The 104,644-nt window shown below is 46.3% G+C and overlaps 3 protein-coding genes across 4 annotated transcripts in view; 1 reads left to right on the forward strand and 2 right to left on the reverse strand.

Moving 5' to 3' along the window:
• Positions 1-29,703: 29,703 nt before the first annotated feature.
• On the forward strand, positions 29,704-51,865 carry A1CF (APOBEC1 complementation factor). 2 transcript variants are annotated; one of them, XM_009881495.1, is made up of 11 exons: positions 29,704-29,802; positions 33,173-33,307; positions 33,519-33,649; positions 35,123-35,361; positions 39,220-39,384; positions 42,790-42,887; positions 43,817-44,087; positions 45,784-45,992; positions 47,656-47,792; positions 48,474-48,607; positions 51,714-51,865. In XM_009881495.1, exons 1-11 carry the CDS (start codon positions 29,704-29,706, stop codon positions 51,863-51,865), a joined length of 1,770 nt encoding a protein of 589 aa, XP_009879797.1. The 2 variants fall into 2 exon arrangements, with proteins under 2 accessions (XP_009879797.1, XP_009879805.1); XM_009881503.1 differs by having other exon boundaries at positions 45,808-45,992.
• An 8,211-nt stretch (positions 51,866-60,076) lies between these two features.
• Positions 60,077-80,881, reverse strand: ASAH2 (N-acylsphingosine amidohydrolase (non-lysosomal ceramidase) 2). Its single transcript, XM_009881648.1, has 20 exons — positions 80,743-80,881; positions 78,934-79,013; positions 78,390-78,539; positions 77,631-77,807; positions 77,103-77,230; positions 76,427-76,504; positions 75,287-75,407; positions 73,738-73,863; positions 73,279-73,365; positions 72,223-72,327; positions 72,008-72,089; positions 71,410-71,525; positions 69,008-69,102; positions 68,288-68,327; positions 67,422-67,517; positions 66,459-66,554; positions 65,670-65,819; positions 64,781-64,840; positions 63,979-64,067; positions 60,077-60,272 (listed from the first exon to the last, which is right to left on the reverse strand). Exons 1-20 carry the CDS (start codon positions 80,879-80,881, stop codon positions 60,077-60,079), a joined length of 2,211 nt encoding a protein of 736 aa, XP_009879950.1.
• Positions 80,882-95,911: 15,030 nt separating this feature from the next.
• SGMS1 (sphingomyelin synthase 1) overlaps positions 95,912-104,644 on the reverse strand; it is an 11,444-nt gene continuing 2,711 nt past the window's right edge. Inside the window, exons 2-5 of the mRNA XM_009881513.1 lie at positions 102,095-102,212; positions 99,793-99,946; positions 98,882-99,048; positions 95,912-96,689 (exon numbers count right to left, since the gene is read on the reverse strand). Coding sequence (XP_009879815.1) covers positions 96,510-96,689; positions 98,882-99,048; positions 99,793-99,946; positions 102,095-102,212 — 619 coding nt within the window. The 3' untranslated portion in view covers positions 95,912-96,509. The remainder of the gene's footprint in view (positions 96,690-98,881; positions 99,049-99,792; positions 99,947-102,094; positions 102,213-104,644) is intronic.

A 104,644-nucleotide genomic window follows, 5' to 3' on the forward strand; every position in this document is an offset into this window, starting at 1 on the left:
TTATGCCCCCCCCCCCCCCTCTATACTATCCCAGAAGAGTTTTCCCCTCTCTGTGTTTGTGGTTTTTTAAGGCTGGATCCTCCCTCTCATTCTGCACGTGGTAATTTTTTCACAAAATGTTGAATGCGCAGAAAAAATGAGAGATTTTCATAACTCAATAATAAAAAAAAGGTCACTTTCTGCCAGACTTGTGTCCCTCCCTCACCTTTTAAACAGAAGATTGCCACGTAATAACTTCCTTTTATATCATCTTCCATCACTTGACCTTATTACAAATTTAGGCGCAGGCTTTTCTGAACTAAGTGTCTTTTCTGTAAATATTTAAAAAAAAATTAAAAAAATTAGAAATCATTGTAAATCAATAATAAAAATCCCTTCACCTTTCAAGAAAACTCATCCTCCGGAGCATTTCAGCTCTTCTGCAACAGCAGTAGATACATCTGAAACGTCCACCAATTTCTTCAAAGGCAGAAGGAAGAAATTGGACCAGTACGTCTCAGAAAAGCACTAAGAGATCAGGCACAGGAGGAGGAACAAAGCCTCTGGAGGAATATTGTCCAAGACACGTGCAAAACAGCACATTTATAACCCAAAACTTGGCAAAGCCAGAGCCAGCGCATGCATGGGGGGTTACAGTGAGCGAAGGAGAACGACCTCAGGAGCTGTAGGAATTCAAGCCTGAGAAGATACATTTTTCTGCTATGAGACCCATCACAGCACTTTCTCGTTCTTGCAAAACCACAGGAATGAAAGAGCCTTCACGATCACTCGCTTCTCTGTCCAAAATAAAAAAAAAAAAAAAAAAAGAAAAAATGTAATCCTCTCCAAAAATGAGCTGCCATACTTGGTAGTTACATTTCCCCAGCATGAGCAACACGGCCTGCGAATGGCATTATTGCTGTGAAACGAGGTTCTGACTCGCGGAAAATATTTAATCCCAAATATTAAATCCCAATGCCTGGTTCTTCGGAGACAGGCAGGAAAAGACACGCAAGTGAGAAAAGTGAAGTTCTTGATAAAATGGCTGCTCTGAGGCTCCTGATGGGAAACAACACAATTGGCCAAAGTCTCCTGACTTCCTGTGACACATTACCATGTCGAGCAATGACTATGTCCTTCATTTCTCTGGAACCAACCAGGTGGTTCCCAGATGAGCACTCTGAGCCACTTCCCATGCTTTCGCAGAAAGAAGTACAGTTCCAGACCTTAAATGTTTCCATCTCCTTTTGTTGCTCTCAAGATGAGAAAAATACTTGTATTCGCTCGTCGGTAAGAGCCCTTCATCGCCCAGACATCGCCATGGAAAGATTCACTAGTCTTTACTTTGCCTCCTTTCTGAAGTACTGTTGGTACAGACTAGAAATATATTCAAGTTCAGTATGCTTGGGACTCTTAAAAGCAAAACCTCTGAAGTCAAGAAAGCAACAGGTCATAAATGACAGCACTCTGTTTGCCACCATGCAGATGACTGGAGAGTGCCTAAGGGTCCACGTATCGCTCCTAAAACATTTTGTTACTTCCACTAGTATGTCACCTGAGAGGTATGGACTCCCCTGAAGGTTTTTGGGTCTTTTCAGGGAGTTGGTAGAGGCACCCAGTCTTACAACCACAGCAAGCACAGGCTGGAGGCACCAAGGCTGCTATCCCAACCCCACTCCCAGCAGGGTCAACATTGCAGGTTGCGCACGGCTGTGTCGTGGCAAGCCAGGGCATCTCCATCTCAAGAATGGATACATCTCTCTGCTTTTTTGTGGGGAAGAAAAAATTATCATATTTATTCCCACATTGGATTGGGACAAATTAGGAGATGAGGATCTAAGAACAGCCACTTTAGGTGGAGGAAGGGACTGGAGGTCTGGAAGAGGCCAAATCTGTCACTACCTGATGACAGTGCTGATACTGCTAACATTGCCTACGTTTGGCGAACAGCAAGAGAAACAGCTCGATGGAGAAACTAAAGACTTATAACATGAGGTGACCATGCCGTGGGCTGCAGCGCAAGAGGCGCAGAAGAGATTTCCAAACTCAAGTCCACAGGACACAGAGCAGAGCTCTGCTCCAGAGTCACCTCTTCTCCCTGGGGATTGCCAAGGTGCCTCACAGCCCTCGCAATCAACACCTTCATTTTCCAAAGCACTAAGTCAAGGTTTTTGCATTTCCCAATGCACTGCAGATCAGTCACGGAACAAAGTGCCTTCATCCTTTCTGCTCGGCACGCTGTACGACATTGGTGTCAGAGGGCAACGTCCAGCAGCACAACACAGCTGCTGGCAGCCACCTGGCCAACCACAAATACATTAAGCCACCGACGGTCTATTTGGAGACAGAAACGTTTCTGTAAAATGCTCAGCATCTCATCTGTGACAAATCTAAAAAGCTTTCTGCCCCTTACAGTCATGTTCAAGTGCCAAAATAAAACCAGTGTGCTTAGTGTGACAACTGACGGTTATCTTGGGAAGACGACGCCAGGCCTGACCGCAAAAGGCTGCTCTTCCTGAGCACCCTCCATGTTTATATTTGACCAGCTCCAAAACCAGGCTGTGCTATGGCTTGTGGGTATTTGGGGAAGTCTACTTTGAGGTATGGACCATCTTTTCCTTCCTGAGGTCTGCTAATCTCTTGCCTTCAAACGCAGTAGTAGAGATGACAACTTGAATGTAAACAGCCAGAAGAAACTCACTTGAGATGTCAAAAATGGCTCTTTAGAATTAGGAAGGTAACAAAGCAGTTGGAAAATGACCATTGCCTGTTTTGCTATAATGGGAACGTTCAGCAGCAGTAGCGCCAAGTGTGAGCTGGTCCTGTGCCAAAAATGGGTCTATGGGATCTGTATATAAATTTCAAGCAATGACTGCAGGGAAAGCAATGACCTCCAAGCGCAGCCTTGAACTCCGTGTTTATTTTCCCACAAACGACTCCTGCATTGTGCTGTTCCGACTTAAAAAACCCATCAAGAGTTGCTTTCGTGAAGTGGCAACACGTGGAGTCACTCTGGCTCAGGATCGCCCACATCACCAAGCAATCCCACCAAGCTCCAGCTGGAAGCACTGGGGTGGAGGGTCTCCAGCCTGACCCTGGTCCCAGCATGGCCAAAGCCACAGCTATAGCATGTTGCTCAGGTGCACCCAGCATGTCTGGGTGCATCAGGGCAGTCCCCAAGGATGGGGATCACAGAATGGTCAGGGTTGGAAGGGGCCTCTGGAGCTCCCCCAGTGCCACCCCCCGCCAGAGCAGGGGCACCTCCAGCAGTGGCACAGGACGGCGTCCAGGCGGGTTTGGGATGGCTCCAGAGGGGGAGACTCCCCCACCTCTTTGGGCAGCCTGTGCCACTGCTCTGCCGCTCTCACAGGAAAGAAGTTCCTCCTCAGGTTGAGATGGAACTTCCTATGCTCAAGTTTGTGCCCGTTCCCTCTTGTCCTGTCACTGGGCACCACTGGAAACAGACTGTTCCCATCCCCCCAGCACCCTGCCTTTGAGGATTTATAAGCGTCGATAAGATCCCCCCTCAGTCTTCTCTTCTCCAGACTGAAAAGCCCCAAGTCCCTCAGCCCTTCCTCGTAAGAGAGATGTTCTTATCCCCTCATCATCTTCATAGCCCTTTGCTGGACCCTCTCCAGCAGTTCCCTGTCCTTCTTGACCCAGGAAGCCCAGAACTGGACGCAATACTCCAGACGTGGCCTCACCAGCTCGGGACTCTGTCCTGGGGATGCTTTTCCAGGTGACTCTTCATCCACCAGCGAGGCTGGTTTTAGACTATAGAGACAGCCCCTGTTCCTCACTTTGCTCCTGCAGCCTAACTCCTGGATATGCAGTCATTAGCTCCATTACTTATTATTGTTGTTATTCTTTTATTCCTTGGCTCACAACCTGCTTTTCTAGAACACCATATGAGCTTCAACCACTTCACAGATAGACTGAGAATATTTGACTTCATGAGAGCAGCTGGCACCCCGGGACATCCCTGGCATGTGCTGGTTTGCGAAGCCTTTTAACTTTTACATCTTTATATCAATATTTAGGTGTTTTACATTAACTGTTTATTTTATTTTCTTTCAGCAAAGCTTGCATTCTCAGAGAACATCCTCTAGCTTCCTAGCCTTTATTTGGGTTTCCACAGCATTTTAACAATAATAATGTAATTTCCCAGCAGAGCTGTTAACGTCAGTCTCGGACTGAGAAATTAATATACTGCATATCCATGTTCCTTTCCACTTCAGTTTTGCCTTGTTTTGCAGCTATTTTTACCTTGCTTCCCTTAAGGGCTCTGTGCTTTCTAAATACACTTTCATTTTAAAATCCCAAGCAACATTCAGCTTCTATGCCCTTTGCTTCTTGGAAGCTACTGACCAAAAGAGAAACCATTCAAAGAAGATCCTTAGCTGCCTGCAAACTCTTCCAACACAAGTTTTCATCAAATCTTCCTTAGAAACAGGCTTTTTTTTTTTTTTTAAATGATTAAATACTACTTGACTAATAACACCATGCATTTCTCACCACAAGCATTCACACTGCCTTGGGGAGCAAGAAATAATTAAAAAAACCCCACAGATTTGCAAAAGCACTATGAAGAGTACAACCTAGAAGTTCAATCAAAACTTTAGCAGCAAAATCTTATGTATTTCACGTAGAGCAAGTCAAACAAATTAATGAAGGTTCGTCTCAAATGGATCAGGGATATGTTACAGTTGGGGAATTGATTTTTTTTTTATTTTTTTTTTTTAAATCTAGCAAATATTTATGGTGAAAAATGAGAAGTGTGATTGATGCTACTGAAATTACTACTGAAACATATAGTGAGAGCATGTAGTCGTCACAAACTGCCTTCAGAAGCAATGTATCCTGTTTTTTTTAACCTGAAATCCAAAGCTATATTTATGAGCTTTTTTTATGCTTTCTGTTCAAAATGAAAACACAAGTTCAGCAAGACGTACCTAACACCAAGGCAGCATCTGTAGTATAGACCAGCTCAGCTCAGGGAGCAAAACCAACAAAACCAGATGCCTTTTTTTAAGTATAAATCAGTATTATTTTTTTTTCCCCCTCTGGTCAATTTGTTCTTCATTTGAGCATTTTATGCATCACCTGCTTCCCATATTAGAGCCTGAAAACAGCTAGATAAGCACGCTTCGCTCCCATGAACCACCTTATTCATCAGCCAAGAGACAACGCCGTCTGTTTTTTCAAAGTAAAAGGACGAGGGAGAATCGCTATTCAGAGTCACTCTTTACCATCCACATAAAGTTGTGATTACGCATCTATTAAGAAAAAAAAAATACCAAAGAGATGGAACCAGCTGTATTATTTTAGAAATCTTATTTTTTTCCCCCCACCTCTTTCCAGGCTCAGTCCCACGGGCAAAACAGCCTCTCCCCAGTAGGAAAGAAATCCCAGTGCACCCAGCTGAACCCGGCCCTGTGGGCTCCAAAAAAGCTTGCGGCAACTCACCGGGGAAGGTGTTTCACAGCCATCCTTCAGCGACCACTCAAGGCTGGGTGGGAAACCTCTTCATACCCCTTTCTCCACCGAAGTCGGGACTCATTAAAAACAATCTCCGAGATCCACAAAGCAGACTTCACACCAACTTCATCTCTTCGGCAGACAATTTTCCTGTTGTAACTGGACTCTTGCCACTTAAAGAGAGATATATTTGTTTTTCACTATGACCTAAGTTCATCACATATCAGTTTGAAGCAACACCCTGAGCGAACCTACACTTGAAGGTGCGCATCCTGAGCTCTATTCTGCATCTACCTTTAAAAGTCACTATGAAATTCCTTTTCCCACTGAAATTTCCCACTAGCCATAAACGTAAGCGTTAGGCAGAAATGACTCGTCGCCCATGTGCGAGATCCCCATTACATTAATTCTTCTTACGCTGTGGTCACGCAAGGAGAGGGTGTGCTACTCTAGATGGTACCCGCATTAAAGACGACGGAGAAGTCCCCAGCCCAGTCGGGATTTTGGGGTTGATGCTTGTAATACCTTTCTGCAGAAGAATTTCCAGATCTAAGTCACCTGAAGTGCTGCATCTTAAATGCCTATAGTACAGCCTCATTTTCTTTTCCAGAGGTCATTTACACGCAGATGAAATTCTTCCAACATCTAAAATACCCTGATTTTAGCTAAAAATCAAAGTGCATCTGCATAGTGCCACACCAGTTAATGCGATCACAGTCTTGCCAGCACCTCTGCACTCACGTTTTAATGAGAGTTAGTGTCCAACATGCTGCCCGCTGCACCTCTGAAAAAACCCAAAACCACGACCTTTGCAGTATTTTCATGTTACAGCTGACTTGCACTGTGTGAGACACGTACTGCATTTGACTCACGCACTCCCACTCTAAACCCTGTACTGTAACTTCCGATTGCAGAAGAACATTCCCATCAGCATCCCATGGAGGGTCCCATTCACCGTCCAGGTGTGTCCTGTCCGGTGAGGTGGCTGCCCTGGAGCACATCTCAAGAGGAACAGCTATTGCTATGTATTTTCTCCACAGCAGGCTACTAATTTTATCTACTCTATGCAGAATATATAGACTTCCCTTCTTTATGGGGATACATATGTCCCCGCCTATGACAGGGAGGGTGGAACTAGATGACCTTCAAGGTCCCTTTCAACCTAAACGATCCTATGATCCTACACACTGTCCTGTACTTGTGCTTGGCCCTGCTCAGGAGCTTTCCTGCCCTAAATGTTTCCCCGCAAACGAGAAACATCACAAAGCTTCACTCTTCCCAGGCAGGTTCATATTCTCCCACGACCTACAGCAGCATCTTAAAACCAGCTTGTTCATCCCCATCCGGCAGTAGGATGTTGAACATGTCTTATATCTCTCTGCCCAAGGAAAAGTTCAAAAAGGTTGAGGGAGGAGCTTAGGGGACAAGAGAGTGAGATACACAAATTGCTGAATACATCAGACAAAAAAAATAAAAGTCAGTCAAATCACAGCAAACTGTGAGATCTGGTGGTTCAGCTGCAAGCTTTAAAAAAATAAAAAAAAAAATATAAAAAAAAAAAAATCAGTGACCGCCTCTAGGTCCAGCTTGTTTCAAAGCCAAGAGATGCTGCACAGCTCCTGGATGGACGTGCAACAAACACGGCTGACGGTGGACAAGATTGCTTCTCTCTAGATTTTTTTTTTCCCCTCCAACCCCTCTCAAATCAAATCCTGCCAGAGAATAACTCCATCTAAGGCGAAGTGGAAAACTTCCAGCCTTAGCCTGGCAAGTTCATAGGCAGCTAAAAGTGGGTCATTGCAGAAGAGCAAGCAGTGGCCTTACCTAGCACGGCCCATTAGAGCCCGGTAACCAGTGATGCTTTGCTGTGTGCATTTCCTATTTCCATAATTAATATAATGACTTTTACCGCCCCAGATTAAAGTCTGGTTGCGTCCCCATAAGACCTGAGAGGAGCTGGCCTGGTGGCAAATGTGGCACGGCCCGACTACTCAGTCGGGGACGAGAAGTGAAACAGAGTTTTGATACTGATAAATAACAGGTAGAGTTACTGAATACCTTGAATATTTCTCCTGGTTTATTATTTAGGACATTCCTGCACGACCACTTTTAGAAACCCAGGGAACATTTTGCAATTTTAAGATAAACATTTTTTTATTTTCTGTGCTCTGTCTTATATATACACTTCATATTCAACAGCATAAAAGTTTCATCCGATATAAACTGAATGATCCTGCTTACATATTAAAAAAATAAATAAATCTGTGCTATTTCTGGAATATAATCACTTGTTGATTCCAGAAGAGGTAATAAAAAAAAAAAGAAAAAGGGTTTGTTGAGCAAGAGGAATGGAGAGCCAGACCCAAAGGGAAATACATTCCCTTCGCAAGGGGAGTTAGTTCTGCGCAGCTCAAAGTGCCCAGAGGGGAAAAAAGAAAAGCTAGTGGAAAAAAAAAAAATAATTCAAAAATAGAGGTCTAACTTGTGGCAATGCTGCACCCCAGATAATCAACAGTTTCTGACGACTTGCAAGGAGCCACATCCCAGCGACCTCACTAAATTCTTACAATATTGGCACTTCTTAAAGAAATAAAAATTGAACTTTTGGGTACATTAGACTGCTCTAAGGTTACAATAAACGTATACGCTCTACTTCCACTTACACTGAAAAGGTCTTCAAAAGTTGTCACGTGTGTTACAAAAAGGCAAGATCCTCCACTTCCCGATGATTTTTTTTACAATGACTAGATAAATAAAAAGATTGAAATTTGCTCCCCCAACTGTGTTAAATATAGTTTTATAACAGCATTGATTTTGAATATTCTGGTAGGCTCTTTGTACCAGCGTCTTTTCTCTAGAAGGTTTCAGTAATCGTGGGGAGGTTCCAAGGGTGGCGCACCACGGCCTGCCGAAAAGTTAATGGTAAACAACAGATAGAAAGTCTTTGGTTCTCTGGTGGATAGATGATGTGCTGCCCGCCCCTGCCTGTTACTGCCAGTGATAACACCTAGACAAGCTGATTCATACAGCTAAGAGGCTATTCCATAGAAAAATGTGGGTGAATTTAATTACAGAGCAGAAATTCAGGTCAGGCCATCTGTCCATCACACAGCGCACAAGTAGATATTTACCCCTTTACAGTGACTTTTGTGACATTTCTCACCTGCGAGAGGTGATAGCGATGTTAACGAGAAAAGACAAAAATACAACAACAACAACAACAGAAATTAAACCTGCTCGATTCCAAGAACATGACAAAAATGACACCACTGCACTTGAGCTCTGGCTCCATGGCCATTTTCAGCTCAGAGTTGATGGTCTCCTTCCAGATCCACAAGTGAGTCTGGGGTTTTTCCTGGACTGGTGATGGTGCGGTTACAGAGCAGTAAAGTCTTTAGAGAGAGCATTCATTTGTCAGAAATCCGGTCCGTCCCCCTTCCCTCCCCTTTCCAAAAACCTCAACAAGGTTTCCTGCTTGACGTACAGAAACATTCCATTAAAACAAAAACAAAAACAACATCTAAGTTAGGCCACACAATATGCCATGAAGATCTTCTCAACAAGTAGGAAAAAAAAAAGCAAAAAAGAGAAAGATATAACCTAAATGACTAAAATTGATTAACCCTTTTTCAAAAAGATATTTTTTAAAAAAATGCAATGTTTTATCTTGAAACAGTCCCAACAGTTGAGTCAACCCAAAAGGAATTTCAGGTTTCTTCATTCCACGAGGGGAGGGGAAAAAAACCTAAAAATAATAAAATGCATACACAATTATTCCAGTTGACCAAAAGTACACTTTTTTTTTTGTTTGCTGGCTGAACCAGAAAGCAAAGTTTTCCACCCAGCTCTGTCCTCGAGGGCAAGGTTTGCAAGTGGAAGCGAGCTGAATTCTTTTGATGATGAGCAAAGCAGAAGAGTGGCTAGCATGCCTTGGCTCTGCGCTAACACCCTATAAAAACCTGCACGCGTCACCCAGAGCGGCGGCAAATCCTAGCACACTTTGGTATGAAATCAGTGGGGTTGGCCTCAACCCTGCTTTAAACGTAAAGTTATTCTGCTTGTTGCAGCGAGGGGCTGTAGAACATGAGTGCTCGAGACCCTCTCTGGTGACTGCTTTGAAGCAGAGACGCACTGGAAATTATTCAGAATTAAAGTGAAGTTTTCTGGTTGCTGATCCAGAAAGAGTCTAACAATTTGCGGGCTAGTCCAGGTCTATTTAGATTAACCAGCTTTTTGGTAGCTCCATTGGAAATCAAAGCATAGGTCCAGAAAGCACCTCCAGAAGTTGTCTCCAGGGCTTCCCAACCTTGTGAAAGGCCCAGGTTTTATTCCATTTGTTCATGAAGACCCTCAGTAAAGCCCAGACATTCACAGAGGTGGTCCAGGTGCCCTTCTTCTTGCAGAGGCTCAGAGGTTGAGCCCCATGGCCCCACTCACCACCTCGATGGAAACTAGGAACCATTTATCCCTGGACTACCCTGTCTGATGTCACTAGGTGCCCAAGGGACATGGCAGTGACCGAGACTCCACAACTTTTTTCAGCAACCCACCCCAGCACTTAATTATCTGTGCAGAAGAAATTGTGTAATCTACCGCAGAGGCTGAGATAGACAACCCAAGGCTTATTTTCCTCATCTACCAGGGACAGGACATTTTGCTGCTCCCCATGTATTAGAACATTTGGGGGATTTGAAGTCTTGGCCTACCCCCTCCTCTCTTTCTAGAAAGAGAAATTGTTATTCTCCCAGACCTTTTTATTTTGTTTCATAGAATAAAGTTTCTTCTCTGAAATGCCGCTTGCAAATATGTACTCCTAAACTTCAAGCTAATACTCATTTGTATGACTGTGCCTCAATTACTGTTGATACTTTCAGATTAAAAAAAAAAAAATTGTTGTTGAAGAGAGCATCACCACACACATTTTATGTTTTCACCCACAGTCTGTTTAAAGAGTTACTCAAGCAATCCCATAGGTAACATGGTACCAACCGTCCTCCCCAGGCCTCATGTTCAAAGACCCAATGCTTCGGCAGGAGAAGTCTCTGGCAAGGTCAGAGAAGAAACCAAACAGCCTATGAATGCTTTGATCCATTTGTGACTTTTTCACAACAGAATTGGCTCATGCAGACCACAAATGGGACAAAACCTTGAGTCTGCTCTGAGCAACAGTTGGCTCCTGTCACCTCCAGAGGTCCTTTTGGATGCTCTTGCTTCTCAACTCTGAAAACCGTGTTGGACTCCAATGTACGGAGAGGTCTGCCCAGTTTGGGGGAAGGGAGGGAAGGTAGTGCTGCCCCATCCCATCCCAAAATATCATAGATATTTTGATTTCTTTCTAGAGCAGCTGAATGTATTCCATTTAAACCTCACTTTTTTTTTTGGTAAGCTGCCAAAAATGTATGGTCCCAGGGAGAATATTTGTTTACAATTCAGAATTGATACATACATTGCTTAGCTGCATGGTATCTGAACATTTTTTCCCCCTGACATTCAAATTAGTAATTAAAATATCCACAACACGCTAATACCCAGGGCTACGTATTACCTCAAAGTTGTAAATTTGTTACTGAGCACTAAAAAGACTTCAGCAATTTCCAGTTGCAAAAAGTTTTGTGACAAGTTTGTCTGCTTTCAAAGGGGGGGAAAAATAGCAAAGCCATACATTATTCATTTTTCATTTTGAGGGTGGTGAGCCCCTGGGGCAGGTTGCCCCGAGAAGCTGTGGCTGCCCCATCCCTGGAGGTGTTCAAGGCCAGGTTGGACGGGGCTTGGAGCAACCTGGACTGGTGGGAGGTGTTCCTGCCCAGGGCAGGAGGGTTGGAACTGGATGATCTTCAAGGTCCTTTCCAGCCTAAACCATTCTAAGATTCTATAAATGTTGCTAGCAAGGTTTGCCAGGAAGGGTGGGCATCTCTTATGACAGCTCCAGCAGAAAACTAGTCTGGAGGTGCCTGATAAGCCACTTTTCCATTGGAAAAAATTACAAGTTGACAAAGCTGAAACTTTATCAAAATGTCCAAAACTTCAGGGGAGGCCATTTCTTGAGTGCAGGATGGTGTCTCTGCTCACAAAAGTGGCCAGAAGCAAAACGGCCAAGAAAGCTTGTAAGGTGCATGTAATTTTTATATATTTTAGCTTTTCTAGCAACACCATACCTACACCCTGGGATCCTGCACTGTCCTCTTCACTGCAGGAATCAGAAACAGTGGCAAGTGCTGCGGTGGAGCAAGAACCACCGCAAAAAGAAGGGATCTCCAACACTGCCTACACCAGACCTTCTCTCTGCCTTCCCCCTGCGTCACTCCACCCTCTTACTCCAGCCGGATGCTCCTGCCCATGGGACCATCCAGCATTTATCTCCAGGACATAAAGAGTTGCCAGGGACAGAGGTGTTATATGAAAAAAACAGAGCTGAAAAGGCACTTTCTGCTAGGGAGAAGCCAAGCTTTCAATTAACAAGCGTATTTAGGGGGGTATGGATTCAGACCTATGCGTTAGACCTCACCAAATTCACCAGCCTCCGAGACCCATATGAAAAAGCCCACAGGCCCCCAAAACACTTCTTAAATCCCCACAGCTTTGTCCCATTTGCCAACAGCAGCTCACAACGGTGAATTGTTTGATATTTACAGCGAACTTGGAGCAGAGCTAACCTCGATCCCTAATTTTTTGGTCACAGCTTAGACAAAATGCTAGGAATAGACTCCGGGGAGGTGTTGTCAGTTCTTATTTATTTTAAAGAAACACCATTTCTCTAAGGCGTGGAAACATTTGAAGGTTTAAGCTTGGCTGCAGCTGAAAAGCGTTTGTTTAAAAACACCACTTCAAAATGAGTATGTTTCCCATACATCATTATGCAGGGCAGTTTCGGGGAGAGTGCTGGCAGCCTATCAGCTGGTAGAGCTCATTTTAAACAGCAGAGTAAACTGCAACACCCCAAAAGCTAACAGGGTCCCAGATTAATTGAAAAAAATAATTAAATAAAATAAACGCTTCAAAGGACAAAAAAAAAAAAAAAAAAAAAAAAAAAAAAAAAAAAAAAAGAAGAAATACCCCTTACACCTATGCTTAAACTACTCAGATTAGTCTATTTTTCCATTCTATTATATTAAATATTTACTCTGTTAGCGGTCAGCAGTCACACATCCAAAAATAAACACCGCTACCTTGCGCCACAGACCCTGTTTTGTTCGGATTTGGCTTGAGGCAGAGGACCAGCCCGGCTACCCACCTGAACAGGGGGAGGACAGCTTGGCAGCCACAATTTTGCTGCCTGGATCCAAACCCAAGCCCTCAGGGAAGTTCACATTTAGTCCAGGCGGAGGGGAAAAGCCTCGTAATTTGGACCTGAAGGACTTTTTGTAACCTCCCGAAGAAGAAACAAGACCTGACCCGGGCTCCGATGAGGTCTTCTACCCAACAAGCCAACTCTACCCTGGCCTTTGCCCACAGGACCCTACGCCTTCAGGCTCAAGACCGCCCACCATCAAAACCAACGCACCAGAAAACAGACCACCTGACAAAACGCTGAGGGCAAGAAAAGAAAGAGGAAAAAGAGAAAGAACAAGACATAGAGAAATATTTTAAGAAATCTATTTCCTGCCCAGCAGTAATTCTGGTTCTCGGCGCTTTAAGGCTGCTGGACCAGGGATAGGTATCTACATCTCTACCATCTCTTATTTTGTGGGGCAACAGGGTCAGAGTAGCACTTAACGGAGTTTGGCATCTCTCCATTTTGTATAGGTGGGTGATTTTTCCTGTACCTACAGAGCTCGATCTCCAGTTGGCAGCTCCATGCTTTCCTTTCTCAGTAGTACGCAGCACCCACTTGTTGTTTCGCATATTCTTCAGGTCACAAGAACTTTTTAACTGCACTTTGCAGTTCTTCTCATACCCCTTTCCCCCCCTCCCCCCCTCCTTTCATCCCTAAGGGGATTCGTACAGGCTGTTGACATACAGCAAGGGAGACACCATACAGCCCTGACCTACATCACAGCACCTCTGCCTGAGCGAGACATGCCAAAGTTAACCTCGATTCATTATTTTCTGCCATGAGGAAAGTCACTGACAGAAGAGGGAAAGGTGGCAACAGGCTCTTCATGCAAGGAAGAGCATCGCATCTGTCCTACACAAAGCTGGCCACAACTGCACAGCAAGGAACCCCACAAGAAATTTGCCAGACAGGAATAAATGTGCAGTTTCACCTACTGGGTTTTGTGGGTTTTGTTTTCCCCCCTCTTCTTGTGCAGCTTTTCAGGTGGTCCCAGAGAGGAAAAACAAAACTAAAAGTATGATCTTGGGCACTCACAAAAATGCAAACCAGCAGCACAACAGCAGCATCAGCGCAAAGAAAACTTAATTTCGCCATTTCTTGCTTGTTTCTCTATCCTGCTGGCTAATTAACGGCCTGGTGCTTACCTCAATGCTTGGATTAGGCTCGCCCCTAGTTTGATGGGTGTTACCAATTACAAACCCAGGCAAATCATTGTGGCTTTTCTGTAGGGAGATAGCTGGGCCACACTCACCCCTCCTGGTGCGACATGCTTTGAAGTTAAATGATGCTTCCCACTGTTGGTTCTTCCCCTCCCCTCCACAATTTGAACAGAAGTAATTCTTTCCCTCTGTTTCTCACTGAATTAATAAACCAGGGACTTGCAAAGCCCGAGTCAGGACACCAAAGCCTGTCACAGCCATGATTTCATTCCTGAATCGCTGGTGACAGTGCTGTTCCTGTTTTATAAACCTTTGCACTTGATGCTTTAATGGTATCAGAATGTCCCAAGTGCTTCCCTGCAATGCTATGACATAAAAAACGCACGCCTTAATTCAGTGTGCTACAGAAGAAGGAGAAAATTATATCATACTAGAAAGGTACGACGAGTCATGGAAACATGACTACCAGAGTGAATTGGGAAATATTCCACATGCCTGCGTCCACCGGGCTGACGCGGGAGTTATGAAATGGTCTTTGAAGAAAAACACAGGTGGAAAAAAGCAAAAGCCACATGGAAGAAAACAGCATCCCAAACTGTTTGCTCTTGCCTCCCTGGGTGGCCAAAGCTCAGAAGAGGCAAAAGACTCAGCTTCGTGGTTAGGTCTGGCTTACAAGTGCCATCCCACTCCTGGGAAGAATCTCATTTTCCTCCCTGGTCTCCCAGCAGAAGAAAAAAAGTCTCCAAGGTCCACCAGTGTCTTTTTATTTTTTAAAGTTACATTTTTACATAAAAATAAATATGAAATGCCTCCAAGCCTCGTTCCCTGCTCTCTCTCCTACCTAGACTTGCCCCGTGTTTTATGCAAATCTCTACCATTTCTCCCATCAACACCAAGATGTCCCAAGATCAATACCACTTTTCCCACCTCCTCTGTTTTATGTGAATAGTTCGCTCTTTGCCCCCTCCAAAAGAACTAGAACAGTGGCATTGACCCCCTTCTTCTTTACACCTGCACCCACCCACGAGGAGATTTCCCTTTCACCACCAGCTTTCCCTCAGCAGGTAGGATTTGGGATTGATGTTAACATTGCCAACTCCTCAGCTCCCAGCTAACTCCCGACGCTTTGTGCCTGAAGGGGATGTACGCCGTTACACGGGCTCACAGGAGGACCAGGAGGTAGCTGCAATATTTATTGAGAGAGCTCTTGCTCCAAACAGAACAAAAAAACCCCACCCTCATTCAATGGCACATGATTTGTCCCTAGAAATGTCTTTTTATCCTCCCCCCAGGAGGGTTTATAGCCACATGGATAAATTAATGCTTTCCATTCTCCTCCCTTAGACACGCCAACAAACCGCATTTTATCGCTTTGGTTTGTAACATCTGGCAATGGCCGCTCCCAGCTGTGCTGTGCTGCTTGGGTGGTTTCCCCCTCGTTTAAACCTTTGTCCTAAGACAAACCCCTGAGGAAGCTACCAGGAGCCTGAAGTTACACCTGTATTAGAGCCTGAGCACCGAGGTCCATGTGCTGTTGAGCAGCTTTATTTCAACCAACGCTTCAGGATCTCTCCAGAGCTGGAAAAAAAAAAAACAACCCAAAAAACAAACCCAAAAAACCCCAACAAAACCTTCTCTCCTGTATGAGAAATAGGTTCTATGCTGTAGGTACCCACACAGGCTGCGGTGTGTTGGGTTCATGCAACCTTGTGCAGGGTGTCCTTCCAAAACAAACAGGCAAATAACTGTGCAAGTCCTGTCTTTTCCATGTCACTTATTTGTCCTGGAATGAACAGGGGGGGAGGGGAGAAAAGAGAAAAAAAAAGGAAACTTCTCTCCTACACACACAAGCCATAAAAAGGTGCTGCAAAATAACTGCATCTGGCCTTTAAGCTTAATTATTTGTTTTGTGAACTTTGGTTTCAGCCGAGAGAGAGTTTTAAGTATATTATTTTAACAGCATGAGATTAGTTACTGTCAGTGATTTATGCAGTAAATCCAATTATTACTTTGCACTTATCTTTAACATAAACCATTACTATTAGAACATCCTATTACTTTGGAACTTAAAGGTAAAATAAGAGCTGGTTGGGAAGTCAGAGCTTAGAGAGCCGTTTACACATCAAATAATTTTAACGTCAGCTTACTGCAGAGGGAATAGGGGAACAACAACCAAAAAAGTAAAACCCAGATTTTAACTGTACTTACGCTCCTAGGGTATGGAAATACTCGCTCAGGTGTTTATTTTCAATGTCACAGCTCTTCTATTTTGCCTGTGAAGCACACATTCAGAAGTTTTGTGTTCCAATACATATCGTTTCCTTCCATTCCATGAGAGCCCTGACCATTGAGAATGATGAACTAGCCACCTTCTTTACTTTCACATGAAGGAAAACTTACCCATAACATTCTGCAGAAAGGAATTTATTTTTTTAACCTGCATTACATGAACCTTAAAACTTATGACTTTAAGGTTTGAGTTCATATCCCCCTACTTAAGTAGGAGGACTTTGCTTTATGAAAAAAAAAAAATTACTTTTTATTACTTGTAAAGTACATGGTGTTATTAGGCCCATGATAAACCTGTCTTTTTCCAACATCAACCAGAGGTCATACTATTAGTATCAAGAAACTGCATGAACCGGGAGGGAAGTCAAGTCAGGAAGAGGATTGGGAAATTTTCAGTGTAACTAAAAATAGCTGAGCATAACTTTCAATTAACTTCCCAAGCATTTGGGTCTAGTGACATCTTTTGAAGAACTATTTACCAAAGGGAAAGACACACCAGCAGGTACAGAATTAAGACCCACTTCTCACAGCAAGGAGACAAAAACATTTTCATCACCAGTGTTGCCACCAGCTCCTGTTTTAAATCACTTCTTCGCAATAACTTTTTGACACGCATTTTAGAAACCACAATGGAGCAGACAGATTAGGAACGAGCGCGCTTCGTGTGCTTGATGTTACAGGTACCTGCACTCACGTACGGGACTCAGCCTCTGTGTTATGGTTATTCAGGCTGGCGTCACACCAGGGAAGAAGAATGGAATTACAAAACTGCTATTTATGCTTTTCCCCCTGGTGATCCCCATCAGTAGCGCTTGCAGAAGCCGTAATCACAGCAGGCTCACCCACCATCTTACAAAAGACATTGGACTTGCAAGCAGGGGAATAGGAGAACATTTATGGACCAGCGCAGTGTCAATATTTGATCAATATCCAAACATTAGCCTTACACAAACACAGCTCGTATCAAACTATCATAAATCAAAGGAGTACTTATGACCACAGATTTATCTTGAAGCCACAGACACACAAAGCTTCTATAATTTATCCTATTTTCTTTGGCAGCGGCACTATCCAATGCCCTCCAGGCACGTGTGCCAGTGGCAAATCACTGACACTTCTCTGTGGCACAATCAAATCCGAAATGGCTCAGCCACAACGAGGGGAAAAGCGGCACCATGAGAGGCTACAGATGTCCCAGCCTGAGGGATGGGGATGCAGAAACCCCATTCATGCCAATTTTTAAAAAGAGCTTGTTTTTCACCTGATGTCAGTTTTGGAATTGGGACCAAATGGTTTTTTTATATATATATGTGTGTATAAATATACATATATATAGGCTGTTTACTCCAATATAAATTCCTTTGCAGCCAAAAAGCAAAACTTTAGCAGGGCATGCCGCAGGCTGCTGAAACATACGATTGTTTTTTTGAAACCATTCAGACTTAAATTGAATTGTTTGTAGTTATAGACCACAGTAGCACTATGGTATGCAGATTTATTCCGGGGAAAAGGAGCATAACGATGTTTATGTAGATATAATGAGTTGTAACGGTGTTTAACACAACGTGTAACTCATGGCTCTTAGTACACACACACAACCCTCCCTAATAACGCATATGTACCCTATTGAGTCTATAGCCCACATGGGAAAATTCAAAGTCCTTTTAGCAATAACCCGTTTCATCCTCCATTTCCAGCAGACCATCCCCCTGCAGTGGGTACGCCACTAACCAGAGGGCCACTGCACTCACATGTCCTCACAGCATGGTCTGGCTAACCCAGGTACCCCCACCAAGCAGGGCAGACAAAGGACTCGGGAGATGTTTTCAGCACCACCAAAGCAAGGTAAGGGTGTTGGCATCACAGGCACATCTACATTACAGTTGAACTCAATCCCATCACCCTTTTTATGTTTGTTTGGTTTTTTTTTCCCACAGGTTGAGAAGGCAAATATTCTTATGTCGTAGATCACAGCTCCACACAATGAAAGCTAAGATGAAGTCTTATGTTTCTTGAGGCCCAGCCCCCAGCAAGAGTCTGCATGTGACTTACAGGACTTTGTGGAAAAAAAAAAACACCACCCAAACCCAAAACAAACAACAAAACATAGCCTCTGGGAACAAGGACTTAACAGAGAAGCCTCCAGCACCATCCCACACCTCCAGGTGTGGGGAGGCACAGAGGCTCCTTCACCACTCCAACACACAAAATCAGGTCAATCTTTTGGAAAGCACATCTATATCCATAGCTCTCCATACTCCCATCCTGCCTTCCCCCCAAAAAACCCACCCCTTCCCATCACCTCTGACTCTGGAAGAACCTCTGCTTTTGTTCCAACTACATGGCTGACACGTCCATCCAAACTCCTCTCTCTGTGTTAAAGTAGGTGGGTCCTCAGGCTGGGTCCAGCCCTTTATCTTCTCACCACTTGGCAGCCAAGTTCTCCCACATCTGGTGCAGCTGGCTCTCCAGTGAGGACTTGCTTGGTCTCACCTGTAGCCAGCTCCTACGGGCCCAGCTCCATGGGCTCTGTGGCCTCTTGCAGATTCAGCCCAGCTGCATAGCTTTGGTTAAAACACATGTGGAAACTGTCATGGAGAGTCACACAAGCTAAGGAAGGTAAAAGAGGGGATGTGGTTGAGATGGACCCACTCCCAGCTCAAGGATTCAGAGGAAACAGCTCAAACACAGAGACCTAAGGGGACAGTCAGGGTACTAGAAACGTCATTGAGGTCCCCTTACCAAAAGTGATGGAGATGAAACCTCCCCACCTGACTGATGACAGGCCAGGAGCTGAACCTTCCCCACCTGGCCAATGACCAGCCAGCAAACTCTCCTCAGCTGTCCAGTTAGGGGTGGTGAACATCTTCCTGCCTGGCCTAGAAGCTCCCAAGTCTCAGCTAATCAGCACATGTATTAACCAGTAAATACCCGCTTTCTACTTTTTAAGCTGTGTCTGTTCTTCTTGCAAAGTCTCTTTGTGCACTCACTCTATAAGCTACCCTAGCCAAGTAACCCACTGAAACTCACATGACTTTGGGGCAACGTGGAGCCTAGGAACATCTACCCACTGATGCACGTCAAACCATTTTTAGTGGATGTGGACAATGTCCATTGGAAACCACTGGTGGTTTCCAAAACCATGTCCTCCTGAGTTGCCACCCCCTTCTCCCCTGAGCCTCTCCAGCAATGCTCAAGAAAAGCCCAATGCAAAATTAAAATCTTTCCTAATTCAAAAACTGAACAAGCGGAGATCGAGAAGCGACACCACCACCACCCCCCCGCAAAGACATCCTAGGCAGGGCACCCTGCTCCTCCTGAAATCAAATACATTTTTAATGGCTTCATTACTATGCTAATGGACAGCTACTGATCCCCAGCCACAGCCAGCAGGACTTGTCACAGCTGAGATGGAGATTTGCCCTTAACCCCTCCCTGGGCATCCCGGGAAATTTCTTGCAGCACTTCCAGGGGAAGCTGGAGGATTGGGCCCACCATAGGGTTTTTGTGGCAGTAAGTAATTAACACGAAGGGGTGACGTCTGCTCGAGTATCATTTTTCTTGAGCTGGAAGTGCTTTTTCCCTAATGCCACCTGGTAAGCTGAGGGAAACCCTTGAGCAGGCAACCCACTGCTGGCGTGATTATGGAAAAGGAAACAATTATGTCTTACTGCTCTTGGGGTTCTCAACTACACCTCTCGAGAGGCTTTCAAGGAAACATAAACACAGGTCACGTCTCTTCTTTCGATCACTTTTCCTCTTCTGAGCAAAATCTGCCCTGGAGAGAGGAAGACAGAGAAGAAAAGCATCACAGCTGCCATTCCTGCACAACCTGAGGGCCTTCAAAAAATTATGCTAAAATCCCAACTCCTTTGGCATCTGAAAGGCTTTTTGTGGATCCTCCATACCGTATGTGTTGTCGTTCTTCCCACATGCCTGTGGGTCAACCCAGTGGAAGCACAGCCAGTTTCTACCCCAAAATGGGGCTTGGCGACCGGCTTTTCATCCCAAACTCTTCTATTCACATGACTAACTCCACTGGCCACCTGCATTTCATCTAACGAGCATCTTGGTGGCGCGCTGGGTTGAGTCTGAAATCTAAAGTCACCGATGATCAAATCTTACTGATTCCTTATGACAGATGAGTTAGGGTGGTGCACTAAAGACAGAAAAATTTCTTTGATAGGGAAAAAAATCCAGTGTTATACCTATCTGTCGCTCCCAACAGGAGGTCAGGAGAAGCAGCAGACCCCAAACCTTCACTGGGTACTGTGCTCAGTGGTAGGTGGTCATAACTGATTTTTTTTTGTTTGTGGTTTTGTTTGTTTTTTTTAAGATATGCTCCAAAATCTGCATTTGAACCCCTGAATTCAGCAGAAAAGCAGATGTTGGAGGGCAGACTTTTACATTTTTGGGCCAAGTGAATGCAGCAGCGCCTCGGTGAGACAGTGGTTGCGCTGAGCGAGAAGTGACGCTGCCCACGTTGAGGGAGCAAGGCCCCCGTTATCTACCCACCACACAGGAATACCTAACGCTTTTAAAGCTGAGCAAACACCGGTACGGCACTTTTCCAAACCTGAAGCATCAGCAACACCTAATCGCAAACGCTTCATTTAACACACCTCGAAACGAAGCCCAAGAACTGCCTGACACGTAGTTCAGCGTCAGCCTAGGCAAAGGCTGCTGGTGGGGGTCAGCTTTAGGACTGGCAAACCTACAGGCTGCGGTACTGTCATGGTCCAGCATTGAGGGAGAGAGAGCCACAGCAGGATGCCATTGCAGGAATGGATCCTTATGCTGGGATACTAAACTGGCACATCATATGAGAAATTGCTTAGCAGAGGCAAATATTGAATTCCTCATAGGCAGGCTTAGGAAGTGTGGGTTAGATGAGTGGACAGTGAGGTGGACTGAGAACTGGCTGAATGGCAGAGCTCAGGGGGTTGTGATCAGCCATGCAGAGTCCACTTGGAGGCCTGTGATTAGTGGTGTTCCCAGGGGTCAGTACTGTGTCTGGTCTTGTTCAACATATTCATCAACGACCTGGATGAGGGGAGAGTGTACCCCCAGCAAGTTTGCTGATGACACAAAACTGGGAGGAGTGGCTGACACACCAGAAGGCTGTGCTGCCATACAGCATGACCTGGACAGGCTGGAGAGTTGGGCGGAGAGGAACCTCATGAAGTTGAACAAAAGCAAGTGCAGGGTCCTCCACCTAGGGAGGAATAACCCCATACACTGGTACAGGTTGGGGGTTGACCTGCTCGAAGGCAGCTCTGCAGAGAAGGACCTGGGAGTCCTGGTGGACAACAAGATGACTGTGAGCCAGCAATGTGCCCTGGCGGCCAAGAAGGCCAATGGCATCCTGGGGTGCATCAAGCAGAGTGTGGCCAGCAGGTGGAGGGACGTCATCCTCCCCCTCTGCTCTGCCCTGGGGAGGCCACATCTGGAGTACTGTGTCCAGTGCTGGGGTCCCCGAGACAGGGAACTACTGGAGAGAGTCCAGTGGAGGCTACAAAGATGCTCAGGGGACTGGAGCATCTTTCTGATGAGGAAAGGCTGAGAGCCCTGGGGCTGTTTAGCCTGGAAAGGAGAAGACTGAGAGGGGATCTCATCAATGCTTACAAATATCTACAGTGCGGGTGTCAAGAGGATGGGCCAGACTCTTTTCAGTGGTGCCCAGTGACACACAAGGGGCAATGGGCACAAACTGGAACATGGGAAATTCCATCTCAATATGAGGAAAAACTTCTTTCCTTTGGGGGTGGCAGAGCACTGGCAACAGGTGGCCATAGAGGGAGGGAGTACTGCTTCTCTGGACATATCCAAAACCCACCTGGACATGATCCTGTCCAACCTGCTCTAGGTGAACCTGCTTTAGCAGGGGGGTTGGACTAGATGGTCTCTGAAGGTCCCTTCCAACCCCTGCCATTCTGTGATTCTGTGATTTGGCTGTTGCATCAACAAGATGTGTCACGATAGCCTGACGACCACAATAATGGGATGCTCAGAGGTTGCCACGCCTGGAAGCCAAGCATTGCAGAGATTCATGGCTGCTGAATTTATTTGCATCCTTTTCTAGGTGTAGCAAACCCTCCCCAAAACCTGCACTGGCTTTCCTTGCTGCGAGTATATCCAGGCTTTGCTTGGACGGTGTTTTCATCGCAATTCCCGCAAACCCGCAGTTTGCAGGCTACGTGCACTCAGGCCACCAGCGAGAGGGATTGATGGCTCCTGCCATCTTCCTCCAGCAAGCCAAAACCTCCGGTCAAAGCCAGGACTGGCACAAAGCTGTGTCCCCTTCTCCCAGCATCTCTGCTGGGGACAGCAGGGGCAACGGGGACGTATCAGCTGGGAAAGCCTCGGGCGCGGAGCAAATGAACCGGTGTCAAAATGGTGGGGCAGGGCCAGCCCTTAAGCCACGATCTGACTTCAGTCTTTTACATTTATTTACCAAAAAAAAAAAAAAAAAGTGCCTGTGTAGGTGCCGTTGGAGCTGCGGTGACCCAGCTATCTGGTCAAAGGCCTGCAGGGAGCCGGGAGATAGAGCAGGTTAACGTTTAACCCACGGGGACTGTAAACCAGCCCCGGGGCTGCTGAACCTTTGGAGTTTGATATGATGATTAGGGAATAACCGGAGTGACACGTCGCAAACTCTCCATAATCAAGGAGACCTTTTTCCCTGGCTGTGATCTCCAAAAATTTCTCAGGTATGTGGCCGCTCATCCTACCCTGAGGTTTTGGGGGGTGGGGGTTGGGGGGAGACCGGGTCCCCTGTGAAACAGGGCTTTTGGCCGGGGTTGGGCAGGAGCAGCTCCATCGCGTACCTTCCCCCCCCTCCTCACACCGGTGGTGCCCCACCATCAAATTCCCGCCTCGGGTGCTGCCCGACACTGGTGGGGCTGGACCGAGGCGGGGGACACGGCCGGGTGGGCATCTATAACACCACTCGCCTTCATTTTTTTGATGATCGAGGTGGGGAGAGAAGGGCTGCTGCGGAGCCAGGGTGTAATTTCTGCCTTTTTTTACCGCGGTTGCCAGAAGAGTGAAGCCAGACCAGGCGGAGAGGGGAGGAGGGATTTTCCGTGTGATAATTCGATCTCGATTTGTTAAAGCGCAACTTCCCGGGGCTAATCATTAGAGACCTTTCCAGCTGACTTCTTATTCCTCCTTTTCTTTGTGAAAAAGGTTGGTCTCCGTCTCAAAGGCAATCGCTGCTCTGGAAAAAAAAAAATCTCAATTTTCCCTAATCTCTTCAAACTAGCTGGCTTTCTGCCCAACACAACACATCGTGCTTCTCTTAAGCTATTTTCCCTCGGTGAAATAGGCAGCGGGCGCGAGAGGCAGGTTGGCTTCAAAGCATCCGGCACGTGATGCTGCAAATAAAACGGAGGGGAAGGAGGCTGGGCTCAGCATTAGGCACCCATCATCCTCAGAAAGGGCTTTTTGTGGCACGTTGCGTGCATTTGGTAATGCTGCTGCAAAAGCCAGGCGGGAGAGGAAAGGTGTTTCGAAGAGAGAAGCCGCTTCCCAAGCCAAAAATTGCCCATTTATACATGAAATATTTTCCCAAGGTTCACGTGCTGCAATTTTTTTCCATTATTTTGGAATTTATCCCGCTTTCCTGCAAATACCTCAGAGTTCCCACTTTCCATGGGTCCACCTGAGCTGGAAAAAAAAAAAAACACAAAACCAACCCTACGCCCTGGAAAGCAAAGGGACTTAAAGCCTTGCGCCGCGTTGCTCAATCAGACTCCCTCCCACAGCGTGTCTCACCCCAGCAAAGAGCTGGTGGCAGCTGGCGAGGCTTCAGGTGTCTGTTTTTAGGAAGAATACGAAGGATGCTTCGTGTTTTATATACACATATATATAAGTATATATTGTTTGGAGCCACAGGGAGGGGAAAACCCGCGAAATCTTGAAAAGCAAGCTGATAACCAAAAGGAAAATAGTTTTGCTAGTAATTGCCTGTTTGGGTTATTAGGGGTTAAGAGTGAATATACTTATCCAGTCTTTTCTAAGGCTGTTACTCTTTGCGAGGAGCCGGTGTCACAGGGGCTGGGGTGGGGGGATACGTGTACCACTGCAAAACGGCCTTCGTTAAATGTGTCTGAGTGGCTCTGCACATTCAAACACGGAGGTGTATTGATCCGCACAGGATAAACACGGTTTCGTTATCTCATTCATGGAAACAGTAACCAGGTTTCCCCGAAAAAGGGCTGCGAAGGGGCAGGTTCAGGGTGTAAAAGCACCTTTTCTTGCCTTGGTGTTTTAGAGCTTTAACAGAAACCTAAAATAATTCAATGGAGAATTCAATGGAGAGAGGAAAGTCAAATGAAGCAGTGCTCTGGCTGATTTAAGGTAAAAGCAGTACCTTCCTCTTCTAATGGTGTGGGCTTCTTGATTCCGTGACCATGATAACTTGGTAGTATTGGTAAAATTTAGTCAAAAATGAGGATGAAATAGGAAACGCACCTGGGCAGTTTGCACCTCTGAATGTCCTAATTTCAATATAAACATCAATGTGCCCTGGCGGCCAAGAAGGCCAATGGCATCCTGGGGGGCATCAAGCAGAGTGTGGCCAGCAGGTCGAGGGAGGTCATCCTCCCCCTCCACTCTGCCCTGGTGAGGCCACATCTGGAATACTGCGTCCAGTTCTGGGCTCCCCAGTTCAAGAAGGACAGGGAACTGCTGGAGAGGGTCCGGCAACGGGCTACAAAGATGATGAGGGGATTGGAACATCTCTCCTATGGAGAAAGGCTTAGGGACTTGGGTCTCTTTAGTCTAGAGAAAAGAAGATTGAGGGGGGATCTTATTAATGCTTACAAATACTTCAAGGGAGGGTGCCAGGGGGATGGGAACAGTCTTTTTTCAGTGGTGCCCAGTGACAGGACAGGAGGTAAAGGGCACAAGATTGAACATAGGAAGTTCCATCTTAACATGAGGAGGAACTTCTTTACCTTGAGGGTAGTGGAGCTCTGGCACAGGCTGCCCAGAGAGGTTATAGAGTCTCCCACTCTGGAGACATTCCAAACCCACCTGGACGCTGTCCTGTACAACCTGTTGTAGGTGACCGTGCTCTGGCAGGGGGGTTGGACTAGATGATCTCCAGAGGTCTCTTCCAACCCTAACCATTCTGTGATTCTGTGTGATTCTGTGATCTGAATAAAATGCAACCTCTCCCGCTCCTTTTTTTTTTTTTCTTTTCTTTTTAGCATAATGGTCTTTATTAACAACAAGCCGTCTAAGGGTCAAACCCTTGAAAATGATTGAATTACTTCTATTAAGAGTGGTTGGTGTCTTTTGTTGTTTTTTTTTTTCTTTAAATACTGCTAAAAATACTGCCTTAATTTGCTGCAGTCATTCACACTTTCCAACAGCAGCCATGGAAGGGCAGTTCTACCCCTGTGAGGGTGGATTTGCTAATTGATTAATGGCCCAGGGAACAAAGAAGGAGAGAAAGTAATCATGTTTCCCCAGGTCCCGTGACAGCGGCTCTCCTCCCTTACCCTTAATGATTTTAAAAAAAATATAGCCCAGCACAGTGGCACCGCTGATGCCTGGAATAAGGGGAAGATGTTGAAATCCCACCGGTTTCAGAAATAAAACATCCCACCAATGACTGGTACCCTGGAAATAGTCTGGATGCACTGATGGGTGTGGACCCTTGGGCGGCGAAGGCAGGAAAGCGCCCTGTCCAACAAGGTGTCTAGATGTCCTCAGGCTAAGGGAGGTAGGAGAAAAGGGTGGGAGAAAAAAGGTACTTGGAAAATTGGGGGCCGGAAATCCTCTTTTCCTGTGCTTGGGGTTTGTTGTGTTGGGATTTATACCTTTTTAAAAAGAGAGGTATGGTTTCTATTTGCATCCCAGGGAAACCCAACTGATGGAGGAAAACTCTCTAGAAACGAGGCTTATAAATTAGCTGTGAGTGACTTTGGGCTGGTAATTAGTAGGAGGGACCTGATTTCTAAGAGTAGCGCTACAAAACTGGATCCGGGTGGTGTGTTGGGTTGTCCACGTGTGTCCAAGCCCTGAATGTGCCACCTTGTCCAGCCTCGGCCTCCGACGCTCCTGAATCAAGAGTGGAGACTCACAGAGTAACTCAGGCTGGAGGTACCCTGGGGTGGGGGTCTCCAGCCGGACCCCACTTCCAGCAGGACCAATGGGAGGGCCAAGGTCCAGGCAAGTCAGGGCATCCCCAGGAACGGGGATCCTCCACTGCTGTTTCCTTGGGGCCGGCTGGCCTTTCTTCAAAGCTGGTAGCATGATTAAGGTCAGATCATCATTAACACACACGCTGAGAGCACGGCAACAGATTTTTCCGGCACTTTGCAAAAGATGCGTGGAAGTATCCAACACCAGATTTCTCAGCGGCTGTGGTTAATACCTTGTGCAACCTTGAACGCTCTCGCTTCCTTATTCCTAGCGGATTGCTCCAGCATATCCTGGAGTACATCAATGTCTAGACATGCTGGTCCAGAGCCTAAAAAAATTGCTGGATGCCTTACGAGAAGAGCCCAGAAGAGCTCGCCTGGTCTTATCTAATAAGGCAGAAGCCAAAGAGGGATATTGTTCCTTCTGTAAATGTATCAGCCAGGGAGATGCTCTATTCCCATCCATCCCCCAGCCCCGCGGCTCGCGCTTGCTGCTCAGTGTGAAACCATCACCTGGAGTGAGATGTTACTGGAAATTACTCCTCCCCGGAGGAGAGGCACAGAGATGTATGGCATTTAAGGCTCCGCATGCAAATGCATTCAAAGCAGCAGCCGCTGAGACGCCCCAGCCTGTAGGGAAGTGCAGCGTGAAATAGTGCAATTTGCAGGGCAGGGAGGAAAAAAAGAAAAAAAAAAGAAAAAGAAAAAAAAGGGCTCTTACACTACTCATCTATGTAGGTCGTGGCTGGGGGCAGACTGGAAACCTCAGCCGCGATGGAAAGCTGCCGAGGTTTGCCTGGCGGCGATCCAGCCCCCTTCCCCCAGCATGGAGAGGAGATGCTGCCGGCACGGGGCGATGTGCCCGCTGCGCTCCGACAGCCGGGGCAGCCGCCCTGTCGGGAAGCGGGTGGCTGCAGCACTGATACAACCTGGTAGAGAAGAAAAAAAAAATAATTATGAAACCTGAGGCGGTCAGTGTAAGAGATATCAGCATAGTGTGACTGTCCCTTTTTCATCCCCACCTCGGCACTGGCTTTTCAGTATTTGAGGATGGGCTGGAGTCCAGCCACAAGAGCTAACAGAGACTCGTGGAGGAGCACTGTGTGAGTTTGCACCCATGCAAGTGCTGCAATGTGATCCCTCAAACCCCTGATGAAACCAGCACACAGCAAAAGCAAAATATAAGGGGCCAAATTTGCAGCACGCCAGAGCTTTTCCCTATAGGGTGCATATAGGGTGTCTCTGCCCAGGCAGGGGAGGATGTATTACCAATTTGGATTTTACTTGGGGTTTTTTGAACAACCCTTTTTTTCCTTCTTAAGCAGCCTGGGAAAGCCTCCAACCTGCTTTTGCCTGGCAGCGTGCTGATCCTGCCCTGTGCCATGCTGAACCCCAGCTCCAGAGGAGTTGGCAGGCACAGAAACCATGAGCATCGCCGGTGTTTTGTTGCTACCCCTCAGCAAGGGCAAAACAAAACAATAACGGGGCTCCGGTTGCTGCAGAAAACACTCATTTTGGAATTAGAGACAGGAGAGAGCTATTGCATGGGACAATCCATCTCTCAGTCCCTGCACGTCGGTAGTAATTAAAAGCCCGGAGAACCTGGGAGCACGGCAAAACCCAAGAAAAATCAGAAGGGCTACACAAACCTCAGCAATAAATAGTTCCAAAATCCGGCATTATAGAGACGTCTCTGTTTCCAAGTATTTAAGTTGCAGTCTCTGGAGCTCAGTGTGGCAAATCCTGAGTGACACAAGGCTGAGATCCTCCAAACACCTGGGCTCATGCCCCGTTTTTGGCACTGAGAATAATCCATATATTTAAATTTAAAGCACCTGCTTAAGTCTTGCGGGATACAAAGGTATAGGAGCACAGAGCAACTAATGTCCAAAGGCGAAGTGGCCAGCCTCAAACCTTAGCTCTTCCCTCAATGAACCCCAAAGTGACATGTGCTAGTAAAATATTTTGGTGCTAAACAGCCGGTTGTTGGAAAAGGGGTTTTCTGTTATTTCCATAGCATTGTTTGGCACACTCAGAAAATCTGCCATAGTCAGATATGTTGCACTTCTTTACCTGCATTTCTTTGCGTGCAATGCTCATGGTATGTGCACCAAGGGCACAGAGAGATTGTTTAGGATCCTCTCCCCGAAATTTGGCACTGGCTCAGGGTGCAGCCACAGCAATCCATCCTCCTTCCACCTGTCTGTCTCCCCCTTTGGATCTTCCAGATTTCCCTTCTCCCCCACCTGGCGTCTCCACCACCATCCCCGTCCCTGTGCCAGGGTGCCCTGTCCTCCTCATCCCCAGTATACCCACCCCGGCCCCTTTTGGTCCCATTTGCTCTCCAGGCAAGCCTGGGAGTTATCATCGCCTCCCGTTGCCTCAACCTTTGTACAACTGAAAGCACTTTAAGGCAATAACCATCATTTTGGATGACATAATTTAGCAATTTCCCACTCTGAGTTCTTGGTCCTACCAGCCCACAGCACATGCCTTGGCTATGAGGACTCCAAGGAGGCAACCAGTTTTGCTCTTGCTGGTGTTCAGCATCAGCCCATCACCACTAGTCCCCAAGCTCAACATCGCACCTGCAGACCCTGTTTCTATTTGCTCGTACCAATGGTTTTTGCACAAGCTCAAAGCTCAGCATGCAGGAAAAACGGGGCAGCCTGAAATTATAGGCAGTGAGGTTCCGTCTTATAAATGCCCATTTGCCAGTGAGTAACCCAATTCAGATTCAGATTTCATCTTTATGGTGTTTTCAACCCAAATCCAAAACTTTAAAAAAAAATTATCTGTAATTAGATACGACCTAAAACTACAGCTCTGAATCAAAACACAGATAGATACAGATCTGAAGTTCTCCCATGTTCTTATTTTTTAAAAACAGGCCAAATCTGGACCTGGGTCTTGTGTCTCATAAAGTGCCAGACAGGGCTCATACAAGGTTCCTTCCCCAGCATCAGCGGGATGCAGTGACATGAAGGACTCGCTCTCGTGTACGCAGCGCAGGATTAGGCACCTTTACATGTGTTTTCCTCCTAAGCCACGTGCACCGATATGTTACAATACCCCTCTGCGTCTCACTGGACTGCTGTCCAAAAATCTGACTGTGGGTTTAAATGCTGTTTATTTTTATGCAACATGTAAGGTGGTGGTGGTGGGGGGGATATTTTTGCCTGTTCCACCATCTGTGGTGTTTTGTTTTGGTTTTATCTCAAAATGACTGATTTAGGAAGAATGATCCTGTTAACTTTCTCAGGAGGGTGGACTTTCTCCCCTTAGCCATATTAATTTATTTAATTTATCTTAAATTTGATTGCAGTGAGCACCCCTAATTAACCTGATTTTTTGCTGATAATCACTCACAATGGAATCAAATCACAAATCCGGGGATGGATTGACCGGCACACAGAAAGAAGCCGCCCTCCGTGCATTAATTCAGCGAACGGGATATAATTTGATCCAGGTAGGAACTCATGGTCACGTCCTTTTGTGCGCAGTGTCTGGCTTCATCCTGAAGCGATGCATTGCGTTGTGGGTTTGAGCAGCAAATCTGTACTCGTGAAGCCCTCCTTGCTCATTCTTCTGCTTTTCTCTAACACGTGTTGCACATAACTGCTTGTGATAGATGCTGCCCGTTATGAAGCAGGTTATTATTCCTCCAGGAATTCTTTTCCCAATGCCAAATTATGACAAGGGTGGAAAAAACCCCCAACCCTGAGCATTGCTAAATGTTGGGAAAGGTTGGGATTGCTGTCTCAAAGCCATGGCTGCAGTGGTAGCATAGCAAAGAAAACCCACTAAACAAAGTTTCAGAAGAGCGTAGGTCCAGAGTTGGCCATAGGCAGTCCAACATGTCACCACCACATCTGTCTGTTGTACAGATCCTCGCACACCTACAAGTGCACATGGGACAGGTGCCTCACCTGCCCAAACATGAAAGATTTGCTCCCAGTTTAGTCTTCAAGGACTCCAAGTGCAAAGCCTCCTCTGGTTAGGGCAGATGGAGACTGGGCGTGTCCTTCAAAAGCCACCTGAAGAAGTCTTTCTTGGTTAGCATGACCAAAACGAGCTAATTTTTCAAAAGCGTTGGGCACTAACATGAGTGACCTTGCATCCTGGAAGAAATGACTGAACACTCTGAATTTTAGGCATGTGGCTGCCTTGAACTTTGCCTTGCTTTGTGTAGCACTAGAGGGCACAACAGCCCAAAGCAAAAACTAAGACTCCTGGGAAAAAGTATTTTCCTCTAGCTCTTAATCCGGTGTGCATCCCAGAACCAGGCCAGCAGCGGGGTTTGTTGCCCTTGAGGAGGCTCTCTGCTGTACCTGACACAGAAGATAAATAACTTCTCTATGTCTTATATTTACTGCAGCTTTCTTTACTCTGGTCTCCAGTATTTCATACTGTCACATCTAGCTATAGCTCGTTCCTAAGCCACAGATTTCAAAGCCCCAGCCCCCCCCACACACACCCAACATCTTTTTTCTCCCTACCTTTTCAAGCTCACCATTTTCCAAGCTACCTTTTTCCAAGCTTACCATTTTATCTTTCTTTTTCCCCTCTTAATTTCTTTTTCCACGTCTCCTTGGGCTTTTCCTCCAACTTACCTATTGGTGCAGCCTTCTTCATTGAGATGCACGCCAGGGTCTCTCATCTTTGTGAAGGGGACAATGTGGTCCTTCTTCCCTTCAGACACTTTGCCAAGATGAGTTTGTTGAGATGGTGCCTTCAAGCCACAAACAAAGGTAATGTGGATTGAGAGATGGCTTCATGTCTTGCTGTGCCTCCTCACACACTGGCTTCCACATACATTGACAAAATGTTTGATTGATTGTCTCTTTGTCTCTCACTTGGCTTAAAGTGGGACAGTAATACTCCTCTGGCCATTTTAGACCATTACTGATGAGCTCAGCATTCCTCCAGGTGACCAGCTTCTTCCTCCAGCTGGCACGCCAATGAAAAATGGCAGATGACCACAATGACACAAAACACAACCATCACTTTTTGCCGTTGCCTAATAAATAGCTCAAGAGATGGAAAAATCCCATGCCAGCAGTGTGCTCAGTTCAGCCAAACTGGGGGCAGAAAAATAGCCTGAAACATCATGGTCTTCCTGATAGATTTGCTATAAGAATTCACTCATAAATTCAAACGTCCCCATGACTCCAACATTATGCTGAAAACATTAACAAAACAGGAATGAGCGTGGATAATTAAGGGCTTGTTAGAGGCTCAAGAAAACTGAAAGAGCTTGTGGTATATTCTTATTTTCCTGCAAGGATCTTTGTTTGCTTATGTGCTTTAGACCTTCTTCTTAAGTCAGCCGTACAAGCATTCACTTGCCTGGAATAATCCCAGAGTGGGAAACGGCTACAGAAATTATCAGAGAGCCAAAAATAGAAAAATGGCCAGAGTCCCAGCTCCTCTGGGAGCAGACCGTTGCTGCAGGGCAGGAGAGGAAGAGGGAAGGGGAGGAAAGAAGGAAGGAAGGAAGGAAGGAAGGAAGGAAGGAAAGAAGGAAGGAAGAAAAGAAGGAAGGAAGGAAAAAAGGAAGGAAAAAAGGAAGGAAGGAAGGAAGGGTAGGAAATCATGAGACTGAAGGAAAGAAGGAAAACAAGAAATACAGGACAGATGATTAAAAATAGGAGGAGAATAGAGATACACTCACCTAGCAAAAACAAAGCAAACAGATGGAATATTGGCTGGTCTTTGTATCTTTGAGCATCATTGGGGGCCAAGACTTGCTTCCTGACTAAAGAAACTACTGGGTAGGCAGGCGTCATCTTTTGCCCCTCGCACGGCTTCCCACCATCGATGGCCTTCCTCCGTGCCTCCTGTGGGGCTGCTTCTGTCATCTGCCCTGGCCAGATCACCTCCCCTGCTGGGGTCCCTCTGAAATGCCTGGCACAGTTAGAGAAAGGGCTTCACCTCTCCTGGGTGCAGGAAGGAATGGGTATTGGGGTGCACCATTTCTCCATACCCATCTCCATGCCCAGATCCTCACCACACCTTGTGCCAAGCATTGCTACCTCTTCACTAAGCCCAACTGCTGGCACAAACATCTTTTTTCAAGGGCATTGAGCAGCTCCAGCATCACGCACTGCCAACGATGCCTCGGGCTCCCTGGTGGGCCCCTTTCACTCTGTCCACGTCTCTCTCCAAATTTCTATCTTCATCCACAACTCTTCCCATATGTTAGCACTTTCTGAGGTCCAGATGCCTTTTGCTTTTGGAAAGTCTTTCTACTTTCAAACATGATACTCCTGGGTCTCTTCTTTAGTCTGTATTGAAACGTAACCATCAATTACTAAAATAACAGGCAATATCATTGCTAATAAGTGTTTACGATCAGATGAGGAATTATGACAAGTTACAAATTTTGCAAGTGCTATATTACACAGCCCACAACTAACACACAGTCCACAGAGATTCACCTCCCATAGCAAAGGAGACCTACATTTTCCGAGGAGGTATTTGACTGTGTCCATCTTGGACATCTGAAGTAATTGAGCTGCAGAGCATACACTGATGCATGTTCCTTAGCAAAACTCAGCTAGGTATGAACCAAACCTTTCTCCAGTATCTCATCAGCACACTAACCGGGTAATAAAAGCCTTTCAGTAGATGTGGCAGTGGGGCAGCCAATGCACACTACATTTTCGCTGATAAAGAAATGAGTCTGTAAAGAGTTGCTCCTTGAGGGGAAGGAGGGTGTCTGCCTCCAACCCACAGCTAACAGAGCATGTCTAAAGTGTCACTCCCTGGGAAGAGGTTGGTTACATCCACATTTTAAATCTACATCTAAACCATCCTTTTGTATTTCTCCATGGCAGGAAAATGGGCAGAGGAAATACGGAGGCCCACCACCCGGCTGGGATGGCCCTCCACCAGAGAGGGGGTGTGAGATCTTTATTGGGAAATTGCCCCGAGACCTCTTCGAAGATGAACTTATACCACTGTGTGAAAAAGTAAGACTTTATGGTGGGTAGTTGTATTGCAGAGGTTACTGACAATCAAAGCTGCATTTCAAGGCTGAACTGGAGATGGTTTGGCCCAGGCTACCCTTGACTTGGTGGAGCTCTGATGTGATATAGTCAAGGAAGCACCTGGTCTTGTTTAAACACCTCCCACCTTGCTGACAAACTTCTTTTTCAGAATTACTTTTCTTTCTATTTGCAGATTGGGAAAATCTACGAAATGAGAATGATGATGGACTTTAATGGCAACAACAGGGGCTATGCCTTTGTGACCTTCTCGAATAAACAGGAGGCGAAGAATGCAATAAAGCAACTGAATAATTATGAAATTAGGTAAGCGTGGCAAACACCTTCACATCAACTTTAAATCATATATGTTAATCTATTTTGTTACGTAAGGCATATTTCCTCTGCAAGCCCAGAGGAAGGCTATTTAGATACCTAAGCTTCAAGAGGAAATCACCTGTCTCCCTGCGCAGTCATTGCTTTTTCCGTAGTACAAAGGCAATACGTAGGACTTATCAGAGCCAAAATCTTCTGCAGGAAATTTCTTCATTACAAAAAACCCCCAAAAACTAATCTACCAGAACGTTGGAAAAAATATTTTTCTTTGGATCAAATTAACTTTTGCCTAGCTGTTGCTGTTTATTTCACGTTCCCCTCTGGGCTGTTTTTTTGTTGATTTATTCCTATCCAGTCTCTCTCGTCACCTATACTTCAGATATGTTCTGGGAGACAGCAATTGCAAAAAATGGTGAAATAAGATGGAAACCAATTGGCAAAACAGTGACATTTCCTAATAGATAGGAACAGAAAAAGCCCTCATGTTTGTGACTAAAAATTGGGAACAAAACACCCAGAAATCAACAACATATGGGCCCATCAAGATGTTTTGTTTTGATTTCAACCACTTCTAATGTTTTTTTCCAGTTCAAAGTGGGAGAAGTAGATGCCTTTGCTTAGAAGCATTTAGAGATAAACCATTCTGGTGATTTTGTGACTTTCATTAAAAAAAAAAAAAAAAAAGGAAACGATGAGTTGTGAATTGCTTTACTAGCAACCCTAATGATGAGCAGGTCACAGGGGACAAGGGAAGGGCTTGGAAACATGATTTGTATCAGAGAATGGAGGGTCTCAAAGATCAGACGTCGTCCACCTCCACCTCCTCTGCTTACTTCCCTTTTTCCAAAGACTTCTCTAAAGAAGTTTTTAATTTCTCAAGACCTGCAAGAGGTGCTTGGACCACAAAAAGGTGAGCAAAGTCCGTGTAAGGAAATTTTTACTTTGGAGTCTGCACAACAGCTGGCATCAGTAAGCCCCCAGATGGTATCTCCCCATGAGAAGGGATTTTCTTTCCCCAAAACCTCAGTCGTGAGGCCCAGTTGTGACTGGGAAGCTACAAGTCACCACTGGACACAATGAATCCTGACTTATACTGGTGGCAACACGAGTCACTGCTGTGACCGTGGGTGGTAGGTAAAGTTGCCTGGTAGCAGCCATTTTTGCAAATAGCAAAGGGGAGAATCCCAGGAAGCAAAAGCAAAATTTGGCTTTGGTTTCCCTGTGATCTCCAGTCCTTCATTTCAACTGTGCTGCCTTACTTTGATGTCAAATTTGGCAGTGGCAGCCTTCACGTTAGATCTTGTATTGAGCAAGACCACCTGAATGTCCCAAGCAACATATGCTGCCGGAGTGGGAAGCCTTGTGTCTGACCTTGTGTTTTAGGACAAGAGGGGGGCTTTATTTTAATTTTTTCATCTCTTTGAGAACTGATCCTGACAAACCAGTAATATTGTTTATACACAGGAATGGGCGTCTCCTTGGAGTCTGCGCCAGCGTGGACAACTGCCGCCTGTTTGTGGGAGGGATCCCCAAAACGAAGAAGAGGGAGGAAATTTTAGCAGAGATGAAGAAAGTCACGGATGGAGTTGTAGACGTCATTGTCTACCCTAGCGCAGCTGATAAAACCAAAAACCGGGGTTTCGCTTTTGTGGAATATGAAAGCCATCGAGCAGCAGCCATGGCCAGGAGAAAATTGCTCCCAGGTTAGTACAGATGGTGTGGGTGGTAGGGATGGCTTCATCTCAGGGGTCACCTATGTACACATAGCGCTGCGGTGAGATGGAAGTCTCCAGAGGACACGTGTACCCAAGGAAGTGAATGCTGTTGGGTTTTCTCCTCTTGGATGCTAAAGACACTCAGAGCAAGGAGGGACCCCAATACACCATGGCTGGCCGACGTAGTCCTGAATTAGTACCATGCTCTTTCTCCACAATCTTTGTTTAGGAGCTTGAATTTATTAAAAATACAGGTAGATAGATTTAGCTGTGTGTATCCATATAGCTCTGTTGTAGGATATATATATTATGCTGTAGTTATCCTGGGTTATATATAAAATATAGCCTCATTTATGGCCTCTCAGAGACCATCGCTCAAGAAGGCATCCAAGAACATATTCAGCCTTGACCATGTACTGAGAATGTTCCCGAAAATGGATATTTTCCATGTGGGAAGAAAACTTCAAATGAGGAACCGCTTTAGGATTTAACCAGTATGAAAATGAAATTGAGCCAGCAATGTGCCCTGGCGGCCAAGAAGGCCAATGGCATCCTGGGGTGCATCAAGAAGAGTGTGGCCAGCAGGTCGAGGGAGGTCATCCTCCCCCTCCACTCTGCCCTGGTGAGACCGCATCTGGAGTACTGTGTCCAGTTCTGGGCTCCCCAGTTCAAGAAAGACAGGGAACTGCTGGAGAGGGTCCAGCAAAGGGCAACAAAGATGATTAGGGGACTGGAGCACCTTTCTTATGAGGAAAGGCTGAGGGACTTGGGTCTCTTTAGTCTAGAGAAAAGAAGATTGAGGGGGGATCTTATTAATACATACAAATACTTAATGGGAGGATGCCAGGGGGATGGGAGTAGTCTTTTTTCAGTGGCGCCCAGTGATAGGACGAGGGGTAATGGGCATAAACTTGAACATAGGAAGTTCCATCTTAACATGAGAAGGAACTTCTTTACTTTGAGGGTAGTGGAGCACTGGAACAGGCTGCCCAGAGAGGTGGTGGAGTCTCCCACTCTGGAGACATTCAAAACCCGCCTGGACGCTGTCCTGTGTAACGTGCTGTAGGTGACCCTGCTCTGGCAGGAGGGTTGGACTAGATGATCTCCAGAGGTCCCTTCCAACCCTAACAATTCTGTGAATTCTGTGAAAAATAAGTCTATGCAATTGAGCACTGGGGGACATTCAAAGACCATTGCGAAGCAGAGAGAAGTTTGGCAGGTGTTAGATGAAGGAGTCACTTCACATTAAGAGCATTTGCAGTGATTTTACCGATTTTCTCATGTCTTATGTTCGGCATCTCCCACACCGTGTTATTGAACCCAACTCACTTGTTGGTGAAAGAATCCAATAAACCTTCTGTTTTGAGACTTATTCATAACCCACCAGCGTTCTTTCACTCTTTCTATAGGACAGACCGTGAAACACCGCGAGTCATTTAAATCCTTTTTACTATTGTAACAAAAAAAAGAAAAAGAAAAAGAGGATGATTTCAAGCACTGAGTATGCTTAGCTATCGTGGCACATCTCACTGACTCTTTTTCCTTTTATTGTGCATTTTCTGCATCAGTTTAACGTCTCCCTAGCTGTGGGGGTACATTCAGTTGGTCTGTGCTTCAGCACAACTTTTTCCTGGTTTCTATATGGAGAACGAAGGAAGGAGCGGGCGTAGCCACAGCTGCCAACGGCAGCCTTGAGGGAGCAGAGCACTTGAAATCCTGAGCAAAGACAGCGAGACAGATGGGAACGAGCACGTAGCCCTGAACAGACGTGTGCATTGCTCTAGCGATTTCCAATTTAGGGACATCTCGGTAAACAGTTTGGGGAATTTCAAAGGCCTGAGCAGGAGCCAGAGTCTTCTGATGTTGCAAACATACGGGAGGAACTTGAAAAAAAGTGTGACGCCAGAACTGAATGTGTCTCCAGCTGATGCATTGGATGAATGTGAGATGGAATATCATTATCAAGATGCTTCCTTTACTCTGAACCTCGCTGCTCTTTTGAGGGAGCTTTGTAGAAGAGCAGAAATGCTCAAAAAGAAAGACGCTTTTTATGAAAACTTTGTCCTGTCTCCTGGTTAAACAAGAGGGTGGAGGAAACCTGGTTTTAGCAAGAGGGTAGTGCAGGCACCAAGCTCAGCTCCTTGCTGCAAGTCAACCAGGTCATTATTTCCACTATTGAACAGAGAATGGTAATTCAGAAAGGGGCACCTGGCCTTTCGTTTCAGCTGGCTGCCGTTAGCAGCCACCTCTCTATTTCTGGTCATGAACAGCCGGGATCAGACTGGGCAGTGCCGAAAGCTGAACAGCAGCCCAACCTCACTCCACAAATCCTGGCCCATTCATGAGCCTTCCGAGCAGGGAGCAGCCTCTTTCCATTTAGTTTGTTGATTTTCACTTCCAATATAGAAAAACAGGTCACCAAATTCCACCCTCACCCTCTAATTTTCTCTGTTTTGAAGCTCTCATCCCATCCTAGATGGGTTATCCAAGTGGAGAAGCAAGATAGGATGCCTTTTTCGAGATGTCTCCAAAGATGTTCTGCAGGTTTCTCATTTTCCCTCTCCCGGCATAGGCATCCCCTGGTTTCTTCCAGGTTTTAGCACATCATTAAGGCCTTGGAGGACCCAATCTTCACGTCATAAAGATCAGAGAGAAAGAAAGAAAAAACACAGAAAGATCCACTTACTCTTTGGGGAACATTTGCAGAAGAGGCAGATGTTTTATTTCATTATTTGGAAGGAATATCTAGCACTTACCATGCTGCTAAGACAGAAAACGTTCCCTACTCCACATCCGAAGAACTAGCTGCTGGGCCAATTACAACTGCCAGAGTAAAAGTGGGCCACAGATAGAGCACATGAAATCTGGGGCTCTGGATATTAGGGGGGGTGGGGTGGGGGTGGGGGGCAGATTTCAACTACTCCTGAAGAGAAAAGGGAGGAAGATCTCCCTGCAAGACACACAGAAGGGACAAGGAAGAAAAAGAGGAGGAAAGAGGTATCATTGCCATCTGGAGAAGACAGGAGGTGAAGAAACCATCACTACGTGGAGATCCCTCTGCCTTACCTGGTGTCCTGCTGCTCATCACTGCAATTCTCACAGCTTTGAGACAAGGCTGCAGCAGTCAGTTTTCATTACATATTGAACATCACTAATTGTCTAACCAATTACTTAAGAGATTAGGCGACTCAATGCAAATTATTATGGACCTCAGCATGATAACATGGTGACATCACCTTTAACTACCTCTTTATTTGCTCTTTTTGTTCTCTGCCCCTCAGTGGCTTGATCCAGCATATAGAGAGCCCATGGGCTTCACCTGCACTCCCACACCCTGTTTTATGCCTCGTTAATTTTTGTGTCCCTCCTTTCTACTACTTCTGCAGCAGGGACCATACGACTTCAAATACTTGCACGCAGAGACATCCTTGCTTTTCCTATTTCATTTTATCCAGCTGGGACTTCTGGATCCCTTTTCTATTATCTAGGGAATGCAACTTTTGCAGCCAAGAGGGATTTTTATAAATTCATTAAAATATTTCCCTTTAGAGAGCACTCCAGGGAACGCAAACGTTGGTGAATCAGGCCATGTTTTCACTTCTTTAATCCTGGATGCTGCATTTCTGCAGGCATCTAAGGTATTAGCAGGAGCACGCCGAAAGTGTGACCGTCTGCTTTTGGAAATGAGTTAACGAAGCAGCTGTGCTTGGAGCTGGAAAGGCTTATCTTGGCCCCATTTGTAGAATCGGCCTATTCTGCTGCTCATACTGCTTGTGAAATAGTCTCTGAGCAGAAGTGAGAGGAGCCAAAGCCTGTCTGACACTGACTATGCCGATCCCTTTAAAGGAAGGATCCAGTTGTGGGGACACCCTATCGCTGTTGACTGGGCAGAACCAGAAGTGGAGGTGGATGAGGACACCATGTCGTCGGTAAAAATACTTTACGTGAGGAACCTCATGCTCTCGACCACTGAGGAGACCATAGAAAAGGAGTTCAACAACATCAAACCAGGTAGGAACCCGTTGGCACGGTAGCTCCTAAATACGTACTGCTACTACAAATGGAAATATTTCTCCATTCATAAAATGCCAAAGGAAGAGATAAAAATAACTGTTTTTCCACTGTAAAATATTCATGTGTAATGCCACAAAAATCGTCACTGGGCTGAAGGCTCCCACCCAACATGCACATCATGTCATCCCATTAAGGGCTGCTTAATTTCCAGCTAACAACACTACCAACCTTTTTAGGATGACTGGTAACTGGAAGAGATCCAAAATGCTGCATGGGAATGCCTGTGTCACAGAAATGATTCCGAATCATTTTGTTCTTCCTTAAAAAGAGAGAGTTGGTGAAACAGCTGGGTGATTTCAGCGGTTGTCTTCTATGGCACGGGATGATGATAGAAATAGGGTGGTTTAATACAAATGCTTTTTATCTAACCTGTCTAAACTCCGAATTCTATCATTTTCATACAAAAATACCCCACATTCTTTTGTAAATTTGTGAATAATCAGTGCTTATCTTTTAACACAGAATATGACAGTATTCCTTCATGGCGTATATTGCATGCACTTAGGGTGAGATTTTTCAAAAAGAAAGTAAGTTTGTTGGGAATAAAAACCCTGCTGGCTTTCAAAGGAGATTTTACTCCTGAGTTGCTCCAGCTTTAGGAAATTACACCCAAAAACAACAAAGTAAAAATAACCCATTTCTGCAGCTCTCCAAACCACACAGTCCATCAGGCACTAAGTAACTTATGCTTGGCAATGTGAAATCTCCTTTCGTCTTGTTCCTATTAACTTCCTTCTATTATTTTTTTAAAATACACTACAGAGCTTCATTTTTCCTTCACTAATTTTTCATTTCTGCTCTATACATTTCTTTTTTTTTTTTTTTTTGTACAAGGCTGCTATGTAGATGTCTTTATGAAGTTTCTATGAGTCTTTTCTGTCCTTCTAATGTTTCTGACTAATACTTTCAGCCACCATCAAGCCGTTAGACATCCCAGTTTCCCCGAGTTAAATATGTATCATCACACTCCCTTAACAGTTCCGTCCTTTTATTTACCCAGTTTTCCTCCTGAACGTTGAGCTACTCGCACTCTCCAGAAACACATTTATGCCCCTTCGGCACTTTGGTAACAGTCATTGACTTTGCTCCTAAAAGAAGTTCTCTAGTAGAACAACAGAAGATCATCTTTAATTTTCTTTTCGTCGCTTTATCATTTTACCTCTCATGGTGGAAATTCTTCTTTTTTTTTTTTTTTTTTTAAATGGAAAGCTTTGTGTACTGTGGATAAAATCAGGAATACCATTCTTAAAGCTGTGCTGTTCTTTCGAAAAAAAAAAAAAATGCACATCAGAGCAGCAAAACCTGAGCTTTGAGGAGAGGGAATACACTTTAAGTTATAGAGAGATTATGAGATTACAACCAAAATGTCAAAAGGGTCTGAAATGATTCACTTCCCCCCCTCAGTTATCTGCCTTATTCATTGTGCCGCGTTTCAGTACTGCTTGCCTGAAGAGTACATTTGACCCAGGGCATTAAGAAGCTGTTTTGACAATAACGAGTCATCCAATAAAAAGTGATCCTAAGGAGAGGAGTTACCATCCAGAGGTGCCCATGGCAGAGCGATTATGCTGCTTCTGCCTCTCGGGTTGTAACGTGGTACAAATATCACCCCTTAAATCCATGCCAAATTCAGTGCCTGATGACTTCTATAGAGATATGCATCACTGAAAAGCCCTGCCCTTGCTCCCTAGAGATTTTGGCAAAAATCTGCATCCCCAGCAAAGTTTCCAGCAGGAAGGTCACGCTCTCCAAAGGTACCGAAGGGGACGATATTCCCCCTGTAATGTCACAGTCTATCTGCAGGGATGACCCGAGGGTGGGTATCATGTCGCTTTGCCCCAGCAGAGGCAGGAGCAGGGAAGAACAAGATTTTTGGCTCCGGGCGAGGATCAGTAGCACAGAGCGCTCTCGAGGAGGCAGAAGGGTGATTTTTCAAAACGCAGAGAGTTCATTAAAGCCTTGACTTGTAAACAAGGCATCAGCATATAACTCCCATAACTTTAGGCTTAGAAAATCACCCGCTGATCCCAGAAGGACACAAAATGCTACTTACCATTCCGGTGTCATTTTGAAGATGTGCATGCTGCTCAGGTTATAGGCTGGGACAGGCTTCATTTAGGCCACTGGAGCTCCTAATGACTTCCCCTGAACTCCAAAGAAATATATTTTCTCCTGCAGTTATTTGAGTAAGTGCTTTTTTTGCAGCAATATGACATTTCCCTGTGCACCTGTTCAGCTTTAAAGGGTAAGAAGCCAACAGAAGTGTCGTTCAGCATATATTTCTAAAGGATGTGTTTGGGGGTGTTATAGTTTCGGTGGCTGGGCTGGTTGACGATGTGCTTCCCAACCCACAGGAGTGAGGAAGATGAACAATTAGAGAAGAAAAGGCAGATGTCTAAAGCTTGTGACCAGAGGGAGGACCAGTGTGGCTGTTTTGGAGACAAACTTATTAGTGCTGAGTATCTCAGTGTCGGCAGCAGAGCAGCTGACAAGGGAAGGGGAAAGCTGTAGAGGGTGGAGGTAGAAGAGAAGAACAAGAAGCCATTTACATTTGAATTATTTTGGGTAATCACAGAGGCTGGAGGCACCATGATGAGGGTCTCCAGCCCAACCCCGCTCTCAGCAGCAGGGCCAATGTCGCAGCTGCAGCAGACTGATCAGGGCCGTGTCCAGGCAGGTCAGGGCATCCCTGGGCATGGGGATCCCTCACCACCTGGGGCCCCATCCCAGGGATGCCCCATTTGCATGGGAGAGGCTGTTTCTTAGGGCCAAACATGCTGCCCCATTGGTCCCAACCCATCCCCATGCTTGGGGCTGCTCTGTCCTGGGCAGGACTGGGAGCTTGTTCTTGCTGAACATTCTGAGTCGATGCTTAAGAGAAGAGCCTCCTTGTTTTATGGCAGAAGCATCAGCTTTCCTCAAGCTGCCTCCGAGTAACATGTACGATGGACGTATGAAAACATGGAGATGACCTTACCTGTAGCTCACCAAATCCTGGGCTGTTGCACATCCTGCTCAGCCATCTCGTCTTGGTGGTCTGTCACAGAAGGGAGAAAAAAGACCAAAGGTAGCATCCAAAAGAGCATTTTGGACAGGAGAGAACCACTGCAGTTTAATGGGAAACTTACTGGTGTCTGATCCCAAATACTTCTAGTTTGCCTTGAAATACTACAACCATTATATATTTATTTTCCCATGGCATACACATCCTAAGAGGTAAGAAGACGGTGTCCTCTTGTTCTTTTACCCTTGATCAGCATTTGGTCTCCAAGGGATCATAACTCAACACAGTTGCTCTTTCAGATCTGTATTTTCCAACTAATATTTCAACCTTTTCTGCAGGTGCGGTAGAAAGAGTAAAGAAAATTAGAGACTACGCCTTTGTACACTTTAATAAAAGAGAACATGCGGTGGAAGCTATGAAAGCCTTGAATGGGAAGGTAAAGCTGCTGTAAATGCTAATTTGTGGGGCTTGTCTGCAGTACATTATACACAGCTGAAACAAAGCCACCTGGTTTATTAGCTACAAAAACATCCTGAAGGCGTTAGTCCTATTTTCTCTTTGCAGGCTGCTTTTATACTCCTGAATTCGCCTTTCAGCAGCTCTGATGTACACAAACTGTTCATTTTGGCTTCTTGCTCCTTGCATTTGTGCTAAATGTTTGCCCAGCTCAGAGTGTAGTTCACTGCTCAGAAAAAAACAAAAAAAAAAAAAAAGGAAAAAAAAAAAAAGAGGGAGAGGAAAGTCGAAACAAGGACTAGCAAATGAGGGGTTACGGATTCCCTTGGCTCACATTCACATCCTTGGTCCACATCTGCCAACAAAAGCACTCACAGGACAGCATGTGAATGGCAAACCAGGACAAACAAGGTCAACCCAAAACATCTGCTCCAAATTCAGATGCGGATTTGCAAGGAGGTTGCTGTATTTAGTACCTCTTGCACTACACGTAATTCACGGCGCTGTAATGCAAAAGCTGTTCCCAAAGAGGTGTTAACCCCACTCCTATTTTTAGCAGTGTTGCTATTCTCCATAGGAGCACGTATAATCTTGCTGACTTACACGCTACCTTGCAGGGAAGCAAAGCCTTTTGAAGGCTTCACAACTAGGCTAATTTGGTCAAGAAACCTCTCCCGGCTGGGGTCAGGGCTGGCTGCTCTCAACACGTTAAGCCTTCACCCAGCCAGTGCCTTCTTCCACCCATGGGAGGGAGATTTTGGGGGGTTTTTGGGTGTTGTTCTCCATCTTCCTATCCCATTAGCAAACCACGTGGGGAAAGCGCCTCCCGCGGCAGGATAATCCCCATGTGCTTTGGAGACTTACACTTGTGCTTCTCCCGTGCTCTCTCCCTGCCATCCCGGCGTGAAGGTGCTGGATGGGTCCCCAATCGAGGTGACGTTAGCCAAACCTGTCGACAAAGACAGCTACATCAGATACACCCGGGGCACGGGCGGCAGAGGTACCATGCTGCAAGGAGAATACACCTACACCTTCGGACACGTGTACGACCCCGCCACCGCCTACTTGGGCGCCCCGGTTTTCTACGCGCCCCAAGCCTACGCAGCTATCCCCAACCTCCACTTCCCTGCCGCCAAGGGGCTCAGCAACAGGAGCATTATCCGGCCCCCGTCCATCCGAGGTAACTCCTGTCACGCCAATACTCAGCACGAGCGAAATATCTCCTCTGGGGCTTGGGTGGCTGCTCCCCAGACTCACGTCGAGGGTGTTGGCTTCGCCCTGGATGCTGGACCTCTTTCAGAGAGGGGTGGAGAACACAGTTTTTAGGCTCTGTCCTTCCCAAAGGCATAGCGATCTTCCAGCAGACTAAGCAGGGCATGAAAAAACGAACCATTTTCCCCAAGCAAGCCTGGAAAAGCTTCCAGATTGCCCTCAATAAATAAACCACGAATCCTCCTGGTTTTGCCCCAGCAGGGAAGACCAAATAAAATAATTTTCCTTTCTCCCCTTCAAAGCCAACTCCCTCAACCAGCCACCAGGCACAGCTCTCCGCTGTGTGTCCGCTTTGCTTTGAAGGTGAAAGGGAAAGTTTTACCAGTCCTGGTGTTTTCTGACCCAAAGCTGCGGAGTTTCCCAAGGAGGTCACATTGCCCTGATGCAGGGTAGGGAACCAGCACTGAAATCAAGCCATTAATTGCGAGCCTTGGAGATGGACTCCTCTTTTGGGGGATTGTTAACCTAATAATAAGCAGTCTATGAAAACAGAGAGTATTTCTGGAAGCTGCTGGGGCTTTGCCTTTGATCTCGGGTGAGCGCACACGAGACCAAATCAAACCCCCAGACTCAGGTACCCCCCAAACTAAATATTGTTGCAGGTGTCGTTTGGTAAGCTTGGGGGTTAGCAAAATAAATAAATGAATCTGCCCATTTGGTCTTCCTTCCAAAGACGATGCCTGTGGCAGTCATCTTGTGTCCCCAAGCTCTGAGCCAGGTCCCATGGCAGGCTGGGACCATGCATGACACCCCGGTAGGGCTGGCAAGAACCGTGCCAGCCCATTTTTCCCCCTTCCCAAGGGAGGGGACAGGGGAGCAGGAATTTTGTTTTTGCCCCCACAGGTGGAACCAGCTTCTGTGAAGGTTGCATTGGGAGAGCTGCCGATGTGATAACCCACCAGCTCTCTCTTGCCTTACAATCTCCCCACACGCCCAAGTAGGGCTCCCCAAGGAAAAAAAAAAGTCTTTTGGTTTATACAAGCAAGAGATTGTATAAACTCTGAATTCTTCACAGAATCACAGAATGGTTAGGGGTGGAAGGGACCTCTGGAGATCATCTAGTCCAACCCTCCCGCCAGAGCAGGGTCACCTACAACAGGTTGCACAGGACAGCGTCCAGGCAGGTTTTGAATGTCTCCAGAGTGGGAGACTCTATAACCTCTCTGGGCAGCCTGTGCCAGTGCTCCACTACCCTCAAGGTAAAGAAGTTCCTCCTCATGTTAAGATGGAACTTCCTGTGTTCAAGAAAGAATTCTTCAAGAAAGGACAATTACACTGGTGGGTAGCAAGTGATATCTGCTGTCCCCTCTCTGCCTTTCAACTACAAATCTGGGTGTCACAAAATCAAAACTGACCAGAGAAGGTGGAAACTGTGTAAGAAAGGAGCAGGGCTCCCCCCAGCAAACCTCACCTGTCCAAGCATACGAGCCCAAAAAGAAAGGGTGTCAATGTCGAGAGTGGGTTTTCCCAGCAGCAGGCTACGGGGGGCTCCTGCCCATCTTCTTCCCAAACCCGGCGAGTGGGGCTAACTTTTCCATTTCAGCAAGAATCAGGGTAATTTTTCCGGCGATTTGATTCAGTTTAATGCCTTCTTACATTCCTAGAAATTTACATGAATGTACCTGTAGGGGCTGCGGGAGTTAGAGGACTGGGAGGTCGTGGCTACCTGGCGTACACGGGCCTGGGGCGCGGATACCAGCTCAAAGGAGAAAAGAGGGGAGAGGATAAACTCTACGACCTCTTGCCAGGAATGGAGCTCACGCCGATGAACCACGTCACGCTAAAGCCCCAAGGCATCAAACTCGCTCCTCAGGTACGTGCGTGAAAAAAAAAAAAAAAACCAAAAAAAGAGGGCCAACCTCCCGGCCAGAGGTTTTCTTTGCCCAAAATACTTTTACGAAAATGGCCCCCCGCTTGAATCTGCACTAAATCCTTTCTTGCATCTCAAAAGACATTAAAAAAAAAAAAAATGCCACAAGTTCCATCTTGTGATAAGCACCCCCCTTGCTGGAGAACGGTGTCCGCTCTCCCTCAGTGGAAGTTTTCATGAACAGCCATGGGTGTAAGATGAAGTCCAACCATGGCTGTCGCCCCATAAAAGCACTGAGGGTAAAGAAATTTTTCACCCAAAATGGGTTTGATAAACAGGATGCATCGCATGGGGCTTCACCAAGGAACAAATACACGCACGTAGAAAAATAATGTACGTTTCAAAATCATTTATGGGGAAGGAGGCGTCGACTGCCTGCACAACCCAGCCCAGCACAGAAACTCTGGTTGCTCAACGAGGCTTTTGATGTGGTCGTGCGTGCGGGACTGGGATCCAGCTGGATGGGTGAGGGCTGCGGAGAACAAATTCCCCGAGTTTTTGAGGGTCTGGCTCTTACGGCAACTCCTTCCCCCTTACATCATCCAAAGCAACATGAGGAACTAACTTCACCCTGAATTTTGAAGCACATCTTTGCCCATTAGTACTTCAATTGCCACACCATCTGGTTTGCCAAAGTGTATCAAAATGTCTTTTTCTCCCCCAGAAAGCTGGGAAGTGTAATTTCCGCCCCTCTGCAAAATTTCACAGTCCCTGTACTCTGTATTATCAGCATATAAGAGGGGTGAAACAGCCTGGGTGGTGCTGCCCTGCCCCAAGACCCAACACCTGCGCAGCTGAGTGGCAGATCTGGTGGAGATACTTGAAAAAAAATAATATAACTGGTCCGGGTACTGATTATAGGGAAGCACGGGAACACCACGCTGCGTTCAAACCCGTTTGGGACAGCACATACATGCACAGTGGGTTAAAAAAAAAAAAAAAAAGTACAAAGCCAAAGCAAGAGCGTTTTCGGACAGCAATTCCCAATTACCACGGAATAAGCTGTGCTAAGGCTGGGGGCAACGTGGTTCAGCATTTCTCTTTCAAACTAGAAGCAGAAATCGCCTATTGAAGCCTGTATAATTAATTGGATGGAAACACAGCCTTTTTTCTTTTTTTTTTTTTTTAAAAAAAAGAAGACTATTTGGACTTTTCATGCACTGTAACCCGCTAAGCCAGGGAGGTAACGGAGCAGTGAAGATGAATGCAGCCCTAGTGTTTTAGCGCTGTTCAGTAGAAGGGCATAGATAGAGTTTCTGCAGAGAATTCAAAGAAAACCACGCCGATAACAGAATAAAACAGTTAATCAGCAAAAGGTCAAAGATGGCCGATTTAAACAGGGTAATAATTAACTTCAGGAATTAAACAGATTTTTGAAATATAAAAAAAAAAAATCTAGATGAATTTTATACTTCAAGGTGAATGTAGTATCCTGTCAGCCATTTATTTTACGTTTCTTTGCTACGCCTTGAGGAAGCTGCCACGACACCCCCAAAAACCCTTTGGAGAGAAGGAAGTTGACCAGAGCAGGGGCTGGAGCTGGGTGAGAAGGCTAATGCGCAGCAATTAACCCGAGCAAAAAAATCCCTTTCCTCCCTTCTTCTAGATCTTAGAAGAAATCTGCCAGAAAAACAACTGGGGACAGCCTGTTTACCAGCTCCACTCTGCAATTGGCCAAGACCAAAGACAGCTCTTCCTATACAAAATCACCATCCCTGCCCTCGCCAGCCAGAACCCCACCATGTACGTAACTACCTGAGGTTTTCTGGGGTTTAGGATTTTTATTATTTTTTTTTTAAATGGCATTTTATTTTGCCTCTCTCCTTAAAATACAATTGCACAGGTCTCTATTTCCTTTATATATATATATATATATTTATATGGGAGAAAAACATCTACAAACTAAAATAGACGGATAGCGATGCCTGCCATGCTTGGTGCTCCCTCTCTGGTAGTGCAAAGGTTACGGAAAGCCAGAAATAATCAGGCAAAAGGGTGCTTTTTAGTACAAAATCAAAGCCTACTGTAGCTCTTGTGGGGAAAAAGAAAGCAGCTTGAAGGCCCATGTTGATAATTCAGCTCCAAATACGACTCTAAACTTTTCTGATCTAAAACAGTGTTTGCTATGTATTTTAAATAAAACCCCAAGACTGCGGCAGGCTTTCTTTCGGATTGCAAATGCACAGCATGCTCTGGCAGGATGTCGTGTCCAAAATGAGACCCGGGGCCAATAAACTCAGCAAAGAAACTGGATTTCTATGCAGAGAGTACTTTTGTTAATGCATCAGCACAGTAAAATAACATTTCCATCTGATATGTAGGATGATGCCACCTATGCGTGGATCGAAACATCTTGCAGGAAAGTCCTAGGGAGAAAAAAAAAAAAAAAAAAAGAGCCAAGCTAACATTTTTCTGTACTCCCAGACATCCCTTCACACCGCCCAAGCTCAGTGCCTACATCGATGAAGCCAAAACCTACGCGGCAGAGTACACCCTTCAGACGCTGGGGATTCCCACGGAGGGAGCGGAGGTGCCTCCTGCAGCCCCAGCTTTTCCAGGTATGGGAAGGTCTGTATAGCAAAGGTCTCCTGGAATATTATTTTTCCTGCTGCTTCCTTGCGGATGTCAAGAATGAATCCAGTTTTGGCCACTGAGGACAGGCCTGGCTGTGCTCCACCACATGCCTCTACCTTGACTCATGTTATTGATGTGTATGGCATCTTTATTGCCTATATAGCAATTTATCTCTATATCAGGACTACCCAGATTAACGGTGTACGTGCCATAGAACAACTCAGGCTGGAAGCACCGGGGGCAGGAGGGGTCTCTGGTCTGACCCTGCTCCCAGCAGGGATAATTTTGCTGAATCAGCAGGTTTGCAGAATCCCAGACTGGTCAGGGTTGGAAGGGCCCTCTGGAGCTCCCCCAGTCCACCCCCTGCCAGAGCAGGGGCACCTCCAGCAGTGGCACAGGACGGCGTCCAGGCGGGTTTGGGATGGCTCCAGAGGGGGAGACTCCCCCACCTCTTTGGGCAGCCTGTGCCACTGCTCTGCTGCCCTCACAGCAGAGAAGGCCCTCCTCAGGCTGAGATGGAACTTCATGGTCAAGTTTGTGCCCGTTCCCTCTTGTCCCATCGCTTGGCATCACTGAAAAAAGACTGGTCCCATCTCCCTGGCACCCTCCCTTTAAGTATTTGTAAGTGTTAATAAGATTCCCCCTCAGTCTTCTCTTCTTCAGACTGAAAAGCCCCAAGTCCCTCAGCCTTTCCTCATAACAGAGATGCTCCAGTCCCCCCATCACCTCCGTAGCCCTTTGCTGGACCCTCTCCAGCAGTTCCCTGTCCTCCTTGACCCGGGGAGCCCAGAACTGGACACAATACTCCAGATGCGGCCTCACCAGAGCAGAGTAGAGGGGGAGGATGACCTCCCTCGACCTGCTGGCCACACTCTTCTTGATGCACCCCAGGATGCCATTGGCCTTCTTGGCCACCAGGGCACATTGCTGGCTCATGGGTATCCTGTTGTCCCCCAGGACTCCCAGGTCCCTTTCCACAGAGCTGCTCTCCAGGACGTCAGCCCCCAACCTGTTGCTTGAGGCCGTGTCCAGGCGAGGTGGGGCAGTGTCCAAGGATGGGGATCCACTGCCACTCAGGGCACCTTCTCAGGTGCACACCTCCCCTCCACTCCTTCCAGTTTGTGGATGCCTCCCTTCAACTGGGAGCCCCAGATAGTATGCAGGATCCAGAACTGGCGTGCCCAGTGCCACATCGGGATGAGTGCCCTCCTTGGGCCTTCTGGCTGCAGTCTGGCTTATGCCACCCAAGATGGAGTATCTACTCACTGCAAAGATGCACAGTTGATTGATTGATGTTCCGTCCATCCTCCCCCAGCACCCCCAGCTCCTTTTGAACCAAAACTTTTGGTTTCATCTGCCAAAGAAATAACACAACCGTGAAAGTTAGGATCTGATCCCAAATCTCACACACAAGCACACTGGGAAGTTTATTTCCCAGTTTGGGAATTCATACTCAACAGCTCTTGAAACTGCCCAAAACAGCTTGGGAAGTCACAGAGAACACAGGCTGGGAGCAGGAATCGAGCTCGCAGGCATTACATTTACTGTGCTCTCCAGCATGACCGTTATTCTGATGTAGTGGGAGGAACGCATGCCAAACTGCACATGAGGAATGCATTAGTCAGTACTATTGAGTTGTTTGGAGTGTCTCAAGGATGGATTTAAAAAAAAAAAAAACACATTAAAAAAAAAAAGAAAATCTGTCCAGCTTCCTGCCACAGGAGTCCGCAAAAGCCACAGAAAAATCAATTTGTCTGGGTCTGCGCAGGCTTCTGCAGCGTGGAAACCAAATGGGCTCTTTATTGAATCCAGTCTCCACTTACTGCTTAATTATAATCTCTCCTTTTTCTTTCATCCACCCTTATTTATTTGTCTTGGAAACTCAACAAACTGACATACATTAAACTTTCTGCTTGCAACACACACTGGTCCTTGATCAGGGCTTGCTGAAGCCCAGCTGGGTTCAGGCCATGCCCAGGTAGCAGCTCATTTCTCTTGTGGCGGTGGCAGATATGCTTTAAATTACATATTTCTCAATTCCTAGTCTAAAGGTTGCACCTCACTTTGCTGATGCAAAGAAGATACTGTGAGTGGCCACAGTACTCAGATTATAGCAAATTTCTCATGTTTTCCCCTAAGGTAACACCTCCAACAAGGCAACGTGCTCTCAGTGTTGCCCAATATCTCCAATCCCCTCACCGAGAGGACCTCGGCTCTGACTGACCTGGAGTTGATCCCATTGCCCAGCTGGTCGGTTGGAGATTTTGGACCCTGGGAGATGTAGTTTGGCAGCAGAGCCTGGTCCAGCAGAGCCAATGGGTATCCCAGCTGCTCTTCCCAAATTTGGGCTTTGTCTTGATTCTCGATTCTTTCACAACAAACTTTTGTGGTCTGGTTGAAAAGCTGCTGTCCCCTGCTTTCAGACAGGCCAGCCCCAAACGATGTTTGTTTTCCCAGTGATTCATTTTAAATCAGTAAAGCTAACATTTTCCCATGGAAAATTTTGGAGTGTTGAAACCACATTTTCCATTAGAAACTGATGGGGGAAAAAAAAATCCAGTTTACTAAATATTTTCTCCCTGATATTGCATAGAGGGAATTTCCCTCTTCTCTAAGGTGGCTGTCCTGAATTTCATGTATTTTGACTGTGAAGGGTATCAGAACCATATTTTCGCTATAAAACCTGCCCAGATTTCCCCTATATTACGTCACTTTCTTGCCCTCCTCATGTCATGCGTGGGAGGACCTGTGCAGAGTGCCATTAACACCCTCTTAGCTCAGAAATAATCAAAGCCTAAGGAAAAAATATTCAACAGAGAGGGGCATTTTTTCAAAAAGCGTGTTTACCAAATAATAGCTGAGGAAAACGCATTAATTTTTCAGCTTTTTTTAAAATTACCTTTAAAGTGGAGAAAAGACATGCCAGAAATGACCTATTTAATTTAATTAGATTATTCCCATTGACAAACTCATTGCTCCCTATGTCATTCCCATCGATGGCAAAGTCTTCCCATTGAAAACTATCAGGTGATGGTGAATTTTGAGCGTCTTTTCATTAATGAGCGTTTTTTTCCCTCCCTTGCCCTGCAGGATATACCATTGCTAACGCAGCCGCGACCGTCACAGCCACTCAGCTCAAACAAGCGGTCACCATGGGACAAGATTTAGCGACATACGCAGCCTACGAAGCCTACCCCGCTTTCGCAGTCGCTGCACGCAGCGATGGCTACGGAGCATTTTAATCCCATCTTTAATCAAGTTCCCTTAAATCGAGCACAGGCCGGCGTTAAAAAAAAAAAAAAAAGAAAAAAATCTCAGTCTGGTAATTCTTACACCCTCATGATTTTAACCTAATCTGTCGCCTAAAGTTAGATTTTATTCGGAGTTTTATTCTTGTAGTTCTTTAGTTTCATAACAGGGGAGAGAAAGGAGAAGTTTAAAAAAAAAAAAAAAGAAATCACTCAAAATCAGACTTTCACACTAGAAAGCGAAATCTCAGCCCAGAAAATGAGTGGTTCTCAGGTGTGTGTATATATACATACATATATATGTATATATACAGACACACCACTGGGTGTGTGTTTACAAGCAATGACCTGTGCTGAAAACAGATGGTCCCCTGGACCAAGGACCAGGAGTGGGATGTGGGACCAGGGAAGGATAGGGTGTCTCCAGCAAGTCCCTCCGTGCATCAGGAGTTCTCCTCTGTTTCCCCCCCTAAAATTTCTCAAGCCAGGCAGAGCAGTGGCTAAAATGAAAGGTTGCCCCTTTGGCCACGCGGAGGTCTCCGGTTGGCCTCTTACTGCCTGCGAGCATCCCGTGGCACTGGCGCTGTGGGGATGTGTTCAGGCACTTCACGCGTCTTTTAAGTTCATTCTGGCCCAGCAGAGGAAAAAAGACATTTATCATAAATGTGTCTGCCCAGCCTAGCAGGCTAGTTCACATGCTTTCGAACGCTAATTTGATTTTTAAAGCAGGAGGCAAGCATTCAGCAGCGCTTTCCCTCTTACTTTGCTACTTCCCAGCCACATCTACAAGTCACAAACCAGCAAATAATGGCGTATTTTTTCCACCTCCCATCAAACGGCACACTCAGCGAGAGACAGGAAAACTTTTAGAACTGTTAAGTTTGAGGACCAGAAAAGTGCTATTCATTAGGGCCGATTCTTTACTTAATTAGAGCACAAGAGCTCACAGCCATGGCCCAGTAATAACAGGCACCTCTACAGGAATAAAATTACATACAAGGAAACTTTTCAACAGGATGGAAAGAGCCCTGCCTGGCCATCAGTGCTGGTTTATACATCAAAGCAAGGCTGCTGGCTGCTGCCATTCTTGCAAAAAATTAATTTAATGGAAGAGGGTTCACGTCAACAGTAAAGGCACCTCTTGTTTTGGAGAGCACCGGTGGTGGTGGTGTGTTTGAATGCTTTGGAGATGCTGAGAGCATCCTCTGGTATACAGCAGGAGGGCATTATCCATTTATTTCTGCCATCGGATTGAGGCAGGAATAACAATGCTCTAGAGATACAGGAGAAACCCAGTGTTAGATAACTACAGCAGACATGTTAATCCTGTATAATATATCTTATACAGAAATGCACACTAAGAAAACTTGAATCTTCTCAGTCTAGGACCAAAAATATGATTTTGGGGGGAGAATTTACAGCCGGGTTGATGATGCTCATTGATTCCGACAGATTTGGCCCCAAATTTTTCATCCGGTCTCGATGATGTAATGTGGCACCGTACGAGCCGTTTCAAGCACAGCTTTTCCCACGCATCCCCAAAACTGTACAAAGCACGATGGTCTGCGACAAGGTATCGACTACCAGGAGCTAAGCGTTGTCTATTCTCATGCTTTGGCTGACTCAATTTCACTCGGAACGGAACAAAAACACACGAGCTGTATAGTTTGCGGTCCTATTAGACTCTTTCTATTTATCAAGTAGCTCATTAGGGTGATCCTAAAGGTATTACAAGCCCTCTGTGGTTGCTGTTCGGCACACGTGGTCTCGCAGAAAATGACAAACCTGTTCACAGAGGGCAAAATAACTGAGAGTGTTATAGGTATCGTAGCTTTATTTTCTCTTCTGTCTATGTATTTTAAGTCGTGTTTGACTGCCAATGAGTAATGTGTGTGTGTCTCTCTCTCTCTAAAAGACTACCGTTGGCAGAAAACATTTCTCGCTTTCCACGTTTGGTAACTTTAGTCTGCTTTTTCAGCTATTTATATAAGTTCAGAAAGATGTCAAAGAAAAGGGCAAGAAGCAGTATTAAAAAGTGTGTGCATGAAGCACTTATTTTTGTACACATAGTACAATATTTGTATAGAGTTTTAACACTATGAAGTGTAGCGAAAAATCACACTATCCATTTACTGGAGGACAATCGTGTACGTTTAAATAGAATGAAGTGAAAATGGCATCTCAATCATCCGTTACAAGGGAATTATAAATGGGATCAAATTCTGTGAAGCGAGTCTGTAATTCTAGAGTAATCCGATGACATTAACTGGACTTTGAAATACCATTAAAACTTTTTAAACCAACATACACGCCTCAGTCCTTTTATACCCCAAGTTTCATCCGCAAGGGTCATCCTGTGCATGGCAAATAAGAGCACGCTTTGCTCGGGAGGGATCGATTGGAGGTCAGACAGGCAAGGTCACAAGCTGCTCGGCAATGCCTAGTACGTTTTCAACATGCACTTTGGTGACACTCGGCATGCACACGCAGCAGAAAATCAGCAGTGTTATACTTCTGCCATTTTAAGTAAAAAAAATCAAGGGGTTGGCGGGTTTTTTTTCCCCCACCACCTCTTTGGCCAATATTTATTTAGCTGTCAATGCTGCAGGAATTGCTTTTGCTATTAATTCATTACAGCGGTCATAACTTCGTTTCTTACCTGGTCCCAATGAAGATGTCCCAGGGCCGGTATCGATAGTGAGACAGCAACGTACAAAAATAAGGGGGTCGATGGGGCCATGCGTGATTTAGGGCTGTGAGGGATAGGTCTCACCTTGGGAAGAGCCTGTTGCCAGGTTGCCAACAGGGAAATCAGCTCCAGTCCCGGTGGTTTTAAGAAGAGGAGGACCTGCTACTCGGAAGACTGTCATAGTTAAATGGCTGAGCAATAGCAATTCCTGCTTCCACACCCAGTACAAGGGGTTCTGGTTTCACGCCTTTCCAGAGAGATCCTGAGCCCCAGAAATGAGGGGAAGATCTGATGCCTTGCTACTGGTAGCACACAGCTCTCGACCAAAGGTCTCCCTACCAAGCCAAAAGAGATTTCGCCAAAATAGCTTGACATTGTTCTTCCAGACTTACAAAGAGGTCAGCTGTGTTCTGGGCTTTAGCAAGAACAGCAGCTCTGCCAGCTCTATTATTTTACCTCATTAGCTTTTACTCATGTCCTGCTTTCTTTTTCTTTGAAATCAGGGCAATGGCAGAATTCGCTTTTGTGTGTAATGTTTCCCCTCTCAGAGAACTGAGATTCCCTCTTTGCTCAGCAGCAGTTGGCTGATCAATTTTGGAGAGAAAGAACGATTTTTCAAGAAATCCCAAACCCTCAACCCAACTTAAAAAACGTTATTTCCCATTGTAAAGATGTAGGTTCCCAGTGGATAGCAAGACAAAGCCAAAAACCATATCCATCCTCCACTAAGAAGTCTAAGACTTGTGTGACCCTTAAGAGATGAGAGGATCAAATGGCCCAGAAAAATCAGCAGATGGCCACATATTTGGCTGCTTGCAGGGCAAGAGGTACAAAAACTGCATTTTCCTTCTCCCTTCTTCCAGCCAGTCTTGTCCTGGAGGCCTCTATGGCCCAGGGCCATCTGAGGTGCAAAGCAAGAATAAAACATGTCTGAGGATTACACAACCACTCCATATTTAGAGCTGGACAGACCCGGAAACATGCCACCTGGAGACTATCTCCCACCCCCTCTAGAAGTCCATGGCCCAAGTTCTCCAGTGACTTCCAAGGGGAGCTGCTTTACCTTTGAGCTTGCACGGCTCCCTTTTCCCAGTAGCCCATCTAAATTTCCCATACACCATCTCATCTCCCTACCACATACCTACCAGGAGTTCCCTTTTTGGGGGAAAAACACAAACGAAACCAAAAACCTTTGAAGGATGACATTCCAGTCAGGGACCACAAATCACTGCTGTTCACTAGCTTGCTGGGGGTCAGCCTGGCCCCAGTGCTGCTCATGGTACTCTTTCTTCCAAGGGCTGGAAACTATTGTGTCCCCCCAAAACCTTGGTCTCGGCTAAAATTGCAATTCTCAGCTGCCCTTTGTTAAGTGCTAGCAGGGGTCTTAGACAGCCCCTACCCACCAAACCCTCTCTTTCGGGGGGTGCTTGGGGTGGGCTGTTCTCTCCCTGGAGATGCCCTTCCACCTCTAACTCCTCTCCATGCCCAGAGACTTGTCCTGCCCTGGCTCCAGCTGCCTACAGGAGATGGGGACTGTGCACGTCCAGATTTGGGGTTGGTTAAGGGAAAGAAGAGTGGAAGAGTGATGTCCCTTGGTGCCCAGCCCCACCTCATGCCTACACAGCCCCAGTTGTGAAGATGTTAAAAAGCAGATGGCTGCTGGTGGACCCACAGAGAGGTCGCACACAAATATCCTCTGTGGGAACGCACCAGACAACCACAGCATCAGACAGATCCTAAAAGCCCGGAGGCAGCAGAGGGATTCTCCGCTTTCCTCCCAGTGTCTCAGGTCAGATCCTAATTTAGCATCTCTTCTGCAGCTCCAAATACCGTCAGTAAATTCGGGAGGGAGGGACACGGTGTGGTGCGGGAGGAAAGTTGCGACGTGGTCAAGTTTTGCAGAAGAGCTCTGGGAGGTGGCTCAGCCTGCGCACACGAACAAAGTTTCTCAAGTTCACCCTCGTTTACGTCCCGCGATAAAAATAAAGGTAGAGTTTTGCTCGCCTTCTGAGCACGTACGCAAGGCACAGACAGCTATAGATTGAGAAGAGCAGCCCGAGAGAGGGTAGAGCAACTGGGATGAGTAATGCTATATTTAACCACTGGCAAGTTGCCCAAATTCCTGAAAATTTTGCTTAGGTCTTCGGCTCTGCTTAGCGGTGAGCTGCTTCTCGTGTAAAACGGCACTGGCACCTAGTGGCTGCTGGGTTCAACCACAGCACCCCCAAAACGCCGGGCAGGGGAGCAGGGAAGGGCTGTTTTGTTGCCGTACGCCAACAGCAGATGACGGCCGCCATGCTATGAAAGAGCAAATAAAGCAAAAGACTTCTCTCGACAGCCCTCCTCAAGCTGCGGCGCTTGGAGCTGCTGAGTTTTCTAGGCACAAAAAATTGTGAAAAGGTCCAAAAAAAAAAAAAAAAACCAAATCAAAACCTCCTCCAAACTTCAAAGATCCTGTGCCCACTGGTGACAAGTGAATAAATAAGCCTGCTACAGGGTGTTTCAGAAGGGGACCTGCTCTGGGGCAGCGGTGGGACTATTCAGGTACCCTAATTCTGGCTCTCAACACCTCTTCTCCCATGAGAAATACCACCTTCCTAAAAACTGTCTTTTGGGGGTCAGATGCTCACATTTTAGAGGGTGAATCTTACCCGTGAGCATTTTAACTGTGCAATTCAATTTCGCTTGCATAAACATGTTCAATATGAGCACTATTTAAAAAAAAAAAAGAATCCACAGTTAGCATAATGCAATAACAAACAAAATTATCTGAAACAATCAAATAAAACATCTCAGTGTTGCCTGAGAAAAAAAATGAACCGCTATTTCCTTTTCCCCAATGTATTTCTTTTAGGAAAACAGGAGTGCTCCCATGCAATTTATTCTCGTTTACACAGTGTAAGAAAAACGGCAAGCAGAGAGAGTGATTATTACACAGGGATTCTTTAGGCAGCACCATTTTCAGACCAGAAAGCAGCTCCTGTGCTTCATAAAGACCACCTGACCCTGTTTTAAGGGGCTACGATGTGTTTCACCCTGCAGGAAAACATGAGCAAAGTGGGAAAAGCTTTGCAAGAAACTTTCTGGATCACTTTGAGCACTGCTGCGCTGACCCAGCCTGTCCCTAGGCACAGCGGGATGCTGGAGCAGCATCTTCTGTTGCCGCTCGTACGCCGCAGACACCATCGCTGCCATCAGAGTGGTTTTGCTGACGAGAGCAGGGCGTACGGGCCGGCTGGGCGAGTTTTTAGGAAAGGACATTAAGAGCATCTTCAGGGATTTGATTCCTAGTTTTGCTCTTCCAAAGCTTACTCTTTCCTGACTCAATGCTGCGATTGCTTTGAGCTCCTCCGGATGGGGATCTCCGAGATTGATTGCAGCTGGTTTAAAATGAATAATTCATTCTCCCCTACTGATTTTAAAGAGAGGCAAAATTATCTGACTGATGATTCCCTGCAGAATTAAAGAGATTGCATACAAAATTGGTACACATTGTTGGAGCTTATTAAACATTTACAATTGTTTAGCTGTAAGACACTACAAGACTCTTAAGTCTGAAAGACATATTTTCTTCTCCCTGTTGACCCCAGACCTACCAATTACATATGCTGGAAGAGACTTGGGGGCTGAGGAGCCATCCCTGCTTACGGCACCCCATGGCAGCGCTGGTGGGAGGCACCTCAGGAGAGACATGCGACCAGCACTGGGTCAAGGTGGTCATGGCTTTGTCCAGCCAGCTCCTGAAACCCCTCTCTGCCTTCCTGGGGACCTCTCTGGTTTGAAACCCTTTCAGCCAACAGCTTTTGGGACTGTCCTTCTGCCCCTTCAATGGCATCTTCATTCTGTGCTTTGATGAAGCCCTCCATTGATCTTTTGCATGGACTGGAGAGACACGAGCCACGTGCCCTTCTGGTGACCTACCTGTAGGTGATTCAGGCTTTGGCCACCAGCTCTGGGCAGCCCTTCGTCCAGCCAGAGCCTGCTCACCTTGTGTCCTTCCTGATGTTTAAATGAAGCAGGCTGAGGTCTGTTCAGAGCTGTCTCACCCACAGCTTTAACTCATAAGTCCAATTCTTACTGATTTCCATCTGCACTACCTGAAATATAAACTTACTATGATGAAATCCAACCCTGCTCTGGTTGGACATCAGTCACCTTTTGCTAGTAGCTGTAGGTTCTCCCTCACCAACAGGTCCCTCCCAAAATCCCCATCTTGCATATGGCCCCTGGTGTGACCCCAGTGCTCTCCCATGACACCCTCCTATTGAAACAACCCCCGGCACACGTAAGCATCCTTATTTTTTATATTTTTGATGTGTGCCAAAGTGATACTTAGGGGGTAAAATGCCATCTGTTGCCCTTTGTTGTTGTCGGAGGGCTGGGCAGGAGCTTAACACAAAGACAAGAGTGGACAAAGTCAGCCCCAAGGTCTTTCTCGCCCAGCACCCTGCCTCTGGACCGTGCCACAGATGCGTGATGTCTTCATGCCGTAAAAGCAGAACAAACATGTGTGGTCCTTCCAGGGACTTGGTGACCTACAGCCCATCTGTAGTTTCTTGGGACACCTGTAATTATTTGAGAGCTTTCAGAGCTTTCTCTTCCAAAAACTTACCCATCATCCTCTTGAAATAACACAAACCCATACGTGATGGGCAGCACTGAGCCAACGTAGCACGCTGGTCAGTTCAATAGTGACATTTGTGAAAGGCAATAGCACAGTCTAGTAGAAAAAGACTGCCAACCACTTGAGTATTTCATTTTGCGAGTGATTGGCCTTCCTTTCCTTACTTGAGACGTCTGAGGTTGGACCCTACAGAGCCATTCTTATCAGGCCCTTGTGAAACCGAGACCACTGATTTATGGAGAACTATGTGCAATTCGCTTCATCTGACAGTGTTGCCCACCCACCACCCGTAGTCTATGGTGGCTTTCAACTCAGAGAATGAATCCTCCAAATGCCCTAAACCAGAATGATTAAATGAAATACTATTCAAACCTCTCTGATTATTATCAATCCTATTTATCCCTTTACCATCCTTAGAGGTCAGCTTTGCACTTCAAGCATGATTGAGGAGTCTTCTCTTCTGATGCCTTGTGAATTCAGCAGCTCTTTCCAGTTTTATGGACTGGGTTCAATTGTATGGACTACTTTATGGCCTGGATTAGCTCCCAGTATGTGCTAATTCTCTCTGAGAGCACCTATTAGTAATCAATAAGCACTTGTTTAATGACTACAGAAAAACAGTTACATCTTTTATTACAATAAGAATCAACTGCAACAAGATCTGGCCAGGACAGGAACCGCTTGAATGAGAACACATTGGACTAGTGAGACTGAATTGCTGGTAAAAGTCAAGCTTTGCACAGCAAAGGACAACCAGCAGCACTCGCGGGACAGCGAGGATGTATAGAGTCATGTATGCCACAAAAAAATACCTCCTAGGCGTGCAGCGTGAACGTCGCAGATACCAAATCTACTGCTCAAAGGAAACAATTCCTTTAGCGAACCAGATCACCTACAGAGTTGTGATTTCAAATGCTGAAGATGTGCCTTCAAATGGAACAGAGATAGCACGATTAGGAAGACTAGACAGTTTTTTCTTGTAGTGCCCGAAGTACCGTATCCTGTAGATGCCTGGCTCTGTGCCAGAAGGGATGTGCCATTCAATAGTCACATTGCTCCGACCAAGTACACCTTTGGTCCAGTAAAACCTAGCAGGCAAACGAAAAATTGCAGTCAGCAAAGAAACCCACTTTTCATTTGTTTTAATATCCCAAGAGCTCACTAAGTGGAATGAGATGAATGCACTCCAGTTAAGTGTATTTTCAGAGCTGCTTTTAACCTTGCCTCATGTATTTAGGCTATCGGAGCAGCAACCAACAAGCTAACCCAAAACCCAGCAGGGCTGAAAAATATCTAGAAACATGGAAAAACAAGTCAGTCGTCCTTTCTGCAGATGAAGAAAATCTCTACCAATGCGTTCTTACATTCCCAACTCCATATCATAACCCCGTACAACATAACCTCTATGAGCAATATTCATCAGCTTAGTCTTCCCTGCTCGAGGGGAGGACTGAACCAAGAAGGTGAGTACTTATTGAAGGTCACAAGCAAAATCTGTCCTAATTGAGCTCAGGACTTCTGGCACCCATTTCCACATCAGAGTCCCATTTTCTTTTGCAGACTCCTTGTGCAAAACCACTTCTGCTCAACCTCAAAACTCTACAGACAGCCACACATCATCTAGGGGAGAGGGATTTTTCAGCCGGCCGTGATGGAGCACTTCTTGGGGAGATGAAGGAGATTAACCTGCTTTTCTTCTGATACTGCCAATGAAGGGCACTGCTGGATATCCCCCTTATTGTATCCAGGCCAGACATGAGAGTTATCAAGTCCTACTGAGACAGCACTCCCATTTCAGAGCTTTAACTAGAGGAAGCAGATGAACAAAATATGTTGATTCACCAGCAACGGCAATAAAAAGTTTCCCTATGCCAGTCTTACTGAGAAGATTGAAATAAGTATTTACAGACAGGACTGGGTGAAAAACAGTGAACGATGGGGGAAATTTGGTTTGGTAAACAGAGACCACAAGCTGACACACGGCCCACATGTCTGCAGGTTGCCCTTGTCCAAGGTTTTGGCTGTGGATTGCACCGGCTTATCTTGGCACAAAGATAATGTTGTCTTGGGAGATGACAGCGAGGTGGTGGCCCGAAGTGGTGGGGGATTTCCATCCTTGGGGACCACCCTGGCTCACCTGGACATGGCCCCAGGCCACCTGCTGTAGCTGTGACATTGGTCCTGTTGGCAGCTGGGTTGGACCAGAGACCTGCAGCCTGAGCACGGCTGCAATGCCATGACCTAAAAATGCTGCTGTGATAGATCTATGCCACCGGCCACTCTCCTCCCTATCCTGCCTGCCAGGCTTGGTGAAACAGGACCACCCCCCAGGGACTCGGGAACTGGAACATAGCTCAGATCCCACCTGGGAAGAGGCTTCTCACAGATGAGCTCATGGGGATTTAACCGTGTCTTCTTACCTCTGTCGGCTGTTTGCTAAAGGCAGGGCCAGGCAAATTCTTGCCTGTAGCTCAACCTCTCCTCCTAAACAGTCCCAAGAAAGTGATTAGTGCCCCCATGGCCGGTGCAGGGTGGGGCCAAGCACTTCTCCACGGCAAACACCAAGACAGCATTCAGCAAAAGGGCAAGTCTGCAGCGGGTTTGTCCCTGCTGCGATGGCGAGCGCAGGACAAAGGGCAGATAACAGCTATCTCCTTCCCCGAAAGATGCACCTCCTCTAAGTAAACCTTCGTATCTTTTGATCCCTGAAAATATGCATTTTACAAATGCAGCTTTAAGTTATTTAACACTTTACAACACTAAGCTAACAAACGACACGTTCTCTTGTGGTACTCTACTATTGCCATGTCAGCATGTTCAATGGTATCAAACACCAGTTTTTTCCAGTACTAAAAAAACCACCGTCTGACTCCACTAATATCTAGTAAAAACATTCGACTCTCCTTGTCCTCATCGTCTTAATGACTGACATTTCAAGGTTAACACGCTGGCATTGTAAAAAGTGACTCGTTTTCATCTTAACAGAACATTTTCCCCTTTCTTGTGGTGGTTGGTATTTCCCTGGGGCAGGAGGAAGGCAGACATTACTGTCTGCATGAGTTTGCCTTCTGGCCAGCCCCTTTAGGCAGGAAAAAGCCAAAGAGCTCCTCCTCCTTATCAGCAGAAGTAGATAAGCATCGTTCAGAGAGCCAAGGAAGGAAAGGAAGATGTCTAGATTCCCAGCTTTCCAGTATCACGGCAGCGTATTCTTCAAGTTTTGCACTTTTACTTTTTTTAACATCTTCTCAAGTGATGTGTTATTAAACGTTTTCAGCGTTGCTGGCCAAGATCTTGGGAAATCTGTTGTTTTTTTGGAAGAGGAGGGAAGAAGGCAGAGCTACGTCTATTGGGTGATAAAATGCCATCATTTCCCTCACACAAGTAGGGAACTTGACCGGAAAGGGTGACATCAATGAGAGTGACAAGGTGACATAGCGCAAGTGTTAAACAGAGGGCAAGCGCTTAGAAACGCAGAGCTCCAAGGGCAGGTAGGAATACATCTCCTGCCTTGGGACAGCCAGGGTCCTGCCTACTGGATTAGGTTTAGAGAGCAGCTGGTTGCTCTTGGGAAGAGACAATTATGCCCTATCATATGCTCATCATAAATCCAGAGAAGGACTTTCCTGATGAAGCCAAGCTGTCGAGAATGTTGCCTCTCTCACCTTGTTTTTGCACTGGGACGTTGCAAGGTCAGAAGACCCCCAAGATGGGCATTTTTGGGGGTCCGGTTTCTCACAGGTACGTTGCGGAGGCAGATGGGAAAATGTCTGGTTTTATTCAAACAGGGGAGTAACTTGAAATCAAAGGGTTTGACAAAAGGTGCCTTTGGTATTTCTATTTCGTGGGCTGACCTCTGGTGTAACTGTGAAAGGTAACACCAGCTTTGCTGCTTTTGGATATTTTTCCTTAAGACTGACATCTCTAACATCTCTCATATGAGGAAAGGCTGAGGGACTTGGGTCTCTTTAGTCTAGAGAAAAGAAGATTGAGGGGGGATCTTATCAATGCTGATAAATCCTCAAAGGGAGGATGCCAGGGGGATGGGAACAGTCTTTTTTCAGTGGCGCCCAGTGATAGGATGAGGGGTAACAGGCACAAGCTTGACCATAGGAAGTTCCATCTTAACATGAGGAGGAACGTCTTTACTTTGAGGGTAGTGGAGCACTGGAACAGGCTGCCCAGAGAGGTGGTGGAGTCTCCCACACTGGAGACATTCCAAACCCACCTGGACGCTGTCCTGCGCAACCTGTTGTAGGTGACCCTGCTCTAGCAGGGGGGTTGGACTAGATGATCTCCAGAGGTCCCTTCCAACCCTGACCATTCTGTGATTCTCTGATTCTCTGATTCTGTAACCTTAAATTTGCTTTCTCACAAACTTTTTTTTTTTAAATTGTTGACCGTTTCTACTTTATAATGCACAGCAAAACCGGCCAGTTATTCCCTGTGAAAACCCTATCACATTTTCTATTTGGTATCCTATCATCGGCACAGCACAGCAAATGGATGGATGTAGGCTACGAACAAGTTGGACCATGAACCTTCTGCAATTCATGTTATTCCTTCTACCTTCTCCAAACTTAGAAGTCTTCATTGCAGAAGATAGATCCAAGGAGAACTATTACTGTGGTCTTGACAAGTTAACCACCCAAATACGGACTGATCCACCCCCAGAGAGCATCCTCTGCAGGGACAAGACAAACCTATGGTTGGGGGCTCTGAAATGAAGCCCACCAGGTTAAACCCAAATGACTCTGTGGATTCTGTGGAACAGGGAAATCCGGTCAGGGCACCCACCTGGTGTCCCAGGAGGCATCGTTCTGTACCACGTGCCAGCTGTCTGAGGCGCTGGCGTATCTCTCCACCGTCAGGAAGTTGTGTTCAGTCTGGAATAAAAATAACAGAGTTAGCCAGACGCTGAAGGGACAGTCACGTCTCTACATTTCTGTGTCACTTTAAACTGGAGAACTGCTTCTGTGTGCTTTACTGGAAAATGCAGTAATTACTGGCAAAAATGCTTATATTTCACAGCCAAAGCACAAATTTAAGCTAATAAATGATGCAGAAAATGATAAATAATTTAATCATGAAAAAGAGAAGGGATAGGTGAGATATTTGCTCTCAATGCCTATGCAAGTTGAGTGATGGGACAAATTAAGTACTTTTCTAATTTTCTTTGTTTTATTAAAATAATGCTGATTAGGACTGATAAAATGGAGACCAGAGACCGCGCTTGCTATGAGTGGATGGCACTGGATATTGACCAAGAAAGAGCATCTGGCCTAACACACAGTATGGGTGCCTTTGAGTTCAATAGTATGAAGAGATCATGAGTGGTCCATAACTGACCAAATTAAGGACTTTGCCCCAAAAGCTTTCTAGTGGTGTGAGTTCCCAAAGCACACGCTAAAGAGAGAAACTATCTTCTTCTGAACTCCCAGCAAAGAGGGGGGAAAAAAAAAAAAAGCACTGGAAGCAGATGATATTACTCCTTCTGAAAACTGAATGTCAAAGATTAAAATGCATCAGGCGGAGGCAGTAATTAAACGGTCACTAATGCCAAACATCCCCAATTGCAGCTTCTTTGCATCATATTTACCGCATTCTCCGCAGAGCTCCTGGGGTTCGCGCCCACAAAAGTCACTTCAGCAACTTCTCTCTGGGGGGGAAATTGAGATTTATATTAAAGGCTGAGCAGCATACTGCACATTAAGAATACCCTTTGAAGAGGCCACAGGAGTTTTTTAGTGGTTTGATTGGAGATTTTTGTGGGGTTTTGTTTGTTTGGTTGGTTTTAAATTGTTATTTTGTTATAAACTGTTGCGATAGCAATGGGCAATTTATACTGTGAACTGGCATTCTGTGCCTTGCCATTCCACTTGTGCCTTGCTGGATATTTATCCTCGATGGATAAGTTCCACCGTAGTACATAAGATTTCTATGCAAAAGCAGGAGGGAAATAGGTGAGATTTTCAGGCATGCCTTCCTGCCTTCTTCCTACCTTACTGCTGGAGGTAGTACTTACTGAGTACTTACTTACTGAGATTAAAGTCCTTGCTCTGAACACCTTACCTAAATTTTGAGCATCAAAACCTGAACTCTTTCTGACATTTTTATTTCATTTACATTCCATACCAGAGGCATCAAAGGTGACCTGATTTCTGCGTGTAGAGAATCACTGTACAAAATTTGCCTATTTAATCATCAACTGTTATTTTATGTTGAAGCAGAAGGGGAAATCTTCTTCACGGTGAATAAAGGACTTTTATTTTCCCCTTCATTCACCCATTTTAATCACATTCAGTAAAATGACACTGACATGAAAACGCTCTGTCTCTGCCTCTTCAACCATGCCCACTAAGAGCAACGAGACTTTTTTGATCTGAGAGCACCACAACACTTTAGAAAACACAAACTTTTTCCCATGAGGGGTAAGAATTTAGAGACAATTTCCTAAACAGGTTCTATCAAATCCTTGAAGCTCTCACCGCTCGATACTCTCGTCTCACTTCTTGTAGCACATCCCCAAATGTCTTGTTGGTTGGCGCGCGATCGGTGGTGAGAGCAGGCACCAAAGTGAAGTTACCTATGTTGAAAACTGGGGGCTCTGGACCGCGTGGCAAATCCTGAACAGTATTCTGGGAGAGGGAAGTGGTGCTCATTATACATACACATAGATAACCAGTATATCCCCAATGAATCGTACCACTGCTGTGGCTCTTTATCCAAGCCCATGGCTTAGACTGGTAGATTTTAAGAACAAGGGCAATAAAGTGAGCGTAAAAACAAACAAGAGGATCTTCATCGGTGCTCTGCATGCAGGAGCAGTCTCTGCAGGACACCCGCTGCCCTGTTCCCCCCAAGTCCACCCTCCAGAATATCCCACAACTTCAGGAGGTAGCACCCGCCCACCAGTCCTGCCCATTCACAGGGTCTGTAGATACACCGGTGATCAACACTGCCATGTACAGCAGAAACGTAGCAGATTTTTTTTTCCCCTCTTAGTAGAAAAGAGGCAACTTCAGGCCACGCTGAAAGGTTGGAGGTACCTATTTCCTAAGCTTTGAACCAAAAAAAACCCCAGAATTTCTCAAGAGGTATAAGACCCTCGTTACAGGAATTATTTTCATACCACATGAGAATTTCTCAAAGCGGTTTCTTATGAGAAAAGAGAGAGTAGCAATCACGCAGCCTCACTGGGGAACAAACACAGCCGTGACCATTTAGAGGATCTAAATGTCTCTAGCAGCACGTGGCATATAGAAAATTTTGATTACCGTAGCAATAGCCCTTGCAAGTCCTCTGTACAGTTGAATGTAAGCAGAAAGGGTGTGTGGCCCATAAATAGTCGATGCAGCCTCATATCGCTGAACCTAGCAAAGGACAAATTTGGAAAAGGAGGGGTTGAAGGACGCTTGAGCAGTTTATACAGCTCATCCTACTGCTCCAAGACAAGATCAGTACTATACCTGTGGGGGTTTATTTACTCCCTCACTGCCAGGGAGACAGCCCAACAACATGCCTAAGTATTTCTGGTGCAATTTCAGGTTCCTTTTCATTGTTTAGTCTATCACAAACAGGGAGGACCGGTTGTCACTCTTCCAGCTATCACAACTCTTTCACTCTTTTAAAGGCTTATGATGTAGCTTGTCTCCTCTCCAACTTTTTGTTTTGGACAGACCCAGTTTTTCCAACCTTCCCTCCCAGTTTAGGGTTTCTAAATTCCATCCAATGCTCCACATCTTCCTCAAAGCAAGGCATCTCCCATGCCTTAAAACTGAGTCTTGCAAGCTACATTGTGGTCTTTTCCACAGCAACACAGCACTGCAATTCATGTTCACCTTACGACCCTACAGCTCCAAATCTTTCTTCTGGCAATTTTGCCACTGTATGAAGATAATTTCTAATTCATCCAAGTCATGAGGAGATTGCTAAAACAGACCTGAACTCACAGGAGCTCCCTTCAGTACGTCTGACCATTTCCACATTAAAGCATCCATACGTACTCTATGGGTGAGGAGTATGGAGGAGCTATGGTCAGGAAACCACATTGGCCCTTGGACCATGTCATCTAGGCCAGAATAAACAAAGAGGTCTTGTAATTTCTGCCACAGATTCTTCAGCTTTTTGTGGCAAGGGAAAAGTACTCTAAACATACATAATTTTGCATGAATTATCACCCCATATAGCCAAAAGCTGAACTGAGTTAGACATGTTCAACCCACAATTTTAACATTTACCTGGTATTCTTCATAGGTGGTAATGTAATGGGTGTAGACATTGCACAGACCAGCGATCACGACATCCATTCTTGGTGTACCATGAGAATCAAACTCCTAAGAAAGGAAATAAATCACTTATCTTGTAACAAGTGCTGAACGCACGGTTATATTCTTGTTGTTATTATTATTATAATTATTATTAATCAGGACAGAATACAAAGTTACGGTGGGGAGGGGGCTGGTTTTCAGGAACACAGCCCTACAAGTGTGATTTCCCTTTATTAATGTCTCATATTCACTTCCCAAAGAAAAAGAGGAGAAATGAGCTCATACTCCAGTAAATTCAATAAATCCGGGGGGGGTTGAGGCTGATGTCTGTATACTCCCCCAAAAATGGGTGATAGAACTACGTGAGACAGGCTCTGTGAGTTGTGGAGACAGCATCTGAGATTAAGATGGTATTTAGGCTGCAGCTGAGAATAGGATGTATCAATAAGGAAAACGGAAAAAATACATTTGCCCTTTTTTTTCCCCCAATTGTTCTCATGTTGAAAAATCCTGGTAGGGATTAAGGAGCTAAACCACTCCATCCTAGAGGAAAACTCCTGCTAGCATCAGTTGTGCCTGGGTCCCAGTTGAATTAACTTGTGTTGGCTTAACGGATTGAAACTCAATTGGCTCCTTTTGGGGACGATACCCATTTCTCCTACATGTCTGTAAGCACACGCAGAATGTGTATGAAGCAGTTGTGAGAAGGAAACATCTGTGAGACGTGAGACCTGTGAACCCAGCTGGGAGGAAGCAAAGGAAAAACCAGAAGAATCAAGAAACACGAAGTTCCAGATACACTGCGCTCTGGAGAAACTTCTTCCTCAGAAACTTACTTTTTTAACAGCTTCCCGCAGCCTGCGTCCAGACATGGTCCTAAGGGCATTAAGGGAACAATGTCAGTCTCCAGAAACGCAGGGGGCTGACGCGGGAGTCGCTGGCTGGACACGCGGCACACCACCAGAAATTCACACAGCGCTTGCAGCACTGCTCAGCATCCCTTAAGGCTTCTCTGCGATGAGCTCAACCAAAACACTTCTAAACATTTCACATGCACCATCACAGCCAGGGTGAGGCTGGATGCACCCTGGGTCAGGGTGGCGTAGAAGAAAAGGTGCTATAAATAAATCATTATTCTATTCAGATTTTCACCATTGTACCATTGACAGTCACTGCAATTCATCATTACAGTGTTTGTGGCGTGAAAAAAAAATAAAAAAAAAAAAAAATCAAAGTTAACAAGTTCCTTTCACTTCATTGAAACTGCGTTGTGCAACGAACAGTTAAAATTATTTAGGAAGCTTGTTTGCAACTCATTCGTTCCCGTGGCTAGTCTACAGAACGAAGAAAAGGGGAAAGCCCAGGCAACCAGAGGAGACAGTACACAAGAAAGTACACGCAGTGGACATACACGTCTAGTGCCCGCATAGCTATCATATACTGGGGACAATTTTTAGCCTACACCCCCTTCCTACCTGCATGCAGAAGTATCACAGGCAGTTTGGATGGAATGCTGCCAGCTGCAATGGATAGAACAAGAGCAAAGAAATACGTACGTGAACTCTCCAGGAACAGCAATGATTGCCAGCGATCCGATGGCAGCGATCTGAACGTCCACGATGTCCGGGTGCCATGGGTGAGGCCGAGTCATCTGAGGTGAAAACAAAAAAAAAAAAAAAAAAAAAAAGAAAGAAAAGTGGATGTGACTATTGTAGGACAGTAGGAAAAAAAAAAAAAAAAAGGATAGCTGAAGTGTTTTCCTTCCTACAGTCATAAATCAGGCAAACAAATTTACTTTGTAGACAGGCACATGAGAAAGCATTTTACCTCCACAGGTACAGCAAGTTGACTGACCATTACAGACAGATAAGGCACACGTAAGGCAAAAAAATAAGGTGTTGCCAGAGGGCAACTTAAGGCAAAGTGGTAAATAAGGTCAGGGCAGCACCTAGAAGGCCCTCACCTGCATGGGCAAAGGATAGTGTTAGGATCAATAAGGTTGATCATCTCACCCGGAGGGCAAAAGCGAATGAGTGAGATCAGAGAGCCCAATGGTGATGGGAAATGCGAGTTACCTCCTTGTTAGCGGAGCAAACACATCCTCAGTTGTGATGCAGGGGGAGAATTTCTGAGCCACCCAGAGGGTGATGCTCAGGGAACCCTCGACCCAGCCCTGACTTCAAACCACCCCTTAGCAGGGACCACACCGTACTCGGACTCAGCGCCATGACAGCAGCCAAAACACACACTACAGCATTTCATCTTAAAAAAAAGTAAATAGCTAGATAACAATGAAGCATCCTACTAAAAGGAAATTAAGAACAAGAAGAGCTCAAGGGTGGCATGGCTCCAGCAAATGAAATGCAAAATCCCACTCCACCAAGCCAAAAAGATTTTTGGGGAGCAAAACGTGAATGACAAAACCTTGTGAAGCACATCAGAAGCAGGAGTCCTGCCAAAGCATCTGTAAAACAATGCTCAAAAGATGATAAAGTGGTAAGAATAAAGTGTAACGTACTCTCAGGAGCACCAGCCTGGACAGAGGAGGTGGGGTGGGACGAGGCTCTGCGCTGGGGCCTCTTTTTATGAGAGATGAGGTGAAGAGCTGATCCAACATGAAGCGACACCAGGAAAGCTTTTAAAGACACTGATGAAAGGAATAACGACGAATCACCTCACCCAGATGGCATCCTCTAAAGTGCTCTAAAGGACGTTGGACATGATCCTGCTCCACTACAGTGCATTTGCATAATGCCAAGGGAGCAGCAGGTGGAAAACGGGGCGTCAATTTTCTTTTGACTTTCTAAATAGGAATTTGGGAAAGTTCAGTAAGAACAAACACCAAGTCCTGCCCAGGACAAAGTAGCCCCTAGCATGGGGCAGCAGTTCTGCAGAGGCTGGCCCTAAGACATAGCCCTTCCCCGCATGAGTGGGGCATCCCTGGGATGGGGACCCAAGCAGCGGGGGATCTCCATCCTTGCTGACTGCCCCGACTCTTCTGGACATGGCCCTGAGCAACCTGCTGTAGCTTCAAGTATTGGTCCTGCTGGGAGTGCGGGCGTGCTGGGGATCCCCACCCCAGGGTACCTCCAGCCTGAGCCTGGTGTGGTTCTACTGGTGGGTGAGTAAGTCTGGCATCAGTTGATGTTATAGCTCACAGAACTATAAGACGGTTGCACAAACATGACAGATAAGCAGAGAAGCCAACAGGATGTTTCCAGAGGAAGTCAAAGCCCAGCAGAAACCCTTGAAGACAACACTGAGAAGGTAAGTTGATACAGTCCCTGGAGTTTCCAAACAAGTTACTTCATTTTGCCTGGACCAGCCTGACACATGACAAAAAGAAAGGCCCTCTCATGGATTAAGGCAGGAAACCAAGGGCAGGATGGAAGAAAAATCTGCCCAGAGTTATGAAGATCTCAGCACCAGTAGAGGATGTCCTGAAGCCAGAGACTGCCAGGAGGCAACGCTGAGGTCCATGCACCGTTGGCTTTCCCTGTGCACCCTTGCTCAGGGCTGTTTCACAGGCAGAGAATTAGGCCAGGGCTGATCTTCAGTTGGTTTTTTTGACCCTAACGAGAGCAGTGGGTCTGGTCCCTCCTCCTGGGAGGTTATATGGAAAAGACGCGCTGAAAGAAGAAAACGTCCACCTCTCTCATTCTGATGCAAACCAACGACAATTCAGGGACATGGTTTAGAAGTGGGCCTGGAAGAGTTAGATAATGGTTGGACTTGATGATCTTAAGGGTCTTTTCCAGCAATAACGATTCTATGATTCTACAACAATGCTTCTTTTCTTGCTTTCCGTTTTCATGCCTTCAAAGCCCATGCAGCTCGCTCTCCCTCCTTGTTCTTCAACATATGGGCTGGCACAGCCATTGTCTGTAGTGCCCTACCAAAACCTACCCCAGATCAGCAGTCTCTGCACTTCCCAGGGCACACACCAGTGTATCCTTACCTCTCCGGTGCTAAAGAGGATTGGCTTGGGTTTGTGGCAGGCTTTCGTTTCATTGGATGGCTCTCCCAGCAGCTGGTCCCGGATTTCATCCCAAAATGGGTCCCCTTCTACTGAGCCTTGAGGGGGAAACATCTTTTAAATGCTGTTCCTTCAGCTGCCCCAGCAGCTATTGGACAGAAAACTCATTTATTACCTGCTCCCTGCTTATGTGGGATCAGATATTTCTCCGTGGATTCTGACTATCTCCCTTTTCTGGGGTGATTTGAAAAGCCAAGCTTTAGCCCAGCTGAGCTTCATCTTGGCAGTAATGAAAACAAGTGAGAAAGATTGCCCCAAAGCCAGCTCTTTCTTCTCCCCACTCCCCACCCAGCGCTCTCCTTCCTTCAGAGCATGGTCGTACACTTCTCCAGAAACTTTCTAATGAACACAAACTTGCGAGGGGGCTGTAAGATCACACCTTCCTAAAAAACATCCCTTTGGAGACTGTGTTTCAACCAGCTGTTGATGTTCCTAAATGAGCCTGGGGGTTTGAATCTATTTGGGGGATGCCCCTTGTCCTCCCCCGTGAAGCCATACTGACATCTGCTGCCTAAATTACCTTGTGTGAAGTTGAAAGCCCCCACTCCATCAATGGTCCCGGCAGCGAAGCTGTATCCTAGGGCTGGTTTACATGTTTTAACCTTAATCAGAAGGAGGGTGGGGGTGGGGGAATGAAAAAGAGGTATTTTAAAACCAGTTCCCCTCAGCGTGCTGAGTCCCGCTGTGAGAATATAACATTTCTTCCTTCCTTATGCCTGCAGCTCCCGCTCTTACCGTGTGTGTGGCATTGAGCTCCACCGAGACATCACTCATGTTTACCCACTGGTGAGCTGAGCTGAGGGGTCCTGTGACCTCCTGAGAAGCTCTTTCATACAGCTCCTAAGGGACACACAAGGTAGAAATCCTTGAGGAAGGAGAAATCTGGAACTCAGCTCTCCTGAGCTTCATCTATATGAATTATTTCTTGGTTCTGTTGACACCTGAGACCGCAGCGTTAAAAACGGCAGCAATGTTTTCCCTCGCCATTTGATACACACGCCGGGCCACTGTGACTGGGACAAGCTTTCCCTTGCAAGTCACGATCAACCTGGAGTGACTTCAGGGCAAGCATCTGAAACGGCAATTAAAAGGAAACCGCCACCATCAAGCCTTCTGCTCTTACTCCTCTGCTGGACCCATTCCAGTCCCTCCAAGCTGCTGTCCCTGAAATGGTGCCAAAAAATGTCCTCTTACTGACTACTCTCACATTACATGAAGCCATAGAAGGGGAACCGGTAAATTCAGGTGACTTTTGAGCCCAAGGACACAGGTGACATCAGGGAATCTATAGGGTGGAGGGCACCAGCTGAGTAAATGCAAAGTCAAGCAGGGCAAGATGAGTATCTTTTGTGGATGTTTAAGCTGGCACATTTTAGCTCACTTCTACCTTCAGTTGGGAGTCTGATGCCAAAGTTGGCCAACACGTGGTGGTGTCTCTAAGAGTCTTCAACACCAGTGATTTTTCCCATCGTGACACCTCTGAGATGCATACATAGGAGGGAGGTGGGGGTTATAAGGGGCAATATCCACATTATATGCCAACAAGGAATATTGAGATTAAAAGCCCAAAACAGTATTTTCAACTTGCAACACCCACAATGCTGTACCTGAATAAAAGCGCGCGCTTTCTGAATAATCAGGAAACTTTTCCTTAAGCATATAAACGTGGACTTCAGAGTAATTTAAATCTACAAACATTCACGAAAACAGGTGCAAGAAAGTTGCTTAAATGGACATGCATTCCTCTGACAACAGCATTCGCACACGCTCGTAAAGCAAAATATCACTTACCCTTGCTTTCAAGTAGATATTTTGCCCTATGATTCTTGTACTGTCAAACATGTCGCTACCAGGACCCATGGCCATGCACATCGTTGCCTGTTAAGAAATTTGTTTAAATGCTAGCAATCAGTTAATATGGAGAACATGTGGCACTGCAAAGTGGGACTATCATACTGTGGGACCTAATTTCCTCATGCGAGCCATCTCAAATTTGGGCACCACGTCACTACACTAAACTTTGCAGTGAGGTAAATTTGAGTTTGGGCTGAATGTCCAGAAAACAGGGTGTATGAGGACACAACACAGTAAGTTCGTGAAAGAGGTAACCAGAATAGTCCAGAAAGAGGTGATTTGGTTTTTTATGTCCTCTTCATGCACAGGGCTCCACCACATGGCTCTGTATTTGCTGCTCCACCCCGAGTTTTCTCCTTATCAGAAGTTCACGTAGATCAGGTAAGAAATACTTACCCCCCCCACGGGACAGGTGCTCTGTGGGTTATCGCACGAGTCCCCTGTGTTTACGCAGAACGGGCCTTTGGTGTTGGGCGACACATCTCCCAAGTTGGAGGACGCAAAGGCAGCAACGAAAGAGCCCTGCCAAAACCAGACATGGCCAGGTGGACTTCAGTGCCTTGCGGTGATTGCAAACATCACCCACAGCTTTCCCTGCAGTCACGGCTGGCATTCCAGCCAGCTGATGAGCACGCGATGCTAGTAAAACATTTCTGAAGTGACTGGGACGACTGGAATGGGGATTTAGGAGTGTCCCAAGGGTTAGGGGCAGGAAGAGCAAGGGAGAATAGGACGGCACAAGGTGCAACTGCCATTCCAGGGGGACACTTCACACCACCCCAGACAGCATTTCTTCATCTACCTCTTCCACCTCAGCAGCAGCTCTTCCCCCCCAAGTTTCTCATGTTGCTGATCAGATGTTAATGGACCACTGTAGCACTTTGCACAGGGTTTTTCTTCTGCCAGGCTTTCACCATGACTGATTTACTGGGTGAGAGCTGTTGGATCTGACTGCAGGAGTTCACATCAAACGGTACTTGTTAGAAGCAAGGCTGGTTACACACTGAGTGTCAGCTGAATTCAGCTCTCACAGATACTCTGATTTTTCTCCCTCACTCTTTTCGAGACGGGATGTGTCAACACCAGATATTTTGATATATTACCAGCTCTTAAGCCATTTTCTTGTATGGCTGCTAGACACAATGTGCCCAGCAGACCATACAGCTCAATATTGAACCTGCAAACACTCCTTAGCTATGCATGCACGTCAACTTGCACTGACTTGCACCCGTAACTACGCACTGGAGTCAAGTCTTGTTAAAAGCCTTTAGATAATCCACTATAAAAAGAAACATTTGCAAGCAGGAATTAGGTAGACTTCCTTTAGTTTCCATCATTGGTAGGAACTGCACGTGTTCTTCTGCCCAGAGTACCAAAATAGGAATTGGACAACTGTTTCAACATACATGCTGGAGAAACACACAGGACACCCTGTGTGTGAGTGTCTGTGAGATGGGTTCATGTCTGTATTTACATTTCAGGGGAAATAATGCTTTTTAAAGGAGCCGTGTTTGTACTCTGAGGATGGCACATCTTCTGAATAAATGAAAATCAGAAGGCAGAACTGTCTGGAAGCCGTAAGAAAGAAGTGGGGCTGGCCACAGACTTGATGGCACACCACAGGTGCAATACATCGATCCCTTTGGATCAAGTGTCCCACACGTGTCTTTCTAGTATTTCCAATAGTCGAATCAAAATCAATTTGGTTTATTCCTGAAATCTAAATAAAAGCCACTGATTACTAGTTTGGAGAGTCGAGAGTACACCTTGCAATTTCTCTTCTCCAGCAGAAGAAAGTAAATAAATCAAAGAGTACATCTTTTACCGTGCTGTCCTGTTTCACTGTTTGAAAGAACCCACTTTGGCCTATAGAAAGCACCAACCATCCCCTCCCTGTTGCAGCACTTTCCCTCCGTTATTTTCAGTAGTCTGAAAAGACTCCCACCTCTCCAGGAAGCATCCCCTTGTTCTTCTCCTGTTCGAACAAGTAAGACGCGTAGCCCATGTTGTCGCTGTTCACAAGATGGTTTGTGTTGTTCATGCTGACCGGGTGCACGGCAAACCAGCTGAAGAGGAGTCAGAAGACACACATAGCAAATGGGTTGCTCAGTCTACATATTGGCTATTGACTTGTTCAATCTGTATATTTGCAAGTGACTTATGGGAATTTTCCTTGGGAGAATACAAACGCAGACTGTTGGTACCTAGGGATGGATTAACAAGGGCTGAGTTATTCCCATCCTCTCCCTTCCTGACCAGGAGAGCTCATGGCTATGATGGTCCAGGTCTTGAGGCCACACGAATTTGGCACTCTAATTATCAGGGCCACCAAGGGCTATTTCAGATCTGAACCGATTCTCTTCTGAGTCCAGAGAAATCTGTTTTGGAGGGAATTTTATTTTCTTGCTTCAAAGCAAGGGGGTCAACGCTGTTAAAAAAAAAGGGAAAACAAGGAACGCTTTCATTCTTACAAAAAAGAAAACCCTCTTCTTCCTCTTAATGCAGTCAGACTCTGGCTTGTGACTTCTAAATGAGGAAAACACAATTACGGCTTTGTTACTGCGCATTACTTCATTTGCTTGGCCTTGGGCTCTGAACTTCGTATGGCCGAATGCTGCCCCACAGTTCTGTTGATAGGACAGGCGTCATAAATGCTGCCTGTGGGAATGGCATGCTTCCCACAAAACATGGGGTGTTAAAGAAAATAACCAAGAGGAGAGGAGCCCAAAGGGTCCTGGAGATGCTGGGATTGGGATCTGCTTCAAGGGGCATGGCAAGAACCCCAGAGAGGATTTTCTGCACCCCTACAAGATGACCAGCCATGGCCATCTTCCCCAGATGCCTTTGCATGCCAGGAGATGTGCCCAGTTGTAGGTGGGCCAGGTGCTGCTGTATCTCCCAGAGTACATGAGGGACGCTGACCTGGTTTATGCACTCAGAGACACTCTGGTCATGAGCTATGACCAATGGTCTATGGGCACGGGTCAGCGTTGGGAAGGAGAGCTTGTGCGGAAAGACAAAACTGCTACAGAACTGTGGTTTACGAGGATTTGGAGAAAAAACGTGTTGCTTTGGTGGTCAGTACCTGATAAGGCCTAGCTCCTGTCCATTCCCATCTACCATCTTCAGCATCACCATTTCTTTATCCGTGTTGGATGAATACCTGGTTGAAAATGAAGCGGGGAAATCACATTAGCACCAGAGCCGTGGTCGCACTCTGCGTTGCTCAGACACGTTACATCTCCACTAGGTTGAGCAAGGAAATGAAGAGGTTACTACAGATATTACCAGGGAGCAGTGAGACCTCAGAGGAGCATCTGGAAAGAGCTGTGAAAGTAAGAGAAGAGTTATGGTTGCTGCTGACGTCAGGTGCTGCTTCTCCAGAGGATGCAGAGAGCAGCTCTCTCCAAATACAAATTCATGCACCAAGGATGGGACTTGAATGCCATGTGACTCAAATGCTAACATCTACGAAAGACTTTTTTTCCTTTTTTTTGTTTATAAGCAAAGCATAAGGTCACATCCTTGACCAATGCCTCCCATGTTTGCAGGGGGCAACCACAACTTTCAAGCCCGCTCTTGCAACTAATTTTTGGGGATGCACACACCCAAGCGCCCAGGATGGCAACAGTGTCGTTCTACCATGGTCTTTGCTCCACATTTTCAACCATCCCATGAATGACCAGAAACACCAGCTGCAAGACAGCTGGGTGATGGTCCTCTTCAGGGCTCTGTTTCCCTCCTGCTTAAGGAGCTTTTACCTGCTTCGTTCGGACGCTGGATTCTCAAGATAGGAGAAAGGGCTTCGGTTGATCTGACTGTTTTCTACAGTGCCTTTGTTTATAAAAAGCCTTCCTCTCTTCATGTTCTGATGCGCTATATCAATGCTCTGAAAAGCAGGAAGGCAGGGAATATTAATCCATGCGTGTAAGCCATATATGACATTTTCTGGAAAAAATCTCTTTCCCTCCCTGCCTGTCCCCAACATTGTATTGGGAATTTGAGGGATTTTTATTTTTTCTTAAGTAGTTTAAAATTCTAGAAATTTATGATAATATTTTGAAACCACCCAAAACTGCCTCTTTCTAAAGAAAGACTTCATGACTTCTGGTTTTTTTATCTGATTTCACTGGTAAGCATAAACCCACCTCCAAGCGTGTTTCAAGACTGCATCATTGGGAGGTACTGCCACAAACATCCCAGCAAGAGCTCCGTTAGTCACAGACATACCTCCCCCCACCTTTTCTGCGTTTATGGGCCCTCATGTCAACAGACTGGACGACACTGACCTTTACGATGCCATTCACGATAGCATTGAGGGACGGTCTGATTAGCCCTTTGCTAGTGATCCAGAAGAGGGTGTACTGGAAGTAGCCACCAGGCCCCGAGTGCGTGTGTGTGCCACTGAGGATGACGTTGTCCTGTCGGTACAGATCCCCATACTTGCTCTTCAGTTTCTTGAGCACCTAAGAGGAAGGAGGTGGTCCTAAAAAAAAACCCTTTTCATGCCCAAAGGCTATGGACTTTTGTATCAGCCCTTGCAAAAAACCCAACCATTCATCTTCTCGCTCTTCTCTTTCTGCCTGATACTCCCATACTGGTGTCACGACAAGTAGGTTGTAGCTGTTGACTTGGCAGGAGCCTCTAAAACAATAAAATCTGGTAAGTGAGGACCTCTATGTCCTACTTGCAGTGAAGCCCAGGTCGTCCAAGGAGTCCCCAGTTCTCTGGCATCTCCCTCTCTCCTCTGTGGTGCTGGAGACCCAGCATTACACAGGCACCATGATAATATATTCGTGATTCAAATGTATTCGTGATAATTTTTCTGCTAAGAAAAGCATGGTCAAAGGCCAGCCTCATTTGCTGAGGAATCAAAAGCTCTTCTTCAGGAGAGACATGACGTCTCTCCAAGATCGTGCTGCAAGGAGATCCCAAAGCAAACAGCCAATGTGCTGCTGTGCTCAGTATTATTTAGCAATAACTACAACCTTAATACTCATACCAGCGACAACCCAAACTCTGCCAATTATTCATTTCCAGCCACGTACCTCCAGCCTCAGTTTCTGAGACACCATTCCTATCTCAGCGCTGACGAACACTACTCGCCTGGAGTTATTAAGGTCTGCCACGATGAAGGCTCGGCTGTAGAGGCGCATGAGAAGTCCGCCGCCCACTTGGTCTGGGTTGGCATATCCCATCTGGAAGGGAAGAGCTCCATCAAGCCCACGCAGCCAAAATATTGAGCTATTTATTCATTTATTTTTCTAAGTAGATTTGCCAGAGCGTGAGAGGATGCATTCAACATCTGAACAATCAGAGCTGCAATTATCTTGCCCTGTGATTGCAAGAACCGTAGAATGGTTTAGGTTGGAAGAAACCTTAAATATCATCTAGTTCCACCCCCGTGCCATGGGCAGGGACACCTCCCACTAGACCAGGTTGCTCCAAGCCCCAAAGACATTTCACCTAATGTTTTAAGACAGCAACCATTTGGCAAGGCAGAGCCACTAAACCAGAAGTCATGCAAAAAAATACTCAGAGATGACAAAAATCAGTATTTCACCAACCCTGTGTTCAATTCCCCCAACTTACTAGAGGAATTTCTGCCACAGGTCCCGTGCAGTCAGCTCGACCTACACCCAGTAAGTAGTTTGCTATTGCTTCACCAGAATCTATACGAATAAATAGTAGATTAGTGGACACATGAGCAAGCAGAATCAGGGACAGAAGAGGCAACCCAGCCTTTTTAATGGGATCGCATGCCTGAAACCTGTTTGACATCCCCAGAGATCCCAGCAGGCCCGTGGACAAGGGGAGCCGGGTGATGCTGATGTCCGCTTGTGTCTCCAACGGGCTGTCAAGGTGGTCTGAGTGTGCTGAGGTTGTTAAGGCGTTTGGACCAGGCATGAAGAACTGCAGAGGGAGCTCACACGACAGGGTCACTGCATCGTGTGAAATGTGTCGTGATTCACAGTGAGGGGGAAACAAGCCCAGCTTCGCCCTTTAAGCTCTCCAAGCCCACCACTACCGTGCAGGAAACAGATCTGACGGTGTAAACGCTGTTTTCACACACAAAAAAAAAAATCAGCTCAGCAGCAGTGAGAAAAAGGGGATTGCATGACAGGAGCTACCGCAAAAGGACTAGAGAAGAAAGAGGGGCACATCCATATGCCGCCCTGGTGCCTCCAGCAAGTCCTGTGTCCAGCGCTGGTGTCCTAGTCTCAAAAAAAAATCCCAGCAGAGCCAGCAGAAGCTCAAAGAAGGGAAAAAGCACCTCTGGGCAATGATCTCCAGGCAAGTGGTGGGGAAAAGGACTCCCAAAAGAGATCATGGCTCATTAGGGTCTTGTACGGGACAGACAAAGAGCCTGGACAAACTCATGGAAGAAAAGCCATCGGGGGCTATTCAATTAAAAAAAAAAAAAAAATATATATATATAATGAATTCACTGCATTTCAGGAAATCCCAGAGCCACAAATCACTGGAGACTGAGATAACACTGTGGGGAAAATATTTCCATGTCCTCGATCTGTTCTCACAGTCTTCCCCCGCCAGCCACTACTGCTCAAGAGAGGGCATCGGGAGAAGGGGACACTCAGTCTTCCCAGTCTGGTCTTTCCTAGGCTGTCACTTAAAACAGAGAAGTGAAACACTCAATGGTGGCCACAGACTGACCATAGGGCATGTCATTTAGAATGGCATGAGTGAACAGGACTACCCATTAAAATTACCATTCCTCCACCTCCTCCTCCAAGAGCTACAACAGAGAGGAATGGCTTATGCAAAACTCTTTCGTGTTACAACCAAAAAACATGAAGCAAGTGTGAACTACATCCAATTTGAGATCAAAATCTGGAAATCGGAACGTCCCATTGCTGACATGTCAGGTCATGCCCTGTCCAGTGCAGGGGAGGTCCCTGGCTCTGGGAAACAGCTCCTGCCACATGGAAACACCGAAAGCTTCAAAATGTTTCCTTCTCCCATGAGATTTTATCTCTCCAGAGGACAAGCGTGGGGTACATTAGAAATCAATTGAGAGTTAACTTTGGGCAGCTCCCGACACCCACCTGCCCCACGCCTGGCGATGGGGTTGGAGGCATAAACGAGCTGTGATGGGATTGCCACAGCCGTGGAAGCCCTTGGTGCGGTGTCGGCAGCGAGGGGCTCCCGGGACCCCCTCCAGCAGGCAGAGAGAGGGAAGGGAGGTTGTCTGGATCCCTGCAGCCAGCCTCACCCACTGGCCCCAAGGCTGCTCATCTGCTCCCCGAGAGATGCTCGCATCGGGTTTGGCCACCGTGCTCCTGACGCAGAGGCCAGCAACAGCACCGTGCCATGCCTGTGCGAGAGGACCACATGCAGAGAAGATTATGAAGTTTCAGCAGTGGTCCAGTGGCCCTCTACCTGCATCCGAGCCGTTGCTCTCTTTGGCGAGAAAGTGGAGGATGAGGAGCACCGTGGTCACCGCGATCATCACCACCAGGCAAACGATCAGGATCACCTCCAGGCGGGAGAAGGAGCACTTGGACCTCTTCCCACTCATGGCGGGGACACTGTGAAAGCAGAGAGGAGCCCGTGGGGAAGGCAGATGGGACAGCCCCGATGTCGGGCACGTCCCACCCAGAGCAGTACATCGCACTCTGAAAGACCTGGTGATGGTTTCTGTTGCCCATCCCAGTCTCAGAGCACACAAGCAGCAGTGGTAAGGATGGGAAGTGGAGATTTATTTTTCACTCTGCTTAAGACGGCAAAACTCAGGAAACTCAGCGTGAGAAAAGCACACCCCCTTGCATGTCCAAGTGCTGTTCTCTCCTGGCTAGAAAAAGTAGTGGTTGTGACAGCTTTCTAGGACAAGACCCTCTAGATGCCGGTTTCCTTGACCGTACACCGAGCTCTTTGTATATTGTTCTTCCTCCTTGGACAGAGGTTTGTTTTGGGTTAAAGATTAACAATAAAAATTATTCAAAATACAGCTATGGGAAAATATGCTATTTCCTTTTCTGATAAAAGCTCTGGTGACCTCTGATTTGTCCTGCTCCGGTACCTGAGATTTGCCTCAAGGGCTTCAGTCTTGCCTGGTGGGAAGTAGCAAAGAGATGCCTTTTGCCCTTCCTGTAAGCATCTGCACAAGGTAGAAATAAGCCTTTTAAATAGCTTTGGAGCTTTCCATGTGTCCTCAGATGCATGAGCAGATAAAACTTACTGCAGATCCCATTTCTCTGCCTGTGACAGAACCACAGATCTGGCCAAAGGACTGGTGCCTTGTCTAGAGCGGTGGGAGGTCTCCATCCTTGGGCATGCCCCCGACTCACCTGGGCACGGCCCCGAGCAGCCTGCTGCAGCTGTGGCGTTGGCCCTGCTGGGGCCCAACTGTCACAGGAATGGAGATGGGGAAGGATGGACACGCCACCAGAAAGGGAAGGCAGAGCCTCTAATTTTCCTGGAGGTAACATTTGCCCTAAGGTGGGTCTGGCATGGGGCTTGGTCACGCTCATGCCTGCAGGCTATTCCCTGGAGATGGTACACCCTGGAAGCAATGAACCTGCACAAAAAAACTGCTGAAATGAGCGTTTACGCTCTCGGAAAGGTTGCAATGAGAAACATCATCACCAGAGAGCCAAGTGGTCACCCAGACTTGCTATAGGTGACCTTCCTTAGCTTCTTTTGCCATGGTGAGCTACAGCAGTCACGATCATTGCTGGATTCCACCTAGCAAATTTTCTAGTGGCAACAAACCAAATATTATGGGTTTCCTCACTCCCCTTTTTATTCTCCAAGCATGGCATTGGCAGCCAGCTGCACAGCACCGCAACCCGTCCAGATAATCGATATCATGGCACCAGCCTTAACCACATCTGCACGATAAGCAATCACAGTTCCCTTTTTTTTCCCCGACTGATTAAACTGCCAAAGTAATACTAAAAGAAGCAAACATAAGTCCTATGAAATCCCGGTGAGATCTCATGCAAACTTACCTGAGATGCCTCGCCGAGTCCCAGCACCTACAGGAACGTCTCCCAGCTTGAGACCTGTTTCAAGCTGAAAAGTTCAGCTTGAAAATTATCGCTGTTATAGCCCTGTGAGTCAAGCACTGCACAAGATAAGAAGAAACCAATCAATAATCTTTACCACACAAGGAGATGATAGTGTTTTTTTCCCCCCCAGTGTATTTATTTTAAGTTACAAACGGCGCCAACCTCTCTAAAATAACCTTTCTGGGATTGCACTGGTCAGCTCCAGTGCACGAGGCATTTGGGAACAGGATTTTTCTCCCTCCTCTTGGCTTCATCTGAGCTTGACCACCCTGTGGGGTGGCTGCTGCTTCCCATCTGGCCACAACTCCTATTCCTCATGAAAGATCAGTCCCCAGGTTTTCCAAACTCTACTAGAAGAGGAACGTGAACCCAAGATTGTATTTTAAGTGTAAAATACATTTCATTTATGTATTTTTATTTATTGAAACCCAGCTTTTTTCATCTATTTTCCTTTTGAGTCCCAGACAGGTTGCAATGTGCATAAATTCGCCAGCTTCTAGAGCATGTTTTATCTGAAGGATTTTGACAGTTCTCTCTTCCCTAACGTGATGGGACCCATCGCATCCCTCAGAGAGTAGCTGCTTGCCCTTGCTGGCAGGGGTGATGAAAAACCCCACGAGCAACACCCCAGCAGGTATACCAGAGTATACAAGCACCTATGCGTTTCGGTGGGAATACAAGGCTGGGACCACCTTCGACATTTCCCCCCCCCAACTCAGCTTCCAACAGGAGAACATCTCAGAAGGTTCAGTTTTCCTCTCTCGTCACCATTTCTTTCTCTAATCCAAAGGTTAATATTCCAGCTAGCGCCGCGTACATGCAGTCTGAGCCACCACTTCAAGGTCACGTTCAGTATCGCCTTTTGACTCAGCAATTTTCGGACCGGCTGAGTGGGGAGAAGCAAGTTTTACTGATATGTTATCTCCTTGCTGCAATGCTGAAGGAACACGCTCACCCCTGCCATCGGTGGAGAAACAACCTGCTTTGCTGCGTGGGCTGACAGATACCCCTGGTGACCTCTGTGCTGCTGGGAATGTCCTGCCTCAGGTCACAAGGGTGCCCCAAATTGTGCACTGGTCCTGGAGGTAACTAAAGAGCCTCGTTTGACAAAACCATGAGCAGTCAAATCACTCTGCTCATGGGGGAAAGGTCCTGGGACAGAGATGAGGCAGGAGTAGGTTGTGCATTGGCAGGAAGAGCAAGAGCTCTTCCTGGAGGTGGTATATTTGCTAGATGACCATGAAAACTTAATTTCTTAAGTTTTAAGAAGTTGGTATGGTGATGGTGTGTCCTGCCAGTCTCATGCCATGAAATGCAAAAAAATCCAAAGAAAAGACCTCACCAAGGCCTTATAAACCCGGAAAGGACAACCCAGCTGTTGCTGGGGGTGGAGGAGGAAAAGGAAGTTTGATTGCAACTCAAAGCACATTTTGGGGAATATCTTAAATATTTTCCTTTTAAAAAGACTGCTCAATGAGGTTATGGGGACCCACAGCTCCCTGTGTCCCCCAGGTAGCATGACCGTGTCCATCCACCCTGGCTCAGGGCTGCAGAACCAACAAGCTTTTTGCTGCAGAAAAGGGACTTTCTGGACTGCAAAGACCTCAGATGAAGTGCTAAGGGCTTGCTAAATCCCTCTGAACTCCCTCCTGCCTGGGAAAATGCAACCCAGTGCCTCCAGAGAAGGTGGATTACCAAGACGGTGGCCAGGAAAGTATTTACTGAGCACACAGAGGTCATGACATGGCAGTGCAACAGGTACCCCGGAGCACCTCAGAGCCGCTGCCAATCTAGAGAGAAACAATGACAAATTGGGTTGAGATCGGTAACTCTGGGGATCCAGGCTGGAAGGAAACCAGAGCCTGGGAAGCAACAGTAGGCATGGTTGGAGGGGTCAGGACATCCCTGAAATTACACTCTGCGTTGTGGGTGGGAGGAAACGTGGGATTTGAAAGAGGGCACACGTGTCAAATGCATGCAGACCCAGCAAAATCATTTCCTTTGTGAGGTCCTTGTCTGGCAATGCCTGGACAACCTGACCCTACACGTCAGTCTGGGCTGGTAGCACGTTGCAACATGTCAAGTTACCTTCTCATAAGATGAAAGGCTTCCCACAATCGTCCTCTTTCCCAAGACCAAGAGTCCTCCAACTTCTTCCTCTTCCCATTTTGTGCTAAATGAGACCAAAGAAAGTTATATTTTATTTACAATATTTATCCTACTGAAAAACGGCTCCTACCCATCGCTGCTGTCACCCAGTACCAATTTGTACCTTTCCGAGACACACTCAGTAACTGCAAACAGCACAGGATTTTCTTTCTCAACATAGCGCAGATGCTGCAGAGCATTTCGGGACAAGCCAGCAAAGCCCTTGGTTTGATGCCACCACCCAACCAACTCACGGAAACACTCTGCTGGTCTTGCTTTCTCCTGACGGGTGCTCTTGATTTCTCATACGAGACCAGGTACCAGGTTGGAATTACTTGAAAATGTTTGACAAGGAGCATTCAGGGGATTGTGGATCCTCTCATTCAGTGGGATGAAACAACACGGGTTTGGAACAACTTTGTTGGTAAACCACCTAAAGAAATCTCAGAGGATAAAATGACACTATTTTTTCCTGTCTTAGAGACATTTCATACATTTGGAAAGTTAAAAATATTTTGTTAATGTGCCCTTAATCAAAAAAGAAAAGTTTCTAAAGCCACTCACGATTAATAGATCCGCTGAAGCAATTAAGGCAAAGTTGAGAGAAGGAAACGCAGACTTGCAAATGTACATTTCCTTATGCAGTGAAAGTTGTGCTTCCAAATCATTAAGAAAGAGGGTTTAAACCATCTCAACATACGATCCTTTAGGAAAAAAAAAAAAAATTAAGGAAATTTGATTTAAAATGTAAACCAGTGAAGCATTTTCTTCCCTTTCTGATCCTCATGTTTTAGTTTCTCACCCCTCCAGAGCAAGACCAGATGATTTCAGAGAACTGACCCTTTCCTCCAGCACCCACATTTCACTTTAGAACCAGCCTGCACAAAACCAGAGTTTCCTGGTCTCTCAGAGAGCTTGCCTTGTGCAGGTCATCAAAGCTGGGGCCACCTACAACTAAGCCCTTCCCTTCTAAACACATAGGAGACCACGATCTTCTCTGCAAACCTTCTGAAACAGAATGCCTCTATCCTGGTCTTCCAAGATCAGCATGCAGGAAAGGCGATGGGGAAAATCACTGAAGACACGCAGAGGGAAGGTGCATGTGGAACACCGAGGACTTCCCGCCTGCCCTTGGCCTTCCAGGTGCTCTTCCCGTGGAAAACTCAAATTCAAGAAGGTCACAGAAGAGATTAAATAAACAGAGTACTTATTCATCTGTTCTGTCCCTTTGCTTTCCTTCCTTTTCCCTCAATCCTCATTTTAACCCTGAATTTATCATAGTGCTGGCTTTCCCAAAAACCACAAAGGGGAAGGACGTAACGCTTCATCAGTGGTGCATCGCTGTCGCCCACTCCACTCCAGGGAAATAGCCTAAAGTCTGGCTGGGTTTCTCTTCCTCCCCTCTCATTTTCGCAGTCCTTCACATGGTCCTATAGCACGGTTTTTTCCAGCTTTAATAGTTGCTCTTCACTGGAAGGAGCCCAGAGGCTTCACCCACATTGGGCATGCGGTAGACCTTCATCCAAAGCTCCTCACAACAACCGTTTTCACCTAACCCAACAGAGATGCCTGAGGTTTCCCGGGGCCAGCCAGGAACGCAGGATGCAATCGCAACAGGAGGCAATTTGTCCCCACTAGGAATAGGGCTGAGTTTGACATGTCTGACCTAAGCCAAACAAGCAGAAAAAACTTCATCTGTTACAAATATAAATAAAAGTAATGTTTTAAGCAGTGAGGATTAAAGGAACGACTTCCTCTGCCGAGGCAGGAGAACAAAACCCTTCTCTAAAGGATCTCTGCTTTTCTGCCGTGGCCCATTATCATGGGGACAGCAGCCCAACCATCCCATTTTTTCCATGCCCGACTGAGTTTTGGCTAACAGACCAGAGACATCTCAGCGTGAACGGCCCAAGGCCAAAACACACGCTCATTTGCATTATAATTAAAAAAATTCGTTTTCTACCAGCAAGCCCGGCCCTGTGTTCGGGGTGAAGCACCCGCTGCTTTGTGCTCGCAAAACTCCGCTGCCTCGTACACCTCCGTCTGCTGGACGAGGTGTGATGTTCTTGGACATCTTCAAAAGGCCCTCCTGGAGATTCACACCAATTCTGCTGCCTCTCTGTTAATTAAACTCATTAAAAAAAAGGGAGTCCAGAAGAGACCCACCAGCTGGTATAACTCACTACATAGACAGAGTTGGGAAGAGGACAGATCTGCTGCGTAATCCGGCTGAATTTTTGTTTGCCTCTGTTGGGGAGAATCAAAAGGGTGGATAGGTAATGAAGAGACCGACATTTCCTTTTTTTTTTTTTCCTTAAAAATCTTTTTTTTTCTTAAAAAAAAGGACTGCGTAGCCCAGGCTTTTCCTTATTATGTGGGAACATTTTGTGCCTCCATCTACGAAACCAGAAAGTCTGGCTGAACTTCTGCAGCCACTGAAACTGGCTGCAGGAACCCCGCATTTTTCTGGGGGGTGAATCTTTTTTCCTTTCCTGGGAAGCCACTGCAGACACCCCGTAGCAGTGAGCAATTCTCCAGCAAGGTCAGGCATGTTGCAGGCCTCATCACTTGGAGGACAGAAACCTTGATTCAAGCCTGTCTGCTAAACCCTGGCCAGTTCCTGAGCAGAACATAGAAACAATCATGATCTCAATACGGGCATGTTGCTTGTATGGACCCAAGATGTTCACCAAAGCCTGAGATCCTAGATGTGAGGAAGGGAAAGAAACTATGAGGCCTCTTAGATAACGTTGTTTGTTTAATAAAGAATGGCCAAAGTCCTTTCTATATTGACGCAGGAGGATCCTGATGGCAGGAGATAACTTGTCTGCATGAGCTGTCAGCAAAAAGCTGTTCAGGCTTTGGCAAGGACACGCCAGGGGATGATCCAGGCAGCACTACATGGATTTTCTTCCCCATCTTTCCTGATCAAAACACTCACACACCTGCTCCAAGCAACAGCAGACAGCTCTGTTGGGTAAAGGGCTGAAGTCATGGACATGATGGCCATGCTTGAGTACAGCCCCATGACCACACTGGCACTCAGACTGACCCAGAAGCACCAAGCGCTAGCACAAGATCTCCCTCGAGCTCTCTAGCTGGTTGCCCAACACCTGGGACATGCAGCGATTTCATTTCTGGATCATCTTCTGCCTCCAGTGGCCAATGGACCAATTTGGGCATTTCACCAAGATCCAAGCTGGGCTTAAAGCTTCTCAGGTATTTCTTTGGAAAACTCAAGCGTGGTGGACAGGTTGCCAGTCCAGGTGGGTATGAGTGCAGCTGCCTTCAATCACTTTGTGAAACCTCTAGTTCTTCTGGTAAAGTCAAATCTGCCACCCCCAAGCTGGGAGAGCTCATCCCACCAGGTTCAACAGGAGCTTTGGCTGTGGATGTTCCTCTCCTGCCTTCTCAAAGGAGCTGTCTGAGCTTGGGCTTGAGCAACACAAGGAAACACAGCTAAAGCCATCTCTAAACACATCACTTGAACTCAGGACCCTTTTCTGTGGGTACAGGTAAAACCTAAAACTTCAACGGGGAAGCAAGAGGAGGACAAAAATGATGCCAAAGGGACAGAAAACCAGAAGAGGAGGCCCAGAAAGAGCTGCATGACAAAAACTTGCTGCAGCCGCAGCACTGGGCTACTGGTGTCACTCAAGGGCCTCAAGCGCCTTAACGGTCAGACATGGGAGTGCCCAAATAATTCTCCAGATCACGTACCTTAAATCTATCCACAGACAGAACCTGCAAACAGGTTCAAGCTTCACCACAAATAGAAAATATTTTGCCATTGAGCAATTGAGGCAACAGCAAAAGACGAAACGCGTAACCCCTGTCTCATATGGAACGTTACGGCTTTCAAAACTGAAGCATCCCCCCTCAAGCCCCCATGGCCTGGCTGAGGTGTCCCAGGAGCTAAAATGCAGAATGAAGCCATGAAGAGGCTGCGTGACAAGGCACGGGCGGGTTGTCCCTTCCACGCGATGGACAGGGGGTAGAAACGAACAGACATGGAAAACCACCACATTTTCATTTCCCTGATCACAAACCAAATGACAAGGAGGGCATTGGAGCCAGTAGCAAAATCTTCTGCCAAAAAGGTAATTGTGGATTTAACAGAAAGAAGAAAAAAAAAAAAAGTAATCTGGCTTTCAGATGAAATGGGAAGGTAAGTTCCAGTTCCTCTGTCAAAATGCATGCAATGTGTGGAAGTACACTGAAGGGCTGAAAAATAATAAACCAGAGTATCTCTTGCTGCTGGAAGGTGCAGAGCTCTATGTTCTAGCCAAGGGGGAGACATCAGTGCAGAGAAATGGAAAACGTCCTCAGCTCCTGCATTGGGTCTGGCCAGGATGGAGTTCATTTTCCCCATAGTGCTGTGCGTTGGGAGCTAGAAAGGTGCTGATCATAGAACAGTTTAGGTTGGAGGGGACCTTGAAGACCATCTCGTTCCCCCCCCTGCCCTGGGCAGGGCCACCTCCCACCAGCCCAGGTTGCTCCAAGCCCTGTCCAACCTGGCCTTGAACACCTCCAGGGATGGGGCAGCCACAGCTTCTCGGGGCAACCTGCCCCAGGGGCTCACCGCCCGCACAGGAGAGAATTTCTTCCTAATATCTAATCTAAATCTCCCCTCTTCCAGTTTGAAGCCATTCCCCCTCGTCCGATCACTACATACCGTTGGAAAAAGTCCCTCTGCAGCCTTCTTTGTAGGCCCCCATCAGACACTGGAAGGGGCCCAGTGCTTCGCAGGCTGGGGGTGGGCAAGACCTCAGGAGGGGACAGAGCCAGGACAGCTGACCCAAAGCGACCAAAGGGATATTCCGTATGGTATGACATCTTCTCAGTCATAAAAACTAAGAGAAAGGAGGAAGAGGAGGGGGGGATGTCTGTTCCTATGATGTTTGTCTTCTGGAGAGACCGTTGTGTGGACTGAAGCCCTGCTTCCCGGGAAGCGGCTGGACATCGCCTGCTGATGGGAAATAGAGAATAAATCTTTTGTTTTCCTTTGCTTCCGCATACAGCTGTTGCTTTTGCTTTTCTTAAACTGCATTTATCTTGACCCATGAGTTTTTTGGGTTTGGGGTTTTTTTTTCATCTTGTCTTCTCCCCACTGCGTCCTGCTGAGGAGTGGAGTGATAAAGCGGCTTGGTGGGCACCTGGTGGCCAGCCGAGGTCAACCAGGGGCTCAAGACAAGGGCAGTTTGGTATGAAGCATGCTCCAACAGTTATTAAGTGGTGAGTTCCTGTGCAGGTCACAGAGTTTGTTGGCTGCACCGCTTCCTCTTAATTTAGCTGAGCTCGTACAAACAACGGCTCTGTGCTTTGCCCCGACGTCGATGGGCTCCTTGTGGTCGGGGACCTGTCTTGAGGAGAGGGTGATGGAGCTCATCTCCATCTTCCTACCCAGGACTGACGTGAATGGTTTTATTACGCAGGTTCCCGAGGTCTTTGTTGACCCTTTTGTGAGCTGTTTAATACTCCTAATTAATGGTGTTGGCATATTATGGGGTTTGTGGAATCTGGTGATGTCCTGCTGTAAGAGAAGACAACTTTTGGGTGAGGCGATACTGAAATGTGCCCTGAGGGGACCAGTGCCTGGGTGGCAGGGTGTGTGGAAGGATTTGGGCAGGTTCCTAGGGTGGTTATCACCTCCTATAATCTGGGACTTTACACCTGAATGGGCAAGTAGCCCCGGCAAACTGGCACGCCACCTGATAGAAGGGTGGCCTGCCTACCCCAGTGAAAACCAGCAGCTTCTAGCACTGCACTGGGGCCTGGCCTGTGCCCACTAAGCCATGGTTCACTACTATCAGAGGACTGTGGTTGAAGCAGGGACCCAAAAACAAACAGTGGACAAGGAAAACAACAGGTCCCTATCATCGATCAGTAAGGAAGAGGAAGAGAGGTTTGATCAAGAAGCCATTCCTTCGACGAAGAAATTGGAGGAAGGAGTAAGAGAAACTACTTGGTCCCTGACCTCATCAGAACTTCAAGACATGAGGAAAGGTTACAGCCGCCAGCCAGGTGAGCGGATCGCTGCCTGGCTGCATCGGTGCTGGGATAACACTCAGCTGACACTCAGCAACTGGAAGGTAAGGAAGCCCAACAGCTGGGACCCCTTGCTAGAAACCGTGGAATTGAGTGAGGAACTGGAAAAGAGGCAGCAATTTGCAGTTTCTGGAGATGGCTCAAGTGTAAGGGCAAGATATCCATTCAAGGAAGATCTTGTGAACTGCCTAGGAAAGTGGACCACTGCAGATGGAGGCATCCGGTACCTGAGAGAATTAGTGGTGCTGGAAGTCATCTATGGCAATCTAAACTACGATGAGGTGTCCAAAGATCCAATGGAGATCCTGTGCACAAGGGTGATGTGGCTGAAGGTGGTTCAAAGTACTCCAGCGTCACATTCTAACAGCTCAGCAGCCATATATTGCCCAGATACAGATACACCAACTGTGGAGTTTTGGCTTCAAAATTTTGAAGAAAATCTCTTTACCTCCTCACCCTTCCGTGCCTGCATATACTGACCGGGTATACTGGACTGTGTGGATTCAATGGCCTGACACATCAGACCCATTAGGACATTTGTCTTCTGGAGCAACCGCTACACATCCTGAAGCCCTGATTCCCTGGGAAGTGGCTGGACATCACCTGCTGATGGGAAGTAGTGAATAAATCTTTTGTTCTCCTTTGCTTCCACTTTCTTAAACTGCCTTATCTTGACCCACAAGTGTTTTTCCATCTTATCTTCTCCCTGCCCTGTCCTGCTGAGGAGGGGAGTGACAGAGCGGCTTGGTGGGCACCCAGCATCCAGCCAAGGTCAACGCACCACAGCTTTCCTTTAAGACACCCCAAAAATCACCTTGGAGGGAGAGCCGATGCTCGCTCAACTGGCAGAGGGCTGCCAGAGCCGAAACCACCCTGCTGGGTAGCAAATCCTGCCCCGTGCTCAGACTCACAGCTCAGACTCATCGCACCCGACCTGCTCCTCCTACAAGAAGCTGAGATGAACCAAAATTAAGCCAAAACAAAGGGTTGCTCAAATAACTTGTCTGGCAACGTATCTTTCTCCCAGGGAAAACAAAAATCAGTGGTTATGGTAACACTGTGCTGTGGTTGGTGTGTACTGCGTCTGAGGGCAACCAGTGGTGAAACCTGAGCAGAAGCCGTTATTAGTTGAGTTAGGAGTACATTGGCCAAAAGTGACCCAGAGCATCATAAATAGGTCCAAAGGAGAGACCCTTCAGCTCTGCAGCTGCTTTGCAGAGCCTGGGCCGAAGTGGGGCTTGGACAAATTGCTTTGAGCCTTCCAGGGGGTGAAGGAACCCTACGGGACAGTGCTTGCAGCAAGCTGTCCCCATCGTGTTAAAGGGGACGGGACCAACTCCAAAGCAGCCGGACCTCATGGCACTTCCTGGAGGACAGTCCCAGTCACCGAGAGGGGTGATCAAGGGAGACATCCTTGTTTTGACAGGAGTCTTTTGAGAGCAAAATCGGTTAAGAGATTCCTAAGTCTACGCTGGCAGCACTTTCAGTGCTTAGGAGCGGAGGAGACATCAGAAGAAACCCTACAGCAGCCAATTTTGGCTTCAGCCCATTGTCGCCCGGCCGAAGCACATTCCCCCAAGCCAACCTGCTCCCCCTCGCCCCCTTCACCAACCTGCAACAAGATCACAAGGCGGCTGGACGTATTTGGAAGCTTTTGTTGGAAAACAAACACTTTGGTGACAACACCATCTTCATTTGCGCTCAAAACAACGTATATCAGAGTCCTTCCCAGGCCCTGGATGGACGTTTTGCTCAGCAGCAGCCCCGCGGGCACGGCACTGACCTGGGATGTGGGAGAGTGGGAGGAAAAGCGTCACCCTGAGGAAGAGCCAGGCGGCACGTGCAAAGCAGAAGACCTCTGGCACAAGATGGGGAAACCCTTCTTTACTCCCCGGGCCTGGAGGCTGAAAAAGAACAGTGCAGAATTGGGCACATCCTTCCCAAACTAACTTCTGCTGGCTTTTTTTTCTGGGCAAAACCTGGGCAGAAAATGAACACGGTGGGCTGCTCTGGAGCCACCCATGCCTACACACCGTCTGCCAGCAAGAGCAACCACCAGGGCCGGGATGCTGCTGCTGAAAACCATCTGCAGTCAAGTTTGGGGATTCCCGCCTGCTCCAAAATCTTGCTAGAGGTGTGCTTATTTGTTAAAAGAATGCTGCAGAATGGATGGGCGGAGGGTGTCATCCCCAAATCCTGGTGCTCATCAGCATTCCCCGCCAAGCCAACAGCGCACATGGACAACCAGTGGCAGAAATGACGTTAAGAGGATGCACCAGTGCTGGAAAATCAATGTTAATTTTCTACAAGGAAGATGTTTGTTCATGCCAGGTTACAGGGATCGAGACGCTTGGGTCTTAAAACTTTCCCCGCCTGGAAGGACTAAATTGAGATGGATCTCAGTGGATCTCAAACTCCACCCTGCTGGCAAAGATCTTGGTTTCTCTTTGTCCACAACTCAGGCAATTGCCAGGTCCTTCTCCACCTTAAGCTGTCCTTTTTGCAGCCTTTTCTGGTTGAGACCCCTCTTTGAAATTTCAGCCTCCTCGAGTCTGCACTGCACAACACGCAAAGGTTTACCACACCACACCCAAACCTGGTTCCTACCTGTCCTCCTATAGACGCCCTCAAACTAAACAACCCAATAATGTTCAACCACAACTCAAGAGAAGATGGCTTTACTGGCACAAAGGGGGAAGAGCCATTAGGCTCCGTTTGCCTCGATGAAGGCAGCCCACCACCCATTTCAGCTCTTTTACTGCCTTCTTGTTCCACACTGGCAGAAGTTTGCTGTGCTCACCTCCGATGAGTATCAACGGTAAAGGTCCACGTGCCCCCACGCTTCATAACCCAAAGGTAGATGCACACAATGCACCCAGGCAGCAGTGCCCCACGGCAAGGGGACAATGCACGCGGTGGTTCGGCCTCTAATTGGGAATAGGACATGAAGTTGCCCAAGGATTTCACCACAGAAACTTCAAAAGGCAAGCGTGGGTGTTCAAAATCTCCAGGAGACCGCCGTCACCCCTTGGCTACCCTTCTCCAGAAAGCGAGAATCACTGTAGGGGTGGTACCTTACCCGAGTGGTTTGGGGGAAACGCAGCTGAAGTGCTCAACAGTGGGAAATTTGGGATGCCCAGTCGTTAGCACAACACTAAACAACGACAAGCAGCTGCACTCCACACCATCACCCATCTTAAAAAGCCGGTGCTGCCGAGCAGATCCGCACAGGGAAGGAGGAGAGCAGCACCAGCGCCACAGCCCGGAGTTAATGCTGACGTACAACAATTTTATCCCGTATCTATTCCCTTGGTCCCCTCCTCCGGCCCAGGCAGCACCCAGAGCAACACCACACCGCTGAGCTCCACGTCCCTGCTCGCCCAGGCCCACTCCTGAAGACGGCACGCTCTGCACCAAAGCACAGCTCTGCTGCGAAAACACCGAAACCACGTTAAGCAAGGTCCGTGCAGTAAGTCAGACACTACAATGCAGAATTCAGCAGATTCCATTTAATGTCATGTGCATATATCCATACATTTACTTAATGTCAATGGTTTTGATGGGCGTGAATGCCAGGTCTTGAAAAATCTACTCGTTCGTTTACGTCTGGGAGCGTGAATTCTCTCAAGCAGTCATCTCGGGGTGGGTTTGGTTTTGTGTTTTGGTTTGTTGTTGTTTTGGTTTTTTGTTTAAAAAAAAAAAATAAAAAATCAACTTTGCTACCACACGGTTGGCAAACATAATACCTCCAATTGAAGGTAAAGCGTGCAGAGCTGAGCCCGAAAATTCACCGGCAGCTCTGCAACTGCCCTTGCAAAGGGTTGTGCCGAGAAGCACGGGGCGCGCAGAAATCCCCTCCCTCCCGGGGAGAAAGAGAACTGATAAAGAAACGGGGACAGCCTTGTTTAGCATCCCGAGCAACGGCGAGGCAAAGCGGCAGAAGGAACACCCCATCAACTCCTCAAGGAAGTTTTTGACCAAGGATAAGGGACAGGGCAGAGAAGTGGAGATAAACCACCACCACCACCCCCCCCCCAAGAAAAAAAGAAGAAGAAATGACACTTTCACTACTTCATACTCACAGAAAAGTCACTTTTTCTTTTATTTTTTTGGGTCACCGTAGTGACCGGCCTGATGTTGACCCTGCAATGCGCTCCGTCCCAGCAGTTTTGGGGTAGATTTTTCAAGCCCTGGTGGATGACTCCCAGGAAGGCTTCTCCCATCTGCTCCCGGCTCCCGCACGATCGGAATCTATTGCATAGCATTTATTTCAGATAAGGCACTGGTTTGCCCAACGCGAACAGCAATTCGAAATCAATGCAGTTTCCATACAGTCCAAATTTGATGGCCTACAGTGCAATAACACATAAAATTAAAGGCAAGGTTTGGAAGAATAAACCCAGCTTTAAATTTAAACTTAACGTTAAAAAGATAAAGGAAACTACATTTTTCAAAAGCCTTTTTATTTTCCTTCACCATTGTTGTTTTACAATACAAATATCACCTTGTGAATACACAAAAACCCTACAGAAGATAACTCTGCTTCACGTAAAATACAGAATGGATATATATATATATTTATATATATATTTTCTCTTCTTCATTCTTTAAAAAAAACTATTTTGTTCTGCACATTGGCAAGTTTAGGATAGAATACTTCCCCAAACATACAGTATGTATGGTAGGAGTGAAACTTATAATTACATGCAGTTTCTGCACAAATATTTTAAAGAAATAGATTCTCTTTTGTTGTTTCTCAACAACATTTCGATACGGGATGGAGAAACCATTCGTAGTTCACTCAGTGATCATTTGTAAAATTCTTTAAAAAACAGGAATTCATGGCTGTTTTTTCTTTTTAAAATACAGCTACCGAGTAGACAATAAAGTGATATCTTTTAGTTGGACCTGCCCACAATGTGTGAGCAAGATCGGACCCTTTTTATTTGGTTTATGGTTTGTTTACACACACATGGCAATTTCAACATCATCAGCAAACTTCCAGTTTAATTTAGCTATAAATGCAAAAATTAGTAATTATACAGTATATATAATTCTGCTTTCATGGAATACTTTATTTTAAATAAAAACATTTAAGACTGCCTACTGACCATACAATCAAGACAAGAAAGGCACTAGAAACATAGACAAATCTCTCTCTCCCAAGAAGCATCTTCTTTAAATTTTAACTCTCTATTCTCTGACATGTAAAAATCTTTTTAAATTTAATTTTCATACACATTTTGAAAAATAAAGTTAGGAAATACTTAGAAAATCACTTTACAACTTTTTTTCTTCTTCTTTTTTTTTTTCTTTTTTTTTTTTTTTTTTTTTTTGCACTTTTTGACACAGTCACTGCAGATTCTACAAAATCAAGATTACCAAACCTTCCTGTGTCTATCATCTTACTCGTAGCGCGGTGCAACAGGTAGAAAGATTTCTCGATTTTACCCAAGGCAGGTATTTAGAAACCTTCATATAGTCATTTGCTAGAAAATGGCTTACAGCCCAATCTTTGGGGCAAGAGATATGAAAAGTATGTTTTCCCAAGAAAATAATATGCTTTATTCCCAGACGTGACTGGAAAGACCAGAACTTATGATATAAAAGCTTTCATTTATGCTGTCGCATCATATACAAAGGAACATGGTGATGGGTCAATGTAAATCCCAAATCTATTAAGAAGAAATGTATAACAGTGCATGATAAGTTAAATTTTCTTTATTGTTGTCCAACGCAGATCCTTTGGAGAGAAAAAAAGATCACAGTGCTTACCAGGTAACTGAATAGGTTAAGTCAAGGGAACTGTTAAAAGAAAGGGTTAGGGAACGGTTGATTTTGTTTTTTCTTTTTTTTTTTTTTTATGGCATCTTCTCATACGGAGTCCTTAGCACTTGGGACAGGTCCTTCCCCCCCCAAATTTTGTCCGTTGACACGCTGTTATGTGTCGTTCACCAGGCGGCTGTATTTCACCTGCCTGCCCCGGTGCAGCACCGGCCAGGGGAAGGGCCAGTGGTAGGAGCGAGGTACAATTCCTTGGACATTCTTTTCAAAGTACTGGAAGGGCTTGTACCACCAGACCCTTGCAAGGAGGTTAGTTTGGGAAGCTTCTTTTAGCACCTGCACAAAAATAACCCGAAAAAAAAGAGAATTACAAAAGGGCACGTCACTACTTTTCCACAGCCTCCCTGCACACACCAAACGCTGCTCCCGAGCAAGGCTCACCCTCACTTCCAAGACCTCGGCTGTTCAACAGTCCCACCAGGAAAAGAATGAACGGCCCAAAAGATCAGTCTTCTCCTCTCCTTTGGGCATGAAAACCAACCAACCCAAAGCGCAGCCGTTTCCATACGTATCTCTGAAATGTCACGTAGCTCAAGAATCGCTTCAGAGCTCGGCTGCGTGCCTACAGGGCAACAAGCAAGGCATGCCTCGACCCATCCAGAGGAGGTAAGGAACCCTGCCCTGCCCTCCATGTCCTCTCAAACCCACCCTTTGGCTTCTCCTAGCCGTGGGCAAGCCACAGCTGAGACACAAGGAGTGGGTAGACACCGAGGGAGTTATCCAACTACCCTGCCACACGTTTGCAACACTAGGGCAGGGAAGCGTTGTATCAGCCCACCGGAAGGCATGAGCACGGGGCTTGTACACTAAGCTCTCTTTCCACGGCACAAACTCACATGTAAAACGTATCCACACTTTAGCCCCAGTGGGCTTCTGCTTTTAATTTTAAGGTCAGACACAAGCTACAGCCCTCTGAACGTGGAGCAGCACCAGGAAGGAGATGCGTGCTCAAGTAAGGATCCAGGGATCAGCGTTTCCCAATGTCTCAGAAGCTTATGGAAGCAATGCTTGGCCACCTGCTGAGTCACATCGCGCGGCAAAACAGGAACATTTCCGTACAGTAGGGCAAAGGGCTTTCCTGAGGCAAGGCCTCGTTAGCACTCAAGGCAATCCTGACTTCAGTAGCTTCTAGTTTGGAAGCACAACCGCTCAGCGCCATTGTTTTGACAGAGCCCAGGAGCAAAATCAAAGCGTGGAAGTCAGCCTGGTGCTGCACGACAAGAGTTAAAGTCTGGGCACAGATCGCTATCAAACACAGTGGTTCCCAAACTGATTGAACATCAAAGCGCATTCTTCGTAATTAGGCATTTGGTGGGAAAAACCTACCACAGGGCTTGACTGTGATGTATTGCTTCAAGTAGCATCAAAACCACTGGAATAATATGACACGGTGGCTAGAAGGCCCCGATATGATCTCAGAGTCTGTACCATCGCAATATTAACTAACGTCCTATCATCATACTAGGTCTTTCTTAAGCATAATTAACTGCAGTCATATGCAACAGAGAAACAACATATCTTTCTCCACGTTGCAAAGAAAATATTTGGACTCCAATTTGCTCTTACAGACCTAAGAGTGAGTGTCTCAAACTCACTAGGTCCTTCCCACGGACAACAGACATGCACATTTTCTCTCCCGTTCCTCAGCACTATAAGCTCATCTCTTACTGATCTAGTTCACTGGCAGGAAAGTACGAACAACAAGAATGACATGAGACCTCATTTAGACTTCTTCATTCAACCTCTGAATCATTTACCGCTGCCCTCTGGTTGAGTATCACAAACCACGCTTTGGTCTCTCCCATTGAGCGCCGCGTCTCCTCTGAAGCAGCTCCTCATCCTCAGGATTTCCCTCACCACCCTATTTTTCATGCCTTCACAGACACGGTACCTTAGGAGAGGAGCAGCCTGTCCTCTTCTGCACTATCCTCCAAAAGGAAAACGTTTCCCTTGGTCAGGGGAACTTACTGCTGCTTGAGAACACTTTGAAAAACTGGTTTGTTTTTAGTGAGGCCTCATACTGTTCTCCTAGAGAGCTGTCATCTAGCTAAAGGGCACAAGCCACAGAACCTAAGGAAAACCCAGCTGGCGTCAACAAAAAAAACCCAACCCCAAAACCAAGGCAAAACCCCCTGATTACATGCTCTGCTGTGACAAAACTGGCCAACTGGCCCAAAGTCAGAAGGACTTCAAAAATGGAGGTTACAGAGTAGAAGCAGGGAGGCCTGCCTGCCTGCAGGTAGACCTACATGTATTTTTGCGGTCAAGACAACAAGATGAAACCAACCAATGAGGGCTCTTTCCTTCCTGCAAACCCAAGGTGAGGAGTGATAGAGAGGGATGCTCCACAAGACACAGGTGAGTCCGCTCCTACTTCTGCAGAAAGGCCCAAGGCAAAGCGCGGACCTTCGCCCACCCCCACGCTACGGCAAATGGTCAAGCAGATCCAAAGCCTGGGAGAAACTCACTTGCTGGTTGGCCATTGTGTGATACCACCAGAAAAGTCTTGTAGTGATGTAGTAAGCCACCACCACGTCCACAGTGTAGTGGTCATGAGCAAGGAGGATGCAGAACATCCCAACGATGCTGAGGGCCCAGCAAAGCCAGTGATACCACCAGAGTCGCCGTGGGGAATCTGGAAAGGACAAGCAGTGATTATTTCAAAGCGTAACGTTATCAGTGCGCAAGACTATTGCTGTAAGGAGCGGAGGACACCGACTGCAGTCCTGGGTGGGTAGCGCGATGCCCGCATTAAGATTAAGAGCAGCAACGCCAAGATCACAAACTAAGCACCGTTCTCTTAAGGTGTAACTTAAAATTGTACTCAGGGGTAATTGGATCCTGGGAAAATAGGAAGGTTACGGAATCTTTGAGAAACTGGCCCAGTACGTAATGATATAATATACCCCGGTCAGTAAAGTTAGCTGATTTGTATTTCAATATTGAGTTTACATAGACGGCAATCCATTCTTTTCGCCTTTCACAAAAGATAATTGCATACGTTAAGGCCTGATTCTTGCAAAATGAGCGACCTTGCATTTAGCACGGCTCTCATCTGTCTCTAGACTAGGAGACACGTAATTGAAATACCATTCATCAGGCAGGGTGCAACAAAGGTTTCGATTATATTCTAAAGAAAGCATTTTATTTAAAAAAAAAAATAAATCTAATTCAGACATCTATATGGTAATGTGTTTTATTTTGCCTCTAAAGTTTTCTTTTTCAGTAAGCCCCATGTCTTTGAAGTTCTATTATTTTTCTTCAGTTGAAAAAGCGTGCATTTTTACTTTAATTGTATTTACCAATCAGCACAACAATAATTTTCAATTAGCAAGGAATTATACAACAGGAAATGCCACGTGAACCGTAACCAACTTACACTCTTTGATAAATAAGTATGTAAGAGTTAATATGACGGTGTGACCGCTGTACAGATAGTCGCCACACATGTTGTGGGATCCTGTGATGGACAATCCACCGCCAGCAATCAATTTCATTATCCTTCGCAGATGAGATTCCCAGTCTCCAAAAAGCTGGTGGAAAAACAAAACACAAAAGCACGGTAAAATATCGGCATTGACCTGTCAGAGTTTAAAGCAATGGCGTTAGCCAGCAACTTTGCCTTTCAGTTATTCTCTCTTTTTGCTTTGATACATGAGACCAATCTGTAAATCCACGGCTTTTTCCGAAAGCTAGCAGCACTTTTCTAGAGGGGAAAAAGACTGGAAATGAGACACGGGCTGACCTTAGGAAAGCCAAATTGAAGCAAACGGTGTCCTTCCAGTGAGGATGCCCCTCTGCCTCCTCCCAGGCGACTGAAGGGCAGCTGGCACTGTCCCAAGACTTTGCTTTTGCTGCTCTCAGCTCTAAACCAAGCCCAAACGTTAAACAAAACCACAAAGAAAATGTATGCTGTGGGACAACCACAACCAGGACCTGCTGAGCACCTCCGGGACCCAACGGGAAGCAGGAACCATCTGTGCTCAAAGGAGCGGGACTTGCAGATCAACGCACACGACTACACGTGTGCTGCATCCTTACCTCATTTTATAAAGTTTTAAAATCCGCAGTAACCATTTAACAGTCAGAAGGAAACACAGGTTCCCCTCTCACCCCCCGATTGCCCATTATAGGCATGTTTTTCTTTTATTTTAAAGCTCGGTCTTGCTTTAAGAAGCAGAACTTATTAATTCCTGACAAATGCTCCCCAAAGCCCACTCTTCACAATCATATATAACTCAATAAGGTGTTGAGAGGTTATTCTTTTCCTACCAGTATATTTCTAGCTTTCAGGAAAGCCCAGCTAATCCTCCGTCTTATTGGGGCAACAGAAGAGCACAACATGGGCTTGTCTTTACTCGAGTCATGAAACGGGACTTGCCAACGCTGTAAATTTCCAAAAGTGGCAGATTTACTCACTTCAGCCCATAAATAACTGTGTTCTTTCTTCTTTAATTTCATAACGGCTGACCGATCAAACACAATGTTGACTCCTCTCCCACTCACTTCTCTTTACAAAAGACCTCGGTGCCTCCAGAAGCCACACGTGGCTTGGCAAATGCTCTGCCCTGTCAAACAACCGGCGTAGTACATTTGTTGGCTTTATTTCCCCAAGGAACCGAAGCATTGCGGCTTGGTTCGTACAGACCAGCAATCCTCACCAAAACAGCGACAGCACGTGTCCCGAGTCACAGCAGGATTTTACTACCCATAAATCAGCGGGTTTCCCACCTCTCATCTACCTTTTGGCTGTGCACACAAAGCCGCTGAGCTGCGTGCAGTAGATATTTCACAGAAATTATGTTTTTCCCTGTCTTTCTCCTGCTTAAATCAAGCTATAGCACAAACAATGCCAGGAGGGGCGCAGAGATGAGCCGCTACGGAGAAAGAGCACTCGTGTCTAATACGGGCACCTCGTTCCCTACCGCAGAATTTCAATCTTTTAGATCGCATTTCCCCACCACGAAGAGCACGTTGCAGGAAGGGCCACATTTACACCAACGCTTGCGCGATATGAGATGGACGCAACACCTCCATCCCTGTCCCATCTCCACCCTGAGCACCCGAATTACCCTTCGAGGCTGACAAGGGTCTTGCCCAAGCGCCTCTGCCTCAGTAGCCCGGTTTCAGCCACGGCTTTCGCAAGCCCATTTTATTCCTTGGCACAACAAACAGGAGTCATTGCCAGATTGGGGAGGAGGCGGCAAGTCCTCGCGCTAACACAATTGCAAATATATACACAACTGCAAAGGAGACAAGAGTTTCACCAGCCTCAGAAAAGTCTCTTTGGGCCATTTTCAAACAAATCCTACTTGGATTTGGCACACTGAGGTGTTTAGAAATGAGTCACACGTGCCACCGCTGCAGGCTGCACACCTTCGACAGCTTCGGTGGAGACAGAAAAGTGCTGATCGTGCAAATCAGTTGAAAGCGCTAGAGAAACTGCGTAGGTCAGCGCTTCAGAAAAGGGTGGGAATGCCTGCACTGCCCCAAAGTAACCGTCAACACCTTCCCAGAGAGGGAAGCTGATGATCTGCAGAAGGACATCCCCGTCAGGCCAAACTGGTATTTTCAAATTAGTAACAATTATTGAGAAAGCGTTGCTCACAGTTTTGGTAACAGCAGGACAAGGGGGAAAACATACAGATTAAAACATGGAAAGGCAGGCAGAAGAAGTTTACCTTTGGAGAACACTTGAAATGCATGCCAGGTACTGGGAGTGTAGTCACATACATGGTAATACACCGATACAGGTATAGTGTGCCAACTATACAGAAAAATCTTCTGCTAATTATAGACCTAGAAGAAAAAGAAAAAAAGAGGAAAAAAAAGCAGGTCACTCAATGCAAACAACATATGCAAAGGTAAACAAAATGAACTACCAACTGTTCTCCATGCTTTGGAAGCTCGTGACAGCATCAGCTTACACCTGAGAATATGGATTACTTTACAGATATTCCCACGCTTTACAGGTCAGAAACACAAAAGCAAGTCAACTAACGTCACCCATGAGGGTGACTATGGTAAATATAAGGATTAGAATACAAAAGCCTGTGCAGGTTTAGTGTTGAAGATGTTAAAAGAGATTTCATGCCCCACGCTCCTCCATTAGCTTTGAGCAGTCACTAATTTGCTGTTCAAGGCAGGGGATAAAGTTACAATATTTTCATTATAAGATGAAAAGGAGTACGTTTATTTCGGCTGACACACACATTTAGTAATTACAAATGGGTGCTCGAGAAGAAATCTCTTGTATGATCCAAACGAGTGAGAACGCATCTTTCCTGAACGGCGCTCAAGAGGAAACAATTCACATCAGCAACAAAACCTCCAAAATACAGCTTTAGAGCCGCACTGGCTGCAGGACAGGGCATTTTTGGGGTACCGTGAGGCAAACTGCACTGGCTGCAGGACAGGGCGTTTTCACGGGAAGCTGCTCTCACGTCAGGCAGCCATAGCTGAAGCTTCCTGCAAGCTGCTGACGCATACAGAGAGGGCATTTTTGGGGTACCGTGAGGCAAAACCAGCACACGGGGTAAAGAGCTGCAGCTTCGACTCGGGAGTGACAGACACCCCCAAAACTGGCCCATTGAGTTTCGCTGCTACGTACCGGCTAATAACGTCACAAGGAAAGAGCTACGACGATTAAACCTCTTCTGGCACATCCATCAGGACGGGAGGAACCTCCATCTGCGCTCACATAGAGCTCAGCAAAGAGAAATCGCTGCCAGCATTACAAAACTCAAGGGCAAACCCCGATACAGCAGTTGGCGACCTTAACAGCAGCAACCCTTTGTGTCCTGCGGGTTACAGACCCTGTGGGTTTCAGCTGATTTTAAATCGTTGTTACAGTTACGATCATTGGGGGGAATACAAGGGTTACAACACAAGCTGCAAGTTCTGGCATTCGTTTGTTGCTATTTTGAAGCGTTTACTTTTTAAAAAATAGTATTTCTATCAAGCCGAGCTCTTTTGAAGCTCAAAAATTGGCCATCTTTTTTTATTTTAATAGCTTCTGGCAGAGTTATTAAACTGTAGTGCGCCACTCTCAGAGGAGTATGACTTTGCAGTGCCAGATCAATAACAACTTGAGTGTCTTAATTTATCAGAAAAGCTTCAACTATTACAGTGTAATGCATTTTGCACTCAAGTGCTCACTGCTATTGGAACACGCTATTTCATATTTTTTCTTCCCCCTCCCGGCGTAAGCACGAGCAAAGCTGGGAGTTAAAAATTATACTTCATTAATGGAGCGCCACAGACTGAAATATAAGAGGGGAAGGCACCATGCCATTGGGGCAGTGGTTTCCCTCCGCGTTTTGTATAGGGAGTTTTTCCTCTCGGAAGGGTGATCCAATAAAGATCTCACACTTGCTCCTGGCTTTTATAACCAGGCGTGAATCTGCTTTGCTTTATAACCTGGTATAAAGACAAAGAGGGGGGTTGGGGATTAAAGAAGCAGCAGCACTGTAGTTCGAGAGACTGAAGAAGCGACAGTGTTTTAATTGAGCACTGAACATCTTGGCGTTTTTTAATTAAAATTATCCACAAACCTACTTGGTTTAGTTGGATTTAACATATTTAAGCTTAGGAAAGTCTGCATCAAAGTGGTCTGTACTGTAATATAAAAAAAAAAAAAAAAAATATGTAAAAAGCCTCATATTTTCCCTTCTCAAAAGAATTTGTGAGTGTGTGATCACGATCCAGCTAGCAAGTACAACCTCTAAGCTTATTACTGGCCAAGCCAACTTTTATTACAACTATCCAGACCTCGCCTAACGTGGGTAGCGAGCACACTGCTTTTTCAATCCCATGAGCGTGCAGGCTGAATCAGATGTCAAGCACGGCCAAAACCCAGCATTGTACTACTCCCAAAACATCTGGGAATGATTCCCAGAGAAGTTAATTCTGCCTCGGCAGCTCGCCTGGACTCCTCGAGCTCCCCACGGTATCTGCGGAAAAAAGGCTTGGGCAGCCCAGAGTCCCCAGCCAAGACCTGCGCACCCACCCCACTCCCGCTTTCTGGTGAGAAACCAACCCAACGCCAGGGACAGTATTCTCTACGGATGTACAAAGAAAGCTGTCACTGATTTCCTTGCACCAGTTCTAGCGCCTTGCCCCGAAGCCAGCCAGAAACTCCAGTCTCTACCTGAAGGTAAAATTAGTTTTCAGGCAAGAAAGCAGTACCAGGGGCCAAGGGAAACCCTGCACTGAGGTTAGCTGGACAGACA

The sequence above is a fragment of the Charadrius vociferus genome, unplaced genomic scaffold (assembly GCF_000708025.1).
Source record: "Charadrius vociferus isolate BGI_N301 unplaced genomic scaffold, ASM70802v2 scaffold390, whole genome shotgun sequence".
In the NCBI taxonomy this organism is placed as follows: Eukaryota; Metazoa; Chordata; class Aves; order Charadriiformes; family Charadriidae; genus Charadrius; species Charadrius vociferus.

Bases quoted from the DNA above. Each gene is read 5' to 3' on its own strand.
- A1CF (XM_009881495.1), top strand. From the start codon at position 29,704: ATGGAATCAAATCACAAATCCGGGGATGGATTGACCGGCACACAGAAA. The intron at 29,803-33,172 runs GTAGGAACTCAT...TCTCCATGGCAG, and splicing joins CGGGATATAATTTGATCCAG to GAAAATGGGCAGAGGAAATA. The intron at 33,650-35,122 runs GTAAGCGTGGCA...GTTTATACACAG, and splicing joins CTGAATAATTATGAAATTAG to GAATGGGCGTCTCCTTGGAG.
- ASAH2 (XM_009881648.1), bottom strand. From the start codon at position 80,881: ATGAGTGGGAAGAGGTCCAAGTGCTCCTTCTCCCGCCTGGAGGTGATC. The intron at 77,808-78,389 runs GTACGTGGCTGG...CCTTCCTCTTAG, and splicing joins CTCAGAAACTGAGGCTGGAG to GTGCTCAAGAAACTGAAGAG. The intron at 60,273-63,978 runs GTGGGTGCCCTG...TTTGCCTGCTAG, and splicing joins GATGCCTCCTGGGACACCAG to GTTTTACTGGACCAAAGGTG.